The sequence below is a fragment of the Pelophylax lessonae genome (assembly GCF_965119305.1).
Source record: "Pelophylax lessonae genome assembly, chromosome: 2".
Classification (NCBI taxonomy): Eukaryota; Metazoa; Chordata; class Amphibia; order Anura; family Ranidae; genus Pelophylax; species Pelophylax lessonae.
Genome location: NC_138769.1, coordinates 606,347,435 through 606,491,613, shown reverse-complemented (window position 1 = coordinate 606,491,613; position 144,179 = coordinate 606,347,435). Strand labels below are relative to the sequence as shown.

At 44.0% G+C, this 144,179-nt stretch overlaps 2 protein-coding genes across 2 annotated transcripts in view; one reads left to right on the top strand and one right to left on the bottom strand.

The window, feature by feature from the left end:
- The window catches only part of TNS2 (tensin 2), a 323,653-nt gene extending 284,130 nt beyond the window's left edge, over positions 1-39,523 (top strand). Inside the window, exons 19-29 of the mRNA XM_082248162.1 lie at positions 3,794-5,009; positions 9,191-9,747; positions 9,836-9,922; positions 13,150-13,281; positions 13,362-13,451; positions 19,499-19,576; positions 20,006-20,083; positions 27,521-27,686; positions 27,763-27,831; positions 27,932-27,961; positions 39,104-39,523. Of these exons, the coding sequence (XP_082104288.1) occupies positions 3,794-5,009; positions 9,191-9,747; positions 9,836-9,922; positions 13,150-13,281; positions 13,362-13,451; positions 19,499-19,576; positions 20,006-20,083; positions 27,521-27,686; positions 27,763-27,831; positions 27,932-27,961; positions 39,104-39,245 (2,645 nt within the window). The 3' untranslated portion in view covers positions 39,246-39,523. The remainder of the gene's footprint in view (positions 1-3,793; positions 5,010-9,190; positions 9,748-9,835; positions 9,923-13,149; positions 13,282-13,361; positions 13,452-19,498; positions 19,577-20,005; positions 20,084-27,520; positions 27,687-27,762; positions 27,832-27,931; positions 27,962-39,103) is intronic.
- A 30,425-nt stretch (positions 39,524-69,948) lies between these two features.
- On the bottom strand, positions 69,949-131,788 carry SPRYD3 (SPRY domain containing 3). Its single transcript, XM_082247257.1, has 11 exons — positions 131,733-131,788; positions 125,975-126,110; positions 111,820-111,895; positions 108,618-108,742; positions 90,422-90,557; positions 90,150-90,335; positions 89,912-90,061; positions 74,154-74,211; positions 72,686-72,805; positions 72,425-72,591; positions 69,949-70,661 (listed from the first exon to the last, which is right to left on the bottom strand). Exons 2-11 carry the CDS (start codon positions 126,100-126,102, stop codon positions 70,527-70,529), a joined length of 1,281 nt encoding a protein of 426 aa, XP_082103383.1. The 5' UTR covers positions 126,103-126,110; positions 131,733-131,788; the 3' UTR covers positions 69,949-70,526.
- Positions 131,789-144,179: the final 12,391 nt, after the last annotated feature.

Genomic DNA, 144,179 nt, shown 5'->3' with positions numbered 1-144,179 from the left:
GCAAGTTTTACCCACTCTCTGCTGTTTTTATATGTATTTTTGGGTTAGGGTTAATGGTAACCCATTTATATTGGAATGTTATGACTCATTCTTGTGTTGCCAAGATCATTTACTAGTCTTGTGGGCAAACATTGAAATTAGTTCTGTATGTGAAACTCCCATCTTGATTAACTCCACTGGGGGAACACTTTGGTTTGTTTAGAGAGATCTCCACAGCAATGGGTGGGAGACACTAAATTTTAGCAGAACGCTGCTATACATTCCATAACCCCCATCACACGCTGAGAGCCAGATGATGTCAGCTCACATGGAAATGGAGATTATATTTTCCTCCAATGATTTGTAGAAACAGATCATTTCTTAGCTGGTTACATGATCCACACTGACTTAAAGCGTTTTTTACCTCAACACTTCATATATATTTCTGGCTGCTGTACCATATACTTGTATGAGCAAGTATCCTGGTCTCTTTGTATTGCTTCCTTTGTGTGAAATCTCAGGTGTTCCTGCTAGTGCCCTTGCTTTCCTATTAAAAACTGACCACACTAAGCAGGAGAGCACAGCTTGGTCAGTTCTTTAGCTATGCTGGGAACTCAGTGTCATTCACTGGGAAGCTCCTATGCAGCTTCGAACAGAGGGAATGTAATCACTTATAAAAAAGGGGAGAAAATGTATTTCTGATGTTTTTTATATCTATACAAAAACTTTTGCATTTCATTTCTATTTTAAACTGAATGGGTTCTTTTACAAGGTGATCGTTTACAATGCCTCATGTTTTACCAATGCTAACAACACATTTTACATTCTTATCTTCTAGTTGTTGTTTTTTGTCACCTTTCATAATCACACAGCTTTTTCCAGCTATACTCTTAGGGCCCTTTTTTCTCAGCGGGGGATGGATCCGCCGATCCCCCGCTGAGCAGGAGGATGACAGCTGTGTCTTCTCGCTGTGGGCGGAGACACAGCTGTCAGGTCCCCATGCATCTCTATGGGGGAATCGGATGGGAACGGACCGCCTGTCCGTTCTCATCCGATCCCATCCGCTGGACGGATGGAAAATAGGGTTTCCATCCGTCCAGATTTGACGGATCGGATCGGATGTCAGTGGACATGTCTCCGCTGACATCTGATGCCCCATAGAGATGCATGGGGTGACCGTTCAGATCTGCCAAAAAAACTGTGTGAAAGGGGCCTTATGCCCCTTTCACACTATCCGTCCGTCGGACAGATTCCGTTTTTCTCAGCGGGGGATCGAGCCGCCAATCCCCCGCTGAACAGGAGGATGACAGCTGTGTCTCCGCGCTGTGTGTGGAGACACAGCTGTCAGTTCCCCATGCATCTCTATGGGGGAAATTGGATGGGAACGGACCGTCGGTCCGTTCTCATCCGATCCCTTCCGATCGAAGGATGGAAAATAGGGTTTCCATCCATCCAGATTTGACAGATTGGATCGGATCAGATGTCAGCGAACATGTCTCCGCTGACATCCGATCCCCCATAGAGATGCATGGGGGGACCGTTCGGATCCGCCAAAAAAACGGACAGGCGGATCTGAACGGTCCGCCTGTGTGAAAGGGGCCTTAACGTCAACTGCAAAGGAAACATTAATAGTGGCTTAAGAGCTGTCAGCTGCAATGATAGACCAAGCAACACATGCTGTGGCTTTCCTAACTTTAAGGCGGCATTCACACTTGAGCATGGCATCTTTGAGTGTTTTTTTGCACGTTTTTATGCGTGATTTTGGCACATTTTTATGCATGACTTGTGCATTTGTATACAGCGTTTTGGAGTTTTGATGTTTTTTTATGGTGTCTTCCATGTGAGCAGAAAATCGTGCAGAACGCTATGGAAAACAAAAAGGCACCACAAATGCTCAAATCTGCCTGATTCCATTTACAAAAAGAGCTCCAGAACTTTTATGAGCTTCAGGCGTTTGGCTTCAAAGGACTTGGAGTGGAGATGCGAACCATCTCCATAGAAAATAATTGATTTTTTTCTCCTCCAGCGTTTTAGAGCTTTGAGCTTCAAGCTACAAAACTCTGAGGTGGGAATGGGGCCTGAGTGCTGTGCCACAGGTTAATGTCCAATATGATCTACGTATAAGTCAGTTGAACTAATAGTAAAAATGTAAATGTGGTAAAGCATTGCTGCAGCAATTTTAGTACCAGTGTTTGAAAATAGAAGCTCCAGATAAATCCATGAATTCAAGCATCGTTCCACAAGCAAGGCTGTTCAATCAGATATACACTATATTACCAAAGTCTTAGTCCGTAGGGTTCAATATTGAGTTTGCCCACCCTTTGCAGCTAAAACAGCTTCAACTCTTCTGGGAAGGCTGTCCACAAGGTTTAGGAGTGTGTCTATGGGAAATTTGACCATTCTTCCAGAAGCACATTTGTGAGGTCAGGCACTAATGTGGATGAGAAGGCCTGGCTCACAGTCTCCGCTCTAATTTATCCCAAAGATGTTTTGTCGGGTTGAGGTCAGGACTTGACAGGCCAGTCAAGTTCCTCCACCCCAAACTCGCCCAGCCATGTCTTTTTGGACCTTGCTTTGTGCACTGGTGCGCAGTCATGTTGGAACAGGAAGGGGCCATCCCCAAACTGTTCCCACAAAGTTGGGAGCACAAAATTGTCCAAAATGTATTGGTTTGCTGATGCCCTAAGAGTTCCCTTCACTGGAACTAAGGGGCCAAGCCCAACCCCTAAAAAACAATCCCACACCATAATCCCCCTTCCACCAAATGATTTGGACCAGTGCACAAAGCAAGGTCCATAAAGACATGGATGAGTAAGTTTGGAGTGGAGGAACTTGACTGGCCTGCACAGTCCTGACCTCAACCCAATAGAACACCTTTGGAATGAATTACAGTGCAGACTGTGAGCCAGGCCTTCTCGTCCAACATCATTGCCCGACCTCACACATGCACTTCTGGAAGAATGGTCAAAAATTCCCATTGACACACTCCTAAACCTTGTGGACAGCCTTCCCAGAAGAGTTGAAGCTGTTATAACTGCAAAGGGTGAGCCAACTTAATACTGAACCCTTCAGACTAAGACTGGGATGCCATTAAAGTTCATGTGCATTTAAACGCAGGCGTCCCAATAATTTGGTAATATAATGTAATTGCAGAAGCTGCAGAAAAATTTGGTCTGCTGGGCATATATTCCATCCACTGATCAGAAGTATCCAGGGGACAGGGCCACAGTGACAGGGCATTACACCCCCTTTAATAATAATTTTCAACTTTTTTCATTTTACTAAAGTGCAATATACCCAAAATGTATGAAGCATTCTGTTTCAGGGCTAATCCCTTAGGCCCCTTTCTCACTTGTGCCACTTGTCATGCAACTTTGGACATCAGAGTTGCACGACATGTCGTTCCTTAGCTTTTCCAATGATACCCATTCATATATGCGCAACTTAAAGTTGCAACAACTTCAAAGTAGTCCATGCACTACTTTTGTTCTAATTTAATGCAACTTTGGGCCATAGACTTCATTGTTAACCCTCAGAAGTTGCAGGAAAGTCATATCTGAATGTTATGCAATGCAACTTGTGTGCAACAGTTGTTCATTAGAACTGGTCAAAGCCAAAGTTGTATCCAAGTTTCACCCTTCCAAAGTTGTATCAAAGTTGCACCAAAGTTGCACTCCAAAGGCGGGGCAACTTTGGAGTCGTACAAGTGTAAAAGGGGCCTTAAAGTGTCTACCACTGCTGTGTATCATGTCTGTTGAATTAAAATTGGAAACACATGCACAACTTGTATTAACACTTCGTCTTCTTCTTGCAGATGTCACTGACCATGGGGTGCAAAGAGATACCGTCACACTCCAGACACAGAAGTCTACAGGACCATCACTTGCCGTCAGCTCCTCCCCCATAGCACCTGTACAGAATCCCCTGCATCCCAACACTTCATCACATGCTCAGAGCCCACTTCACCCCACCAGCAATCCACAGACTCACAGTCCAGTGAATGGGCACAACAACGATGCCTTTATGTATCCTCAGAGCCCCGTGCATGCAAGTACTCCTATAAACACATACTGTCAACCAGTGCAAAAACAGCATAACCATGTTCACACCCAAAGTACAGCTGTGCAGACCCAAACCAGCATTCTTGTGCGCTCAGGCTCCACGTCTTCAGCCACACAGAGGGTACCATTGCAAGCAGACCATTCAATACAACCGCAAGGTCAGCCATTGCAGCACAGTGCTTTGGCAAAACAGAGCTCTGTACAAGCACATAGTCCTACGCGTGCACATGTGCATTTCCACAGTCAGGTGAATACGCAGAGCCCTGTTATACCAGGTAATAGCAATGTGCAACATAAAAGTTCTTTGGTGCAGTGTCAGAGCTCTGACAAGATGCATAGCTCTCCCATCCAGGTGTATAATGGTGGGATGTCACAGGAACAGAGGGTGCAAGCACATACCGCTGCACACACACAGAGTGTTAACACCCATCCTCCTTCTCCTGGACAGTCACAGAGTGAAGTAAAAGCCTCTGCTGCTGTGCAGGTACAGGCTGTAAGCTCACATTCCCCTTCACATAGTAGTACCATCCAGACTGTACAGTGCCAGAATACACAACCCACTTCGCTTATAAATTCCTATAACCACACAGGTCAGATGTCCATCGTTGCACGCACACAGAGCGCACAGACAAGTAACCCCAAGCAGAATTCAGTCCATCTACACAGCCCTGTTAGAACAGAAGCACTGAGTATGCAGAGCAACAATGGTAATCACACCCAGCATCACACTGGACATGCAGAGAGCAGTGCACAGACACACAATACAGTGCACACACAGATATCTACTCTGACACTACACAGTCCAGTTCACAAACAGAGCCCCCAGATACACAGCACTGTGCATATTCAAAGTCCAGCTTTTCAGACATTTAAAAACCCCTGCAGCCTGGGATCATCTGTACCAAATAACGGACCGGAGCTCACACACAGTCCCTCTTCACAGCCTTCCAGCCCTGGCACTGCAGAAAGGTGAGTCTGTGCCTAATGACATTGTACTAAACTTTCAGGGATTTGAAACACACATGCACATTTCTGTTTTACTAAGTTGTGTCTTAAACAGATTCAGTCAATTATTGGCAATAAACAATACAAAGATGCTAACATGATTGATTTATCTAGGTACTGCTTTGTGATATATATATAAATATATATATATATATATAGTATATCACAAAAGAGAATACACCCCTCACATTTTTGTAAATATTTTATTATATCTTTTCATGTGACAACACTGAAAAAATTACACTTTGCTACAATGTAAAGTAGTGAGTGTACAGCTTGTATAACAGCGAAAATTTGCTGTCCTCTAAAAATAACTCAACACACAGCCATTAATGTGTAAACCACTGGCAACAAAAGTGAGTATACCCCTAAGTGAATATGTCCAAATTGGGCCCAAAATGTGAATATGTTATGTGGCCACCATTATTTTCCAGCACTGCCTAAGCCCTCTTGAACATGAAGTTCACCAGACCTTCACAGGTTGCCACTGGAGTCCTGTTCCACTCCTCCATGATGACATCACGGAGCTGGTGGATGTTAGAGACCTTGCCCTCCTCCACCTTCCATTTCAGGATGCCCCACAGATGCTCAATAGGGTTTAGGTCTGGAGACATGCGTGGCCAGTCCATCACCTTTACCCTCAGCTTCTTTAGCAAGGCAGTGATCCTCTTGGAGATGTGTTTGGGGTCGTTATGTTGGAATACTGCCCTGCAGCCCAGTCTTCATAGGGAGGGGATCATGCTCTGCTTCAGTATGTCACAGTACATATTGGCATTCATGGTTCCCTCAATGAACTGTAGCTCCCCAGTGCCGGCAGCACTCATGAAGCCCCAGATCATGACACTCCCACCACCATGCTTGACTGTAGGCAAGACACACTTGTCTTTGTACTCCTCACCTGGTTGCCGCCACACACGCTTGACACCATCTGAACCAAATAAGTTTATCTTGGTCTCATCAGACCACAGGCCATGGTTCCAGTAATCCATGTCCTTAGTCTGCTTGTCTTCAGCAAACTGTTTGCGGGCTTTCTTGTGCAGCATCTTGAGAGCCGGTTCACACTACCACGACCAGAAAGTTGCCCCGTGACTTGAAGAGACTTGTTTAGAGACTTGGAAGAGACTTGGAAGAGACTTGTGCACTACTTTGAAGAGACAGGCGACTTTGTCTGTGGGGAATGCCTGGCTAATCTCTTTCTTCTTCCTGGAAAGTCTGATAAAAAGTTGTGTCAATTAAGATAAGGAGACGACTCCCATTGAAGTATATGGGACACAGGTCACCTCAAAGTAGTACAGGACCCTTTTCTGAAGTCGGAGCAACTTCAGTAGTGCCAATTAAGACGGCACTGATTGATTAACATTGCTTTTGTTATGTCAAGCTACCTGGGGCTACACAAGTCGCCTCACAAGTCGTGCTAGTGTGAATGGGCTCTTAGAAGAGGCTTCCTTCTGGGACGACAGTCATGCAGACCAATTTGATGCAGTGTGTGGCATTGACAGGCTGACCCCTACCCCTTCAACTTCTGCAGCAATGCTGGCAGCACTCATACGTCTATTTCCCAAAGACAACCTCTGGATATGAAGCTGAGCATGTGCACTCAACTTCTTTGGTCGACCATGGTGAGGTCTGTTCTTGTATAATTTCTGTTTATTTTGTTCAAACTTTTACAAACATACAATAACTGGTGTCAAATCTCAAACAGAGGAACATTATCCAAACATATCATGCGCTCTATAAATCACCTATAGATATATAAGGAGGTGTATAAAGTTGTAAGATAACAACAAAGGGATAGATGCACAAAGGAAATAAGGAAGTAGGGAAAAGAAGAAGAGCGAAGAGATCCGGCCGCTTACCCCCCTAGGTGGAAGCTACTGTAAGAGCTTATCCAATCTGGGTGAAAAAGTAAAGAAGGGCTCCTCGGTCTCGGTCATTTGGCCCCAGTAGACTTGACTCCCACCCTAAGTAGGGGAGGAGGGGAGAGCCCACATAGCCAGATATATTCTCGCTAATGCATAGAATACATTAAGATAAAAAAAAAAACCTTTTGCCTTTACAACCACTTTAAGCGAAACCCCCAACATATCAACATAGTATATGTATATACACTGTATATACACTACTCAAAAAATTAAAGGAAAGCTTTTTAATCAGAGTATAACTTCAAGTAAATTAAACTTCTGGGATATTGATCTGGTCAGTTAAAGCGGAGTTCCAGCCACATTTTAAACTTCCCACCATGCATAACTTTTCCACATGCTAAAAACGATTTAGCTATTTTTTTTTCCTTTACCTTATTTTTAATTAAAAATAACTTCACTTACTCCTTATTGCGCCGCGGACGCCTACGTAATTTCCTGCTTTGCATTTGCTCCTGGGAGATGAGTGTCATCAATCCCAGGAGTCAATGGGCATCACCGGTGTCTCTCGTCACTTCTGGTGCAGGCGCATCATCCCACAGCTGGTTCCGCGTCATTGCCGCTGTACATTGTGGGGGGGGGGGTGGCCTGTATTCTGTAGGGGGAGGGCCAGTGACATTGTGCACAGTTGCTCGATGTCGCATTGATCGTCATTCTCTGACGATCGATCGAGAACAGCTTCTGGGCATGCGCAATGACGCGGCAATGACGCGGAACCAGCTGTGGGATGGCGCACCTGCATCGGAAGTGACAAGGTTCTAGCATTCTGGGACTCGCTTACAACACACTGTGCATGCGCAAAATCCAGGAAGAGGGACACTGCGGCTTCAGATGCCCACGCCGCAGATTGCCCCGCTGTACAAGAACTTCACAAAGTAAGTAATTCATGCTGCATGTACACAAAAAAAAAATTTGGCCGGAACTCCGCTTTAAGTAGCAGACGGGGTTGTTAATCAGTTTCAGCTGCTTTGGTGCTAATGAAATTAAAAACGGGAACTGGATGGGCAACAATGAGACAACCTCAAAAACAGGAATAGTTTTACAGGTGGAGGCAAATTACATTTTTTTCCCTATTCATCTTTTCTGACTGTTTTTCACTAGTTTTGCATTTGGCTAGGGTCAGTGTCACTACTGGAAGCATGAGGCTATACCTGGACCCTATAGAGGTTGCAGAGGCAGTACAACTCCTCCAGGATCGTACATTAATACGTGCCATTGCCAGAGGATTTGTTTTGTCTCCCAGCACAGTCTCAAGAGCATGGAAGAGATTCCAGGAGACAGGCAGTTACTCTAGAAGAGGTGGACAGGGCTGTAGAAGGTCCTTAACCCATATGCAGGACTGCTACCTGCTCCTTTGTGCAAGGAGGAACAGGATGAGCACTGCCAGAGCCCTACAATATGACCTCCAGCAGGCAACTGGTGTTAATGTCCCTGACCAAACAATCAGAAACAGGCTTCATGAGAGTCGCCTGAGGGCTCAATGTCCTCCATTGGGCTCTGTGCTCACTGTCCGGCACCATGGAATTTGATTGGCATTTGCCATTGAACACCAGAATTGGCAGGTCTGCCACTGGCGCACTGTGCTTTTCACAGATGAGAGCAGGTTCACCCTGAGTATATGTGACAGACGTGAAAGGGTCTTGAGAAGCTGTGGATAGATAATGTTATGCTGCCTGTAACATCGTTCAGCATGACCGGTTTGGTGGTGGGTCAGAAATGATCTGGGGAGGCATATGCATGGAGAGAAGCACAAATCTCTACATGCTAGACAATGGCACCCTGACTGCCATTTGGTAACAGGATAAAATCCATGGACCCATTGTCAGATCCTACGCTGGTGAAGTGGGTCCTGGGTACCTCCTGGTGCACGACAATGACCGGCCTCGTGTGGTGAGAGTATGCAGTCAGTTCCTGGAGGATGAAGAAATTGATACCATTGAAAAGTCCCCACACTCACCTGACTTAATTCCAAAAGAACACCTCTGGGACATTATGTTTCGGTCCATCTAACGCCACCAGGTTGCACCTCATTCTGTTCAGGAGCTCAATGATGCCCTGGTCTAGATCTGGGAGGAAATACCCCAGGACACCATTCATCGTCTCATTAGGAGCATGCCCCAGAAAAATGCTTACAATTTCCCCTTTTGTTGATTGCTAAAAATGTAAAATTTTTTAACATTTGCTCAAAAGATTTTTACCAGAACTAATGAGTTTTCAACTTTACAGGCCTGGAGTCCCACATTTGACCTCAACATCAGAAGGATATGTATCCATTCCACAGTCCCCATCGAATATAACAACGACCAGCCCTCCGATCCCTGTAACTCCAACCACAGTGACCGTAGAAAGCAACCAAGGACAGGTGTCAGTAAATCCAATTTCTATCGCTACAGAAACATCTACTTCTCCATCCAATCAGTACAGTGTGCCCACTGAAACCATTTACTCTTCCCCTCCCTCTGCTGTGCCAAATAACTCTGTTCTACCTTTGAAGAAAAGTATTACAATATCCCTTCCTGACACCCCACCCAACATCAGCCATAAAAGGGAAGTCCCTACCAGCCCACCACTTTCTCCAATGGGAAGCCAGACAGAGCTCCTGTCTCCATCTCCAACCCCATTGTTCCCTATCAGTACTGCTTATTATTCTGGGAGCCCCTGTCCTCCAAATGGCCAGCCACCGGTATTGCCAGAAAAGTGCCATACTCCAGCTACAGGGGACAAATCTGGGACTCTTGGAAGACCAAGACAACTACAAGAAGAGAAGTCACCCACAACCAAAGGTAAAATAACAAATGCCTACAGCTTTCAGCTAGTATATGAATGTCTAGATGGGACTAAAACATTTTCATTCCTCTTTCTGACATTCAGATGTACAGCAGGATGTTCCTTTGGTTTACAACTTTGTGCAGGATTCCTCTAAATTTTGGTACAAGCCAAATATATCCAGGGAGCAAGGTAATAAAACCTTTTTAATGGTATAGTTCTCCTTGTGGTCTGCATTGTGGTTCAGACAAATGTTTTACAATAGGATGTTGCAGATATGTATCTTGCATTTTGTTACTAATATACTTAATTACAAATAGTCAGTGAGGGCTCTTTCACACGGCCGCTCAGTTTTTTTCTTCCGCTCCGGTGCTTTTTTTATTTTTTTTGCACGGACACGGATGACACTTGTGTCATCCGCTCCGTATGTCCGCATATCATCCCATCCGTTTGCGGCATTGCGGCATCTAAGGGCATTGCGGATGTCAGCGGATGACACCGCTGACATTCGATTTTGCATCCGTTCCGTTTTTTAAACGGAACAAAAATAGGGTTCTGTTCCGTTCCAAAACACGGAACAGAACTGAAAGGACGAAAATCAGATGTCAGTGGATGGTCATCCGCTGACATCCGCAATCCCATAGACATTCATTATGTCCGTAAATCACCCGCAAACGGATGGGGTGATTTACGGACATACGGAACGTCCGTGTGAAAGAGCCCTTAATGTGTAATCTAAACCCAAAAACAATAATGTCATTTATTGCAACATACCAGTCCTTAGCTGCATTCCTTTCCTTTTTTTCTTCTTTAGTTGTATCTGGTGATCCTGCCAGTAACATACTTCCTATCCAAGGGTGACTCATTGCACTGTATCTATGGAAGGGCAATGTTGTTGTCATCCTGGAACAAAAATAAGAATTCGCCTCAATGGGACTTTAGAGGCAGTTGGTAGCAATGGTAGTGACGATACAGTGTAATAAGATCAATACATTTTATTCAAACATGATAAAATAGTGATCACAGTCACAATATTCAAAATTAAAAACAAATCGGGATAACCATACAAATATAAATCCATCCTGGGACGGGAAGTTTGTTTGTACTATGGAACCCCTCCCATCTTATGTAGTCTGCAGAGTTAGGTGGGAACAATGATAATCAATACTGATGGGTCGAACACCCCCCTGTTCAGTTCGCAGAAGAGCTCTCACACAGTGGAAATGTTCTAACCTGAACGGCGAACCCCATTGAAGTCTATGGGAGCCGAACAGGAAAAATCAAATCAAAAGTGCCCATTTTGAAGGCTTATATGCAAGTAATTGGCCATAAAAGGGGTATGGAGGCCTGGGTACTGCCCTGGGGGACATGTATCAATTAAAAAAAAAAAATTAAAACAATTCTTTTTTAGGAGGAGTAATTTTATTTAAAATGCAACAATAAAAAAAATACTTTTAATATAGTGCCTGGGGGCCCCCTTATTGTGCCTGTAAAGTGGCGCACCTGTAGGATGCATAAAGATGCTGCAGCAAAAATTACATTTAAAAAAAAAAAAAGACATTTCTAAAGAAAAAAAACGAGTCACCCGGGGGTCCGCCCCCTTGTGATGTCACGGAATAGTGCATTCTGGGCATGCCGCATCACAAGGCGCAGGGCCACCAGGTGACGTAGCCAGGTGTCCCCACCCCTTACCTATATAAGAAATGTCAAAGCGCAGAGCAGGCTTCTAGCAGGAGGCCTCCCAGGAGGTGAGAGCGTCTTTTTTTTTTTTTCGGGTCCAGCGGGCGGCATGATTGACGATGGATTTACATCAAGGGACACTATTTTTTATTTTTTTTATTAAAGGATTTATCAAAAACTGCCTCTTGTGTTTATTACTTTTTGACACTTTTTTGTACCCAATACCCATTCACGTGGGGGGCGGGATCTGGAAGCTTCCAGATTCCAATAAGCCCCCTGCCCGCAGACCCCAACAACCACAGCCCAGGATTGTCGGGAAGAGACCCTCGCCCCAACCAACCCCACCCCCCCCCCCCGCCTCCTGACCTGCCAGACTGCATGCCTGAATAAGGAGCTGGTATAAATTTTGAGGGGAACCCTACGCCATTTCTTTTTTACAGACACTCTTTTTTTTTTTTTTTATTCAGCTGTCAGCGGGGAAACCCATTAACAGCTAATGACTCATCGGTTGTTAGGGATGCCCAGGCCGGCTTCCCAGCCCTGCTACTTAACAACAAGCTTACACTGCGCACTGATTGGGCAAAGCTTTGCTCAATCAGGGCACAGAATGCACTGTACATTGCAGGGTGTTCATTGGGGCAAACACCCACCAAATTTTGCTGTTCAGGGAATGACTGAACAGGCAAATGTTCGAGCCCAACTCATGCTTGGGCCGAACCGTTCTGATAAGAGCAGAGCAATAGGCAAAGGAGATTTCTAGCAGGATCAAGGGGTATTTTTTCCACCTATCAAATAGATATAACAAAATACTTTCAATGGTACATTTAAAGCAGAACCAATCCTTCCTATCTTTTACAGCAAATTAAGCTGCCATCCTAGCTTCTGTTTGATCTACAGTTGCCATGGTGTTGCACGTATGATCAGTTCTGACACCAGCCTTTAGATATTTAGTTGAGAACACAGGCATCAGTTATCAATCACAGCATACATTGAATGTAACTATTAAAGGGTTGAATTTAGTTCCACTTTCCACATCTAAAGGGAGCAAATAAAAGAATTTCATTGTAACGTTGTATACAAGTTTTGTGTCTTATGAGTCGCTTCACTGTAATAACACTAATAGAGATAATATTTTGCAGCTACCCTTAAGGCCCCTTTGACACTTGTGCGACTTGTCATGTGACTTGGAACTGCAAAGTCGTATGACAAGTCGTACTCCATGATTTCCAATGAGCACTGTTCATATCTTCAAATTGCAGTGACTTCAAAGTAGTTCCTGCACTACTTTGATCTGACGTTAATGCATTTTGAGGTCCATAGCCCAGATTACACAGGCATTGCTTCAAGTCCAGTCAAATTCGTGGGTAGGTCGCACAAGTGTGAAAGGGGCCTTACTGAGAGCATCTGCTCAGCCACCAGTTAGATTTTAAACTACCCTTCAAAGTTATAGTTGAATTTGAAAAGTTTGGATCTAACTTCATGGCTGCTGTAATAAAAACAGCTTTCAACATCGGCAACCCAGTACAGGGCTCAGTATGTATTATTCTTTTAGATTAGCTTCCTCATTTAGCCTTGCACGTTCAAGCTATAACATTAATGTTTTAACAATGGTGAGCAGAATATAACACTCACGTGGCTGAATATAACAATCGTTTTGCCTAATGAAATGTTCATTAAAGCTTTTAATTGTACCTTTTACATTTACATCTTCTGTTTATCACTTTTCCTCTCTCTTTTAGCTATCGCACTTTTAAGAGGTGGAGAGCCAGGTTCCTTCCTGATTCGGGATAGTAACTCTTTCCGTGGAGCATATGGATTGGCACTGAAGGTGTCCAGCCCTCCTCCCAATGTGCCAACTCAGCCATGCAAAGGTGATTTCCCTCACAGGTATTTTATCCTTTTTGGTATCATTTGGGCTCACTTCATATAACTCTCTTCCTTCTCTTCTCAGATCCATTGGAACAGCTGGTTCGTCACTTTCTTATTGAGACAGGACCTAAAGGAGTGAAAATTAAAGGCTCCCCCATTGAGCCTCACTTTGGTAAGCCAAAAATAGCCCAAGGTAGCTGTTTGCATAAACATTTTCCAAAGAAAGAACAAGTGCCTTTGTTCACAACAGCAAATCAGATTCTCTATTTCATGGTACCATAAAAAACTGGAAAAATGACAGAGAAAACGTAATCTGTGTTCTGTAGCCATCATTGAGCAGCACAGTGGTTAGCACTACTGCCTTGCAGCACTGTGTTCCTCAGTAGCAATGGGCTCAGACGTGTTCGGATCAAGCCCACCAGGAAGCCATCACTGCACAGTGAGGTATTTCCCGACCTGCACACTGCCTATGATTGGTGGTATGCAGTGCCGGCTTCCTGGCAGGCTCGATCCAAACACGCCCAAGCCCATCACTATTCCTCAGTTCAAATCCCAAACAGGACACTATGTGCATGGAGTTTTTATGTGCTCTTTGAGCTTACCTCAGGTACTCTGGCTTCTTCATTGGCGCTAATGCGTGTGTATGTATGCATGTGAGATAAATAACCTTAGATTGTAAGATCCTTGAGGTCAGGGACTGATGTGAATGCAAAAAGTATGGAATACACTGTCTAAATTGTCAGTGCTATATAGATACCTGGTGGTGCTGACCCAGCATGGGTAGAAACAGCACAAGCAGAAGAAGGGGACCAGTATAGTTTACCTATTAAGGGTAGAGTAGGTACATTTTTTGTTTAAGGCTGGGTTTACACAGATGCGATTTAGATGCTGGTTTCTCCGCATCCAATTCACAGACAGCAGAATGTCAAAGGAGCCGGTTCACACAGTTGTGGGGCGGCTGAATTCCGCATTGGAAAAGGGTCCTATGCGTCTTTGGCTTAGTTTCAAGTGCAAATTCAGGCAAAAATTCAGACCTGATTTGCATCTGAATCGGTGAACAGGGACGTACCGGAACCCCTGCTGTGAGCCACGTCTGTATCAGTGTGAACCCAGCCTAAAGGAAATGTAAGACAGTTTTGGATATACAATACACTATGTGGCCAAAAGTTTGTGGACACCTAGCCATCAAACATATATATTTTAAAACCAGGGGCATTAATATGGAGTTGGCTGCCCCTTTGTGGCTGTAACAGTTTCCACCTATCTGGGAAGGCTTTCCAGAAGTTTTTGCAGTGTGTTGGTGGAAATTTGTGCACGTTCACCCAAAATATTGGAGGAAAAAAAAACCTGGCTCACAATTGGCATTCAAATTCATTACAAAGGTGTTCAGCCCTGTCTTTGTGCAGTGGGGCACAGTCATGCTGGAACAGAAAATGGCCTTTCTAAACTGTTGTATTAAAGAGGAAGTAAACCCTCCTCTACAACTTGTACCTATAGGCAAGCCTATGATAAGGCTTACCTATAGGTACTGTAAATATCTCCTAAACATGTACCGTTTAGGAGATATTTACCTTACATGTCGCCAGTGACGTCACTGGCGCATGCGCTCTGAAGGAACGGCCAATCGTGCCGTTCCTTCAGAGCCCCGTGCCGTGACTGTCGGCTCCCGCGCGCGTGCGCGGGAGTGACGTCACCGCGGCTCCGGCCAATCAGATGGCCGGATGCCGCGATCCCGGAAGACGGGCGACTAGACATGTCGCCCGTCATAGAGGTGAGTGAGCGGCACGGCGGGGGCTCGTTCTGAGGTAAGTATTGCATAATGAGCTAATATGCGATGCATACTAGCTCATTATGTCTTTCTTTTGCAGGGTGTAAAAAAAAAAAAAAAATTTATACGAGTTTACAACCTCTTTAAGGTTTGAAATTCACAGTTATCTAAAATGTCCTAGTAATGTATACTGTAGCATTAACAGTACCCGTCACTGGAAAAATCTCATCTCAGTCATTTGGTGGGTTGTCAACATTCGTTTGGTCGTATAGCTAGATGTGATGGACATGTCTACAAAAAACATTTGGACATATAGGGGTTCATTTTTTAAACTGGAGAAACTGTTGAATTGGGTGCAGCTCTGCATAGAAACCAATCATCTTCCAGGTTTTTTTTTGTCAACAATCAATTGAACAAGCTGAAGTCGGTGCCGGTTCACACTTGTGCGGATGCGGAGATCGCATGTAATTCGGAGCGCACTACTCCTAAATTACATGCGATCTCATGTGTGATGCAAATTTCAGCCATACACTTTGTATGGCTGAATTCGCACTGCATCCGCAGAAAAGACGCACATGAGGCATTTTTTGAGCCGCCTCAGAATCGGATCGCACAGTGGTTCACACTAGTGCGATCCGATTCTGTGCGAACTTGCAGATCGCACTGCGATATGCGATCGCAACTGGGGGTGTCGTTAACTTTTAATTGACACCCCCTGCGTATCGCATATGGCAGTGTGAACTGCCAGAGGTGCGGATGCGATGCGGGAACACGCTGCATATTCGCAGCGTTCCCGCATCGCACAAGTGTGAACCGGCACTCAGAAGCTGATTGGCTACCATGCACAGCTGCACCAGATTTTGCACTCCAGTTTTAGTAAATCAACCCCATTGTTTCTTTTCTTTTAATTAGGCAGCTAAGTGTAAAATACTGCCTACATATATTTATATTTTCACAGCCAGCCAGCAGGTGGAGCTTTAGGTTCAGATATAAACATCAGTTTAAAAGTATATTAGATTTAAAATTATAACATTTACCCAAATCTGTTATAATATGCATTTCATAGGAAGGCCCGTTTAATAAGCTGCCATGTTTTCTTTGTTCTTGGTGTAGGAATTGAGGTTTTTGTTCAGCAGTTAATCAGTCCTGCTTGCCTGTATAGATGGATGAGTTATGTTACTTGCGGTGCAGACAGACCCATCCATTTATCATTTTTTGAGTTGTAGAGGTTTTTGCCTGGCCTCTTATTTCTCAGCAGAGTCTACATGGGCTGTTCTGCTCCCTTCCCACCATTCCTGCTTTTGTGGCTGAATGGGATGTTTGTGGCTCAGACGTGGGTTGATATAAACCATAGTTGGGGCTCTTATATTCTGCAGTTTATAACATGCAGCATATTATTCTCAGGCCTTTTCCTGCTATGAGGCACGCTAAGATTTCTGTCTCAGGTGACATCCTCTAACAGCACCCATGCTCGTTCAGTCCAATCATTCATCATTTTGATCATATCTATGAAAAAAGAATGATGCGTTTTTCAAACACTTTCAATTGATTCCCTCAAGGTTTAATTGAAAAGAAATCATATTAAAAGGTTCCAAAGCAGTACAGAAAAAAAAAATATCAGCTTATTAAAACCACTTAAGCCCCGGAAGATTTTACCCCCTTTCCGACCAGGGTTTTTTTGCGATTTTTTACTGCGTGACTTTAACGGACAATTGCGCGGTCGTGCGACGCTGTACCTAAACAAATATCACGTCCTTTTTTTCCCACAAACAGAGCTTTCTTTAGGTGGTATTTGATCACCTGTGCGATTTTTTGATCATGCGCTATAAACAAAAAAAGAGCGTAAATTTTGCAAAAATAACAATATTTTTCACTTTTTTTTATATGAAATTCCCCCCAAAAAAATGTAAAAATCTAAATTTTTTAACATTTTCGGCCAATTTGTTTTATGCTACATATGTTTGGTAAAAAAAAAAATCGCAAAAAGCGTATTTTGATTGGCTTGCGCAAAAGTTATCGCATTTACTAACAAAGGGAAAGATTTTTGTCATTTTTGGTGGTTTTTTTTTTAACGTGTAATGGCGGCGATCTGCGATTTTTTTCTGCGGTACTGCGACATTGCGGCGGACAGATCGGACCCTTGACTGACATTTTTGACACTTTTGGGGGTACCAGTGACATTACTGCAGTAATCAGTGCTATATATATGCACTGTTACTGCAAAAATGACACTGGTAGGGAAGGGGTTAACTGTATTGGAGAGGGAGGGGTTAAGTGTGTCCTAGGGGTGTGATTCTAACTGTAGTGGGACATGTCTCCTAGTGTAAAAACAGAGATCAACGGTTCTACATAGTAGAACCGTCTGATCTGCATTTTTACACAGGGGAGAATGACAGGCGGCTTGTTTACATAAGCTGCCCGCCTTTCTCCCGCTCTACCGACGGGATCGTAGTGTGACCGGCGGACATCGGGTCCGTCGGTCACACGCCCGCACTCCTCTGTGAACGAGCCGAGGCGGGCGCGCGCCTCAGCGGGCGTGCGCCCGCCCGCTATTGGCTCAAAACCCGGTGACAGGCTAGCGACGTAGATCTACGTCACTCTGCCTGGCCGGGGCTGACTGCCGCAGTAAATATACTGTGTGCAGTCGGCAAGTGGTTAACATGTGATCATAATTTGGGTATGATTAAAAAAAAAAGGCAGATGTGGCTCACTTATTGAAAAAATAAATAATTTGACTTAATCTAGTAGAAATCAACACAAAATTGAGAGCGTGGGGTGACATGATTTTGTTTTCTCATGTCTGGACCCTGCAAGTTGCTACTCCTCCTGGGGAAAGCAGTGAAACATTGTGATGTTAATGAATATTCTCAACTGTGTACAGATCGTATGGAGGGTGGAAGAACACAGGCCAGAGATTGGGAGTGGAAATGCTATGTTGGTCAACAGCAAGTGCAGGAATGCCCATAATTCTGCTAAGCATGTACAGAAAGACTTCCAACCATTAAAAGGGTAACCATGATCAATCAAAATACCTACATGAAAAGCCTTTGATGGAAGCTGCAATTTTCTAACTCCTGGGTTGTACACAAAAGTTACAGGACAGTAGTACCACCCAGAGTGAAGTTGTCCAGCCTCACTGTCCTGTAACTAGTATACAATCTGCAAATCATAATGGGCAGGCCCAATGTAGCTTTTGTGACGGATTACCTTTAGGACAGTGGTCTCCAATCAGCAGCTCAGGGGCCAGTTACGACCCTTTGGTTGCCTTTACCTGGCCCTTGGGAAACTTTTCCTCCCACTGATATGAGACACCAACTGCCAACTGCCAACCAACTACCAACTGACCTTAACAATGGGGCACAATTTCTCCCACTGACACCAACAATGGGGCACTAATCCTCCCAATGATACAAACAATGGGCCACTATTCCTCCTTCTAACACCAAATGTAGTGATCTTTACTCCCACTGATGCCAGGAAAATTTACACTCCCGCTGGCCACATTCCGGCCCCTCCAAAGTCTGATAGACAAAAAACTGGCCCCTGCTGTAGGACAACAGTTCCAACATTTCTGCTTTTTGATTGATAGCAGAGCACAGATAAATTTATATTTGTTTCCAGTGATTTTTTTTTTAATTACATTTTTGACAGAAGTACAATGAGTAATGTGTAGGCAGAATTACCCATATACCATAGACAATAGCAGAGAATTGGCTTAGAATCATATTCTTCTTGTATTCTAAAACTGGACAGATAGTGTCACCTGTATAGAAGAGAACTTTAGTACAGAAAGTCCCATCTCCAGGTTGCAATGTCCATTTACATGGTCTCGTAATTCCAATTTGTCCAAAATTTACAAGTATATATTATCAACAGAGAATGTACTAATTAGAAACCAAAAGAAAACAGAGAAAAGAGTTTTGCATAGAGTGGAGGGAAGGGAAAGGTAGGATTAGATGGTTAAGGTAAAGAGGCAGATACATTTATTTTGTAGAATTTTTTTTACCTTCTGTGTGTTTAAAGGATTATTATAGTGACACAAATTACTACCATACAACCTTTTGGTGTCACTGTTTTTAAATGATGAAGAATCTCCAGCATGTTGGAATGTATGGCCATGGTGACAAAATATTAAAATTCAAGGATGATTGCTTAGTATTATTTATTACATACTGAACATACAACATGGCCAGTGTCCTGAAGAGATGACCATTTATATTTATATTGAGCATATTCTAGCCACACAGCTCTCTGTGGGCAATGTGTGAGGGCAATGGACCTGGTGAATGCTGTTCTTTTGTATGGTCTATGGACATTATCTAGATGAGTTAATGCTTTACAGGTGCTTAATATTACCATGTCTGTGGACATCACACTCATGTGAATAGTATAAACTGATAACTACTAATGTGTGTCAGCTGTTTGCTCAAACATGTCTCTATGTTTTATAGGAAGCCTGTCAGCGCTGGTATCACAGCATTCGATCACACCCCTGTCCCTGCCCTGCAGACTGCGCATTCCTGATAAAGGTAAGTGAATGGCCACTATTCAAGCACCCTTGCTTCGACAGGTCAGGTCTGTTTTGCTCCATATTAGGTGGGTGGTCATAAATAAAGTAATGGCTAAAACTGAGCATATGATGAAAGTAAGCATATTAAAAGATCACCTTCAGAGAAAATCTCATGTCTGAACAATAAGTAGATCCCAAGATACAGGGCCTAGTGGCTTTAATATATCAATCATACTTGGCTGTGCTTTTAACACCAAACATACCTGCTGGTTAGTGAAGTCACAAACCTAAAGTTTTCTTTCTTTGCCAAGGCTGACTTTAACAGGATAAAGTGGATCTTTGCTTATATCATTAGCTGCCTTTACCTACAGGTCTATTGATCATTTTAACATGTGACTTTCACTAATTTACATTTAATCGATTATCTTCTAATCTATCCCATGTACAGATCTGGCTGAACACACTTCTGATGTCGTAGTTCCCACTAACATGAGCACAGCAGCTGACTTACTGCGACAAGGTGCCGGTATGTGAAAACCATTTTTGATAAGTCCTCTTTGCATTGTGCTTAACTTAAAACAGACTGAGTGTTTTGTCTTACCGTAAAATCCTTTTCTCTGATGTTCATTGACGGACACGACTCCTTATCTTTGACCCATGGGTTATGCTGCCTCCTACAGGAGTAGGACACTAGGTGGAAAATAATTGACTATGCCTATAGGGCAGTCCTAGGGGGTATACTCCCACTTCCTGCTATAGGACTTCAGTTTTGTAACAAGCAGTGTCAGAAGAATACATAACCCAACTCAACAGAGGGGTGGGTGCTGTGTCTGTCAATGAACCTCAGAGAAAAGGATTTTATGGTATGACAAAAATCCAGTTTTCTCTTTCGTTCATTGATAAACACAGCTCCATATTTTCTTTAATACCTGGGACGTTGCAAAGTAGTGTCAACATGAGGGGTGGGAAAAAACACAGCAATAAACATACTTCCCAAAAAGGCTAATTGTAGCCAACCAGGTAACACAGGAGCTCAACCAAGCAACCAAGAACAATTGGAGCTCATCTGACAAAAAAAATGACACCCTCAAGAGGCTTAAGCCTCTCCAACAGCAGCCTGCAAAACCTTGCGGCCAAAAGCAGCATCCGCAGATGCGAAAACATCCACCTTGTGAAATTTTGTGAATGTGTGCACAAATGAACAAGTGGCCGCCTTGCAAACCTGGACCACTGACGCCTGATGACGGAAGGCCCAGGAGGTACAAAGCGCCCTCGTAAAATGTGCCTTAACCAGGAAAGGAGGAACCTGACCCTTAACCGCTTGCCAACCGCCGCAAGTACATTTACTGCGGCAGTCAGCCCCTCCTGGGCAAAGCAACGTAGTACTACGTTGCTCGCCCAGGAGCCTGGAGGGGGCGAGCGCGCACCCCCGCTCGTTCATGGCCATCCCCGCGCGAGTGACCAGCGGCTCCGATGTCCGCCAGCCACTCGCGATCTCCCGCTGGAGAGGGAGAAAGGCAGACGGCTAATGTAAACAAAGCCGCCTGTCATTCTCCCTGGTGTAACAGCAGAGAGTATACGATCCTGAAATGTAGGATCATATGTCTCTGTGGTTACATCAAAAGCCACGCCCCTTGACAGTTAGAAGCACGCCCCTAGGGACACACTTAACCCCTGGATCTCTAATAAAGTTAACCCCTTCCCTGCCAGTGTCATTTTTACAGTAACAGTGCATATGTATAGCACTGATTACTGTAGTAACGTCACTGTTACCCCCAAAAGTGTCAAAAATGTTAGTCAGGGGTCCGAGCTGTCCGCCGATTTTTACATTTTTTTGGGGAATTTCATTTAAAAAAAATGTGAAAAATATTTTTATTTTTTCCAAATTTGATGCTCTTTTTTTTGTTTATAGCGCAAAAAATAAAAATCGCACAGCGTCGCACGACCGTGCAATTGTCCGTTAACCACTTAAGCCCCGGAAGATTTTACCCCCTTCCTGACCAGGGGTTTTTTTGCTATTTTTTTACTGCGTGACTTTAACGGACAATTGCACGGTTGTGCGATGCTGTACCTAAACGAATTTCATGTCCTTTTTTTCCCACAGAGCTTTCTTTTGGTGGTATTTGATCACCTGAATGATTTTTTGATCATGCGCTATAAACAAAAAAAGAGCGTAAATTTTGCAAAAATAACAATATTTTTCACTTTTTTTATATGAAATTCCCCAAAAAAAATGTAAAAATCAAAATTTTTTAACATTTTCGACCAATTTGTTTTATGCTACATATGTTTGGTAAAAAAAATTCACAAAAAGCGTATTTTGATTGGTTTGCGCAAAAGTTATCGCGTTTACTAACAAAGGGAAAGATTTTTGTCATTTTTGGTGTTTTTTTTTTTTTAACGAGTAATGGCGGCGATCTGCGATTTTTTTTTTTTTTGCGGGACTGCGACATTGCGGCGGACAGATCGGACCCTTGACTGACATTTTTGACACTTTTGGGGGTACCAGTGACATTACTGCAGTAATCAGTGCTATACATATGCACTGTTACTGTAAAAATGACACTGGCAGGGAAGGGGTTAACTGTATTGGAGAGGGAGGGGTTAAGTGTGTCCTAGGGGCGTGTTTCTAACTGTGATGGGACATGTCTCCTATTGTAAAAACAGAGATCAACGGTTCTACATAGTAGAACCGTCTGATCTCCATTTTTACACAGGGGAGAATGACAGGCGGCTTGTTTACATAAGCCGCACGCCTTTCTCCCGCTCTACCGACGATCGTAGTGTGACAGGTGGACATCGGGTCCGCCGGTCACACTCGCGGACTCCTCTGTGAACGAGCCGGGGCGGGCGCGCGCCCGCTATTGGCTCAAAAGCCGGTGACAGGCTAGCGAAGTAGATCTACGTCACTCTGCCTGGCAGGAGCTGACTGCCGCAGTAAATATACTGTGCGCAGTCGGCAAGTGATTAAAGTAGCGCAGTGCCGAATCGCAAAATAGGCCCTGGTCTTTGAGCAGCCAAATCCTCTGGAGCTTAAGTGGTTAATGGAATAGGCCTGCACCACCGTCTGCCTGATCCACCTGGAAATGGTTGCAGCGGATGCAGTCTGCCCCTTACGAGAACCATCCATAAGGACAAACAAGGAATCCAATTTCCGAAAAAGCCTCAATCGCCGCCAGGTACACCCTGATTGCCCGAACCACATCCGAAGAATGTAAGGCAATCTCTTTAGGATGCTTAGGACACAAGGAAGGCAACACAATGTCTCCACTCAAGTGGAAACCAGAAACGACCTTAGGAAGGAACGACTGACAGGGACGTAACACCACTTTGTTGCTGTGATCCATCAGGTAGGGTGACCGACAGGACAACGCAGCCAACTCAGACACCCTGCATGCAGAAGTAATATCCCCCAAGAAGGCCACTAAGTGTTCTGTGTCTAATTGAGCAGAGGAAGTTGACGAATATTTTCAAAAGGTGGTTTTTGAAGAACTGACAGTACCAGATTAAGGTCCCACGGAGGCAACAGAGACCTTACCGGGGGAGCCAACGAAAGTGTGAACCAAAGAATTTGTGGCCAACGGACAGTGAAAGAAAATAGCCAAGGCAGAAATTGGTCCCTTGATGGTGCCCAGGGCCAAACGCTGATCTACACCTCTTTGGAGAAACTCCAAAAGGCGAGTCACCGAAAAGAAACAGGGGGAACTACCGCGAGACTTGCACCAAGTAATGTACGCCCTCCAGACTTGATGATAGGTCTTCCTAGAAGTAGATTTTCTAGCTTTCAACAGCGTAGGAATTATGATTCCGACAACCCTCTGTCATTCAGCACCTGACTTTCAACAGCCAAGCCGTTAAAGCCAACAACTGTAAAACAGGATGGAAGATCGGTCCTTGAGCCAAAAGATCTTCTCTGAGAGGGAGTCTCCAAGGGACAGCGGTGACCTGCTTGATTCTGCGCAGAAGCCTCGGAAGAAGTTTTAGTGGAGGAAAGGCATACGTTAGAAGATACTGGCCCCAAGGGGCCACCAGAGCATCTGTGACATCGGCCAGAGGATCCCAAGACCTTGCCACAAACCTCTGAACCTTCTGGTTGAGACAAGAGGCCAACAGGTTCACATCGGGAGTCCTCCACCAGAGACACAGTTGTTGAAACACCTCCAGGTGAAGAGACCGTTCTCCCTGATCCAGCGCCTACTGACTGAGGTAGTCCGCCTGCCAATTTTCCACCCATGGCCTGGAACAAAACATTCTGCCCACCTTAGAACGCCGGCCACTTCCCTGGCCGCTAGGGCACTTTTGATGCCCCCTTGAAAATTGACATATCCCACAGCCGAGGCATTGTCTGATTTATTCCTTACAGGGTGCCCATGCAGACAATCCATCCACAGGGACAGGCAGAGCCTGATTGCCCGTATCTCTGGGAGAAAGACCCGGGCTGAGGCTGAATCCAGAGTCAGACCCAGGTAGTCCAGTTTGTTGGAGGGAATCAGAGCAGATTTTTGAAAATGTAGTTTCCAGCCGAACTCTTGCAAAGTTCGCACAGTGATATTCAGATTGTCTTTTAGGGCAGTCGGAGATTCTGCTCGCCGAAGAAGGTCCTTGAGGTACCCCAGTACCGCAATCCCCCGCTGCTTTAGCGAAGCTAACACCGGGGCCAACACTTTGTGAACATCCGAGGAGCAGAGGCGACACTAAAGGGTAATGCCACGAATTGATAGTGCTCCTCGCCCACGGCAAAGCAAAGAAAATGCAGATGCCCGACATATATTGGGATATGAAGGTAAGCGTACTTGATATCGATAGATGCCAGAAAATCCCCTTGATGAAGGGATGCCACTACCATGCGAATGGACTCCATCCAAAATTTTTGAACCCGCACAAAGCGGTTCAAGGCCTTGAGATACAGGATTTGACGGACCTTGCCTTCCTTCCTGGGAACAGTAAATAGGTTTGAATAAAACCCCTGAAAACATTCAGACTCCGTAACTGGTACAATGACTCCTTGTGGGAGATGATCCTGTATCGCCCCGAGAAGGCCTTGCAGACAATCCGGGGACAGACGCAAGTTGGATGGGAAGAACCTTGCTAGAGGCAAGGACCAAAACTCGATCTTGTAACTGGACCGAATCAACTCGTGGAACCACTTTTCTTGAATAGAGGAGGTCCACGGTCTGAAAAGAAATGAAAGCATCCCCCCCCCCACCCAAGATACTGGTGAGCCGCCCCTTCAGGCAGAAGTGGACTTGTCTGCGGGACCAGCGGAACCCGCTTTTGGCTTTCCTAGACCAGGGTCTCTTGGAACCTCCCGCGAAGTTACGGGTGGATTTTGAATCCTTGTCCTGCAATCCTGTGGGATGAAAGGGCCGTTTGTGGGCTGAGAAGAAAGGACCACGCTTGCAAAGAGGCTCTTTTTCCTTGGTAACCTGTAAGAGTACTCTTACCTCCCGTAAGACCTTTAATGATCTCTTCCATGGCAGATCCGAACAGGCGGTCTCCTACAAAGGAAAGATCGGTCAGCACCTTTTTAGAAGCCTGGTCCACAGACCAGCATTTCAGCCACATCATGCGGCGAAGAGTCCCCACTGTCGCAGACACCCTGCAGGCTAAGGGGGCCACGTCCAGAGAGGCATCACAGATCTACTGTACTAACTGGTCCGCCAGTTCTGACAGCTCAGATGGATGCTGATCCCCTTCCATATTCTGGCGCAGAAGCTTTGCCCATTCTGTTAAGGTCTGGGAGACAAAGGTTATGGCAAACACCGGCCTCAAAATTGAACCGGCCACGGTAAATAGGTATGGGACCAGAGAGCTCTCTTGTCAACAGGGTCCTTAAAGGACGGAGAGTCCTCCACCGGTAGCAGTGTGGCTTTATTTAACCTGGAAACCTGGGAATCCACCACCGGCAGAACTGTCAGTTTCTTTACAAGGGACTCTTCAAAAGGATACCTCATAGCGAAACGCTTTGGTACCCCGACCATTTTGGGGAAGACCACTGACTAGCGACAATATCGTCAAAATAGGCGAGAAGGGGGAATACCTTAGTCGCCTTGGCTGGTCTGCGGGTACCAAATTGTACCGGCGCAGCTGATGCAGGATTAGCTGTGTCCTTCAATTTTAAAGTTCCCTGCACTGCTACAATCAGTGAATCCACTAGCGCCTTTTCATGCGTGGCCATAGTGGAAGAGGAATCGTCCTCAGAGCACTCAGGGTGCGGGGATGCAGACCCTCGTCTGCGGTGGCCAAATTGACCTCAGAATCTGAGGAGACAGAGGATGCAGGTGAAGGCGGGGGACGATTTTTGCTAGGCCTATTTTGAAGGGCCATATCAAATTTGGACACCAGGGACTGAGACTCAGAGGGTTCCGCAGCTTCTGAGAGTGGGTCAGGCGGTGACACCTGCTCCAGAGACTCCATGGTTAACCTAGGAACCGCCAGCAAAATGTAGAAAAAAATTGCTGTGAAAATTTCCCCACCGCCGCACCAGTGGCATCACAGGTCCCAATGCACCGAACACACTGCTAATGCAGAAAGAGGGAGCTTTGTACACCCACAGGGAACTCACCACCATCGACTCAGGAGGAACACGGAGCGCCAAGCTGCATGCCGTGCAGTGTTTAGAGAGGAAGAGGAAACGCAGGCACTGCCACTAGAGGCCCACCGCCGATTTACCACTCCACAGGCTACAAGAAAATGGCCGCCACATTAAAAACAATAGGAAACTACCAAAACCCCTGCGAGGACCATTTCCCCATACATTTCAGAACTGAGCAGCCGGCGGCATGCCTCCTCCCCCCCCGGCCCCATCACCGCTTGAAACCCCAAGGCGTGTATACAGCATGGCCACCCCAGAGGGGGAAGGGGGCTGGGGGAGGGCTAGGTGAGGGTGAATGGGAGGTATTTTGCAGAGGGACCCCAATAGTGAGGGGGGCACTATTTGGGAATGAAGGACACATGGGGGACCTACCCACCTGGGGAGGGGCCCATGTCCACCCCGAGAAATCACCAGAGGGGAGGGGGGACACTACTCACCACACCTTGGAACCGGTTGGGCACCACTCTAGGCACACCACCGCACCATCTTGGAATGGGGGTGCTGTGTGCCAGAGGTACGCTGCAACTTAGGTCGTGACCAGGGCTATGCATCTTTGTAAGACCTTTAACTCACCGGCCAGCCTCCATCCAGTGAGGCTATGTTGCAGCTGACCTAGTGCAGAGCTATGGTCAGGTCGCGCTCGCTGGCCGGACTGAGAAGACCATAAGAATCTAGGATATACAGTCCAGCAGTCAATTATAGTTCTCACTGGAACAGACTTGATTGCAGTTCAGAAAAGAAAAAAAAAATGCTAGGGCCAGAGATCCCAGCAAGGAACTAGGACCTTACTCCTAATAGCAGGAAATGGGAGTATACCCCCTAGGACTGCCCTATAGGTGTAGTCAATTATTTTCCACCTAGTGTCCTACTCCTTGGGGGCAGCATAACCTACTCCTTGGGGGCAGCATAACCTAAAAGAAGATAAGGAGCTGTTTCCGTCAATGAACAAAAGAGAAATCTCCGTTGCTATGTGCAGTATTATATTATAAAAAGATAAGCAATGCACTCTATATAATAGAGAGGAAAAATTTTGAAACCGGTAATTTTGGTAGCTGTTATCTTTGGATAAATTTTACATGCTCTTCTGCATAACCAGGAGATGTTGCACGCCCCACAACCTAGATTTGACCTAAACCAAATGGGGCTGCTGATCTTCCTGGATTGGAACATAAAGTACATCTCTCTCTCATACTTTTTCTCTCTCTCTCTCATACTTTATTTCCCTAAATAAAGAATTCTAAATAAAAGATAAGTAATATAAATGTTTCTGGATGAAGCAGGTCACAACCCTATTGTCATAAAATGACTGTAAAAAAAAGTGGCCAACGCAATTATCTCTGTGTAACGTGTGTATTTTTCTCTCTCCAGCCTGCAGTGTCCTCTATCTTGGCTCTGTGGATACTGAATCTTTGACAGGTCCCCAAGCCATTTCTAGGGCCTCCACTGCCATCCTGACCCCACCAAGATCTAGTGCAACGAATGTCCATTTCAAGGTATCTGACCAGGGTATCACATTGACTGACAGCCAGCGCAAGTGAGTATCAGCTAGTGGCTGCTTTCCTCTACAAAGTGCGCCTCCCAGCTCTTTACAATGTGTTTGTATCTTACAGGCTCTTCTTCAGAAGACATTATCCTGTATGCAGTGTAACATACTGTAGTGCAGACCCGCAGGATCGCAGGTAACACAGTCATGACGTTTCTGTTTCTGAACTCTCAGTCTACATGTCCCAAAGTAGAAAAATTTCCTTATTACAGGCTCTCTTGTTTTTTTTTTTGCAGGTGGACCAATCCAGACAGGACAACTTCCAAGTAAGTATGAACTGACTAGAAAATTTCATTGTGAAGCTGTGCTGGGTTCCAGTTGTACTAATCATTATTTCCATTTTGAGGTTACTGTTCTGTATAGTTTTTGTTGTTTAATAAAGTTAATGGATAAGTTCAACTTTCCCATATTCAGGGTGTAACATGTTACAAATGAACCAGCCCCCACACTTCCCCGATCCCCACTAGCTGTCATAAATTTAAAAAAAAGTGTCACCTATTGACAGGGCTCTGTGCATGAAAAACGACGAGGTTCGGCAGCCTTTGCGGCTTTTGGCTTGTAGTTTTTTATTGAACTACCACAGCGCTCCATTCATGCTTCCTGTCAGATACAGGATTTACGGGCAAGCAGATACACTGGCAAATCTGCTGGAATCTGCTGATCGCTAATGAAATGCTTTACAGGCACAAAATAAAAAAATGTGCATTTATTATGCTTTAAAATACTTTTGTTCAAAACCTGAGCTAAACAGGGCTCCATAATCCGTTGAATCCATATTATCCCTGGTGCCCAATCTGTGGCTCTTTAGCATTCACTCGTTTACTTAGGCCTGTACACACGATATGAAAATCGGAAGTAAAATTTCATCAAACAAACGATCTACCGATTTTCGGATTGTTAGTATAGTGCTTTCGACAGCCGAATATGAATTTTTGTACGACAAAACGAAGTGTGCAGGCTATAACATTTTTATCGTACGTGAACACAACGTCCAATTTTGTTTAATTAGTACAGTTTTCGTTTGAAAAAAATCATAAGAACAAAGACACGTATGCTTGAAAACGAAAAAATACATACAAAACGATTCAACATGACATCACTTCTGAAGTTGAATTCTGTCGTATGAGAATATCCGTATGAAAGTAACCTCTTCACTCTCGATGTGAGACTAGCATGCAACAAAAAAAAAATGGATGAAAATTAGTCTGATAATCTGGGGTTTTCTGGCTGGAAACCCCCCCCCCCCCCAGAACTAGTGAGTTTTGAGAGGAGTTTTTCAGCTGTAAAAATGCTCTAACTCTGATAAAAAGCTGAAAAACTCCAAAGAAAAATATGAAAAATACGGCTTTCTACAGCTAACGCTACTGGCTTTTCTTTTGTCCAGTGTGTATGAGGCCTTACTGTTTCTTGAAGCATATCTTCAGTTTCTGAGAACTCCTATGGCAGGTTCACAGTCTGACCATCTTCTGTAGCATGTCCAATAGTCTTACAGCTTTCTGTAGCATTACATTTACTGAATTTTTCGTGTGAGGTTGCACTTGAGACCCTTTATATAAAGTAAGTTGACCACCATTGCATTATATTTTATATAAAAAATACATAGAAACCTAAAGGAATGGTTACTAGTTATACAAAAGCTTTACAGATGTATGTGTAAAGGTATCCAAATATATATATATATATATATATATATAGATGTAAAGCTTGATAAGAACACATGAAAGCTGTTAATAACAATTATCAAAAGTGGTACAAAGCAACATTAAATGGGCAGAGATTTAAATAAGCTGTTCTAATTGTAAATAGGCATAACATCATACAAAAAGACTATGATCCAATTTATATTCAAGACTGAAAGGTGCTTTAGCTTAAAGTGGTTGTAAACCTCAGACCTAAAATATAAACAAAGCATTTCCCTCTATAGTGTGTACTCAATCCTAAGCACTAAAGCCCCGTACACACGCACAGATTGTTGGCCAACTGATCGGCCAACTTTTGTCCAGTGTTGTTTGTTGGTTGAAATGTGCTCTAGACTTGCACTGGACTTTTGTTGGCCAACAAAAACCAACTTCAGAAGTGATGTCATGTGATGGTTGACTTTCCTTGTGTTTTTTCTTCTCTGAGCATGCCCAGTCTTGCTCATCAGATTTTTGTCTGCCGAAATCTGTACTGACTGAGGAACAATCGGCCGTTCTTTGTTGGCCAACAAAAATTTTATAGCATGCACACCAGATTTTTTTCGACCGAAAATTCCCAGTTGGTTGTCGGAAGCATCATACTAACAAGCCTACAATCGGCAGATCGGATGTTGGCCGACAATTTACGGCCAACAATCTGTGCGTGTGTACAGGGCTAGTGTCACTTTTGTCTGCTGCTTCATTCCTCTGCTATCAGTATGAATCACTTCTGACAAGTTTTCCTAAAACCAAGAGAAAAATGGTGACAGGGGAGGGACTTCCAGCTGATTGACAGCCTCAGTTCTGTAGCTGTGTGAAGGGGGTGTGTCCCTTCCCTCTAAACAGCTGTCAGACCTCTCCTCACTGAGCTCTGCACAGAGTAATATCAGCTCTCCACCCCCTTTTTTTCTGAACTCACAAACTTTAAAATTCAGCACTTTGAAAAGATGAAGAGAAGCTGCAGGTAAACAGATACAACTTGTGTAGGAGGATTTTTTTTCATCTCTGTGTATCACCTGAGGCCGGTCACTTCACTGGGTATATGTAAGGGTTTACAACCACTGTAAGCTTGGTGGGGGTGGGGGTCACACTTAACTTGAACAGATAAAAGCATAATTTGACTATAGCTTCAGCTGCCTAAATGTCTGGATCTATATATATATGGTTTCATTGAAAGCGACCTCTGCTTATGTAATTGTCTTCATCATACGCTCTTCAGCCCAAAAGCGGCTATGAAATCCACCCACTGCCATCTGCTGTCAATCACAAGGCAGGAGGACCTGATGGGGAACTAGTCTCACAGCATCTAGGTTAACACTCCTTCTTCCTCAGTCTCAAGAAGTTTAGGGAATTTGGTGCAGGGTATTTTATAGGGACCATCCTGCCAGAAATGTAACGTAAATACTATATTAAATTCTTCCCTGGGGAATTTTACTACAACTAGAGAACTAGAGCATGCAAAATCTGGTGCAGCTGTACATAGAAACCAATCAGCTTCCACGTTTTATTGTGAAAGCTTAGTTGAAAAAGCTGAAGTTAGACGTTAATTGGTTACCATGCACAGCTGATTTTGAGGGCTCCACTTTTAGTAAATCTCCCCCTATGTGTCTATAATGACCTAGAGGGAAAGTAAAGGGCCGTATACATGGGCCGACTATCGGGTTGCATCAGCAGGCTCAACAGAAACTGGCCGTGTGTATGGCATGCTGGCTCCTGTCGAAGGGGCATGACCGAAAAAGGTCTGTCGATTTGGCATCCAATCAGCAGGGAGATCGCTGTACCAACATTGCCTAGTTAGTACAGTGGCTCCTCCTGAGCTCTTCAGTTTTTTTTTTTTTTTTCGTTCAGTGGGTTGAACGAAAAAAATTAATAGTGTGGGTAATGTTATAACCTATTCCATCCAATGTGTAGATGTTTCTTCTTTGATCTCAGATCTCAGATTCCAGTAGTAAAAGTTTTTTTGCAATAGTGACTCTCACAAAGCCATTCTGAAGGCATCGCTCTGGTTAGAATCCTCATTTATTTGTTTACTCTGGATTATATATCATCAAGCACAGGGCCCCCCGCCGCCTCTTCTCTTCTTCGGCTCATACTCGAGTCAACAAAAAAAAAAAAATGTCCCGGCCTGACATGCGCCGCCGCCGCTCGGGAAAGCCCATACATGTTCGGCTATTTCCGGGAACTATATGCTCATGGGATATCTCCTCTGGTTCAATCAGGGAGTATCAGATGGCTATCTGATTGGATAATTTCACTCAGACCCCCGGGACATGAAATCCACTTGTTAGCTCTAATTTCCCAGCATTTGACCCTCACAGCACTGTGTTGTCATAGATCAGCCTTGATGGTCATTTCACCATCAAACAAACATGGCGGCAGCAAGCCATGTGCTCACATCTGTAGGCCAATTTTATACTACAGAACATGCAGTGCTGCGGGCATGCTACATGCCCGTAGCATTGTATTCTCTTGTACCATGCCCGCAGCCCTGCATTCTCCTGTACCATGCCCGCAAGCCCTGCATTCTCCTGTACCATGCCCGCAGCCCCGCATTCTCCTCTACCATGCCCGCAGCATCACAATCTCTTGCACCATGTCCGCAACCCCGCATTTTCCTGCACCATGCCCGCAGTCCCGCATTCTCCTGCACCATGACCGCAGCCCCGCATTCTCCTGTACCATGACCGCAGCCCTGCATTCTCCTGTACCATGACCGCAGCACCGCATTCTCCTGTACCATGCCCGCAGCCCCGCATTCTCCTGTACCATGCCCACAGCCCCGCATTCTCCTGTACCATGCCCGCAGCCCAGGGGCGTACCAAGGGGTTGGCGAGACCGGCGCCCGCCAGGGGCGCAGGCCAGGGGGGGGCGCAAAAATCTTTTGGCAGTGTTAGTGATTTTTGCGCCCTCCGCTCAGCCTGGGCCCCCGGCACCCCCAGGCAGCATGCGGCTCCATCCCGGGCTGAAACAGTGAGAGCGGCTGAGCGGGCAGCCCAGGAGACAGACGGTGGGGAAGGAGAGCAGGGAGGGCGGGGCAAGCAGCGATAGGCGGCCGGTGGAAGAGGATCTCCGAAGATGCGGGCACAGCACCCCTGCCACCTGCCAGAGCCTGGAGCCCTTGAACTCCCTCAACCTCCTCTCCACTCCAGTCCCAGGCTGACTGGGGGACCAGAGAATAAGGGTGGGAAGCACAAGCAGCCAGAGATCGCTCCACCACACAGACCTGCTGAAAGGACCAGAGCACCTCCATGACCAAGAGAACAGCTCCTGCCTGCTATGGTCATCCTGCTGAAAGGTACTGTACATGGACCGTGTACATGGGGTCATCTTGGTTTCACTGCATCTCACAGCATCCCCAGCCCTCCTCCACTCTTACACACAATGCTGCAGCCCCAGCACTCCTCCGTTCTACCGATATTTCCCCTCTTACTCTCAACAAGCAGCTCCTGCAGATCCAACCTCGGATCTCCAGGGATCCACTTGCTGCAAAAAGGCTAGATACCCCTTTATGGGGAAGGAATTGCGGTGAGTGCAATACCATAAGGGGAGCAGAGCACTGCATTGAGCACCAAGCACCTTAATATATCTTCTAACAGCACCAAATATCACCACTATAATATCGGACTTTATCCATTGAGGGCATTTTTCCTTTGCACACAGCACTTTATATAACATATTGGTTATTTGTAGCACTAACACATCACCATCTTTATTTTGGATTATATTTATTGATGGCAATTTTTCCTTGTACACAGCACATTGTGTAACACATTGTAATTATTTATAATTATTTAATTTATTTATTTGCACGTAACACTTTTTTTGCAGGCACAATGGTTTGTATTTTACCTGTTTTTTTTGCACTATAGTTCATGGGTATATGTATTGCCTATTTTCTTATATTTTTTCATATGTGCAGTGCACTTAGACACTTTATAGTTGACACAAGTCTTTGATTTGATTTAATATTGGATTTATTATATATTTTCATATGCCTAAAAATTGATTGTTGGATATATATATACAGTGGGTACGGAAAGTATTCAGACCCCCTTAAATTTTTCACTCTTTGTTATATTGCAGCCATTTGCTAAAATCATTTAAGTTCATTCTTCTTCCTCGTGAATGTACACATAGCACCCCATACTGACAGAAAAACACTGAATTGTTGACATTGTTGCAGATTTATTAAAAAAGAAAAACTGAAATATCACATGGTCCTAAGTATTCAGACCCTTTGCTGTGACACTCATATATTTAACTCAGGTGCTTTCCATTTCTTCTGATCATCCTTGATATGGTTCTACACCTTCATTTGAGTCCAGCTGTGTTTGATTATACTGATTGGACTTGATTAGGAAAGCCACACACCTGTCTATATAAGACCTTCCAGATCACAATGCATGTCAGAGCAAATGAGAATCATGAGGTCAAAGGAACTGCCTGAAGAGCTCAGAGACAGAATTGTGGCAAGGCACAGATCTGGCCAAGGTTACAAAAAGATTTCTGCTGCACTTAAGGTTCCTAAGAGCACAGTGGCCTCCATAATCCTCAAATGGAAGACGTTTGGGACGACCAGAACCCTTCCTAGAGCTGGCCGTCCGGCCAAACTGAGCTATCGGGGGAGAAGAGCCTTGGTGAGAGAGGTAAAGAAGAACCCAAAGATCACTGTGGCTGAGCTCCAGAGATGCAGTCAGGAGATGGGAGAAAGTTGTAGAAAGTCAACCATCACTGCAGCCCTCCACTAGTCGGGGCTTTATGGCAGAGTGGCCCGACGGAAGCCTCTCCTCAGTGTAAGACACATGAAAGCCTGCATGGAGTTTGCTAAAAAAACACCTGAAGGACTCCAAGATGGTGAGAAATAAGATTCTCTGGGCTGATGAGACCAAAATAGAACTTTTTGGCCTTAATTCTAAGCGGTATGTGTGGAGAAAACCAGGCACTGCTCATCACCTGTCCAATACAGTCCCGACAGTGAAGCATGGTGGTGGCAGCATCATGCTGTGGGGGTGTTTTTCAGCTGCAGGGACAGGACGACTGGTTGCAATCGAGGGAAAGATGAATGCGGCCAAGTACAGGGATATCCTGGACAAAAACCTTCTCAAGAGTGCTCTGGACCTCAGACTGGGCCGAAGGTTTACCTTCCAACAAGACAATGACCCTAAGCACACAGCTAAAATAACGAAGGAGTGGCTTCACAACAACTCCGTGACTGTTCTTGAATGGCCCAGCCAGAGCCCTGACTTAAACCCAATTGAGCATCTCTGGAGAGATCTAAAAATGGCTGTCCACCAACGTTTACCATCCAACCTGACAGAACTGGAGAGGATCTGCAAGGAGGAATGGCAGAGGATCCCCAAATCCAGGTGTGAAAGACTTGTTGCATCTTTCCCAAAAAGACTCCTGGCTGTATTAGATCAAAAGGGGGCTTCTACTAAATACTGAGCAAAGGGTCTGAATACTTAGGACCATGTGATATTTCAGTTTTTCTTTTTTAATAAATCTGCAACAATGTCAACAATTCTGTGTTTTTCTGTCAGTATGGGGTGCTATGTGTACATTCATGAGGAAGAAGAATGAACTTAAATGATTTTAGCAAATGGCTGCAATATAACAAAGAGTGAAAAATTTAAGGGGGTCTGAATACTTTCCGTACCCACTGTATATATATATATATATATATATATATATATAAATATATATGTATATATATCATTTATTGTGCACAAACAAGGGTATACACGTATATTTCCATTCCAATACTACGTCATTGGGATTGGACACCATGAATACATCTTCTCCTTCATCCTTATTATCACATAGTAGAGTAGCGCCATAGCCCTCTTATACTTTTATCACATGGGGGCCTCTCTCTCTCTGTCACCCCCATCTCTCTCTCTGTCACCCCCATCTCTCTCTGTCACCCCCCATCTCTCTCTGTCACCCCCCATCTCTCTCTGTCACCCGCCTCTCTCTCTCTGCAACCCCCCTCTCCCCCAACCTCTCTCTCTCTCTCTGTCACCCCCCTCTCTCTCTGTCACCCCTCTCTTTGTTGTTGTTCACCCCTGACACAATGTTTGCCCACTAGAGAGCTCTACACTGGGCCAGCAAGGGACACCTTAGAAACCTTCAATTCTCTTTTATACATTTTTTTTAGTTACATTTTTTACTTTTTCATGGGGGGGGGGGGGGCGCCGATACAGCTCCTCGCCAAGGGCGCTGGAGACCCTAGGTACGCCTCTGCCGCAGCCCCACATTCTCCTGCACCATGCCCGCAGCCCCGCATTCTCCTGCACCATGCCCACAGCCCCGCATTCTCCTGCACCATGCCCACAGCCCTGCATTATCCCGTACCATACCCAAAGCCCTGCATTCTTCTGTACCATGCCCACAGCCCTGCATTCTCATGCACCATGCCCGCAGCACTGCATTCTCCTGTACCATGCCAGCAGCCCTGCATTCTTCTGTATTATGCCCACAGCACTGCATTCTCCTGTACCAAGCCCGCAGCCCCACATTCTCCTGTACCATGCCCGCAGCCCTGCATTCTCCTGTACCATGCCTACAGCCCTGCATTCTTCTGTATTATGCCCGCAGCACTGCATTCTCCTGTACCATGCCCGCAGCCCTGCATTCTCCTGTAACATGCCCGCAGCCCTGCATTCTCCTGTACCATGCCCGCAGCCCTGCATTCTCCTGTACCATGCCTACATCCCTGTATTCTTCTGTATTATGCCCACAGCACTGCATTCTCCTGTACCATGCCCGCAGCACTGCAGGGCACTGTGGCACTATAGACAGGAGAAAGCCTGGTGCGCTCATCTGCCCAGTGTCTACTGCTCTGTCCTGCTCCTGTTGTCACTCCTTACACACTCACACCCCTCTGACTGCTTTCATAATCCTATAAAATGTGGGGGGCCTTTTGGAGGGCGTGCATTTTTTTTCTGGGGGGGGGGGGCAGCATTTCATTCTTGGACCCAGGCAGCACAATGTCTTGGGCCAGCCGTGATCAAGCACCATCATTTCGAAATACAGGTGTATCTCAAAAAAATTATATCACCAGAAATTTAATTTATTACAGTAATTCAATTCAAAAAGTGAAACTCATATATTATATAGATTCATTACACACAGAGTGATATTTTTTTAAGCATTTCTTTATTTTAATTTTGATGATTATGGCTTACAGCTAGTGAAAACCCAAAATTTAATATCACAGAAAATTAGACTATTTTGAAAAAGTTCAATATTAAAGACTCATGATGTCACACTATAATCAGCTAATTAACCCAAAACAATTGTAAAGGTTTCCTGAGCCTTTAACCACTTAAGCCCCGGAAGATTTTACCCCCATTCCGACCAGGGGGTATTTTGCGATTCGGCATTGCGTGACTTTAACGGAGAATTGCGCGGTCGTGCGACGCTGTACCTAAACGAATTTGGCGTCCTTTTTTTCCCACAAACAGAGCTTTCTTTTGGCGGTATTTGATCACCTGTGCGATTTTTTGATCACGCGCTATAAACAAAAAAAGAGCGTCCATTTTGCAAAAATAGCAATATTTTTCCCTTTTTTTTATATGAAATTCCCCCAAAAAAAAATGTAAAAATCAAAATTTTTTAAAATTTTCGGCCAATTTGTTTTATGCTACCTATGTTTGGTAAAAAAAATCGCAAAAAGCGTATTTTGATTGGTTTGCGCAAAAGTTATTGCGTTTACTAACTAAGGGAAAGATTTTTGTCATTTTTGTTGTTTTTTTTTTTAACGCGTAATGGCGGCGATCTGCGATTTTTTTTGCGGTACTGCGACATTGCGGCGGACAGATCGGACCCTTGACTGACATTTCTGACACTTTTGGGGTTACCAGTGACATTTCTACAGTAATCAGTGCTATACATATGCACTGTTACTGTAAAAATACACTGGTAGTGAAGGGGTTAACTTTATTTGAGAGGGAGGGGCTGTGTGTGTCCCTAGGGGCGTGATTCTAACTTTGATTGGCTGGGGCTTCAGCTGTATGCAGAGTGATCAACGGATCTACATAGTAGATCCATGTGATCAGCTCTCATACAGCGAGGAGAATGACAGGCAGCTTGTTTACACAAGCTGCCTGACTTTCTCCCTCTCCCCCGCCGATCGCAGAGTGGCCGGCGGCGATCGGGTCCGCCGGTCACACGCGCGGGGGGGTCCGTGACCACTCGGGAGCGGGAGCGCGCCTCCGGGGGCGCGCGCTCGCTCCCTAGACCCTCACAAGCTAGTGACGTAGCCCTACGTCACTTTGCCTGTGAGGGGCTGACCGCCGACGTAGATAGTCGTGCGGCGGTCGGCAAGTGGTTAAATGGTCTCTGGGGGATGACTTGAAAGTTGACCATAAGACAGTCATTGACACACTTTACAAAGAGGGTATGTCACAAATGTTCATTGCTAAAGAAGCTGGCTGATACAGCAAAGAGTGCTGTATCCATGCTTATTTATGGAAAGTTGAGTGGAAGGAAAAAGTGTGGTAGAAAAAGGTGCACAATTAGCAGGGATAACCACAGCCTTGAGAAGATTGTGAAGCAAAAGCCATTCAAGAATTTGGGGGAGATTCACAAGGAGTGAACTACAGCTGGTGTCAGTGCTTCAAGAGCCACCACACACAGACCCATCCAGGATATGGGCTACAACTGTCCCATTCCTTGTGTCAAGCCACTCCTGAACCAGAGACAACGTCAGAAGCGTCTTACCTGGGCTAAGGAGAAAAAGAACTGGACTGTTGGCTCAGTGGTCCAAAATCCTCTTTTTGGATGAAAGTAAATTTTGCATTTCATTTGGAAATCAAGGTCCCAGAGTCTGGAGAAAGAGTGAAGAGGCACAGAATACAAATGCATGAGGTCCAGTGTGAAGTTTCCAGTCAGTGATGATTTGGGGAGCCATGTCATCTGCTGGTGTTGGTCCACTGTGTTTTCTCAAGTCCAAAGTCAGCACAGGCATCTACCAGGAAATTCTAGAGCAATTCATGCTTCTCTCTGCTGACCAGCTTTATGGAGATACTGATTTCATTTTCCAGCAGGACTTGGTACCTGCCCACACTGCCAATACCTGGTTTAATGATCATGGTATCACTGTGCTTGATTGGCCAGCAAACTCACCTAACCTAAACCCCATAGAGAACCTGTGGGGTATTGTCAAGAGGAAGATGAGAGACACCAGACCCAACAATGCAGATGAGCTGAAGGTCGCTATTAAAGCAACCGGGGCTTCCATAATACCTCAGCAGTGCCACAGGCTGATCGCCTTCATGCCACACCACATTGATGCAGTAATTCATGCAAACAAAGCCCCAAACAAGTATTGAGTGCATACTGTACTGTACATGGACATATTTTCAGTAAGCCAACATTTTTGTATTAAAAATCCTTTTTTATTATTTTTTTATTGGTCTTATGTAGTAATCTAATTTTCTGAGATGAATTTTGAGTTTTCACTATCTGTAAGCCATAATCATCAAAATTAAAAGAAAGAAATATATTACTGTGTGTAGTGAATCTATAAAATATATGAGCTTCACTTTTTTTAATTGAATTACTGAAATAAATTTCCTTTTTGATGATACTCTAGCTTTTTGCACCTGATACACCTGTATAATGGCTGTGAAATTTTCTGTTACGTTGTAAAATCTGGTGAAGATGTCTCCCCCAGTATCTGATTCAGTTGGCCAGCAAAACCGTTGAATGTTTGTTGTTTATTTTCAGGGTGTTTGGATTTGTGGCTCGGAAAGCGGGGACTGCTGCAGAGAACGTCTGTCACCTCTTTGCTGAACTGGACCCAGAACAGCCGGCATCAGCCATTGTGAACTTTATTACCAAAGTCATGCTGGGTACACAAAAGAGATGAGAGAAGCATGGATTATCCAGGAGGTCGGGGACAAGGTCTCACAATGTACCAAAGGCCAGTGGGTGGACTGTTATTGACAATCAGATAGTGCTGATCCTTCTCTACTGTCTAGATAAAGCTTCACTCTGCACTGCACAAAGGACAGAAGATGGGGATTGTTGCATCAATAGGAGATAGTCTACGTTTTGACTATTTGTCTAAAATACAATGTAATCTGATCTCTTTCAAACTTTTAAACGTGTTGGCTCATAGCATTTTCGTTTACCCCAGGTGACAAAAAAAATGCTGCATTTTCCTGTGCAGTTTAAATCCACTTTTAATATGTGTTCATCCTTAATGTGTTCATCCTTAAAGATTCAGCAGGAAATTGACAATGTATTTACGTAGGCATGCCGGATCTTGTCATATGATTCTGTGCTGTCATGCTCCAGTGTATGTGGAGAAGTCTGCAAGCTCACTCCCAGCTCCATTCAGAAGATGAGCTTACCATTGCTACAAGGGCCTAGCTAGAGGGACAGTTTGCTGTACATTCAATCAGGTGGGCTGTGTGCTCTGAGACGTCCTTCATTCATGATTTTCACATTTTAATGTCTATGTAACTCCCCATAACTCTATATATATATAGACTCAAGAATCTGGGCTACTAAGGGAAGAATGTCTTTGCACAACAGTGAAGACAAATGCTGGAAAAGAATTGTGCATAAAGAAAAACGGATTTCAGTCTATATGAAATTCTAGTATGGGCCCTGCTACATTCAAGCATCTTTGTTATACCTTATAAAGCTAGTACTAGATACAATAGCTAGAGAACCACGGATCGCTATCGTTCAGTCTTCCACTGTCCAAAATCAGGCCAGTAGCAAACAAACTGGGAAAGTGGCATCAACACTGGTGGGCAGAATCGTGCGCAGTCAGGGCAAAGGGCATTGATGATTTTTAAAAGCACAATTACCCTAAGCTACCATTCCTTTGTCCTTTTACTGGATTTATCAAATTGGTCATAGGTCTGTTATATCGGGGAAGTTGCCGAACAGAAAGCTACAGCTCTCAGTGATTGACATCAGAAGGTTAGGTGGACAGATCAGAAGAAAGTGCAACTCAGGGGATGACTTAGGGATGTTATATTTGGAGAAAACAGAACATTGGAATTCAGAGAAAGATCAAAGCATCATCAAGAAAAAACAAATTTGAAGCTATATTGTAATGCCAGGACATCTTTTGGGGAAAAGTATAGCAGAGAGCCATTCATAAGCTGAATATTACTGGAATGAAGACAAAATAATAAGAAACTGTTGTCTAAAGCCCCGTACACACGTACCGATGGTCGGCTTACAAATGTTCGTCTTTTCTCCCCGGGATGTCGGTGTCTGCTGAAAAGTGCAAAGACAGCACAAGGACAGCACAAGAATTTTGTCCGCCGACTGCAGAAGTGATGTCATGTAATGGTTAACTTTCCCTGTGTTTTCTATTTTCTGAGCATGCCCAGTCTTGCAAATCTGCGGTCTGTCGGCCGAATTGTGTACTGACAGGCGAACAATCGTCCGTTCTGGTGTCGGCATACAAATATTTTCATGTTTGCACGAAAGACTTTTGTCCGCGGATTGTGCGCAGACATCTGTCGGAGGCACCATACTAACACGCGTACAATCGGCAGATCCTTCGTCCACCGACGTTTGTATGCCGACGATCGGTACGTGTGTACGGGCCTTAAGATGAGATAGATCTGTATACTAGGTCCATATTTACCATAATGACACTCAAGGGGCAGTTCCTGGAGCAGCAGGTTTACCGGGACAGCATTAAGTCCCAACAGTTAGAAACAAAATAACATAAATGTTATCACATTTTGGGCCATTTGGCCATTGCTGGGCATTTGTGGTTAAGGTCAGCAAGAGAACTGTGAGAGAAAGTGATGTCAAGAGGAGTCCGACTTTGTAGTTAGAAAACAGGAAAATATCTTTGTTTCGGTTGGTGGTCAGTAGCACTGCGTTATAAAGCAGACCAAGCGCCTCCATTAGCACATTTTATTATTCGTTTTTAGTAAAGCGATCCCATGACACATGGGTTGGAATGTGTCAGAAGAGCCTAGGGCAGCATGATACAGTCCTGATAATAGCTGGAAGAATGGTCTAATTTTGTCATCATGAACAGTGACTTGCTTGTAAGGTCTGGTTCACACCAATGCAGGTTGTGGTTGATGCATTTTCCAGGTGCGTTTTGCATTTTTTCACACACGTTTTTAAAGCACTTTTGAAACCTTTTGAGTTTTTGGGAGGTATATGCTGTCTTGCAGGAGAAACCAGCAAAAACGCAGTACAAACACATCAAAAGCGCAAGCACTGTTTTATGATGCGTTTCCATTGAAATCTCTGGAACCAAAAACACAACCTGCTGCGGGAAAAAAAGCCCCTGACCCTTTTCTGTTTCAATATTTTTTTATAAAGGGAATTCCAGTATTAATTTTCGAACAATACGCAATATCCACAGTTTACCACTTCTGGACTGGAAGGATTTACCCCCCTAACCACTTTAGCCCCGGAGGATTTGGATGTTCAATGACCAGGCCCTATTTTGCGATTTGGCACTGTGTGACTTTAACAGACAATTGCGCGGTCGTGCGACGCTGTACCCAAATTAAATTGACATCCTTTTTTTTCCCCACAAACAGAGCTTTCTTTTGGTGGTATTTGATCACCTGTGCAATTTTTATTTTTTGCGCTATAAACAAAAAAAGAGCGAAAATAAAAATTGTTTTATATGAAATTCTCAAAAAAAAAAAAAAATGTAAAAACCAATTTTTTTTTAACATTTTAGGCCAATTTGTTTTCTGCTGCATATTTTTGGTAAAAAAAAAAAAAATCGCAATAAGCGTATTTTGATTGGTTTGCGCAAAAGTTTTTGCGTTTACTAACTATGGGAAAGATTTATGTCATTTTTATTTTTTTTAACTAGCGATCTGCGTTTTTTGTTTTTTTTGCGGGACTACGACATACATATCGGTGGACAGATCGGACCCCTGACTGACATTTTTGACACTTTTGGGGGTACCAGTGACATTACTACAGTAATCAGTGCTATAAATATGCACTGTTACTGTAAAAATGACACTGGCAGGGAAGGGGGTTAACTTTATTGGTGATCAAGGGGTTAAGTGTGTCCCTAGGGGCGTGATTCTAAAGGTCAGGGGGCATGGCTAGTGAAGTAACCACAGAGACATGCGATCCTATATAGTCTGTGCTTACTTCAAGGAGAATGACAGATGACTGTGTTTACTTACATCAGCTGTCTGTCTTTCTCCCTCTCCTGCGGGAGATTGCGAGTGGCCGGCGACCATCGAAGCCGCCGGTCACACGCGCTGGCTCCCCAGGTAATGAGCGGGGGCGAGCGATGTAGGTCTACGTCGCTTTGCCTGTAAGCGGCAGAGTAAATCTACGTTAGGCAGGGCGGAAGTGGTTAATGACCAGGCTATTTTTTGCGATATGGAACTGCGTTACTTTAACTGACAGTTGCGCAGTCGCACGACGCTGTACACACTAAAATTGATGTCCTTTTTTTCCCACAAATAGAGCTATTTGATCACCTGTGCGATTTTTTTTGTTTTTCGCTATAAAACAAAAATGAGCGACAATTCTGAAAAAAAATATTTTTTACTTTCTGCTATATAACAACATTCCCAATAAAAAAAAATTAAAAATCAAATTTTTTTCAGCATTTTAGACTTATTTGTATTCTGCTACATATTTTTGGTAAAAAAAATCCCAATAAGTGTATATTGATTGGTTTACGTAAAAGTTATCGCATCTACAATCCAGTGGAAAGATTTATGTCATTTTTCTTTATTTTTACTAGTAATGGCGGCGATCAGCAATTGTTAGCGGGATTGCAGCATACAGATTGGACACCTGACATTTTTTACACTTTTGGGGAACCAGTGACATTACTACAGTAATCAGTGCTAAAAATATGCACTGTTACTGTACTAATGATACTGGCAGGGAAGGGGTTAACACCAGGGGCAATCAGAGGGTTAAATGTGTCCCTAGGGGGGCTTCCTAACTGTGTGGGGGATGGGCTTTCCGCATGAACACAGAGACCTTTGTTCCTAAATAAGAAGAACACAGGATCCCTGTGTTCATAACTGACAGAACAGTGATCTGCCCTGTTTACAACGGCAGACCGCAGTTTTGTCTCCACGAGGAGTGATTGCAGGTGCCCGTGGCAATCACGGGCGCTGGACCCACTGATCGGCTTCCCCTGTGGCGAATGGGTATGCACGCGGTCCCATGAAGCGACGTACAGTTACATCGTTTCGCAGGACAGAGCCGACCTGCCGCAGTAAAACTGCGGCGGGGAGTCGTTAAGAGTTGAAATTGCATATAAAATAAAACAAAAAAGTTACGCAGTGTAACTGCACTAATACAGAACTAAATACATTACAACAATCCTTGCATTGGCAAGAGCCCCTGACCCTTTTCAAAAAACGTACCTGTGGAAAACGCACAGAAGTGAATGTCACCTATAGGAAACCATGTTAAATGGACTGTAGTGCATTTCTGCAAGACTGAAAATGCACTGAAAAATGCATAGTTGTGAACCAGGCCTAAGGGAGTGAAGAAATGTTTTATATTGACTGAAGGGAAATTGTAGTATGTTTTTAGCGAGCTGGTATTTTAAGTTATTAGTGTATTGTTCACTTTAATGCATTCGCATTTTTATACTATTTGTAAGATCTTTTTATTATTGCATTAGAGACAGCAGATTTAGAGATGTTTGCCCCTTTTTTTCCCTGTCAGTTTTTCTACAGTATTAGATGATATATCTCTATTACATATGGAAAGCTTTGATTGATGCAAGTAGGATTTGCACCGAGATAGAGACAGTAAGACACAACCACTAAGCAGGGCATAGGTAATAAGCAAACATTTCTACTCTTGTGTACAGGTATAGGGATTTATTTATTTTTTTTAAACATTAACACATTACTACAGTTATTTAAATTCAAGCTGATCGCTTGCATATCTAAATACATTAGAACTATACTTTCCCTCTAATGGCCTATGGGAGGATTCTGGAGGCCTGTAGGAGTTGCCCATCCAAGTTATTATAGTGCATAATGGAGCTGAATCATAAAAAGTCATCTGATGACAATTCTATCATATGTGGTAGAAGACAGAGGGAACATCGGATTATTAACTCTGGGTAGCACAGGCACTTGTCCTCCCTTATTTACTGACACTAATTATAATACATTTCTTTCTTGTCCCGAGCACCCTTGTTTAGAGTGCAAGAAAGGTACCACATTGCCTGAAAGTATAAAAGGTTCTCACGCTACTAACAAGGCCAGTAAATATTGGATCAGATTGTGCCGTTACTGTGACTTAAGGTATTCCCCTTAAATGTAGTTTGGCAGTCATCCCCCTTTTTTTTTTTTGCGAAGCTCTTGTTTGTACAGTGATGAATGGTAATCTAGCTTACCTTCCATGCAGAGTCGTGTTGTAGGGGTTTTAGGAGTTTTGCCAATGTTGTGCTTTGTTTTCTGTGCGATGTACGATCAATATTGTCAAACACTTACTGCCAATATCAAACTAATTATGGGCACATACAAAACATGTCCAGAGGTGCATCTAGGGCAGAATGAGGAGCCTCTATGGCAGGGGTCTTCAAACTATGGCCCTCCAGTTGTTCAGGAACTACAATTCCCACCATGCCTTGTCATGTCTGTGAAAGTCAGAGTTTTACAATGCCTCATTGGATGTGTAGTTCCGCAACAGCTGGAGGCCCGTAGTTTGAGGATCCCTGGTCTATGGGAGAAATGATAAAGGTCTTAGGGGAGCCAGTAACCCCCATGGAACAGGAAAACCTGGGCAAGTCCTAAGGAAGGGACAATTGACATCTGTGGTACCTTTTGCAATGCTTCCAGCCACTGTTCAACATAATTTGATCCAGGTCCTGTATCAATTTTTCTTTCTAAAGTAGAAGTTAGACCAGGTGAGTATAGTACTATATACTTTGTACATCGTATATTTACTTACATTCAGATTGAGATCAGTTCCATTTTGTTTTGTTAGGGCAGCAAGTTTTTGTTGATTAGTAAGGATGGTGGAGTTGGAGATACCTAAAGAACATAGATCTAGGAAGAGAGAACTCAGTCTGGATCTGCTGGAAGGAACTTCAGCGTGCTATTGAGATATACCTATGAAAGATGGGTAATACCAGCTTTTTCCAAAAGTGTGATCACTATGTCAACCAATTATTTCAAAATTTGAGTATACTCATTGGAGCCCTTATATTTATGGATTATTTTTATATGGAGCCAAATCTTTTGGTGCATGTATAGGTTTTAGAAAAGCTCTATACTTCTAAAGTGAAATGTCAGCTCGTGCATGAACAAGATGAGGTTAGTCTGGATATCTTGGCTTCCAAATTCTACAAAAAATTGATTGTTCCTTATTTTGGTCTGATGTTTAGACCTCTATGAAGATACTGTTCAACTTCCTGAGGAGTGTGGTAGAGGTGTGTCCCTATATTACTTTGTTTCCTAGAATATTAGAAGTTATGACCACTGTCCCCTATAGTAATTACCATGATTAAAAAAAAAAAAAAAAAAAAAAACACTATAGAAGAGACTAGAAGTGTTGAAGATCCTTTGTATATGAGTGTCAACAGGGGCCCCCAACAGCATTCATACATACCAGCCATTATTAGGCACAGCAGTTCATAGAGTATACCAAATTAAGAATTTGCATTGCTTGTAACTACAGATATTACAAAGCTTTGTGGATGCAGTGCAATAAAAGACATCAAATCAGGTTAAGTCATTCAGTCAGATGCAAATAGTCATTTTCCAGGATTGAACCTGCATAGGGTTCTTTATTTAATAGGGCCCACAGGAACATAGCATATATTTGACAATCAAGTCTATAGCACAAGTCTACTGTACATAATCCAATAAACCAGGCATGTCCAACCTGCGGCCCGGAACCGCAGGCAATGCGGCCCACTGCCCCCTGACAATTATTCTTTTTTTGCTGGAGAGGAAGGAAGTCGAGTCGGGGGCACAGCCACAGTGACTTCCAACTAACTGTAGGCAGAGGCTGCCTCGGAGGGGAGGGAAGGGGGAGCGCTGCGGGATTAAAAGCAGATCAGGGATCTCCTGCTTACCCAGGGGGGTCATACGAAGCCCCGCTTCCTGGACCGGCTCCTATGATAGACGGAAGGGGGGGGGGGCACGGGAAAGGACGCAGCAGCGTTTTATTACTTACAGTATATACCTTACTATAGTATATATTTTATATGCGGCCCAAGAAAATTTCTCTACACTTAATGTGGCCCAGAGAAGCCTAAAGGTTGGACACCCATGCAATAAACGATTCTGCAATAAGACTTGAATACCATATTGAGCTACTCTGTATGAAAAATTTGTAATATAAATATAGTAGCTTGTATGAACAAGTAAATGTAGCTCTGTGCCGGAAACTGACTTCTGTAAAAGAGACATCGGTTCCACACAGTGACCACCAGTGCTGCCTCATCAGCGCACTGTGAAAACGTTTTTTTTTTTTTTTCAAAATTGTATGAATCTACCCTGTAATGAGGGAGAGCACACACAGAGCCATTTCTCCCAGGCACATCGCTGGATTGAGATCAGTCTCAGGCATATGGGGAGCTTCACACAGGTTTTAGCTTTATTTTTTTGTCTTAAAGTGTATCTCCTATTTCGTTGAGAAAAAAAACATTCCTCTCTGGGTGATAAATGTACATTGCAAGGATGTTAACAAACTTTGTTGCAGATTCCTACCTTTTGTGATTCTGAAGAAATCCCCGTTTGTTCCTCTGTTTTCATGTGGGAAAGTGGATCTAATGAGAGTGGATTTATAAGCTGTGTACCTAATGAGGAAAATTGCAGGGCCTGCACCCCTTTAGACATGATTTTCTATTGGGAATATTTCACCAAAAATGACATTTTTGTTTCAAGGGATGCCTGATATCTGACTTGTATCTTAGTGCAGACTTCTGGGAAAATCTGTGAGCCAATCACACAAGCAGGAAATTATGTTTCTGGGGAGCGTTCTGTGCACATTCTGTGTACAGAAGACCTCCAGGTAGTCATATTGCATTTTCAGACAATTACAGCGGCTGCAGATTAAAAAGGAAAAGGAAAGTAATTTTTAATAACATTCAATTACAATATGACTTGCATCACAGTTGTATATGCTATATTATTTTTTTCTTTATTTGCCATTTTTTTCCCCACACCAAAGTGGAGTTACCCTTTAATGGGGAGAATGCATTAAGGTAAAAGAACCTTCCACCTTTAGAACCACTTTAAAGACTTACACCATCTTTTCCACCATGTTGCATCCACGTTTATGGTGTAACATGATGCAAATGCCCAGTACAACTAGTTGCAATAAACATTTATTGACCCAAAGTGGTCAATATGTTCTTGTAACATTGACGTGGATTTACTAAAACTGGAGAGTGCAAAATCTGGTGCAGCTCTAGGTGTGTATTTTTTTTTTTGTCAAAGCTTGATTGAAGAAGCTGAAGTTAGAAGCGAATGGGCTAGCATGCACAGCTGCACCAGATATTGCACTCTCCAGTTATCAACTCTCGCAGTAAATCAACCCCACTGTATCATCAGAAGAGGTCATAGGCCTGGCAAATGATTTTATGCTTTCCATAAACCCACCCTGCCCTCAAACTAAACATTAAAGATGCTTTTAGGCAGATATGCAAGAGATCTCACAGCTTTTGGTTATAAAACATATGTGTCAACGATGTGCTGGAGCTTTATACAGAGAAATATATTCATTATTTATAATATATACATAGCATATGTAATATATATGTAATAAACTTGCCAGAGGCATTGAGCTTTTGTGATATTATAGAGGAGAAATTTTAATTTTCTATGCAAGCTTGATAAATATTTTATCAAATGTCTATACCTTATGTTAAAAAAAAAAAAAAAAAAAAATCAATAAAAAGCAAACTGTAATAAATACTTTCACTCAGCCTTGTTGACTTGTGAATTATTTCCAGCTGACACGAGCTGAAATGTTTATGCACAGCTAATAAAAAAAATAAATAAAAAGGTTTGTGCAGTATCTGGGTCCTGATGGCATGCTCCATGCACCCCTATGGAGCGGCAGATGTCAGCGGTGACATGTCCGCTGACACCCGCTGCTATCCGATCCTGTCGGGGAAATCCAGATGGATGGAAACCCTATTTCTCCATCGTTCATTGACAGACGCAGCTTCATATCTTCTTAGCCATTGGGTTATGCTCCTCCCATCAGGAATAGGACACTAGGCAGGAAAAGCTTTCACCACGCTTATGGCTGTCCCTGCAGGCATACCCATACACACTCTGCTACAGCCCTCAGTTTGTTTCTGCCTAGTTTAGGAGTAGGATCTAGTTCCCTGCTGGGACTTCGGTCTTAGCTGTTATTTTTTGGGAACCTTTTTTTGTAATTTATTCTTTAACCACTTTACCACTGTCTTACGTCTGAGCCACTTTTTGCGATTCGGCGCTGTGCGACTTTAACTGACAATTGCGCGGTCATGCGACGCCATACCCAAACGAAATTTACGTCCTTTTTTTCCCACAAACATAGCTTTCTTTTGGTGGTATTTGATCACCTGTGCGATTTTTACTTTTTGCGCTATAAACAAAAAAAGAGCGTAAATTTAAAAAAAACAACAATATTTGTTAAAATATTTTTTTTAAATTTTTGGCCAATTTGTTTTCTGCTACTTATGTTTGGTAAAAAAATTCACAATAAACGTATTTTGATTGGTTTGCGCAAAAGTTATTGCGTTTACTAACAAAGGGAAAGATTTCTGTCATTTTTGGTGTTTTTTTTTTTAACGCGTAATGGCGGCGATCTGCGATTTTTTTTTGCGGGACTGCGACATTGCGGCAGACAGATCGGACCCTTGACTGACATTTTTGACACTTTTGGGGGTACCAGTGACATTACTGCAGTAATCAGTGCTATATATATATGCACTGTTACTGTAAAAATGACACTGGCAGGGAAGGGGTTAATTTTATTGGAGAGGGAGGGGTTAATGTATGCCTGGTGCTTACTGACGTGTGGGGGGGGGGGAGGTGACTGTGTGAGCCAGGGACAGATCGGAGTGTTCAGCTATGCTGAACACTCCGATCTGTCACTCCATGTCACTTGGGAGATCTGCCCGCTTGTGTTTACACAGGCGGGCGGATCTCCACACTAGATCCCCGACGATCGGGGCAGAGCAGTGGCGATCGCCGCTGCTCCTCCCCTGGCCCGACTCCCGCTGTGACTGAATACAGCGGGAGCGAGCCTCCGGAGGCGCGCGAGCGCCGCCTACAAGGGGGAGTGTCTGACGACGTAGGTCTACGTCGTCAGACGATAACGAGCCACTTTGCCGCAGTGGTACTACGGTACTCAAGAGTTAAGTAGAGTTAAGTTAAGTAGAGTTCTTGGAGAACAACAAGCAACAGCCGGGTGGGTTTCAGACTGGATATTCTAAATCCTTAAGGTCTCCCAGCCTGGCCAGCGATCACGTTATAGTCCAGCACTAGGCCTCGCCATGACAGAGCCCTGATGGATGGGGACGAGCCCGCCAGTGGACCGTCTCGCTGGGATGCGAACGACCTGGAAAGCCCTGAGTCACAGCGTACTCCTTGGCTAGCAGCACTCCCATCCCAGGTGGGAGGTGGTCTGTTTGGAGTGGCACCCACCTGATTCCTTGGTATGGTGAGTGTCTCCTCAATTCTCTGGCAGTCTTGGGGTGGACGTGGGCCCCTTCCATGGAGTAGTGGGACCCTCGGGCATCCCTTGGTTCCCCTGGCCTCTCGAGTATACCATGCCCCTTTCCCTTTAGCTGCCCCCCCATACAGGTTCCAACCTTTGGGGGGCAGATATATTGTGGCCGCTGCGGCAGTTCTTTGGGGGGAGGGCGTTTCTCTGGTGGGGACCATCCGATGCCTTTTGTTTGCTGAACACGGCAGTCCTGGAGACCGCATGGTACACCGTAGGGGCCGCTGTTTTGCTGTAGACTTGCCCTGCATTAATGTCAGAGCCCCTCATTGTAATTTAAGGGCAGCCATTTTCTAAATCTTCCCCACAGTAATGCATGGGGCAGCCATTTTCTTGTGGTCCATAGTGCTGGACAGCATAGGCAATCAGACACTCTAGGTGCTTTCACTTCCTGTGTCAGATCGTTCTTTCTGCTGTACAGATCGTTCCTGCAAACCTCCTGATCGGTTTGGTAACATTTTTTGGGGCCTCTTGTGGGTTTCCTCACGAACACTGCTAACAGACTGTGTTAGGCTGGGACTTACTGTACCGCCAGTGCAGCGGTGCCATCGAGTTTTTGCAACCTTTTTAAAGTGACACTGCATCTTTTTAAATTTAGTGTAAATGGAGTCCCAGGACAAAATTTCACCTACAAACCCGCTCAGTGTGACTGTGGAACCTTCTGGGCCGCACCCCCCCTTCAGCGTTTACAGCAGCTTTTGAAAGCCTAGTGTCAAAAGTGGATTTCGTGTTAAAAAGGAACACTAGCCATAAGTGCCCTTGGCCTTTGCCTCCCTCTTCAGATTTAGAGGCAGATGTGGACACCGCAGACGCACCCCACCCCGGTGGCTCTGTGTCATCGCATTCTGATGGCAAAGAAGACCTGTCCTCATCAGCCGCTGCGCGGGAAAATGCATTGGTGGAAGCACTTATAGTTTCGGAAGAAAGAGAAACTTAAAAAAAATTGCAGATGAGTCTACAGTATCAGGAACGCAGGTGTCTTTTGGCACCCGCAAATCCCAGAAATCGGACAAAGTGTTCCCCTGTCTGAAACGTTTTGAGTGTATTGTCAATGAACAGTGGGGGGGAGCATTAAGCAAGTTAGTGGTGCCCAAGCGTTTTAATCGCCGCTATCCCTTTGCGGATAAGGTTTCCACTTGGTGGACCGTGCTGCCAAAGGTGGATCATTCAGTTTCCAGACTGAATAAGTCTACTGTGGTCCCGGTGGAAGAATCCCTGGCCTTTACGGACTCCGTTAATAGACAGATTGAGTCTCTGTCCCGCCATTTACACATGATAGCGGGCTCAATATTGAAACCAATTTTTGTGACCACCCTAGTGTCTCAGACCCTCGCTGAATGGGTGAAGTTACTGAAAGGTGTCTTGGAAACGGAAAAGCTCTCCCTGGATGCGGTTCCACTGGTAGCCAGAGTGTCCATGGTGGGGATTGCTATTAGATGCATGGTGTGGCTGAAAAGCTGGTCTACGGACCAGGCTTCCAAAAAGGCTCTTTCTGACCTTCCCTTTACTGGGGACAGGTTGTTTGGATCCTCCCTGGATGAGTTTATCAAAGGCCTTACGGGTGGGAAGAGTACTCTTCTCCCTCAATCCTCTTAGGGCAAGGCACCACATGCTAGACAGGGGCCTTCTTTTACTGCTCATAGGTGGCTTTTTCGTACCTCCGGGTCACAAGAAAAAGGAAAGCCATTCAGGCCTTCTGGGAGTTCCAGGAAGACGTGGTCAAGTAAACCAAAGACAGACAAATCCTCGGCTGCATGAGGGGGTGCCCTCACCCTATTCTGGAGTGGGGGGGGGGGAGAATCTTCCTTGTTTCAGGACAAATAGGTTCACTAACTGATCCGATCAGGGCACAAAATCGAATTTTTATTATTGGTGACTTCATGACCTCCGACCTCCACTCACTTCTGGCAAAGCCCCTATATAAAACATTTGATTGGTATCATGTGGCCACGCCCCCTGATGATGTCAAGTGTGACAAAACATGTTGGGAGGAGCCTAACCACATGATGCTGGTATGCTGTTGGAGGTCGGCCATATTTTTGGATGAGAAAAAAAAAAAACACACGCTGTTTTCATTATTTGCCTTTTATCTTTGGATGTAATGTGAGTACTCTGTGGGCAGAGTTCCATTATATGTTTAATAAAGCCCTTTTAAGGATGTCTGCGCAATGATATTGTTATTTAATTTTTATTACGAGGAACTTCTCTATATGTTGGGTCCATTCCCCTGGACAAACACTTTTATATGATTGATATCTATGCTACCTGGTTGGATTCACCTGTTGGTCTGTGACAGATGCCTGCTTCTTTTGGTTTACCCTGATTGAACGCGGTTTTCTTTAGACCATCTGGTAAGAGGCTGAATGTTTATACCTTCCTGGTGGTGGATATACTGACAGCACGAGTTTGTTTTTATCTTCACTGGGGGATCGGTTTGGAACTTTGTATCTCCTCTGAGCACGGCTAACTTATTTTGACTAGCAAAGACCAAGTGTCGACTTTGGCTGTGTTTTTGCTTTTGGCACCTCCGAGGCGATCCCAGTTATCTCCGTGGGATCTGAATTTGGGGTTATCAGTTCTTCAAAAAACCTCCTTTTGAGAACATTAGGGAGATTCCCCTGCTTACATCATCTCAGAAGGTTGCCTTTTTGGTGGCTATCACTTCTGCCTGCAGGGTGCCTGAACTGGCAAGGTTGTCTTGCCATTCACCTTATCTGGTGGTCCACAGAGATAAAGTTGTATTTCAACCTAATCAGTCGTTTCTTCCGAAGGTGGTTTCTGATTTCCATTTGAATGAAGACATTGTGCTGCCTTCACTCTGTCCTAAGCCAAAGCATCCCAAGGAAATTGCTTTATATTCTTTGGATGTGGTTCGGGCAATTAGAGTTTACCTGGTGGCTACTGAATCTTTCAGGAAATCAGACTCTTTTTGTCCTTACCGAAGAACCTCGAAAAGGATTGGCTGTGTCTGCTGTGACCATATCTAGATGGATCAGGCAGAATGTGGTTCATGCTTATTAACTGAAGGGTCCAGTTCCTCCTTTCCCAGTGAAGCTTGGAAAGAAATTCCCCTTGGGGTGGGACTTTTAAGGCACAAATAATAATGTGGAATATTGAAACAAACATTTAAGATTATAAATTTATTGAAAAAATACAATTACAAAAAATGGTTAAAAATATAAGGCAAGCTGTATACAATTCCTGAGGTCATGTAGCAGATACAAATACCGCTGTAATGAAGGTAATCACTGATTGATTAGTATATGATTGATCACTTGCAGACCGCCACTTTAAGGTTGCCCCTGAAGAAGGAATTTCATTGTGTCTCTGAAACGCGTTGGGCACTTACCTTCATTACAGCGGTATTTGTATCTGCTACATGACCTCAGGAATTGTATACAGCTTGCCTTATGTTTTTAACCATTTTTTTGTAATTGTATTTTTTCAATAAATTTATAATCTTAAATGTTTGTTTCAATATTCCACATTATTATTTGTGCCTTAAAAGTCCCACCCCAAGGGGAATTTCTTTCCAAGCTTCTATATTACGGGATGTGGCACACTCTGGTGTGATTCCACATGAGCACAATATATGTACTTTCCCAGTCAAGGCGCATTCTACTAGAGCGCCGAGTGCCTCTTGGGCTTTTCGCCATCAGGCATCTGTGATGCAAGTTTGCAAGGCGGCAAATTGGTCGTCAGTGCACACGGTTACACAATTCTACAAGGTAGATGTGTTGACATCTTCAGATGCCTCTTTTGGCACCAAGGTTTTGCAGGCTGCTGTTTAAAAGATCTTTTTTTTTTCTCTTTGAGGGTGTATGTTTTTTCTAGGTTAGCTCCAGTTGTTCCTGGTTGAGCTCCTTGTTAACTGGTTGGCTACATTTAGCCAGTGGGGAATTACGTTCTTCTTTGCTTTGTTTTCCCCACCCCTCATGAAAATACTGCTTTGGGACATCCCAATGGCTAAGAAGATAGGAAGCTGCGTCTCTCAATGAACGATAGCGAAAACTGGATTTTTGTCAAATCATAAAATCCTTTTCTCTGAAGTTAATTGACAGACTCAGCACCCGCCCCTCAAATTATGAGTGGAATGGTGTTGTTGTCTTCTAAACACTGCTTGCAACTAAAATGAGGGCTGTAGCAGAGTATGTAGGGTTATGGCTGCAGGGACAGTCCCATAGGCGTGGTGAAAGCTTTTTCCTGCCTAGTGTCCTAATCCTGATGGGAGGAGCATGACCCAATGGCTAAGAAGATATGAAGCTCCATCTGTCAATGAACTTCAGAGAAAAGGATTTTATGGTAAGTCAAAAATCCAGTTTTGCCATCTGTCTATTAGATTGGATAGAAACGGACAAGCAGTTTGTTTTTATCTGATCTCCCATAGAGAAGACAGGGGCCCTGACAGGGCCATCTCTGCACAGTGAGCGGAGACGGACTTGTCATCTGCCTGCACAGCGGATCGATCCCCGCTGAGCAAAACTGAGTCCGCCAGGTGGAAAATCCTTGTGAAAGGACCCTTAGGTGTCCGAAATCAAGGTTCAGCATTCACAGACTGCACTTAATTTTATAGGTAATAAATTAACACTCAGGCCATATTAAGCAGAGCCTGTGCCTAGATTTGCAGGATTACAAGGGGCAGCACTGCATATAGAACTGTCATTCCTTGCTCTGAGGGGAAGGAGGGACAGTTCGCAATCGACTAGTAGTAGTGCACCAGTCATGATGCTTTTCTTTTTTTTTTTTTTTTTTTTTGTCTGGTCATTCTGGGGTTGATTTACTAAAACCGGAGTGAGCAAAATCTGGTGCAGCTGTGTATAGAAACCAATCAGCTTCCAGGTTAACTGAACGAGCTGAAGTTAGAAGCGGATTGGATCCTAGAGCTGCACGATTCTGGATAAAATGAGAAAAACATGCAATTTTTTTTGCTTAAAGATCACAATTCTCAGGGTAACATCTTTCACATTACTTTTTTTTTTAATTGTGTAGCTTTTCCCAAAAAATTGCATTTGAAAGACCGCTGCACAAATACAGTGTGACATAAAATATTGCAATGACCGCCATTTTAGTCTCTAGGGTCTCTGCTAAAAAAAACAAAAATAATAATAATCATTTTAATATACAATACATTTAATAATAAATTTTCCAGCAAAAAATTACTGATTTTAACTTGTAAGCAACAAGTTCTTGTACTTCCGTTGGGCGACAGGCATCCCGTGATTCTGTCTGCGCGATTTTACCACGATTTATCGAACAACAATCGCAGCAAGATCACACCGCGTTTGGGGTGTCTTTGGAAATGATGGGAATCGCACGGGCGTCTCACGATTTGCCATGATTCAGGATCATGAAGATTCTCCCCATGATCCAGGATGCCAAGATGTGAACAAGCTTTCGTTTTTAAGTGGTTAAAACTGCCCTCCTTTACAGACAAAGTTCATGCCTTTGATCAAAAAGAACGAAATGACACATTGTTTAAAGTTGTCTCCCAGCACTGAGCAATGTTAATAAACATTTGCCTAGGCTCTTTTTTTTTTTTTTGACAGCTGTGAGTAAGCAGAGAATGGCTCTGCACTGTATGAATCGTGGGAATGCTGGATTAAGATCGTGAGGAGGGTTGAATTTTTTATTGATTAATCGTGCAGCTCTATTGCCTACATTGCACAGCTGCACCAGATTTTTCACTCTCCAGTTTTTGTAAATCTATCCCTCTGTCTACACATAAAGACTCAGGCCCTAGAATTCAAAAAGACCAGTGCAGACAGACTTTGTGAAGGGTCTGGTGTTCATTCTATAAGTGGTGCAGAGTCTACCAAATTCATGTACCTGTCTAGAACTTGTACTTGAATTTGGCGCAGGCTGCAGCACTTTTAGATTGTACACACTACACTTTTGCAAAATCCATCTGTGCTAGGGTCTCTTTCTGCTCGTCAAAAGATTTGATCCTAATTGGGTCCCATTTCATAAGATACAAACTGCGGTATTTTATTTCAAATTTGGTGCAGGCATTGCCTCACAATGTAATAGTGGTGCATTTTAGAACTACCTGAATTTGGCGTAGGAGTCGGTCAGAACTAAATGTGTTGCAGATGTATTATTAATTTGGCTCAACACATTTAACACCAGAAAGGTGCAGCAGCTTTATTGAATTTCCCCAAGATGCTCATTTACCTGTATGGCATTTTGCTGCGGCACTCAGTTTTCGTGTTTCATACCGGTCGATCTTGCCAGTCATAGTAGTGTAGAATAATTTCCTACAGAAGAGACAACACTATATATGAGGGCTAATTCATACCAGCCGCTGCGTTGCAACACTGCTTCTGCTATGTGGTGTAGTCCAGCAGGATGGCTGCAGTGCTTATGCACTGATCTCACGTTTCCATTTATTATTATTTTTTTTTTTTTATGAATTTTATTAAAATGTCACACAGACATTGCATCAAGTTTATGGATGATGGATTGCCGTGTGCTGCTCTGAAAAAAAAAAAAAAACGTCCCTAACTTAGACCTTAGAGGTAACAGTGTTTCTACGAACCTCCCAGGACAGCAACACATGAGAGGTGAGAGGCTCCACCCTACAGGAAACACAATCAGTTCACACTGATAAAAGGCCCCACCCTTCCCGTTGTCCCCCAGTTGTAAAAAAGTAGTTCTCCAACCAATTCACAAGGGATGTATAATCACTTAGGTACTTACCACCTATATTTACATTCTTGCCTCACCCTTTTAACCGGGCGGGAAGTAGGCCTGCCTTCCTGGAAGGTTCGTAGAAACACTGTTACCGTTAAGTCTAACAGACGGTTTTCTCCTCTCACCTTTCAGGACAGCAACACATGAGAGGATAATAAAGTAACCACAGGCCTACCTTAGGGTGGGAACGCAGCCGGTAGTACCTTTCGGCCAAAAGCTAGGTCTTGCTGAGACAGTACTTCCACTCGGTATTGCTTCAGAAAAGTGTCATGGCTGGACCAGGTGGCTGCACTGCAAATCTTTTCCCAGGAAGCTCCCGCTTTTTCGGCCCAGGAGGTTGCCAGTACTCTGGTTGAGTGTGCTTTCAGTTTTGCTGGTGCAGGAACACCTGAAACCTCTTAAGACATGGTAATGGCTTGCCTGATCCACCTAGAGACTGAAGGTTTTTACACTTGCAGTCCTTTTCTTGGTCCAGAGTAAAGGATCAAAAGGTAATTAGATCTCCTAAACTCCCTGGTCCTCTGTAAATAAGTGAGGAGGCATCTTCTCACGTCTAAACAATGAAATTTCATTTATTTTTCATTTCTAGGATTATCATAAAAGGATGGTAAAATTATTTCCTGCTTCCTGTGAAAGGAAGATGCTACCTTGGGCAGATATAGAGGATCTGGCCTGAGGATAATCCTATCTGGGAAGATAAACATAAATTGTTCTCTAATTGAAAGACCTTGTTAAGTCCCCTACCCTCCTGGCTGTTGTGACAGCTAAGAGGAAGGCTAGTTTTAGGGACAAAAACTTAAAGGGAACCTCTTCTATAGGTTCAAAAGGGCTTCTAGATAACACCTCTAGAACCCTAGTCAGGTCCCAAGGAGGGAACTGTCTCTAGTGACAGAGGTAGCTCTATCCCTGACCATCAAAAATCTTTTTTTTTTTTTTTAAATCTATTATTGCAACACACAAACCAACAAAAACAAAACAACAAGGTGCAAGGGGTCACCCATAAACACACGATGACATCATATACAGTAAAAAGGTCACCCACAGAGGGGTAATCAGCAAGAAATACAAGTGGCAGCACATCGGGTGAATACACATTAAGGCACATAGCTGTACTCTGAAAAGCGAGCCATAAAGACTTACAGTGAGGCAGACAGAGAAAATATCAGGTAACATTGGCAGCCGGAACCCCCCCCCCCCCCCCCCCGTGGCCAGCAAGTCAGAGGTGGAGTCCGAAAGCCAACGCGCCCACACCCTGTCATGTTTCCTGGGGCACCCCCTATGCTGATAAGTGTCTCGATAAAGTGGGATCACCGAATCCACCAGCGTCCGCCACCGCTGAAGCGAGGGGGGAGACTGCCGTTTCCAGTGCACCATCAAAAATCTTTAACTAAGGGTTCTTTGCAAGTCTTGCGTCTAGAAAGACAGAAAGCTGCTATTTGTGCCCGAAGGGTGTTAACCGCCGCACCTTTTTCTATCCCATCTTGTAAGAAATCCAAGATTATGGGGACAGAGGTGGAAGAAATTTGCTTCTGCCTATCCCAGGTACAAAATGTTTTCTAAACTTAGGTATATTTTCCTCGTTCCTGGTTTCCTGCTCAGGAGTAGTGGGTCTATCACTCTGAGCAGCCCTTTAATCTAAGGATCTGGCGCTCACTAACCAGGCCGTCAACTGGAAGAATTCCAGCCTGGGGTGCCAAACTGGTGCCTGTAATAGGTCTGGAAGCTTCCAAGGATGTGCTACTGATAACGCTTTCAGGGTCGCAAACCACACCCTCTTTGACCATCAAGGCGCAATCAGGAGGAGGCGAAGGCCCGGGGAATGACTGAGCTTCTGTAAAACTTGAGGTATAAGAGTTAGAGGGGGAAAGGCATAGGCTAATTCGAACTGCCATATCTGGGCCAGAGCATCCAGGCCTAACATCCCTCTTTCCCGGGAAAGGGAAAATAATCTCCTTATCTTTGTTTTGTTGCTTGGCAAATAGGTCTATTTCTGGACAGCTGAATTTCTGGACTAGTGTCTGAAATACCTTGGGATTTAGCTCCCATTCTCCCTGTCTTATTGGACGGCGACAGGGGAAAGCGACTGGGAAGCAGATTTCCTCATTTATGTGAATGGCCGACAGAGAGATCACTCTTCCTTCGGCCCACCCTAGATTTCCTGGGCTAATACATACCAACAGGGGTCTGGACCTGGTACCCCCTTGGTGATTCAGGTAAGCTACTGTTGTAGCAATGTCGGAGACCTGAATTTTCATGCCTGAAATGGGACTCTCGAAAGCTCTTAGGGCTTCGCCCACTGCTCTGAGTTCTCTGAAGTTAAAAAAGGCCTCGGCTACTTCCTTGTCCCAGATGCCCTGGGCTTGGGCTCCCTCTAGATGAGCCCCCTGAACCCCAGGTGCTTGCGTCTGTGGTGACATTCAGAGGGCTCCACTGACCCCAAGGTCTGCCTTTTTCTAAATTGTTCGGTATTAACCACCACTCCAGGGAGGTTTTTACCTGAGGGGTGAGGTTTGCATTTTCGTCCAGGGACTCGACTCTCTTGTCCCAGGAGGAAAGGTGAAAGAATTGAAAGTCTCTTGAGTGTAGCTGCACCAAATCTACCGCTGGGATGCTGGCTGACATGAGCCCCAGAACTCTCAGGATCTTTCTCCTGAAGCACGAGAGGGCAACTATCAACCCTCTTACTGAAGAGACTACCTTCTCCACCTTTTCCCTTGGGAGGAAAAGACTTTGTACCCATAAGTCTATCCGGTACCCTAAATAGGTCTGAACCTGGTCGGGCTCAAGGGATGACTTTTCCTTGCTGATCAACCAGCCTAGCGTTTGTAGGACTGTGAACACCTTTTGCGTGTTTGATCTCACTTGGTCCGCTGACGGACCAAAAATCAGATCGTCCAGGTAAGGCATTAATGCTATACCCTGGAGATCGTCCAGGTAAGGCATTAAAGCTATACCCTGGAGATAAAGATAGGCCACCACCTCTGCCAGGATCTTGGTAAAAATCCTTGGACTGGCTGCTAGACCAAAGGGGAGTGCTCTAAACTGCCAATGTGCAGTCCCTTCCTCAGTGACCACCGCAAATCTCAGAAAGGCCTGGTGTTTCGGATGAATTGGAAAATGCAGGTAGGCATCCCTGAGATCCAGATTAATCAAACACATCTTTCAACAGTTTTTGCAGACTGTATAGATACCTTCCATTGAAAACCTCTTTTACTCTAGGAAATTTCTGAGGTTTATGATAAGGCGGTATTTTCCCAAGGGCTTGGGTACCACGAACATGTGGGAGTAAAAGCCTTGGTTTTCTGGCACGGGAACTATGAAATGAGACAATCCCCCCCCCCCCCCACTTTGACTCTGGCGTCACTTACTATCTTTGTCGCTTGAGCCTGGATAGGGGAAGAGCAAATTATATCTCTACCTACCTCTACCAAAACCCCACTTCTTATTGGGCTCTTTTTTTGGCTCTGTTGACTTTGCCCTGGGGGGGGGGGGGGCACAACATTTTTCTTCTATATCTCTTCCTTTTGGGCTTGCTAGGAAATGTTTTCCCTTTCTCAGAGGACCTAGAAAATACTTCATCCAGGCCTGAGCCAAACAGTAAGGACCCTTCAAAAGGAAGCCCACAGAACTTCACCTTTGAAGTAAAATCTCCTTCCCAAGCGTTAACCCAAATGGCTCTCCTAGCTGAATTAATGAGAGCTCCAGTCTTAGCTGAGGCCATTACTGACTCGACTGCTGCATCGGCCAAGTAGGCGACAGCTTTCCCTATAACTGAAAGGGAATCCAGCATGTCCTGGGACTTATTTCCCTGCGAAAGGTGTTTTGTAAAGCTTTTCTATCTGGAAATCTGCATTCCTAGCCATGCAGGTTGCAGCCAGTGCTGGGGCCATAGTGGATGAGTTGGCATCCCAGGCTCTGTTTAACAGAGATTCTGACTTACGGTTCACGGCATCTCTGATATTCCCTGTGTCCTCAAAAGAGGTCAGACCTTTTAGTCACTTGAGACAGGGAGGCGTCCAATTTTGGACTCTTTAGGAATTTTTGCACCTCTTCCTCCTTAAAGGGGAATCTCCTTTTCCATGTCTTTGGTCTAACCAGACCTCTTTCAGGAAACTGCCATTTTTGAAGAATTAAACCTTTCAAGGATTGGTGAACAGGCAATACCTTGGATTGGTTTTTAACCAGTCCTTTATACATCTTATCCTGTGCCCAGGTCTCTTTGGGGGTTCTGGGATTTCTTCTGTAGCATAAACAGCTTGAAGGAGTCCCTCCAGATTTTTCAGACCAAACAGATTTCTGTTTCACTTGGTCTCCTCTGCCTCACTATCTGGATCCACATCAACCTCCTCCTCAGAGCCAAGCTGAGACTTAGCCTGACTTTCTGCATTCCCTAGATCTTCCTCTTCCCTTGCTTGAGCAGGGGGAAGGACCCTGTGAACCAGGTAGAAAAGCAGATGGGCCTGCCTTGGAATGTAAACTCTGAGAAGAAGGGTCCTCTTTAGGGGTTAGCTCACCCGGCTCTGTTACCTGGGGGGAAGCTACAGAGGTGCGGAAGGACTGGATAGTGGCTAGTATTTCCTCCTGCATTGACTTAAGGAAATCTTTCATCAACCCTGAAGCCTCTTTACCAGCCAGTTTGTTAATACACCTGTAACAAAAGGGCTTGGGGTGATATCTGGGCAGTCTCTACCCGCAATTACCACATTTTTTTAGAGGAGATAGTTCTAGTGGATACAGGGGGTGCTTTTTTAGAGGCCTTCTTAGTTCCACCTGGGGATTCTGCAAGAGAAGAGGAGCTAAAAACACAAGATCACTATTCCTGCCCCATAATAACCTGGCTACAGGCCCCGCTGGGGAGAGCATGGGAATTACCAGGGACTAAGCCTGAAACTGGCATTAGTCCCAACCGGGAAAGAAATGGCACTTACCGGGCTCCGATCTGCTCTTGCCTGCAGCCACCTTCCCTCCTCCATGAGGTGGGTTGTGGCAGGTTTCATGTCTTTGGTAGCTTTGTTTTTTTTTTGGCTGGCGAGTCTGCTTTACCGCCGCCATTAGGGTCCGGCGTCTCCTCCGTACTTGCTTCCATCTTCCGGGCCGCACTGCGCATGCTTCGCCTTTTCTGCACAAACCGGAAGTTCCGGTTTGAAAGTCAGGCTTGGAGCGCGCTGGTTCCTCCAAGCCGCCACGTCAGCGTTTTTTTCGAATTCTGGCTAAATGGCAGGGAGGACCGGAGGAGATCCCAGCTGAAGAGCAGGCCACAGGCTCTGGAGGGACCATCACTGTGAGCGACTGTATCCTGGGCGACCTGTGAGAAGCCTAAAAGGCGTGCAGGGAGAGTGGGGCCCTCACCGGCTTTGCTGAATCTGCCTCACAGGGGGACTATCCAACACAGTCTTCAGGTCAGAGACAAAAAAATAAATGTTTCGCTGTGGGAGAAACACAATCAATACTGAGGGACAAGGGGAAGGGTGGGGCCTTTTAACAGCTGTGAACTGATTGTGTTTCCTGTAGGGTGGATCATTTCTCATGTGTTGCCGTCCTGGACGGTGAGAGGAGAAAAAGTACTGCATGCAGTACTTTTTTTCAGCACACACTACCGCAATGCAGTGGTGAGAGCCAAGCACAGACAAGGCATTTAGCCTACCTCTACTGCATCCCATCTGAACTGCCAGACTGAATAGAGAAGCAGCCTCTTCCTCCAATATCTCAGCAGGTTAATCATGGGGACAGCAACCTACCAAACCACCACCCCAGAGAATCACAGAAATTGACAGTCAAGTGGCATCACTCTCCGCCCACAGCTGTAATCCACAATTTCGCCGATTATTATTTTTATTTACTTTAACATATGTACACACACTTCACAAAGCAGAATGCAGCCATATAAATAGAGATCTGAGTTTTTATTATATGTATATAAACATGTTTATTGATTATGTACAGACATTGGGATATGTTCTAGTGCAATTCCGTGGAACCGTAACAAAACCAAATGGTTACATGAAAAAAATGGATGGCATTAACAGCAGGCAGACAGTTGGGAAACAAGACTCCCTCCTTTCTTCACTAGTGAAATTTAGCCCCTGAGATTACTGCAAGTTTACTTCCTATTAATATGTAGAGGTGACACCGCTAACTAAAAGGAATGGTGTTTTATGGCCACAACACCCTTTGTATAGACAAAAGGAAACCAGCTAATGCTGACAGATTTGCATCAGGCGAATTAAAGTTTTAAAGGCGGAAATTTGCTCCTCTTATGGCTGCCACCCAGAAAACCCTTACTGATGGCCCTTCTCCAAGTTTGTTCACATGTCCCTTTTCCTGCAACTAAAATTCTGAAATTTTACTGCATAAAAATACATTAGTAAAAACCGTAATTATTACTTAGTGGCTAGTTTAGATCAATGCAGCTTAGTACATTAAAAAAACAAAATGGAATTTGTGTTAATCAGGCTCATTGAAATTAATGGTAAACACACCAAAAGACATAGACCATGCAGATTCGTACATTTCCAAACCACTGTGCCAGACAACTTGCCCATCCAGAATGTTTCTCCCTCGCTCTGCATAATACATAAGGAAACCCGTGCAGAATATTCCACAAAAACAGACAAATGCCAGCAGTAACTTGGACCAAAGCACACAACTGTATGTACATAGATGTGAAAGGCTACTTTGGCTTGATTCCCACTGTTCAGTGTGTGCTGCAGCATGTGTGGTCACAAATGTGTAAATGGGCCGATAGGTAAAGCGTAGAACCTATGTTTTACTGCATGGTAATGGACAAGTGCGAACAGGCCAAAAAGGTTTCTAAATTCAGCAGTCTCTGAGCTGAGCAAGGAAACCATCCATAATTAGCCAATAATGTAGATTATGTACCACAACTGTGTTCAGCTCTGACTTGGGTACCACGTGCATCTGGCGATTTTGTCTTCTGGCTGCTGGATGAAGGTGCAACACTCCAGATTTGTGCAGATATAACATTTGGCTTAATGTTCCTGAATGTAATAAAGAAGATCTCCATTTAGGAGAGTTTGTATTTAAAAATTACAGTATTTAATAACTAAATCAGTTTAATAAAAACTAAGGCTAGTCCATGACGACCTCATACCACTACTATTGCAATATAAAACTAGACAAACTTTTTTTAGTTTTGGATAGAGTGTAGAGGGATTAGAACACCTGTCAGTTTTTATTATTATTAGTTTGTGTTCCAGTTAGGGAGATTCACTGTGTCCTTTTTACCATTATCATTAAATTTGAAGGTAAAATAGTCCCAAATTGTGGGTTGTCCCCAGAAAAGTAATAGAGGGGTAAACCCAAAGATGCCCTCAATTTACAGAGATTTCCTCTCACTTCCTGCTTTTGTTAAAGGACAGGAAGTGAATGTAAATCTCCCCAAAGGGACTAAGATGGCAAAACAAAAACTTTACCGGGTATAACCCTTCCTAATGGCCGTACAAAGGATCCGAAAATGTAATGTGTTATAGTGTATTTGTATTGTATTTTCAGACAACTGTATCAATTAAAAGAAAATCGTACGATTTGGTATCGTATGAAAAATTTTCCTGCTTGTGCGATCAGATAATAAATCGGATGAAATGCTGTGATCGGCTCTCGAAAAGCGGTGTACCAACGATCAGATTATCGTACGTCGCTCTGAAAGCAGTATTTTTCATCTGATTTTTGGATCGTGTGTACGGGCCATTACTCTTTTCAAAATGGAAAAAAAAAAAAGTTTTGCCAAATAGTTTTACTTTAAGGGCACGCAGAGTTCTCTGAATTTACCTCCTGTTCGTCTACCTCTTCCTTTTCAATATGACACGGCTAAACAAATCTAAATCATGAACTCCAAACAGCACTACTTTTCATGGGAGCTGACAGAGTGCAGGAGTTGAGTGACGAGCCTGTTAATACTACAGTTTGCAAGGGAGACTGCGGAAGCTACTGAAGGGCATGCTGTCTGACAATGAAGAATTGTTACAGTGATATACATAGCTATCGCAGTATCTCCATTTTTTTTTAAATATTCCGTTTTCTGATTACACATCAAACTCTCTTCTTAAAAAAGGTAGAATCGGCTATTGCAAAAATCCCAGCTAGGTGTCCATCTCCTTCACCACAACTCTAGAGTTGCACAATTCTGGATAAAATGAGAATAACGATTTTTTTTTTGCTTAGAATAAAGATCACAATTCTCGGGGTAACATCTTTTACATTATACAAAAAAAAAAAAAAAAATTGGGCTTACTTTACTGCGTTTTTTTAAAATTCATTAAAGTGTATATTTTCCCAAAAAAACTGCATTTGAAAGACTTCTGTGCAAATACAGTGTGACAAAAGATTGCAACGATCGCCATTTTATTCTCTAGGGTCTCGGCTAAAAAAAAAAAAATATATATTATATATTTATTCATTTATTGGGGATGGTTCTAAGTAATTTTCTACAAAATACTGATTTTAACTTGTATGCAACAAGTGTCAGAAAAAGGCTTAGTCTTTGAGAGGTTAAACTGTCCTCACAGATGGAAGTTCACTCCTTTGATCTAAGTGCCGGTTCACATATATCCATTGCGGTAACCCTGCAAATCCACTGTGGGTTCCAACATCGCATTCAAATCGCAGGCAGTTCCCACTGCCATATGCGAATTGCTGGGGGTGTCAATACACAGTTAACGACACCCCCTGATTAGTTTGCAGTGCGAACTGTCAGTTCGGACATGAATCGGAATCCAATGGGTGTGAACCACCATGCAATCGGATTCTGCTGCAGACCCAAAAAAGGGTCCTGTGTGTGTTGTGTTCTTATTCGATGCAAATTCAGCTTTACAATCTGTATGGCTGAATTTGCATCGAACAGACATTGCATGTGATTTTCAGAGCAGTGCGCTCCGAATCACATGCAGTGTCTCATCGCTATAGTGTGAACCCGGACTAAAAACGAAATGATACATTGTAAAGCATTGTGTTTATAGATATCTCGCAGCCTTAATGTTGATAAACATTTGCTGGGAGGCGCTTTTTTTGACAGCTGTGAGTAATGCTCTGTAATAGAGGACATTCCATTTCAAAGCGGTTGTAAACCCCGAAAAAAAAAACCCTGCAAGACAAAGGCATAATGAGCTATTATGCATCGCATACTAGCTCATTATGTATTACTTACCTTAGAACGAGGCCCCGACACGGACCCCCGGACATCGCTGCCATGATCCCTCGGCGTCTCTTCCGGGTTCGGCGGCTCCGGCGCTGTGATTGGCCGGAGCCGCGATGATATCACTCCGGCAAGTTCCCGGCAAGGAAAACTGAAGGTCCCCCCGGACCTTCAGAGCGCATGCGCCGCTCGCGTGAGGGGCTGCATGCACTGCAAATATCTCCTAAACCGTGCCGGTTTAGGAGATATTAATTGTACCTACAGGTAAGCCTTATTATAGGCTTACCTGTAGGTAAAAGTGTCAAAAAGCGGGATACTACCGCTTTAAGATCGTGAGGGGGGGGGGGTGAATCGAGATCTTGATTTTTTTTAACAATTAAATCGTGCAGCTCTAACACTAATACAATGTAACTTCATGGGAGTGGTCTTTAAAGGCTAAGTTCACCTTTAAAGGAAAACATTAAATGCACATATTTTGCAGAGGGAGGAAAAAAAAAAAAGTGCATTTATTATTTTTCCCCCACAAAAGACTGCGTAGCTCAGGCTCCTGCACACTTCCTCCAGCATTCTGCCCCTACCTCTGTCCGGGCTTTCAGCTGGAGGATGTGTCAATGGACTAGGAATGCACGGATTACCACACTTGTAGTCCACTGAGAATTACAACTCCATCTGCTGCGGACAGGACTAATTAGTTCATTCCTTTGATAGATCTGTGTAAATGAATGACGCAGCTGTATTGGTGAAGCCTCACACCGCCGCACCAATTTTAAAAGTGAAAATAATCCATGCACACTTGTCACAGAGGGGTGGGGGGGGGGGCAATGCTTAGGAACAGGTTAAACCCTAAATACAGGTGTAACATGTAATATTTTCCAAACAGTGAACTTAGCCTTTAATGTATATTGAAAATGGGAGATCACAACACTCAATACACAGCACAATAGTAACTTCACTATTACTAGATTAGGTGTAGGCTCATGCCATGGAGATAATGGCTAAAGACACACTGTAGTCTGCATTGTGCCTTTAATACAGGGCTTGACAAATTTTCCTGAAATCTAGGAGCCAGCTAAAAAAGTTAGGAGCCAGTTTTTTTTTTTTTTTAAACAACCAACCAAGCTTTATTTCCAAAAAATAACGTACTAAATTTACACAAAGACGACTAGAACCCCACTCTCCTCTATAGCGCAATCGGATGGAAACAGACTGTCTGTTTCCATCCGATGCCATCTGATTCTATCCATCCCGTGGATCGGAAATAGAACCACCATCCGTCTGTTTTTGGCAGACAGGATGAGATGGCGGCAGATTACAGCTCCATAGAGGAGACTGAACGGTCCGATCAGGTCTGCCTGAGAAACTGACAGGCGGACCTGATCAGACAGCCCGTGTGAAAGGGGCCTTCAGCTGTGGCATGGCGATGAGGAAAAAAAATAAATGATATTATTATATAATTATTTTTTATAATAATTGAAAAAAAAAAAAATTGAAAAATAAAAAAAATGTTATAATTGAAATTTTTTTTTAATAATTAAAAAAAATAAATTAATAATAATAATAACCACCACACTCCCTGTCCACTTACCTTTTAAGCAAAGGTAAGTGGACAGGGAGATTAAGCCTGCAAAAACTTCCCTCTCATCTCCTCTTGGGGAAGGAGATGGACAGGCAGGGGAAACAGCCATTAGTTTACTGCTTGTCAAACTCCCGGCCACCACAAGAGGGCACCAGTTCCCCGTTCTCTCACTGAAGAAGGCCGAAAAACCGCGGCCTCAATTTTCAGACGGCGCGGAAGTCCGAGCACTCGGTGAGTGGTTGGGGGGCGCAAAAGGACCGGACACCTCTTGGAGTGCACCCCAGGCACCAGGTCGCTATTTCTAGTCGCCAATGCGACCTGGCGCCCCGGGTTTATCGAGCCCTGCTTTAATATAATAAAAGCCACTGCAGTGTAGGCATTCCCATTGAGTTAGACAAAAGGCAAGAAGCACCTAATGCATTTAACGATATGGTAAACATATCCACATGGAATGTATCCCAGAAAGGAAAGGAGCATGTGCCACCACGGTGCATCACACCATGCAGAATCTGCCTAACCTTGTAATAGGGCGCAGGCCATCTGAGCTTCCCACTTACAGCTACTTGTAAGAGAAGGAAGCAAACATTCTTAAAGCTTAGAACTGTCACTCTGCACATCCAGATCATAAAAGTGCGAAAGGAATACCAGCAATTTTAAATACAGAATATGCAAATTTACTAATATGCAACTTGAACTGTGCATTTAATTCTTCTAAAATGTCAATCAGAAAAGTCAAAAATATTATGCAACTTATGTGAGAAGATACGCACAAGTTCGTTGATGTGGATTCAATTACTATAATATTAGTGGAGTTTATGTGAGTGAAGCACAGGGGTATGCAAGTTACAAGATGTGCTTTGTGACAGTCTCCGCCCATCACATACTGAAGAATGGAATATTTGCATGTCTCCTATCACACACTCTGTCAAAGTCATCATGATCCGTGAGCAGAGTTCACATCCAGGAACCAATTCACCAAGGCACAGGAATTATTTGATTAATAACGTAAGGGTGTTCCCTTATTACATTTATCCTTATTTTATACTTAAGTAGCTTTCTGCCCCGCCTCTGAAGAGGATCAGATCATCAGAATTAAGCAAAACAACGAACATGGCGCACAAGTTATGCTCTTGTGAAGACAACCGAGGAAGCAAAGAAAAATTCAAGATCCAAGAACGAAACTAAAAAAACTTCATGAGACCCTGAAGTCAGCCATGAAATCATTACACTGGCCAGTTGTACTGAGCAGAGATTGAACGACCATTCCATACAGGACTACAATACCAGACAAACCAAGGGTCCTGTGTGCAGCACAAGCCAACAATCAGCAGGACACAAGACCAGAGTACAAGAGAATTAGCAGCAGAAATAGAGGTAGTTATGCCATTTAAATATAAATAAAAGGAATTACATGTGTTTCTCATACTTTTCAAAACAAGCAAAAAGTTAGAAGAGACAACATAATATCTTGTCATGTAAACACAAGAAGAATAGAAGTGCTAACCAAGATTGCTTGAAGCTGGCCCGTGATGAAGATACCTGTGTGCCAAACAACAGCCATTAAATAAAACACAGTCAGTCAGCAATAACGATTGGCTTCCATTATTTTAGTGACGGAGAAAAGAGTCTGGCCACACACAAAAAAAAGGTCCCATAGAGTATTTATATGCAGCATCATCATAGCACACACACAACCAAAATACACGACAGCCTTGTGTATGTGGCCGGTTTCTTTCTCGGCAAGATAGCCATTTGGATATTTGTGTAATTGCGGTAATTTCTGATGTGGTTTACTAAGCACACCTTCAGAAGATTACTAATGTCCCTCTGAAGCTTTCACCTGTCAAGTGCCATGAGCTGTACAGGAAATAAACATATACCCAGCCCTGTGAACGTCTATGGAAGTGCTGTGTAATTAGCATGCACTGATTGGAGGTAGCCAGAAATCTTTGGCTGCTACAAAGAAAACCTTCCAGTTCCATTCTTATAGAAAAATAAACAAACCTTCCCTAATCGCCTGTCTATAGCTTCGCTTTTCACTCTCCAACTCCCTCACAGGCTTATTAGACTAGTCCACCCAAAACCAATATTTCAGCAGTTGGAAGATTAAAAACTAAATGCCTGGCTGTGCGGACCCAACGACTGCAATATCTTCATTTACTGACCTGGAACATCAGAAGTTTTACCATTCTGGTGCTGGGTCAGTGATTCAGCATGAAAGGGAGGCAACCAACAGGAAAGCAGTGACAGCTTCCCTTTAAATGACCATACAGTTCCTTATAGGTCTTCAGCGATGGGATTTGTATGCCTGGTGTTCCAGATCTGTGCCCCTGCATTACAAGTGCCTGCTCTCCCTGCAGAGTTTTAATTGAGTGTGAAGAATGCAAATCCAAATTAGGAACATGACTGCAATAGAAGAAATGACGGGTGAAGGTGGGTGAGAACAGAGCACAGGGTAAGTCGGCACATGAAGTCCCCAGTGATAGGGGAAGCTGGCAAATGACACAGCCCACTTGACTTCAGCAAAAACTGAACTATCAGTTTAAGGTGGACCAATCTTTCAACTGACTTTGTCAGGCTTACAGCTGAACTGCAGGCGGACCGTTAAATATGCAGTTGAAAATATTGTATGATTTTTTTTTTTCAGCTGGTAAAGAATTACTTAGAGACATTTTGCTTGCAGTTCCATATTAACTGCAAAATGCCATAAAGCAGAATGCCAGATATTCAAGGAACTAGAAATCGGGCAAATCTACATTCATCTTGTAGCTGGTAGTCTTCTTACTGTGGAACAGGAAGCCATTTTTTGTATTAGTGATAAAACATCTGGTTCCCCTACATTCACTCTTGTTTCCTGTCCCATCACGTCTCCTGCTATGCCAAAACTTAAAAGGCGTGAAGCCAACAATCACAGGCAAGGGCCACTGAAACACGTTTCCAGACATGAAGAAGCACTATCACAAGCCCACGTGCAAATCGTGCATGACCAGAAAGTTGGTAGAAGGGGAAGATGACTGAAGAATGCAGCGTGTTCTCTCATGGAGGTCACATGGTCACCCACTCAGCGGGTGAAGATCCACTTTCACCTTCTCCCCACTGCTCAGCATTCCTATGGTTGGATAGAAGCCGCCCTGGGGCAGAATGGACTCCTTTTTGCCGATAATCTTTCCATTCCTTGTGAAAAAAACCTGTGGTGGGGAGATAGGAAATCCCAATATATATTATCCAGAATTCTCCAAACTCAGATAAAACAAGTTCCATTTAAGGCTAGGTTCACACACATACGGTCATGTATAATCACATTGGTTCCCGCCCCCCCAGGCAAAAGGCAATGCCTTGCGCTACTCTTTTTTTTTTTTTTTAAATCAGGAAAATGTTTTATTGTTTAAAACCCTTAATGTAACAATACAATATAATACAGTCACAGTACATTGGCATTCCTCCCCCTTTTTTTTTTTTGGCTTGCATTTGTGGGTATAGAAGTCATACAAATATTGGTATCTATATACGGTCAAACCATTACATAAATCAGAAATTATACTATTGTAGTTCCTTGCGCTACTCTTTAGCAGATGCTTGGGGAAGCAAAAAATTCTTAGTAGCACCCCTACTTGTCAAAAAAACAAAAACAAAATGTTTTCAGGGACAGAAAACCGCATGGTACCACAGCACCATGCGGTTCCATGCAGCTACCCTGCAGGTGCATTTTGCAAAAAGGGATGGGGACACTTTCCCTGTGTTACCAGCAGGGACAGCAGCCCATTCAAATTAATTGGGCTACTGTGCCTGTGCAAACGCACCCATACAAAAACGCACAGGTGTGAACCTAGCCTTACTAAAAAGCAGGGTATGGATTTTTCACCACAAAGAATAGGCATTGTTACACCACGTCTCTATACACATACCTCAGCTTCACCAATAACTGCTCAATTCATGCTGGGACAGAGCCTGCAAAGCTCCCATCCCATTACTGGACCTCAACTAGCATGCAAAGGTGGAGTAACCACATTAGTTGCTTGATACTTGAAGAAAATAATTTTCATGATGAAAGCTGCTATCACTAAACCTTTTCCTAAAAATTCCAGTAGCCTGACTTCAATGATGATCCAGCAGCTTTAATGCTTTTTAAAAACACTGACTCCGTACAAGAAAGTCAGATTTGTTCCTGGTCAAAAACAAGAGCATAAACATGACAGCTATATAACTAGAAAAAGTTAAAAACAAGAATTCAGGAATGGCAGCCACCTGGTTTCGTTAAAGAGACTGTTCTCAGAAATTTATATGCAGCAACATGCTGCACTGTCACTGTTGTGTGCATACCTTGCATCTCACAAAGTACCTGTCTCTGTATGCTGTGCTACTGACCGGATGAGAACTGTGCCCACACCCAGCATCTGTAGAAACGTCACTTCTGTGACACTCTGCACCAAATTGTTAAATTACATAGGATTACAATCCCCCAATTCAGTAAACCAACCAGTCACTTGACCAGCAGCGTTCACGTGACTAGATTTATGTATTGAACAGAGATACAAGCACGCTCCCACAGGCAACCCCTTCCTTCACTGGAGATTGTGAGACTTCCAAGAATAGGGCACAGGGGAGCAGCTGCAGTGTCTGACTAAGAAAGCTCTTGACTCTTCCGATGTCATAAATCGACCAGGACACCAAAAAAGGTAAAGTGATCTGTGTCCATTTTTACTGGTTTTGTTAGGCAGCCCTATTTGTTGGGTGATGACAGGGTTATTTTAGAGTGCAACTGCACCTTTGCTTTGACAAGTAACTGAGTGGCACTGACAAGCTGTACAGCTGATACCTTGCTGGATTGGGACAGGAGAGTATAAAATTAGAGGGTTGGCTTGGGGCAGGACACTACAAAAGAACTGTAACTGGTTTCTTTTGGAGCACATGTAGAAAGTATTTCCCCTTCAAATCCTAAGCCATTACGTACCACCACTTTCCTGCCCTCATGATCCCTCTCAATGTCCTCCTCTTCCTCCTCCTCCTCTTCTTCCCCGTCCTCTTCCTGCTGTTGTTCTCTCCATAGATACATGACATTCCGAACTCCACGTGGCTGTAGCCTCAGTTCCTTCATGTCGCTACTGTCATCACTTTCACCTAGAGCAGGCAAGAATTGAGGAATGCGTTACATATTCCCCAATACAAAGCAGCGGACAAGAAAATTCACTAGGAAAATCAAGCTGATCCTTACCTTCACTGTCCAGGATATAATCTCTTGGAAACATAATTCCACATCCCATGATATCACCCTTGTAACAACGAGGACCAAAAGGATCACCAACGCCACTTCCATGAAATATTTTTCCATCATCTGTATGGAAAGCAACATATAAAAATGTTATTTTCTCTGCACATGTAAATAACACTCCTATAAATTACCTTATAGCGTTTTGAACAATTCAGCAAACAACCAGCCTTTGTAGGTGTCTGTAGTTCCCAATTAAATCGGAGTTCTGGCCTCCGGGGTAAATATGAGCTAAAATTACCCCCGGGACAGTCAGGGCTAGTACATTCCATAATGGATAGCCTCTGAACTGTCCCGGGTCGCACTTACATGTAAGAAGAAATACTTACCTTGAAAATTTCTTCTCCAGCGCTGCCATCTCAGGTGTGGACAGCTGAAGTCGCAGCTTCCCTCTTCGTGTCCTCTTCCGTGACGTCGGAGTCCCACAATGTACTGCACCGGCCCTGCTTGTCACTTCCGGTGCAGGCACGGCATCCCTGCACAGCTTCTGGGCATGCCCAGAAGCTGTTTAGCAGTGAATGCCACGCCTTCACCGGAAGTGACGAGCGGGGCCGGTGCAGGCGCATGGATTCCTGGGAGCAATGACATTCAGCTCCCAGGAATCATCGCAAACTGGAAATGACGGTGCGGGCTGCAGAGGGAGGAAGTGGAAGGAAGGGGAGTATATTTTCTTCTATAATAAAGTTAAGTGACCAAAAAAAAAAAAAATCAGCACTATCCATTTCTTTTTCAGGTTCCCCTTAGCAAGCGGATGGCCCAAAATCGATTTTATCGTTTTTGTGGCCGGAACTCCGCTTTAACTACCAGGGCACTGTTGAGCACTGTAGGTAGTTCATTGATGCTTCCTGTGAATGTGTAATTGCCTCCCCGTACAAGGAACAGGTAGAAAGCTTACACTCACAGTCTGCAACAACCCTGCATTGCACCCACAATCTGCTGATTGTGGGCGCAATGCTTTACTACAATAAAAAAAAAATAAATAAATAAATAAAATGCACACTTTGTTTTACCTGCAAAGGTGAACTTATACTTTAAGTCACAGGCCTACATTTAGTTACCCACAGGAACTGTACATAGGTTAGTCAACACAGACTTGGAACTATTTTTCTTGTTGGCAAGGCCATTCTTACATCTCTCAGAACTTAAATTATTTCCCAGCTCTCCCCAGCTGGCAAAGCCATTGCAAAGGTCAAATGGAATGATGGAATTTAATTTTCATAAGGCAGAATAAATGGAGTGGCACCTTCGCCATGCCTTCCTCCCCACAAAAGATTTAACCTACCTGTTACCAAAAATTAAACTAACAAGATTTATATAAACTAGGCAGCCAACTTTTGCAAAAAAAAAAAAAATCTATCTGCACTAACTGTGCATTGACACCAGGCTTGTATTTCACAACAGAAATATTTTTTACCTGCGTGATAAGCCACAGAACCACGACTCCAGCCCGGATGTCTGTTCTTTGGGTAATCCTGTAGGTGAAAAAAAAAAAGTACAGTAAAGACTTTGGATTGAGAGTAACTTGGTCTAAGTGTGTTTTGCAAGACCAGCAACATTTTTTTAAAATAAATTTGGACTTATAAATGAGCGATGTCTTGATATACAAGTAGCGTCACATCACAACTGAGTATACAAAGAGAAGAGAGGTGCCTCTAAGTGTAGCAATATGGCTATTTTTAATGAAGGTACAATATTTAGCAACTCACATGGTTGATGAATAAAAGAGGGTTGATCTAAGTATTCAGGCATCCTGGGGTAAAGCTGTCCACATAGATCATCCTCCACACCGCCATCAACGTCATCCCTTCCACGCTTCACTCCACAAGCGCTTTAAGCCTCGCTTTCAGAACGCTCTATGTAGGGTAATCTTCCCAGCCATAACTGCAGACTGACAGCGGTGAGTCCGTGGTGGAGAGGATGGTCTATGTGGACAACTTTACCCCGGATGCCTGCATACTTAGATGTGCCTGTTTTAATCAACCATGTGAGTTGCTAAATGTTGAACCTTGATTAAATGTAACCATATTGCTACACTTAGAGGCGCCTCTCTTCTCTTTTTTACTCTGTAGCTCTTGTTGGATTTTGCTTCTAATCCCCTTGTGGATGGACAGTTTATGGTTACACAACCTATCACATTGCTATAATCTGTTTATATGGACTATAAACTGAAGGATGAATAAATTGTGCTCGCAATCCAAGATTTTACTGTACATCCTTTTATAGGACTGTAATAAATGTAAAATTTGGTCCTGAAAGTCCTTAAGTGGAGACTTCAATTAAAGACACTACGGCCTACGGGTGAGAGACTTGCTACCTTCCATGAGGATGGAGAAATCCATATAAAAGAAAGCGATCAGTATAAATAAAATAGCTTTTTGGAGAGAAGCTTGAGCCTAGGGAGCAAGATGAAAAAAAACAAGTACTTGTTGGCACTGCCAGATGCCTGTATTTCAGCACGGTTTTAATTTGGGGTAAGCACACTAAGTGCCGGTTCACACTAGGTCGCTCCGACTTAGGGGGCGACCTGTGAAGTCGCGTGCAGCGCGACTTGCACGGACTTCATAAAATAATGTCTATGCAAGTCGCCTCCAGGTCGCCCCGAAGTAGTACAGGATCCTTTTTCTAAGTCGGAGCGACTTGTGTCGCTCCTATTAGAACCGGTCCTGTACTACACTATGGGAGCGACGGTGCACGACTTGTCAGGCTGACCAAGTCGCCTGACAAGTTGTACCAGTGTGAATGGACACTTCGAAGTTTAAATAAGGCTGAAAGGTAACTATTCAATAAGGCATTTGCTTTCATATTTCTGAGAGTGTGTATGTAGTGGGGAAGTATTGCAACATTTTTTGTTTGTAACATGTGCAACAAATTCAAGTCATTTTTATTTGCAACACTTTCACTTAAAGTGTTACTAAACCGACAAGAGTAAAATGAGTCTGTATATGCAGTAAAGCATGCACTTTATACTCACTGTGGAATCTAAGGGGTTAATCCTGTATGCACAGATCCTCCTCTTCTTGCATTGTCCCCATAACATGTTCAGGTAAGACAGTTACTGGAGGATGTGGCAAAGCGAGGCATGCAGTCAGACATGTCTGAGAGCTCTGCCGGAAATCATGCAGAATCCTGCGTCTAGCACCTCCATCCTGCCTCGTATCACTCTTGGACTAACACCACCGGCTGCCCCTGTGTTTCTGCAGCCTCTGGCTGGCTATATTTGTGTCCTCCCATGGCTAAAAGACAGGGCCCTGGTGTTCCGCTCAGCACTCCTGGCCAAGATGGCGGCCTCCCGCCCCACTCGGCAAAAGGAGGCTGCTCAGAGCCTCTTCTCCAAGGCTGGCAAGGATCCTCCACCACCCCAGCTGGCTGCTCCTTGAGGTAATGAGTATGACTCAGGGGATCTGGATGCTACCCCCCTGCTGCTTCCTGACACTCCAGCTCGTTCACATGCAAGTACACATTCTGCACAGCAATATGCTTCCAAAATGGCAGCTGGCCTGCAGGCCAACACAGATCCTGAACCTACTCTTAGACATCCTGGCTGCTGCCAACACATGTAAAACATCCATTGCGGACCTTGCAGGGGAAGTGAAGGGCATGAAGCTGGAAATCTCACTAGTGAGAGAAGACATGCAGAAATTACGGGAGCGAACTTCTGCATTGGAGGGTCGCCTCAGTACATTAGAGGATGATAGGCATTCTCTACAAAGAGATGTTAGATATACTCCATCAGTGGCTTCTACTAACGCATCTCAGTTGGAGGATATGGAAAACTGCCTTCACAGAAAATGTGCGTGCAGTCTGTATTCCTGAGAGGCGGAGGGCAAGAACCCTGTAGCATTTATAGAAGCATGGCTGACTAATACCTTTGGCCGTGACGCTTTTTCATCTATGTTTGAGGTGGAGAGAGCTCACAGGGTCCCGGTGCGCCCTCCACCACGTCCATTTTGTTCGCCTTCTCAACTATAGAGCTAGAGATGCCATCATGTCAAAGGCCAGAACAGCTGATTCTCCTTAAGTGGATAATGCAAAAATCTCATTGTTTCCCGATTTTTTCAGCGGAAGTCCAGTGGCAAAGGGACGAAATTCCTGGATATCAAAAAAAAAAGGCTACGTACACTTAATGTGCAATACTGTATACTGTACCCGTCAAAGCTAAAAATCATAGCTGATAGCTCTTCATATTTTTTTTTGATAACCCTACCCTCTGCTATGCACTGGCTTGACAGTAGCAAAATCTAGCGCATCGCCCACCATAACGATGAGGAGCTGCCCTTTTTCTTTCTTACTTCGGTGCTTTCTTTCTGAATTGGGCTATATGGCGGAGAAGGCTATGACTGTTCTGTTTTTAACTTGCATAGCCTGCTACTGTTCACCTAACCTGTTTGGTTGGCATTAAACTGTCGGAGTGTTCTACCCGTTCACAAGATTGCTTTCAGCTGCATGGAATATTTGCCCTCAGGGCTGCACTATGGCCCCCACAAATTGGTCCTGAGAGGACTCTACTTCCCTTATGTTAAGCGATATTTTTGGTCTCGTTGGGTCCTGTTGACTTGGCACTTATGTACAGTTGCATTACTTCGGATTTGTTTTTCCTGCTTTTTTATTTTTTGTTTTTTAAACACAGGTGGGACTGGAATGTTTTTATCCATTGCTGACTGTTCTACACCAGGGTACTAAATGTCGCTCCTATTATATTTTTCTATCTTGGAGGGATATGGTATTCTACATACCAAGTATTGTAAAGCTGACATTATGGCTGCTGTTTTAAAATATGGGTTATAGTTTTCAGGTTAGGGAGGCGCTTTCTGGCATCCCCCCCATTTTCTCCATATTAGCAATATGTTGGCTAACTCTGCTCAGGGCCTGCTTCTCCTTTCTTGGAATGTGAGAGGCTTAAGTGACAAAGTTAAATGAGGGGCAGTTTTCCAATATTTTTCTAGATTAAAAACACAATTCGTGTGTCTCCAAGAGAAATATTTGCAGCCAGACGGTCCACCTGGTACGCTCCTGCAAATGTCCTGTCCAGTTCCACTCTACAAATTCCTCTTTTTCCAGGGGAGTAGGTTTGTTGATTTCTAAGATATCCTTTACCTGTGGAGCAGCAGGTTAACAGGGATGATAGATTTGTCTTTTTGTTTTGTAAACGTATGGGCTTCTTGTGTATTATTGCAGCTATGTTCCTCCACCCTTCTCTACAGACCCTCTTAAGAAACTGGCACAATGTATGGCTTTGCACCCTGGTGTTCCTGTTTTAACCTTCGGAGACTTGAACAATGTTATTAATCTACAGTTGGATAGATTATCGATCCATCCGAGATCTCCACCTGCCGCCTCTGGTAGAACTCCTTTGCCTTTCTGCTTTCCGAGATGGTTCTGCAGGATGTCTGCCGAGAACGAAATGCCGATATGAGGTTTTACTCCTGTGATTCTGCCTCTCATGGTGGACTATCTCGAATGGATTTAGGATTAGGGAGTAATTCCCTGCTCCCCTATATAGTAAGACTCTGCATATGAAACCCGCCTTCTTTCGGATCATTCTCCCTTTTGGGTGTGTTTGGTTAATGCAGACTCACCCACTCGTCCTTCGTGGTGAATTAACCCATTTTGGTTAACACTGCACTCTACCCCTGATAATATCTCTAGTGCGTTACCAGAGTTTATCCAATTTAACACGCATTCTGCTAGTGAGGCTGTTATATGGGACTCCGTTAAGGCAGTCTTACAGGGTCTGCTTATTCTGGAAATTACTGGTATTAAAAACGCAAAACTATAGAATGGGAGAACACTGTACGTATTGAATTACAACGTAGGGAGGAGGCATTGGTGGCTAATCCTATCAGCCTCCCATAAATTTTCGCAACTATTTATCCTACACAGCACTTAGAGTACTCCTATTAAATTATTTCATTGGGGATGAAGAGACTCTCCCTTATGCCCAAAATGTACAGTCCACAGAGGGGACTTCATACACATGATATGGCATTGCCCGAAACTTGAACGTTATTGGGCAGAGGTTATGCAGACTTTTTATGATCTAGCCCAAACACCTATAACTCTCACTCCGCTGGTGTGTCTGTTGGGTGCGGTCAATGCTGAAATGTATCCAACAGGTATTTAGATCATGATAACCAGTTTGTAATCCCTTGCTAGGAAGTGGATTGCCCGATTTTGGCTGGCATCTACAGTGCCTACTAGAGCCCAGTGGGTTACCTATGTTAACTTTATCCTTCTTAGAAAACAATTGGCCTATCAGCATTGTAATGTGGTCAAGAAATTCAACCTGGTCTAGCAGAGCTGGCTAGATAACCACAGCCTTGCTCCTCCGCAGCTAGTGTTGGATAGATTGTTACAATTTATTGTAAATAAAGAGAGCAACTTACACAAAATAAAGGAATCAAGAGCGTCTGTGTAATGAGCCGCCAGCCGACTCTTCCGCCCATCCTCAACGTGTAGTGGTGACGTCAGCACTACACATTGAGGACGGGCGGAAGAGTCGGCCGGCCGGCGGCTCATTACACAGACGCTCTTGATTCCTTTATTTTGTGTAAGTTGCTCTCTTTATTTACAATAAATGGTTTGATGGTTTTACACTATGGAGCACTCCTTTGTTGTTTCCACATAACATATGATTGGACCTATGTGGGGAGTCCTTTGGAGCTATCTGGCATCGGATCAACCTCATTGGAATCGGATGACTGATTTTTGGCTCATTATTACATGCTTCTGGTAAGCGGCAGTGGTGTCGTGGTGGCTCTTTCAAGTTGGTTGATCCAGACTGTTATTCTGCCGGTCACCTTATGTTATCACCTGCATGAATTTTTATATATCTGGTAAGCAGATTGTGCTTATGGGAGATGGTCTATAATTCCTCTATACACAGTCCTCCCTCTTTTGCTTCAAAATTTCTCTTGGCACCAGCCTGGATTTGGTGGAGGTTTCTTTATCAGCACCTTCTAGAGGAACTGCACATGGATGTATATCTTTAATTTTGTATACAGTATATGCTATAAGGCCTGTCATTTTATTTTTCATGGATTTGGGCCGAGTGTGCTGAGTTTCCAGGTCCTAAGGAGCTTCCCAATTTGTCCCGCTGTGAAAGAAATACACCTTTTGAATTGGGCGTTTGATGATATACATTCTGGTAAGAAGTTTGTACAGCCAGTCAGGGCCGCTGATAGGGCAGTACAACCAGCCCTGTTGTGCCGGGCCCGGGCTCTAGCAGCACTACAGGGTGGCCCGGCAGCTGTAAAATTCATTTTCAGCAAAAAACAAAATAAAACCGGACTTTACCATATCCCCACACCCCCTTGCTTACTGGGGTGTAAAGTTACAATTTCCTGGGCCCCATGAAGTTAGGAGAGGAGCCCAGGAGATAGCGGAGGAGGGACTTTTTTTTCATTTTCGGGTGCAGGCAGATAAAGCTGAGCTGCATGTAGCTCTGCACAGTCCCAGACGGCCTCTGTACACTGCTATGCCGGCGGATTGATTCATATGTAGATTTGGACTGCTCCTCCCCTTCATGTGCAAGCTCAGAGGAGGAAGCCTGAGAGACTGATCTGAAGGGAGGCAGAGACTGAGACTGATGGTGGGTGGAGATACACAGGTAAGGACTGCAGCCCTCAGCACTCACACTGACACAGCTACTCTCTAATTATGGTACAGTCCTCAGACTCCCTGCTGTGTGCCTATGATCCCTATCACTATGATGATGAGAGCACAGCAGGTGTTGTATGGCTCTGTCACAGTGTGTCCCATGGTTGTTGGGTGCTGACTGGTAACTTTTGGCTGTATTGTGTTAGAGACTAACACTGTACAGCCATAACAAAGTCAGCACCCAACAACCATGGGACACACTGTGACAGAGCCATACAACACCTGCTGTGCTCTCATCATCATAGTGATGGTGATCATAGGCACACAGCAAGATGCTAGTTTACATTTCTGTTTGCAGGGGCAGTAAAAACAAGCAGTTGAGCTGTGTTTTTACCATTCCCCTTTAAGAACCTTTCACCCAAGCTTTCCAATTAGGTCCACCTGACAGTTTTTCATGCGGACCTGATTGAAAGGTCAATGTAGGTGCATGGGAGTCTGGATGTAAATGAACTTACACCCGCCTACCTCCTGTGTCCATTCAGGTCCAAAAACAAAAATGGAAAATGACTGCGTCCTTTTCTATTTTTTCAGACCTAAATGTGAGAGATCAGAGGTAGCTTGATGTAAATGGACACAAGTCCATCTACATCTGGCCTCTCAGTCATCACAAGTCCACCCTTGTCCACTGAGTGGAGTATGCTGACACTAACTGAACAGGCACAGGTGTCAAAACACTGACATCTGTCCCATTCAGCTACACTTTTATATGGTGAGGCACTGTGACAATTTGCAATATGAGATGTAGTGCAGCCCTGCCTCTTACAAAGTGCAATGTGAGTAAAATAAATAAAAGTGTACCTTCCTATGAGTGGTTTTATCATTATAAATGCAATATTTGTGTGTCTGTGTAATGAAATTTCATAAAATGCATAACATAATCATGAATACAAGTATTACATATACATAGTAAAAATGGGGATGATAAAAAATAATCAATAAGGTGCTCAGTGTCCATACAATTGTGGAGTAATGGTGCTCTAGATTTCAAAAATCATTTTTCCACATATATCCGTGTCACCAATGAAAATCCATATAGTACTGTAAGTGAAAAAAATTATATATATATATTTGCCAAAATTGTGTAAAATAAAACAAACAGATCAATAGGAATACAAATTGTCTTATTGGGGTGTAGATGGTGAATCCCTTCACCTATAGGTGTCTTGAGGAAAGTGATGGTGAAAGTGATGGTGATCTTCAGTCTAGTGCCCCCAAGCCAGTGTGACTGGCCTCTCACCTCTCACTTTCTTGTTAACAGCCTTTTTAGAGTGGGTTGGTTTCCCCAGGGGTTCCTGGATGCAAATAGCCCATACGGTGTCACTCGTTCCACTACTCCCTCTGTTGCATCTTTTAGGTTCTTAGAGGTAGGGGCATAGGAAATCCTCCCATGGTGTAGTATTTTAAAATGTATTTAATAGAGAAGTAACATACAGAATCACATTAAAAATGGTATAATCCGGTGCTGCTATGCGTTTCCTGGTGTGGACCTCACTTCCTGGTACGCTCGGTCTCTGCCCTGCGCCACTTCTTCCCCAGACACATAGCAGCACCGGATTATACCATTTTTAATGTGATTCTGTATGTTACTTCTCTATTAAATACATTTTAAAATACTACACCATGGGAGGATTTCCTATGCCCCTACCTCTAAGAGCCTAAAAGATGCAACAGAGGGAGTAGTGGAACGAGTGACACCGTATGGGCTATTTGCATCCAGGACCCCCTGGGGAAACCAACCCACTCTAAAAAGGCTGTTAACAAGAAAGTGAGAGGTGAGAGGCCAGTCACACTGGTTTGGGGGCACTAGACTGAAGATCACCATCACTTTCCTCAAGACACCTATAGGTGAAGGGATTCACCATCTACACCCCAATAAGACAATTTGTATTCCTATTGCTCCGTTTGTTTTATTTTACACAATTTTGGCAAATATATATATAATTTTTTTCACTTACAGTACTATATGGATTTTCATTGGTGACACGGATATATGTGGAAAAATGATTTTTGAAATCTAGAGCACCATTACTCCACAATTGTATGGACACTGAGCACCTTATTTTTTTTTTTAAATCAGAAAACATCTTTATTGAGAGAAATTCACAGAACCACAATGAAACAGCAATACACGGTACAAGCATAGTAACATGAAAACAACATCACCATAGAAAATAGAATGCAAAACAATTACACCACAGTCGCCCTTAAAGCAGACAGCCCCAAGCAGCGCAACTGGTACAATATCATTATCATGTCCCTCCATTCCACCCCAGGGCCTCATGCAATCATCCCCCATCAGCCCCAACCCATACTTGCATACTCAGGATAATAAACGGTCCAGGATGAGGTCAGTAGGGGCCATTCCCGGGCAGCTCAGCCATACACCCCATATTTTAGAGAATTTTTGTGGAGATCCCCTATGTTGGTATATAACCTTTTCCATTCTGAGTGTGCCCCCTATCTGCTCTAGCCACATCCGAAAAGTCGGAGGCTCAGGTGCCGTCCACAAGCGTAATATAAGCAAGCGAGCCTGGAACAGGGCGCGGGAGGCCGCCTCCCGCAGATACCGGTCCTCCACTTGTTGGTCTAAGATACCCAGAAGGCAGTGTTTAGGGTCCCCGGGTACATCTATTCCCAGGGTACTATTAATAGCTGAGCGCACCTCAGTCCAGTACCTGTGCAGCTTCGGACAGCGCCACAACAGGTGAATTAAGTCACCCACCTCCCTTTGGCAACGACCGCATATATCGTCGTCACGGACACCCATGGAGTACAGCTTCAGAGGAGTATGGTGGACTCTAAGTAGGATGTATAATTGAGACACCTGATGCGAGACATTCAAAGAACACGTGCGAACTGACTCTAGAGCCTCTTCCCACTGCCCACCCGGGATCTCCCCCACATCTGTGCTCCAGTGGTCACAGGCTTTACTAGGGTATTTGTCCAAGTACTTGCTCAGCAGGGCGTTATAGCAACTCGATATGAACCCCTTGGTGTCAGTAAACTGCTCCATAAGATAGAATACAGGAGCAGGTGACAGGTGGAACTGTCCTTTGGCAGCCTGAGCCCGCAGCGCATGTTGTAACTGTATGTAGTAGAATTTCATGTGGTCAGGTAGGGAGAATCGTTCCTGTAACTGCGCAAAAGGTAGCATGACCCCTCCATGGAGGATGTGCCGCAAATGAGTCACCCCCAAAGCCCGCCACCTATCCGCCTGATCTAATTTGCATAGTTCCGGATAAGCACGGTTACCCCAGATCGGACTAAATTTGGTATATCCCGTCACTTGTTGCATTTGTTTTGTCTTATCCCACACCTTCTGTAGGAGGCGATACGTCGGGTATCGCCGATTGGGTTTGGTGAACAGCTGAGCCTCCAGTCCCTCCGGCACCCCAATTGCCCCTGTAAATTCCCGCATAACTGTCAACGCAGCACCAGCCGGAGCCCCCGACAGCGCACCCACCAGGTGCTGCAGCTGGGACGCCAGATAGTACAGCCAGGGGTTGGGTAGGGCAAGACCCCCCCCATCTCTGGGCTTCTGCAGTTGCTCCAAACGGATCCTAGCCGCCTTTCCTTTCCACAACAGGGACCGGAAGAGGGTATTCACAATGCGGAAAGTTTTCAGGGTAATAACAATCGGGGAATTGTGCAGGAAGTACAACAACTGAGGCATCAAGATCATTTTGATAAGGTTTACCCGTCCAGCTAGCGAGAGCCAGAGCTTAGTCCAGATCTTAATTTTATCCCGGAACCGCGTTAGAAGAGGGCCAATGTTGAGCACACTATATTGATTCGGGTCCGCCGATACCACTACCCCCAGATACTTAAACTTATCCACCACTGGGACCGGACAGTGAGAGTCCAGTGGCCGAGTGGCGTTCGCATCAAGATACAGTAGCGCCGATTTGGACCAGTTTATGGTAAGGCCCGAAAACCTCCCAAACTCAGTGATCTCAGACATAACCGCCCGCAAGGAGCCACCCGTGTCCCCCAGTGTCAGAAGCATATCGTCCGCGTATAGAAGTATTTTGTCCTGGAGAGGGCCGTATTTAAAACCCACTATGGAATCCCTGTGTCTGATACGCGTCGCAAGGGGCTCAATTGCAAGTGCGAATAACAGAGGGGAAATCGGGCAGCCCTGCCGCGTTCCCCTACCTAGGCTGAAGCCCTCAGATGTCCTGCCTCCCTCTCGTATCGATGCCCGTGGTTGATGGTATAGAAATCTCACCCAAGACAGAAACACTGGGCCGAACCCAAACGCCTCCATCACCGCCCACAGATATCCCCATTCCACACTGTCAAACGCCTTGTTGGCGTCCAAGGATAACAGCGCTCTTTCACCTACGTTATCCGCAGGCGTTTGAATCGCAACGAACAGTCGTCTAAGATTAAGGGCCGTGGACCTATTGGGCATGAAGCCCGCCTGATCTTCATGAATAATATGAGTGATCACCGAATTCACCCGCCGCGCCAAAACCTTAGCCAGCAATTTGACGTCCGCCTGGAGCAGTGAAATGGGCCTGTATGATCCCGGGTCCGTGGGTGACTTCCCGGGTTTGAGCAGAAGCACAATGCTTGCCCTAGACATGGACTCCGGAAGTGTCCCAGCCTCTCTAGCCACCCGGAACACTTCCAGCAACTGCGGCAGCAGCAGCCCCGAGAAGGTTTGATAAACCTCCACTGGGAGGCCATCATCCCCGGGTGCCTTGGCTCCCGGAAAGAGAGCCAGTGCCTCCATCAACTCCTCCTCCGTAATGGGTGCCTCTAGTCCCTCCCGTTGTTCGGCCGTGAGTCTCGTGAATGGTATGGTACTCAAATACTCCTGCAACTCCTCCGAAGTGTACTCCACCCTTGTAGAATAAATGTCAGCGTAGAACCTAGCAAGTTCCGCCATGATCTCCTCCTGCCGATTCACCAGCTGCCCTGACGGCAGCCGAAGTGCCCCTATGGGGGGAACTGAGGGGCGCGCCCCCACCAAACGAGACAGCAAGCGGCCCGTCCGCTCCCCCTCTTCATAAAATGTGGTCTTGGAGAAAAAGCGTTTGTCTACTTTAGATCGGACTTCCCCCAACCATACCGATTGAGCCGAGAGCCAGGCCGCCCTCTTCTCCTCAGTAGGGTCAACAATATAATCCTCCTCCAACCTCTGCGCACTACCAGCCAATTGTTCCTCAAATTGCTTAGATCCCGTCTGAACCTTCCGGATATGTGTAATCAACACCCCTCGGAGGTAGCATTTGAAGGCATCCCATCTCGCCAGCACATCCCCGTGATGGCCGTGGATCTCGAAGAACTCCCCGATGGCGGCCGCAATGCCGTTGTCTTGTGGGAACAGCTTCAACCAAAACGCGTTGAACCTCCAGGGGGCCCTAGTTAAGGCCACCCGGGGGCGCACCGCCAGCTGAACCACCAGCGGAGAGTGATCAGAGATTCCCCTAAGGGCATATTCCGTTTCCTCCACCACAGGGAGGGCGGCCCTGTTACACACACAGAGATCAATCCTAGAAAGGGAGGAGTGCGTTTTAGAAAAACAAGAAAACTGAACCACTCCAGGATGCTTCAAACGCCAGGCCTCTGACCAATCCACCTCCTCCAGGAAGCGCGAAAGGGCAGTGCCCCTGCCAGCCACCGAAGAGGGGGATGGTGGATGCCTATCCCGGACAGGGTCCAAGACACCATTAAAATCCCCCACAACTATCAGCGGGGTGTCCGCTTTGTCTAGCATAAAGTTAAGCAATTCTCTAAGAACTAAAGAGGAAAACGGGGGCGGTATGTAAACCACCGCCAACACACATGTAAATTGAAACAGAACACAGTGCAAAAAAACGAATCTCCCCTCGGGGTCCACCTGCACCCCCAGCTCCCGGAAAGCCAGCGCCCCGTGGACCAGAACGCTGACTCCCCTGGAATACGTGGAGTGGGTGGAGTGGTACCCCCAACCCACCCAAGAATATCTCAAACAGCTCACAGTGTCCCCCTGCAGGTGTGTCTCTTGCAGGCCTATGATGGCCGGGTGGTGTTTCTTCAACCGTGCAGCAATCATGGCCCGTTTTACTGGGCACCCAAGGCCACGGACATTCCATGAAATTACAGGTACTCCAGCCATGTCAAAAAAGAAAAACATCGTGGGGCCTCGGCCCCCCCGCTCCGCCGCCATGCAACAGAGCAGGGAGCGACATCCAGCAACAAAGGCGAAGGGGGTAAGCTGTGAAGATACAGAGAATCCAAAAAATCCGGTGTGGGTGAAGTTCTCTCAAAAACAAGAATAGAAAACAGAAGGAAAAGAATCAGTCCAGCAAGGCACAACGGTGCCTCGTCACAAAACTGAGAACGGGCAGGCAGCCCAATATCGGTAAACCCGACATTGTCCGGACAATCCAGTGGTGTCCACCCGCCCAAAAACGCACAACCGTGCAAAAAGGTCATAACATGCCACACCCGCAGTGTGGATAGATACAGCAAAGCCCAGATATGCATACCTTGCGTAGAGCTTCATCATCCAAACGGTAAACTGTAAACGTCCCCGGCCGGGCCAAATTATAATCCAAATGTGAAAGCACTTGTAGAAGGGAGCAAACCCCGAAACCCAGCAGGAACCCGTCACGCCACCACTCCAACTCAGTCTCCCGGATCTTCAGGACGTCTGTGGCGGAGGGCGGGCTCGTGCACGTCCAGCCAAGTCACCGCGTCTGTGGCCGTATCAAAAAAGTGTGCTCGCCCCTCAGCCGTGACCCGGAGACGGGCGGGATACAGCATGGCGTACACCAGACCCAGGCGGCGAAGTCGCTGCTTCACGTCAATAAACTTTGCTCTTTGCTTCTGCACCTCGGCAGAAAAATCAGGGTAGAATGACACTCTGACCCCATTGAAACGTATGTCTGCCTTTTCTCTGGCCAGTCGCAGGATCTTCTCCCTGTCACGGTAGTGGAGTATTTTTGCAAGCATTGGCCTGGGGGCATTGCCAGGCAGGGCTCTAGTGGGGACCCGGTGTGCCCTCTCCACAGCGAACAGGGGGGAGAAGGAGGCCCGGTCAAAAGTATCGCACAGCCAGGTCTCAACAAAGTCAGTAGGATCCCGTCCCTCCACCTTCTCCGGGAGCCCCACTATGCGGACATTATTCCTGCGCAGGCGGTTCTCAATATCGTCCGTCTTATTCCTATTAGCCTGCGCCAGCCTGGTCGTTTCCCTGGATTCCGAGAGTAATGTGGGCATCTGATCCTCCAGGTCGCAGATGCGACTTTCAGCAGCAGTGGTGCGTTCCCGCATTTTTTGTAAATCCTGCCGCAAAAGGGCCACCTCCTCCGTGAGACCCCCCAGTCTGTCCTTGACAACATTCACGGAAGCCGTGCACTTCTGCACAGCCAGTAGGATATGTCCCAAGGTGGGCTGAGTCCCCTCCAGCACAACTCCCTCCAGCTCAGTCCCAAAATCAAGCTGCTCAGGTGGTTCCAGAGCCCCCGTGTCCAGCTGAGTGTCCCCAAATGCCTGTGCACCTGGCTGAGGTGTAGTCTCCACTGCGCTGGGGCCTGGGATGTCACACAGTTTCTTGGCATACAGGAGGATATCGCCAGCACTATCCTTTCCCCCCGGGCGCCCTGTTTTTGGTTTAGTCCCAGTGTCCTTCAGCTTGTCAAGGCCCCTTGAGGTGGGCTGCGGTGTCCCTACGCCGGCGCCATCTTGGCCACTGAGCACCTTATTGATTATTTTTTATCATCACCATTTTTACTATGTATATGTAATACTTGTATTCATGATTATGGTATGCATTTTATGAAATGTCATTACACAGACACACCAATATTGCGTTTAGAATGATAAAACCACTCATAGGAAGGTAGACTTTTATTATTTATTTTAGTCACATTGCACTTTGTAAGAGGCAGCGCTGCACTATATCTCATATTGCAAATCATCACAGGCTAAGGATAAGCTTATAAGTGACAGCCGCAGCTTTATTTCTTTATATATATATATATATATATATATATATATATATATATATATATATATATTTCTTACATTTTTTTATACTGGAATACTTGATAGCACGGGAGGCATCTTTGTAATTCATCGAGGCACTGTGTCAACTTCCTGGCAGGATAGCGGAGGCGGGTTCAGACTAGGGTCCAAACACACCTGAGCTCACCCTGCTAATTAGTTGCAAACATTTCTAAAATAAGACATTTCTGCTGCTTTATAATATGTATAAGTTTAGAATATTATAGTAATGGTTATTAAGTTTGTAATAAGTGTATTATACATGATGCACATTCCAAGTAGAGATGCCTTATTTTAGAACCACCCTGTCAATAACCTGAGTGAATTCTGTAGTTGCCTAATAAATATTCTAATAACTAACTGACAGGGCTAGGGGCGGGGTCGAGGGCGCGGTGGAGGGGGGGCCCCGTCAGGTAGGCTGTATGGGGCCCCATGATTTCTAACAGCGGCCCTGCAGCCAGTGGTCTTCTCCCAGATTTATATTCACTCAAGAATTATTTACACAGGGACTTTTTGGACTTGTTGCTCACATACATTGTACAAGTTTCTTCTACTATTGAATTACATTGACACATGATTTATGAGTCATTATACTCATATGTAGCACCTTTGTCACTGGTCATAAGGGTGATATTAATATTTTAGCGCGACTTACTTTTATTATTAGTTACTGGATTCAGTCTGCACATGCTCCGTTTGGTGCGTATTGCCAGAGAGTTAGCACTAGGGAGAGTGCTTGTGATCAGCACAGGGCCAATCAGCACTGTTCAGACAGAGGGTCAGTGGTCCAGTGCAGTATGAAAACTCCTCCTACAAGCTTTAACCAGAAACTGATAGAAGTCACAAGACTGCTATGTACTGCTGATGAGAAAAAGGTATTGAACAGTTTATATTTACAAAAAAAAAAAATCTAATTTCCATGTTTTCTGTAAGACCAGATATAGTGAATGCAGGGTCCTAGGTTAATAACATTTTAATGGTGCCATTGTTACAACAAATTCACTTAAAATGCTAAGCTCCGTATTTTTATTTACAGGTAAGCTTATAAAAGCTCACCTGTAGGATAAATAAATGAATGTGCACCACTTAGGAGATATTCTAATGAGCAGCAGCTGGCGTATACCCGCGCCATGGCCCTGACTACATCATCGCGGCTTAGCCATTCAAGAGCCTGCAACCCGGGAAGGAGGACTGGGTGAAGATGCACCAGTGACAGCTGGAGGGCTTTGTTTCAAGTGAAGTCTTTCATAATGTGCTAGTGTATGCAATGCATACTAGCACATTAAGCCTTTTTCTTGCAGGGAGAGTTTTTTTTCCCCAAAATCTTTCCTACCACTTTACAAAACACAAATTTAGCTGACTGCCTGAAGTTGCACTTAAATCCTATATACTCCTACAGAAGACTTTTAACCCTGCTCTATGACACATAAAACAAAGGAAACCTTTTAAAGTGGAGTCACTCAGAAAACAAGGACCAATGATAATGGCACTTGAAATCCTTAACAGAATGAGCCATACCTTTCTTGCAAGCCCCAAAGCTATGTAACACTTTTCTCCTGGGTCCACAATCTCCACTTCAAAGTAGTGACTTCGAGTGCTAAGCGAGCGCCGAGCCTGGGCCAGACCCACATCTATAATACTTTTACCCTTTCCAACATATTCCAGGAGCTGCAGACAAGAACAAATAGAGGTTAGAGGCCAAGATGCACTAATGCAATTACAGTAAAAGTAATTACAGGTAACACAAGGGTCTTACAGTGCCAGATACTCTAACATCATGCAGCCTGCCCCATTCATCCTCATAACTGTCCACCATCATGATGCTGTCATCGTCCTCGCTAAGCTCTGCGTTTAGATGAAGACGAACTTCCTCCCCTAGAGAGTGCATGCCCACTGCTGGGAAAAGACCATCAGGAGATAATGGCATCACAGTGCTGCCAACCTAGAAAACAGATTATGAACACTGCAACAAACAGTCATCACAAAATAATAATAATAAAAAAGTACACACCAATCTCTCTCACTTACCCTTTTCCCATTCTTCGTGAAGAAAATCTGAGCAGTTTGGACATGGAAAGAGCTTTGCTCTATACCACAACCAATTCGGTCCCCTGAACTGCACTTTGTTCCAAACTGTCGGCCTTTTGTTCGCCCGTTATACAACCTAAGAAGAAAACCAGGGTTAATAGTATCTGCAGCCATATAGAATTTCCTGTAAATCCTGCAAGCATTACCAGATAGTGTCACTGGTTACCTGTTCAAGCCTAGTTATGATCAAAGAGTTTCCATCATAGAAAAAAAAGCGACAACCAAGACCGCTCATTTCATACTTAAAATGCAACAACAAGTAAAACAAGTAAAATCCTCCCTCATGTAGGCATCAAAAAGCCATGCCACCTTGGATTTAAGGTCAACAGATTTTATATCTATCCACACACATTCACAAATTTGTTAAACCCTTAAAGCTCATTGAAACAATGCTGCATTACATTACCCCTGAAAGACTATGAAATTAAAAGAAAAAGTCTTAATGTATACCTGCATATCTTTGGTGTATATATATATATATATATATATATATATATATATATATATATATATATATATATATATATATATATATATATATATATCATATAGCAAAAGTAGAAATAAAAAAATAAATAAAAGCGTGAAACAAGATAAATTATTGCATACTCTTAAATAGCCTGGACACATTTGTTGGTACCCCTAAAAAAAAGTATAACTATTTGGATCATAGTGATTTTGTTTTGTAATTAGTATCACAAGTCTTCAATCTTGTAAGCATGTCTATTTAAATAGAGAAAAGCAGTCACTTTTCTGTTTGATATCACATACAGCGCAAGGCGTTTCATATGCTGGTCTGTAAATTTGCTTTCTTAAGACAAAGGCTGAAACACCATCTCCAAGCAGCTTGATTTTCCTGTGACTAAAGTTGCAAATGTTAAAAGTGGAATTCGGAGCTTAACCCAAAACTAATCTTAAAACTGTTCCCTCCCTCCTAAAACTATGCCTACTAACCTGTGTAAGAAAGATCTGTATACATACCTATATTTAGTCAGCTCCAGGTCTGGTCATGTGAACTTACCTGTTCGCCAGCAGCACTGCAGGGGAGAGAGCAGCGTGCTCCAACAATAGACAGTAATGCCTGAAGCAATGACATCACCTATAGACTTTAAAGGCGCATCTGTTGACAGTGTTCCCTTCTTTTCCCTGGCAAAAGGCAAGTATGTAAATCTAGGGTAGTTCGGGGTTAGGCACTGAATACCACTTTATGAAGAATAGGGTCCATGGGAGTGTAACCAACCTTCCTGGATGTGGCGGCAAGAAGAAAACTGACCTCAGACTAAACTGAAAGATAGTTCAAATGGTGGACAAAAAGACAAGGAAAATTTCCAAAGAAATACAAACTGAACCCCAAAGTCAAGATGCATCAGTGTCAGACTGCACCCTCCGTCACTTTTTGAGCAACAGTGGGCTCAAAGGAAGACCCAAGAGAACTTCAAATGTTGAAGGAAAAACAAAAATTTGCTCAAATGCATATTGACAAACCACAATGCTTCTGAGAGAACGTCCTATGGACAGATGAGGCAAAACTGGTGCTTTATAGCAAGACATCTCAGCTTTACAGTCACAGGTGAATAAAATCTTTCAAAAGATTAGAGCACCGCACCTACTGTGAAAAATGGTGGAGATTCTACTATGCTTTGGGCCTGCTTTGCTGCCCCTGCCCGTACTGTCCAGTATCAAAAATCTCTGCCTGAGGTACAGGTCGTGGATTCTCCAACAGGATGATGGGCCTAAACACACAGCTAAAAGCACCCAAGAATGGCTAAAAACAAAAAAATGTGAATATTATGAAGTGATCTTCTCTGAGCCCTAATGTGAATCGTATTGAAGATGTAAAGAATGTGCTGAAATATTAGGCCTGGAGAAGGCACCCTTGCAACCTGGGACAGCTGAAGAGGTTTGCACAATAAGAGCATGCCAAAATACTTGCTTGCAGTTACAGAGGTTGCACTGAGAGCTACACAAAATCACTAGTCACTAGCAGTGATTGCTAGACGTTGTGCAACAGAATATTAGGTTGAGGGTTCCATCATTTTTGTCTATACCATTTTTATTTGTATTGGCATTTTGCGGAGTCAAAAATCAAAAAAGGCAAAGACTGATTTTTATTAAATATGTAATAAATGGACATTTTTGCCAGTTTTTTTCACTCACACATTTTCTGTCTTACCGTAAAATCCTTTTCTCTGATGTTCATTGACAGACACAGCTCCAGAATCTTCTTGACCATTGGGTTAGGCTGCCCCTACAGGAGTAGGGCACTGGGCAGGAAAGAAAAACTTTACCACGCCTTTGGGCTAGTCTCAGGGGGGTATACTCCCACTTCCTGCTATAGGCATTCAGTTTTGTTGCAAGCAGTGTCAGAAGAAAAAATAACCCAACTCAGTAGAGGGGTGGGTGCTGTGTCCGTCAACCAACATCAGAGAAAAAAGATTTTACGGTAAGACAAAAATCCAATTTTCTCTTTCGTTCATTGACTAACACAGCTCCAGAATCTTCTTGACCATTGGGACCTCCCAAAGCAATGTGAAACATGAGGGGTAGGAAAAAAACACAGCAGAAAAAAATTCCCAAAGGCTAAACCTAGCTCAACCAGGAACAACTGGAGTTTACCTGAAAACAATACACACTCAAAGAGTACCAAGTATACTCAAACAGCAGCCTGCAAAACTTTAGGGCCAAAAGCAGCATCTGTAGATGCCAACACAACTACTTAGTAAAATTTTGTGAAAGTGTGCACAGACAACCAGGTGGCCACCTTGCAAACCTGCGTCACTGATGCCTGATGGCGGAAGGCCCAAGAGGCACTAAGTGCCCGCGTAGAATGTGCCTTAACAGGAAAAGGAGGAACCTGACCATTGATTGAATAGGCCTGTTCTACTGTCTGTCTGGTCCATCTGGAAACGGTTGCCGCAGACGCAGCAAAGCCCTTGGGAGGTCCATCCGTAAGGACAAAGAGAGTCTGATTTCCCAAACGACTCGGTTTCTGCCAGGTACACCCTGATCGCCTGAATCACATCCAGAGAATGCAAGGCAATCACCTTTGGATGCTTAGGACACAGGGAAGGCAACACAATGTCTTCATTCAGATGGAAACCACAGACGACCTTAGGAACGAATGACTGACAAGGGCAAAAGCACCACTTTCTTTGTAAATTCCCAAATAGGGTGGACAAGACAAAGCTGCCAGCTTGGACATCCTGCGTGCGGAAGTAATCGCCACCAAGATGGCTACCTTCAGGGACAATGTAAGCAGGTGAATTTCGCAAATATTTATCAGTTTCTGAAAACCCAACAGCACCAAACTGAGGTCCCACGGAGGCAACGAAGACCATACAGGCAGAGACAAGTGGCGAACCCCCTGAACAAAGGTGTGAACCAAGGAATGTGTTGCCAAAGGACGTTGAAAGAAAAAAAATCTGTTTAAAAAAAAAAAAAAAAAATACAAAAATGCTAGGACCAGAGATCCCAGCTAGAACCTAGGTCCTTACTCCTGACTAGGCAAAAAAAAAAAAAAAACTGAATGCCTAAAGCAGGAAGTGGAAGTATACCCCCTGGGACTGCCACCCCCTTCCCCATTGTAGTTGTACATAAAACCAGAATCGGAATCTGTAGTGCTCAATGACAAAATACGCTCAGATACAAAGAAAAAAGCTCTGTGACAGGTCACAGTTTAAATGGCAGTCACAAGTTTGGGAGATTGAAGAAAAGGGAAGTATATGCTGTTGGCTGGTATGCAGAGCATTTTTGTGCACACAGATGTGTTGACATGCATGGGAAAGTGTACTAGTTTAATGAACAGTCGAGAAGCTAGCAGCAATACAGGTTGAGGTTTCCCTTGTGTCATGGATTGTAGACTGACAGGAAGACCACAGTATGTGCATTTGCAAGACTGTGTCAGATAGGATGATCATCAATATTGGGGTTCCACAGGGGACAGTTCTCTCTCCCTTTCTTTTTACTGCCTATACCACTGATTTCAGCTATCAGACAGGGTCTTGCCATCTTCAGAAGTTTTCTATCAAGGATGGTGACGAGACTGAGGTGGAGAACTTTGTCACATGGTGTGAGGATAATCATCTGACTGTATCTAAATGTGAAAGACCGATAAATGAGCTGGTTGTGGATTTCAGAAAGAGGAAGCCACCAGAAACCCCAATCTCCATCCAAGGAGTGGATGTGCAGGTAGTAGAGAGTTACAAGTATCTAGGGGTGCACATAAATAATAAGCTGGAGTGGAGCAAGAACATGGAGGTGCTCCATGGGAAGGGCCAGAGCAGTCTACTTTTTGAGGAGCCTGAGGTCCTTTAATATCTACTAGACGATGCTGAAGAGGTTTTATAAATCAGTGGTGGCCAGCACTCTCCTGTATGCAGTGGCATGCTGGGGAAGCAGGCTTTGGGTGTCCGACAACAACAGGCTCAACAAACTGATTTTGTATTGGAATTGGAGTCTTTAACTACTTTAAGACCGGAGGATTTGGCTGCTCAATGACCAGGCCCCATTTTGCGATTCGGCACTGCTTTATTTTAACAGACAATTGCGCGGTCATGCGACGCTTTACCCAAACGAAACTGATGTCCTTTTTTTCACCACAAATAGAGCTTTATTTTGGTGGTATTTGATCACCAGTGCGATTTTTTTTTTTTGCACTATAAACAAAAAAAAGAGCGACAATTTTGAAAAATAACAATATTTTTACATTTTAGGCCAATTTGTTTTCTGCTACATATTTTTGGTAAAAAAAAAAAAAAACAACAGCAATAAATGTATTTTGATTGGTTTGTGCAAAAGTTAATGCATTAACTCCAGGAAAGATTTGTCATTTTTATTGTTTTTTTTTTTTTTTTACTAGCAATGGTGGCGATCTGCGATTTTTTGCACTGTTACTGTAAAAATGACACTGGCAGGGAAGGGGTTAAATGTGACCCTAGGGGCGTGATTCTAACTGTAGAGGGGCGTGGCTTGTGAGATCATCACAGAGACATGCAATCCTACATAGCAGGATCACATAGCCTCTGTGATCCTCTAAGGGAGAATGACAGACGGCTGTGTTTACATCAGCCGTCTGTCCTCCTATGTCAGCGGCAGGAGACTGCGAGTGGCCGGTGGCCATCGGAGCCGCCGGTCACACGCACTGGCTCCCTAGCTGACGAGCAGGGGCGGGAGCACGCCGCCGGTGGCACGCGCTCGCCCCCTAGAGTCTCCTGAGTGAGCCACGTAGTACTACGTCGTTTTGCCCAGGAGCGGGTGCCTGCCGCAGTAAAACTGCAGTGGGCGGTCGCTAAGTGGTTAACAAGTGTTGGAGAGGAGAATGTTGTTCAAGGTACGTTCAATCTTGGACAACTCCTCCCACCCACTCCACAATACGCTGGTCAGTCTGCAGAGTACCATCATTGACAGATTGTTGCAACCATGATGCACTACAGGAAATCATTTTTGCCTGTGGCCATCAAGTTACATAATTCTTCACTATGAGGGCTGGAGGTTAAGATTTAATTCTGGTTTATGATCAGGATTTTGATGTTTTTATAGTAAGTTGGTATTATGTCATTTACTATTTGGGGTAATGTTAGAGAAGTGGTGTATTATTTGCATTTAGTAGTTTGATTTTTCGTTATTTTAATCTGTTTGGTTTATATTCTATGTAATGTTTTAATTGTATGGATGGTTTGATTTTGTTTTATTTGGTCGCTAATGTCTGTTATTGGTAATTTTGTTATGTCTTTGTATCTTGTTCCAATTATTGTGATCTTGTGTTGTCTTTGTGAAGTGTGTCTGTTTTGCAGCAATTTCCCAGTTCACCTTTGGGATTAATAAAGTGTTCTGTAAATTAACCCTTAAAATTGTTTTCCTAATTGTGCATACAGTGTATGAGGATTCATTTATTGAACTACAGTGCTCTCGGTCAATCCAAAAATGTAAATAAATCTCAAACCTGAATATTTAAGAAAGTGAGGTTTTGGCTTTCCTGGGAGAATATCTATGTGTACACAATTATTGTGGGGGGCGCACACAAGTGGCATGCACAAAGACAATGCATGTGACTGGCTGTGATTAGAAACAGCCAGTCACGTGATAAAGAGCAACTTTCATTGGCTCTTTACCCTAATCGGGGGTGAGCTATGTCCCAAGGGGCACACCTAATCCTCGACTGCCACGCTCCGGAAACGGGCGTCATAGGACGCCTGCCTAGAGGGAGGGAATGTTCCTGCTGGAGTAATTTCACTATACAATAACCATTCAAGTTTTTACAGCTTGGTGTTATGTATGAAAATTAGGATTTGGTCAAAATACACACTTGCCTAATAATTGTGTACACTCCCCATTTTGTGTAAACATATACACACATAGCTGGGATAGAACATCCTAGCAATGTTTTCATACATGTGATCTGTTCATACATTTAATTTTAATGTACAGTTTAAAAATGATTGTTAGTTTGATGTAAAAATAAACGAACTAATTTCCACTCCATTGTTCTAAAGAAATCAAAGGCAGGAAGCCTGGCAATTTATTATGGCTATAGTGCTCCTTCCCCAAACTAGCTCACACATGCCAGCAATATAACAGGACCCTGCGACATCACCAGCATAGAATCCATATGGGCAGCACAGTAACGTTGTTAGCACTTCTCCCTTGCAACACTACGATCATCAGTTTGAATCTTTTTCTGTATGGAGTTTGCTTGTTCTTTGTGCATGTGTTGGTTTCCTCTGGATTGTCTGGTTTCCTCCCACACAGCAGCAGACATGCTGGTAGGCTAATGACTCTGAACTTTCTCAGCCTGTCTGCAGGGAACATAAGCAGGAGGAGGAGCTTCTAGTCCTCTGGTACTGGTCAAAATGTTCCAAAATAAAAAAAAAAAAAAAAATTTAAAAAGCCTTTGGGATACAGAATAAAAAAATATCAAAAAGGTTTTAAAATGGTCATACAAAAAAGATATTTGAAATCAAATATTTATTATTTTTGGCAATAACAGTGTGGGCAGATTTCTTAGAGCCGGTTCACACCATTACGACTTGCCAGGCGACTTGGTCAGCCTGGCAAGTCGCACACCGTCGGGTCCATTGAGTAGCACAGGACCGGTTCTAATAGGATCGACTTAGAAAAAGGGTCCTGTACTACTTCAGGGCGACCTGGAGGCGACTTGCATAGACATTCATTATATGAAGTCTGTGCAAGTCGCACCAAAGTCGCGGTGCACGCGACTTCACAGGTCGCCCCCGAGTCGGAGCGACCTAATGTGAACGGGGGCTTACAGTCACTGGCTGTGTTACACCCCTCTGACCTGTGTCTACGGCTCCTTTCACATGGGCAGTGCACCCGACAGTCAGTTTTAGTGAGCGGGGAATCGATCCGCCAATACCCGCTGAACAGGTGGATGACAGCTCCATCTCCGCTCTCTGTGCAGAGAAGGAGCTGTCAGATCCCCACTGTCCTCTATGGGAGATCAGATGAGAACGGACCGCCTGTCCATTTTCATCCGATCCTCCAGACAGATGTAAATTAGGGTTTCCATCCTTCCAGATTTCACGGACAGGATAGGATCGGATAGCAGCAGGTGTCAGCAGAGATGTCTGGATGTCAGGGCTGCATGGAGCATCCGGTCCGCCTGAAAAACTGACAGGTGGACCGGATCGGAAAGCCCGTGTAAAAGGAGCCTTAGGCTGCATTCACACCTGAACGTATCAGCTTTAAGCAGTTTTTATGCACAATTTTGGCACATTTTTATGCAGCGTGTTTGGGCTTTGCCATTTTCTTATTAACCAATAGAGAAACTATCATCTGTTGCATCATCTATTGCTAGGTTTCTCACCTTTTTTTTTAGAATTCATTTATTTTTTTGTTCGGTTAAGGGGTTACAGTTAAGTAGTTGCAAAGGCAGAAGGTTTATCTTAATTTATTCTATGCATTAAGATAAAAAGGCTTCTGTGTGTTGCAGCCCCCCAGCACCCCGTAACCTAATACAGCAATGTGGATGAGTGCCTTGGCCGTCCGGGACTCTCCCTCCTGATTGGCTAAGACATAGCAGCGGCACCCATGGCTTCCACTGCTGTCAAAGTCAGTTAGCCAATTAGGGGGCAGAGCTGAACCACTGCTTGCTGCTGCTGTGGGGGAGGGGGGCACTCGACAGGAGGGAGGGGCAAGGAGCGCAGGCGGGGGACCTGAGAAGAGGAGGATCTGGGCTGCTCTGTGCAAAACTATTTCACAGAGCAGATAAGTATAACATTGTTTGTTGTTTAACCACTTCCATACCAGGTCATTTCTGCCACTCCGCTCCTACATGTAAAAATCATAAAATAATTTTTTTTTTTTTTTGCTGGAAAATTATTTAGAACCCCCAAACATTATCTATACTTTTTTTAGCAGAGACCCTAGGGAGAAAAATGGCAGCCATTGCAACTCTCTAGGTCACATGGTATTTGTGCAGAAAATTTTTTAATGCGTTTTTTGGGAAAAAAACGTTAAATCGAAAAAAAAAAAAATCCTAAAGTAAGCCCAATTTTTTGTATAATGTGAAAGATGTTACACCGAGTAAATAGATACCCAGCGTGTCATGCTTTAAAATTGCGCACACTCATGGAATGACGCCAAACTTCGGTACTTAAAAATCTCCATAGGCAATGATTTTAAAATTTTTACAGGTTACCAGTTAAGAGTTACAGAGGTGGTCTTGGGCTAGATTTGTTGCCCTCATGCTAATGTTCACGGCGATACCTCACATGTATGGATTGAACGCTGTTTACATATGTGGCTGAGACGTACGCATGCGTTTGCTTCTGCGTGCGAGCACTGTGGCACTTTTTTTTTTTTTTATTGTTGATTTTATTTTTACACTTTCCCTGAAATGTTTTTTTTTTTTTTCACTTTTATTCATATTACAAGGAATGTAAACATCCTTTGTAATAGGGATAGTGCGTGAAGAGATCTGGGGTTAATAAGACCTCAGATCTTTCCTACAGGCTGGAAGGCCTGAAATAAACACAATGGCAGTATTGGCAACTGCCAGGCCAGGCGTGACGTCACAATGTCGCGCCCGTGCCTTTGAGAGTCAGAGACTGCCGGGGACCATCTGGTCCTCTGCAGTCTCCATGGTGTACTTCCGCCGGCGGCGGATTCACGGGCAAGCAGTTAAGCCCCGTACACACGTACCGATCGTCGGCCGAACGATCGGCCGTCTTTTGTCCAGGGCTGTCGTGTCTGTTGAAAACTGAAAAAGACTGCACATGAAAATTTTGTCGGCCAACAACAGCCGACTGCTGAAGTGATGTCATGTGATGGTTAACTTTCCTTGTCTTTTTTCTTTTCTGAGCATGCCCAGTCTTGCAAATCTGCTGTCTGTCGGCCGAAATCTGTACTGACTGGCGAACAATCGGCCGTTCTGGTGTTGGCCAACAAAAGTTTTAATGCCTGCGCGACAGATTCTGTTCGGCCGAAAATGCGCCGTCGGCTGTCGGAAGCATCATACTAACAAGCCTACAATCGGCCGATCTGTCGTCGGCCGAATATTTACGGCCGACAATCGGTACGTGTGTACGGGGCTTTAGAAGCACCGGAGGGTGAGGTCTCCTCCCGCCACCTGTAAGAACGAGCAAGCGGCTGAACAGCCGCTATGATTGTTCTTACGGTGCAGGGAATTGCCAGCTAAAAAAACAAACAAACAAACACACACACACACACACACGACTTTAGTATTACTTTAAAGTTAGGATTATTTTAATTTTTTAGTTTTTTGCTGAACTACTACTGCTTGAATACATGTAAAACAAAATACAAGAAATTAATACTAATAAATATATATATTTTTTTGGATTAGGAGTTATTATGAATACTAAACACCCGAACACAAAAGAAATAAAAATAATAAAATATTAATAGTTTTTTTTCGGGTGTTATATTTGGTATTATTAACAATTTAATATATCTAATAAAAAGGTTAGGGGTTATCATTTATCCATTACATATTCATTTAATTTAATATTCATGATGATTTTTAGTTGTGTCATTTTTCATTTGAGCAAAAAAAAACAGCACGAAAAAACAAGAATCATTAGTGACTCTGTCCTGACCCGCAGTTAGTCGTGAATGAGAGTGAGTTGCCAGCATTCTCTGGTTGCAGCATAGCCTTCACTTTCTGAACGACCTTTTGGTGAATCTTTGGCCCCTTGCACACTGCAGCTTAAAAATGCTCAGTACAGCTTTTTTTTTTATATGAGCTAAAATAGAGCCCATTCATTCTAATGTGCCTATGCACACAACACAACACAGGCGCAGTAAGAACAAAATAGAAAAATCTGCATTTTTGGACAGTAATACGCCTAATGCGCACATTTGCACGCAAATACGATCAAATGAACACACACGATAACATACAGTTGATCTGAAAAAAAAATGTGCATATTCAGAGGCGCATATTTATGCAAACATGCTCGAAAATACGCGCAAATGCGTGCTTTTCAATAAGACGAAAATTACGGCTGAAAAAGGAGATGCTCTAACAGGAGTATCGTGTGGAAGAGGCCTTACCCAACATTTCTGTTCGAGAATACTTCTCACTCTTCAGTGTGTACCTTGGCTCAACTATGGACATCAACCGCTTAAATCCTGAGTCAGTCACCATTGTAAATGGCTGGTTATCAGTGACCATCATCTCTGTGATTACTCTGTCCAGCAGTTGGGATCTTCTGTCAAGAATCTAGACAGTGGCACGTTTTTTTTTCTGAAACATACCTGTTATTGTTGCCTGGGATAGTGGAGGAGGCATTTCAAAATCACATTGATATTCATTTTGTTTTTTTCTGTGCTGCATGATACAATTCAATATAATGAACTCTTAGATGGGCCCAAAGATTTGACGTATTTTTGTTTTTTGCAGTTACTGATCCCATGCTTATATTGTTTGTGCATGTGTTGCACAGTGCTGCTTTTCTTGGAGATGGTTGAGAAGAGAAATAGTCCCAGATCACACTTTTACTTTTTCGGTCTTCATCCATCTCCATTGCAATTTGAAAGTGACAAGAAGGTTAAAATAAATGGCTGGCTGGCTGCTGGCACCCTGCCCTGCTGTGGGTGGCTTGCTGGCATCCTGTTGTGGGTCGGGGGCTGACGCCTGGCAGTGTGGGTGGCTGGTTGGCACCCTGTTGTGGGTCAGTGGCTGACGCCTGGCCGTGTGGGTGGCTGGCTGGCACCCTGTTGTGGGTCGGTGGCTGGCTTGGTGTCACCGCGTTGTGGCTGGCTGGCTTGGTGTCACGCTGTGGTGGTGGGTGGCTGGCTTGCTGCAACACTGTGGTGGGTGGCTGGCTTGGTGTCACCCTGTTGTGGGTGGCTGGCTTGCTGGAACACTGTGGTGGGTGGGTGGCTGGCTTGCTGGAACACTGTGGTGGGTGGCTGGCTTACTGAAACACTGGTGGGTGGCTGGCTTGGTGTCACCCTGTGGTGGGTGACTGGCTTGCTGGAACACTGTGGTGGGTGGCTGGCTTGGTGTCACCTTGTTGTGGGTGGGTGGCTTGCTGGAACACTGTGGTGGGTGGGTGGCTTGCTTGGTGTCACCCTGTTGTGGGTGGCTGGCTTGCTGGAACACTGGTGGGTGGATGGCTTGGTGTCGTCCTGTGGTGGGTGGCTGGCTTGGCGTTACCCTGTGGTGGGTGGCTGGCTTGGTGTCACTCACCCTGGCCTGTTGTGGGTGGGTGGCTTGCTGGAACCCTGTTGTGGGTCAATGGCTGGCACCCTGCTGTTGCTGGCTGGCACCGTGACCGGACTGCAGCTGGCTGCACACGAGGCTGTCCGAGACATGGGAGGCGGTCTTAGAAGACAGAACGTGTGCAGCGCGCCGGAGAATGACGTCACATGCGCGCCACGCACAATATTGGCAATATCGGTAACTGCCAGGCCGATTCAGATATATCAGGGAAGGTGCATATCGGCCCTCAATATAGCGGTGTTGCCGATAATCGGTCGATCCCTAATGGGAACCACTCCGGACAGACCACCGCTCCATCGCAATGTGGGTGCTGTCGGCCAGGGGAAATGCTGCAACTGAGGCCAAAGCCAGTTCGTATGCGCCCTCGCGAGACGTTTAACTCGCAGGCCAGCCTCCGTCCAGTGGGGCTATGTCGTGGCAGAGCTGCGGTCTGCACGTGATCACTGGCCAGACTGGGGGGACCTTCTGGATCTAGATTATACAGTCCGTCACCCAGTCTAGCACTTGACTGTAGATCTCACAGGAACAAAATAATAAAAGAAAAAATATTCCATTTAAAAAAGAAAAAATTGCCAGGACCAGAAATCCCAGCAAGAAACTAGGTCCTTACTCCTGACTAGGCAGAAAAAAACTGAATACCTATAGCAGTGAGTGGGAGTTTGCCCCCTGGGACTGCTCCATTAGGTGTAGTCAAGATTTTTTCCTGACTAGTGTCCTACTCCTGTAGGGGGCAGCATAACCCACATAGTCAAGAAGATGAGGAGCTGTGATAGTCAATGAACGAAAGAAAAGTTTTTTTGTGTTTTTTTTATTCAATTGTATCTGTTTAACTCCCAGAAAAGTGCATTTCATTTGTAAAAACAACTTTTCAATCTTTTTTTACCATTGCAAAAAGTTGCAGTTGGTACCAGAAATTGGATTTTGGGGAGTACTTAAAAAAAAAAAAAAGACCCCAATGAAACTTAATGGTTAATTTTTTTTATTTACACGTGACATTTTTCATTACATTTCTTTAAATTTGATTGAAGCAAAGAGTAATATGTCTTATTTTATTGCCATCTTGTTTGAAAACAAAATGTTCAGGGGTTGTAAATCTTTAAAATAAAAAAAGAATCATGATCCTTATTCTAAGGAAAAATAAAATGCGATTCTCCTTTTATCCAGAATCGTGCAGCTCTACCCAATTAATATCCATTTTGATTTTATTATTAATGTATTACTATAATACATATTCAAACTTTTTTACAGCAACTATTTTGGGTGCCATCATGGATTGCCCATTCACGTTGAATCTGCTTCCTGTTTGTCCCCTTGAGTTTTCGCTGAGTCACATTTCCACAGCTCCCGGGTGAGACTCCCCTGCCAAACACCATTTGGCAATATAAATCCGCTAAGAATAAATATAAGTATCAGAGCACCTCTGGCGGCTTTTGAGGTTGGAATTACTCTATATTAGGTGTTTTACATGCCTGATGTTTTATGTTCCAGATACTATACATGCAAGTTACGACACGTGTCAAGTTTATTGATGCAAATTTTGTTTTGTACTGCCAGTTAGATTGTATATGGTCAACATATTTATGTATGGAATGCAAGAATATGAAATCATTACAAGTCAGCTTGTTACCATTTTATCCTCTTTTTGTATGCAATATTTATTCATTAAACAACGTTGGAAACTAGTTATAAATTGGTCTTATGTGTTGTGCCTCATTTAAAATCCCAGGACAAATATATTGGTTGTATGGAAACCCAAAATGGTAATATTCACTGTGTATGAGTAACAAGTACAGTGAACTCGTGACATTTAATTCTTAAACAGCAAATGAGGTGACAAAAACCCTCAATACCCTCTAACTACAAATGGTATGGAGCAATTCATCCTCAGAATTCAGAGCAGCGGCACTGCAGGCCTTTTCTCATGCAGATCAGCATACTCTGACCCCTTGCCAGTAGTGACCATCAGCCTTTTAATCTGTAAACACAGAGCAGGAGCTCAAAGAAAGGAAGGGCAGGATGAGCTTAGCCACTGAATTACTTTAATGCTTCTGTTGTGAAGTTTAGGATGAATTGGTTCAACGTGCCTTCAGCTACAGGTGGTCAGAGAGGGATGGTTTTAAAGGCTCATTTGTAGTCCGTTTACCAGGTTTGCACACATGCACACATCACAGGAGGGATTTCAGTCCGCTCTTCTTTACAGATCAATGGCAACTCAAAGTTTCATCTCCCTCCATAAATTTTCTATAGGATTGAGGTCTGGAGACTGAGTAGGCCACTCAATGACCTTAACACAAATATTGTAAAATCTTGGGATAGGAACCTTCTTCCCTCAGCCAGAAAACTGAAGATGGGTCATGGATGAGTCTTTCAGCATGACAATGACCCAAAACATACAGCCAAGGCAACAAAGGAGTGGCTCAAGAAGAAGCACATTAAGGTCATGGGGTGGCCTAGCCAGTGTTCAGACCTTAATCCTATAGAACAGGAGTTCCCAAACTGTGGGTCGCGCTAAGATGGATTTTACTTTCTCCTTTTATATACTGCACTCTTATCCTGTACTCCCTTCCTCTACCCGGCAACTGATGATTATCCCTGTATTCATTTTATGATTGGACAGAGCCGACATCATCCAATCAGCACACAGCTCCGCCCTCCTGTACAGATTCCCGACTCGCCCTGTGACTCTCCCTGAGCTGTGTGCAGGGGACGGTTCTGTGTTTTGAGGTCTCTGAGGAAGATGACCCCCCTCATCCTGATTATTATCGGGGTGTCAGGAGTGTATTGTGGCGAGTCCGTTATATTTATAATTATGAGGTCATACATTTGCTGATATTAGGAGCGAGACCATGTCATATATGGAGAGTGGTGATGTCACACCTGTACAGCCATCCCCTGTATATGGGGAGTAGTGATGTCACACCTGTACAGATATCCCCTGTATATGTGGAGTAGTGATTTTCCCCCTTAATGACCAGGCCTTTTTTTGCGATTTGGCACTGTGTTACTTTAACTGACAATTGCGCCGTAGTGCGATGATGTACCTAAATAAAATTGATGTCCTTATTTTCCCACAAATAGAGCTTTTTTTGGTGGTATTTGAACATAATAAATTGAAAAAGTAGTAAATTTATATTTTTAATTTAACATCCCCCTCCCTTTAAAATATGCATTATTACTATTTGCATTTACATAGTGCCAACAAATTTTGTAGTGCTTTACAATATTCAATCACAAGCAAGTGGGTCCCGAAAAATAACTGTATTCATTACTGGGTCTCGGCCCAAAAACGTTTGGCAACACCGGCTATAGAAAATTTATGGAGGGAGCTGAAACTTCGAGTTGCCAAGAGACAGCCAAGAAGAGCGGACTAAAATCCATCCTGAGATGTGTGCAAACCTGGTCAGTAACTACAAGAAACATCTTACCTCTGTGCTTGCAAACAAGGGTTTCTGCACCAAGTACTAAGTCATGTTTTGTTTGGGGATCAAATACTTCAACAACATGGCAAATGAGGTTTAATGTGGAGAAGTGTAAGGTTTTGCACTTGGGGACTATAAACATAAAAGCACAATACACTTTAGGAGGGGAACCCTTGGGGGAATCAAAAATGGAGAAAGATCTGGGAGTCTTGGTAGAGGATAGACTAAGCAATAGCATGCAATCTCAAGCAGCAGCTGCCAAAGCCGGCAGAATATTAGCATGCATAAAGAAAGGGATGTATTCCAGAGATAAAACTATAATCCTACCACTTTATAAAACTCTGGTCCGACCACATCTGGAGTATTCTGTCCAGTTCTGGTCGCCAGTCCTCAGGAGGGATGTGTTGGAGCTGGAGAGAGTCCAGAGAAGGGCAACAAAACGAATTAGAGGATTGGAGGACCTTAATTATGAAGAGCGTTTGCAATCGCTTGATTTATTCTCCCTGGAGAAGAGACGCCTGAGAGGGGACATGATAGCAATTTATAAATATCTCAATGGTGATCTCAGCATAGAAAAAAAGCTGGTCAAAAGGATTGCATGAGGACTCGAGGGCATACAACGCGATTAGGAGAAGCGTTTTAACCTCAGGCAACGTGGGGGGTTCTTTACTGTGAGGGCTACAAGATTGTGGAATTCTCTACCACAAGAGGTGGTTTCTGCGGGAAGTATGGTTGCTTTCAAAAGACTTAGACATTCAGCGGTCTGAGAGAAGATTACGGCCACACACCTACACATATTGAACTGTATGGACTATTGTCTTTATTCAACCTCACCTACTATGTAACTTTTTTTACTCACTTCCACTCAATTTATAACCTAACATCTGTATCATGTGTTTTTTTCTGGAATTGTGGTCAATATTTTGACTACCATTTAAAATATACCTTAAAAAAAAAAAAGTAGACCTTAATTTCTTTGTAAGTGGGCAAACTTACAAAATCTGCAGGAGATCAATAATTATTTCCACCACTGTATATGCATGTGTAGCAACTGGTGATGTCAGCAGTGTATGGTTTACTACCACTTTAAAGTGGCCACTGCTAAACTGAAAATGAAAATGGTCTAGATCAGTGCTCATTGCATGGTTTCACTCAGTCCTCAATGTACCGGTAATTGTTTAGAGTCTGTATAATACATTAGGATTATCACATGCACAGGTTATACGACGTGATATTTGTTAAGATGACATTTTTTTTTTTTTTTACAATGTGAAAATGCAAATGGAGCTCTCCCTGTAAAGATCATGAAGATTCACCCCTCCCACTGCCTGCACTACTGTACATTTAACAGATGGATGTCAAACATATGCAGGTCCGAAGACCATTTCAAGCATGAGCCTGAAATTAAACCCTAAAGTCACCAAGAAATGCCCTGATCAGAGGATGACTCGAGGGTACCCAAAAGATTAGGTTCTATACAGGGTAGATATTGCAATGGTATGTCTGTGCAAGCTTGTTCGAATTCAAGCCACTCTTTGTGGCCGAAGTCCCTACATTAGGCAATCGCTGGAGAGAGATGGGACTCTTGGAAATATCCGAGAGGGTCTGGGAATGCCACCCCCCAGTGTACCCTCAGCATGGCAAGATAGGCATGGGACAGATGGAGGGGGTACGATTTTGCCTATAAGAATAAAAGAATGCGCTACAGTCCGATTATAAAAAGGATTGAGGGATGGAGATGGGCAAGGTTTGGAATAAGTGTAAAAGTCTGGGCATGATATTTATCTCCTATACCTGGATGGGAAAAAAAACACCATCCTGAAGATGTTGTGCTACTTATGCAAGTCTTCCCTAAGTACACCAAGTTGGAAAGTTGACTGTGAAGTTCATGTCCACAGTAGGAGTTATTTTCACTGCCCAATAGTTAAGGTGTGAAGTTTCCCGTGGAAATGGAGAAGGACCAACAAAGAGTGTGGATTCGCCCGAGGGGGCATGGTAAGCATCTTGGACTTGTGCAAATTTATCTTGGAATTGGATAATAAAGTGCTGTGTGAAATTCACGCAAAAAGGTTGGGAAGGGTGACTTCGAAAGCAGATACTTTCTGCTTCCCTTAAAAACCTTTAAATATTCAAGTTTTGACGGAAATAGTGCAGGAAAGCCTTTAGAGTCCAGATGAAAAAAAGGGGCAACATAGGGTGTGTGCCATTTGCCAATGAAAATTAAACTGAAGTTGCCTCATTCACCCTTAGCAGAGTAATTGGCATTTATCCATTTACTAAAGTTTATCCCTACTCCGAAATGTGACAGCGTTTGCTTCAGGAAGTTACAATCCACCATATCAAAAGCTGCCTCCATAGAAGAAAGCAAACAAAGTAATTCTCTGAAGTTGTGCCAAGTGGATTATGTCAAGCATCCTTGTGGTATTATCTTTCGCCTCTTTGGTGGGTTTAGAACCCACTTGATCATGGTGGATAACTTCCTGAAGGAGAGGCAAGAGTCCAAGCAATAGGATTTTAGTAAAGTGCTTTACATTTAAGGTGGTAGTTTATACATTGGGCCAAGTCTTTTTTAAGCTTCAAGACCACAGAGATGTACGTCTGTAGTGTGTCAGATGCTTTATCGTCTACAATCCCAAACCTTGGGGCTAAAATAGGAGCAAATGTCTAATAAGCATCCGGGCCCTGAGGCCCTTTGGGGATTGACTACCATCAGGAATTCCCTGGTTGTGAGCAGAGCATTATGATAGTCGACTGCATCAGTGGGGATGGTAGGGAGGCCTGAGGATGAGATAGTCACGGATTTGTAATTTCTCCCATTTTTTTGGGTAACACACAGGTTTAGTTCCAGTTCTGAAGATGCAGTTTGATCTCTACTGCATTTTCACACTTAGCAATTTTGTACTAGCTTAACACCCCCCCCCCCCCCCCCCACACACACACACACACACATTTTGAGTAAATAGTTTTGGATTTTCTTAGATTTTACCAGCCATCTCATGACAGGACTTACTTGCCATCATCCGCGTGGTAGGCCACGGAATCCGGCAGCCATCCTGGCTGGTGATCCAGACTGTAATACTGTGGCACTAGCCCAACAGCGATTGTCCCCCGAACGCCACGGTCCACAATAGACACCTAGAATAGGAGGTCATTAAATGAGATATGAGGGAAATAAAAAGGTGAATTTTCAAGTCAAATCGCAGTCATTTAAAACACATACACCTGCAAGATTCATCTGTTAACCTGCAATTAACTAAGGATTTATTAACATTTAACATACTCTCCCAATATGACTTCAATATGCACTTTGCAGCTGGGCAATTATTAACTCACAAAAGTTTTTTTTGCTTTCAATTTAGAACTATTTAGAACATTCAAATAATGACCAAACAGGCACGGATATTCTGCTTCAATAATATATACTCCCTATATTTCAAAATACACTAAACAATGTTGTTCTAGTTATTTTATATAAGAAGCTAAACTTCATATAGAGGCTACTGCTTTTCTGCCTTTCTGAATGCAACTTGAAACTCCGTTAATCCAATTTACAATAGACTTTTGAGCCTCGGTGCGAACTCACAGCGAATTCGCTGCGGAATAGCAACCTGTTCATATGAACCAATGTTAATGACACACCAAAATCGATTTGCAAAACACAATGCGATTTGCAGAATTGGATTGCATGGGTGTGAACACCTATGCAATCTGTTTTTGGTGCAGACAAAAAAAAAAAAAAAAAAAAAAGTCCTGCACGAGTTTGGTGGGAAAGCGGTGTTATTTCAGCCATACAAATCCATGGCTCAAATAGCACCCCATAAGCACCGTATGTAATTTACAGGAACTTGCTGCGATTCCTGTGCGAATTACATGCAGTGTCCCCCACCGCATCAGTGTGAACCTGGGCTAAAGGACTATCTGGTAATCCTCACAAATTATTCCATTCTGCTGAAAACTGTACTACAAATAAGTAAAAGAAAACCAAAAATGGTAATCTTCACTGTGTATAAGTGACAAGTACACCTTAAAGTGAACCCATGGCTGGGCTATGGACATTTAAAATGGTTAAGCCACTATCTGATCTTTATACCAACCCCGGTGAGATAACAACCTGTGTCCTAGTGTCTCCTGTGCTTTATAGAAAAAAAAAAAAAGCCTATTTCTACCTGTTTTTACAGCACCTCCGGTGCTCACATGACTCCCGTCTCTCCTCTCACAGTCTGACATCTCCAGCGGGCGGGGCCTGAGAACTCCTGCTGACGTCAGCCGGGGAGGAGAGGAGAGATACGGGAATCACGTTAACGCTGGGAGGTGCTGTTATAAAACAGGTACAAATCTGCTTTTTGTTTTTTTATAAAGCACAGGCACTAGGACACAGGTTGTTATCTAACAGAGGGGATGGTTAAAAAAAAAAAAAAAAAAAAAAGATTGAATAGTTTTGTAGCAGTGGGGAGGGGAGCAGAGCGGCACTAGTGAGAGCTGACAGGCAGGGAGGGGAGGAGGACGACGACAGAGGAGAGCTGCAGATAGCAGCGAATGACAGAGGCACATAAACAGACCACGGTGTCAGGGCTCAGCAGCCATGAATAAGCATGGTCTGCTTACAGAGGGGGCGAACCAATCAGTCAGGTATTTCAGGTGATAGAGGGGGCCAAATTACACAGCACAATCACTGTGCTGTATAACATTCTTTAAGGGAACAGGATCCATTTTTTTTTTCAGGTTAACACTAATTAAATTACATATTTCTTAGCTGCAAATAAGCTTATAAAACAAGTCCTCAATGCCCTCTAACTACAAATGGTATGGAGCAATTCATCCTCAGAATTTACAGCAGTGGCACTGCAGTCCTTTTCTCATGCAGATCAGCACGCTCTGAGCCCTTGCTAGCAGCGACCATCAGCCTTTTAATCTGTAAACACACAGCAGGAGCTCAAAGAAGGTGAGAACAGGATAAGCTGAGCCGCTGAATTACTTTGTTTCTGTTGTGAAGTTTAGGATGAATTGGTATAGAGTGCCTTTAGCTACAGAGGTCAGAGAGGGTTTTTGGTAATATAAAGGCTGACTTGCCACTTATGTATATGTAAATACTTGGAACGTCCATAGCTTGTCCACAGATTTTCAAGGCTCTGTAAAGCCCCATATCCATATATAATACTATTGCTTTACTGTTGTAGGTTATGTTTATAAATGCTAAAGTGCAGAAGTTTACACATTTATAACAAAGCCATATGCAATTGCATAATTAGATCTAAACTTAGTGGTTAACCATTAGCCAGAATAAAAATTACATCATCCCCCTAAAGTCTCTTCAGAAAACAACCCTATTGAAGTGTTGATCTCCTATTACCCCATTGCAGTTCCTGCTAACCCCAATTGTCACCACTGTACCTTGAAGTGACGTAGTGGTTGTTGAGAGGAACCATTGAGTACAGCAGGGGACCAGAGATCAAAGCTCCCAAGAGGGTTGGTTTCTGGTCAGACTTTAGGGGATGACCATTCTTCAGCAGAGTGCTATTTGGTGGTGTGGGCAGCAGGGGAGGCAAGGATCCACCACCATCTCAGGCAAAGCTTTAAGTTAAAAACTTTCATTTAGTCACAGCTCACATACATCAGTAATTTAGGTTCTGGCAGCACAATATAAAATACTGTACGAAGCTGCACTCCCCCCATTCAGAAGCCTGGATTAGTGACTATGCACCATCAGATTTGTAAAAACAGCCAAAGGCTACAATTACCATACAGCAGAAAAAAACAAATTGTAGATATACTTTACATATTCTTGCACACACTAATTTCGAAACTGAAAAAAAATGCAATTCCAAAATGCATGGATTCTGTACAATTAAAAAAAAAAAATTAGAACTAAAGCTGGCCAAAGATGGAAAATCGAAATTAGGCAGGTCCCTGCTGAACTGGCCGAATTTCAATCCATCTATGGCAGTTACCATTCCCAAGAAGTCGATCAGATGGTTGACTACTCACAAGCCAGCTTGTTGGAAATTTTCTTTCAATCAGTGCTGATCAGTGTATTCTGAGGAGAGAGCTCTGTCAGAATACAACACAGCGGGGAGGATTCCTCCATCCACCTCGCTTGCGTAGATGGAGGAATCTGTTCAGTTTTTCTGATCAGCTCGCTGGTTGATATAAAAAAAAAAATAAAAAACACACTGATCCATATAGGGCTTGTTTCTTGTCTGTTGATAGCTCACCTCAAAGTAATTATTGTCTTTACTTAGTGGTCGTGGAGCAACGTAGCAGCCAACCTCCCCCGAGTTACCGTGGTAACTGTTGAGAAAATGCAATGACAAAGTTTACTAAAAATTTACTGGTGAGAACAGAAAAAAAAAAAATGTAATAATCATTCCAGCAGTTAATCTTCATTACCACAAATATACCCAATGCTTCGTACACATGTTTATACTTTACATTCAGATCCAAGATCCTATGTTATTAAATATATAAAAATCTCTTTTAATATAGAATACGATGTGCAGGGTGTGATAAACCGGCTTACAATCTGGCTATATGGTGGAGCAATAAAACCCCCTTCGCAGTGAAAGTGGTCTACAATTTTCGTGCCCAGGATGCAAAGTTCCCAACAGACCACAATTTATTTCTGCAAAAAGCAATCAGGACCCTTGTAAAACAAAGATAGCAGAAGCATTGCAGGATGAACGTTCTAGGTAGTCAGGAGGTAGATATAGAGATGGAGCATATATTTTAAATTTCCAGCAACTCTGCAGACTGCCTAGATGCATGAAGTCAGCAGATACATTTCAGTGAGTGTTGTCAATTTTAGTATTTCAAAGTGGAGGAAGCAAAAATAAAAGCTTTACCATGCATTGTTAAAACCCAGAGAGCGATACAAGCTAAATTACCAGCTCTTTTTTCAGCATGCTGACTAAATGGGGAAAGAAGGTTAAAAAAATCCCACACAAGAATTAAAGGGATTGTTAAGGCAGAATGTTTTTTTTTTTTTTTTTTTATCTTAATGCATTCGGATAAAATAACCTGTGTGCAGCAGCCCCCCTAATACTTACCCAAGCCCATCTCTATCCAGCGATGTTGCAGGAGTGTCTCAGCTGCCCAGGACTCCTCCTCATTGGTTGAGAAAGCAGCACGGTGTGATTGAGTTTGACAGCCAATCAAGAGAGAGAGGGGGCAGGGCCGGGTCGCGGCTCCATGTCTGAGTGGACACAGGGAGCTGTGACTCTGCTCGAGTGCCCCCATATAAGTGGCTTGCTGTGGGGGCACTCAGCAGGAGGGAGGGACCAGGAGCACAGAAGAGGGACCTCAGAAGAGGAGGATCCGGGCCACTCTCTGCAAAATAGCTGCACAGAGCAGTCAAGAACATTTTTTTTTTTTTTTTTTAATAGCAAAAGGACTTTAAGGGCATTTTTACTGTTTTTTCAGAGTTTCGTTTTAAAGGATTCAAAGTTCACCTTTGGGAACATGTAACATGTTCCCTCTCCCTCAGCAGCTCCCCGATTCGAAAAGGCAATGGCCTTTTCACAATGGAATCATTTTTATCAGCTTACAAAAGGCGAGCTTGACTTGGTCAAAGCCAAACTGGAGGTGGGTAGCAATTAGTATTGAATATGTATGTTACCAAGTAGGCACCTTTATCTTCCAATGCCAGCTTAAACCAATTTTTGCCCCACCTTCTGCCTCTGGTGCTTGTTGTAAAATATTCTCTAATCTCCCTTGCCCAGTGTACCTCTGAATTTTCACTTTAACTTAACTTTCACTTTAATATCAGGAAGTGAAAAAAAAAAAAATATATATAATATATATATAATACTTATCTGCTCCTGCAATAGTTTTGCACAGGGCAGCCCAGATCTTCTCGGGTCCCATGCAGGCACTCTTAACTCCTCCCCTCCTGCCGGGTGCCCCCACAGCAAGCAGTTTGCTCTGGGGGGCACACAAGCAGGCGCGCTTCCGACCCGTGGCTGTGTCCCCATTCACACACAGGGCTGCAGCTTGGCCTCACCCCCTCCGTCTCCTGATTGCCTTGCTGGCTGTGATTGAGAGCAGTGAGAGCCAAAGGCTCCCGCTGCTACCAAAAACAAAATCAGGAGTTGGAGTCCCCGGAGAGGCAAGCCTCCCGTGGACATCACTGAATTGATAGGGGGCTCAGGTAAGCATTCTTCAGAACAAAAAGGTAGGAATCTGCAACAAAGTTTGTTAAAATCCCTGCAATGTACAGCGATCACCCAGAGGGGAATGTTTTTTTCTCAAATGAAGTGTAGTTATGCTTTAAAAAAAAAAAAAAAGGTACTGCAGCAGGCACACTTTCTGTCTTCAAGATGCCCAGTCACCTATAAAGACACAATGAGGCTGATTTTATAAAATGAAGTGCAAAATCTGGTACAGCTATGCATGATAGTCACCTTCTAACTTCCTGCTGCCGGGTTTTCAGCCTCTTGACTGCCCGGCAGGGAATGACATCATCATCCTGCTCAAGCGATGGGAGTTATTCAGGCACAGCCAGAGCACACTGGGAATTCTTGTTGAGTTGCACATGTAAAGCTTAGTGTACATTTGGTAGAATACTGCAAGCAGGTAAGTGTGTGCTACTGGAGAAAAGGCATAGCAGGTCTCTTCTGCAGTAAAGAGCAGCCTGATTAGTTATTTTACATTTTAGGCTTAGTTCTGCTTTAACACTGTCTTTGGCTTGGTTGTCCATCCCAGCTGGTGTCTCCTATGTGCTGCACACAACTTCCACAGAGCTAAATAAGGTTAGTGAATAGCCCACCCTCTTTACACCCTGAATTGTGAAAAGAGCTGCCAACAGTATACTGCATGTTTTTTCTTGCTCTGTTTGAATGCAGTAATTCTCAGTAATGTGTGCTGTATTATTCAGGAGCAGTAAGTAATATGGAAGGGGAGCTCTGAATAGCGTCTTATGCTGTGCAGTGTGATCTGGACTGTAAATGCATGCAACAATCAGCAACTAATTCACTGCCTTCTACTGTTCATTTAGGTAAAGCTGTGTGGAAAGTTAGACAGACATGACACCTACTAAACCTAAATGCTGTGTAGGCGTTCCTGCAATGATATGTTGGATCCACCCAACAAATCTCACAGGACAGTTTAATTAAAAATAAAAAGCCCAAGAATGGTCAGGTGACCCTTTTTCTTCTAATTTTTAAAGATAATTAATATTAAAGAACTACAGGTTTTGACACTAGTTTTTTTGCACCAAGCTAGTCCAAACCAACCGTTTGCTTCACTAACAGATGTACCTACTAGTAGTGCTTTATAAACTGTACATAGTATAAGCCAAGTACAGTATACAGGGCTGTGTTATACTGTACGTAGCTGATACTGTGTACCAAATTACTTAAATACAGGGCTTCTCCTGATTGGCTGAGGTAGAGAGGCAGGTGGTGATGTCACAATCTCCACCTCAGCCAATCAAAGGAAACCTTGTATTCACTGATTAAATCCAAAGCTCCCTGTAAATGGCTGAGTAGTGTCCAAAAGATTTTGTAGCAGGAGCAGAATAGAAGCAGGAGCAGGACAGAAGTCCCTATACCACTGCTGGAACACAGCGCTGTGTTCTATGCTACATATAGTTCATACAGTGCTCCCAGCTGGCACATCTATTAGGGAGGAAAATAATTAAATTGGACAAAATAACCAATTTAAAAAAGGCACAAGAAACCTGAGTAATGCTTTAAAGCAGGGGTGTCAAACTCAATTTAATCGCGGGCCGCATCAGCATTATGATTGCCCTCAAAAGGGCCGGTTGTATCTGTAAGACTAGATGTCAAGAGCCTCCCCTACCCTTACATAAGACGTCAAGAGCCTCTCCAACATCAGAAGTTGAGTCCCCCACCCTTCCTTACATCACAGTGCACCTTTTACCTTGTGGTGCTGCTGGGAAGAAGCTGGAGGCATTGCTGGAAAGCAGAAAGTATAAGGTCTGGAGCTCTCCTGCAGCTACAGGAGAGATGCGAGGGCCACATAAAATGGCCTGGAGGGCCGGATTCGGCCCGCGGGCCTTGTGTTTGACACCTGTGCTTTAAAGAATTGGGCAATTGTCGTTTTATTTTCTTGTCCAGTTATTACATCTTGCTGCATTTTTACTATGTTCCACCAGTCCCCTGGCCTCACTTTTGTATGCAACTTTGCACTATTCAAAAATAAGAAAAAGATTGGAAGTAATTAAGGGAAGAAAGCTGCACAATATGCAGAGAGGAAATATAAAAAATATAAATTGCTGCAGATAAAGAGTGCAGCTAAAGCCAGTTTAGGAAATTAAAAAAAGAGAAGGACACAAAAAATAAATACTACTTTCTCAAGCATGCTACTCATGAAAAAATAACTAAAAATATTTTACAAACACGCAAAGTCCTACATAAAATCAAGACGACAAAATATGAGTGCATGACTAATGCTGACTGTTATGTAATATGTACTGAGGCATTCGGAAAGTCTCCAAGCTGCTATACTGCATGATAATCGGTGACTCATTGTACAACCAGCTAGATCGCAAACCAATGTAAATTCCTATGTTGTACTTCTTTCTATTCTAAAATGACCAAGCAACAAGGAAGTATTCTCCTTGTAAACAAATACAATTGGTAGAGTATGCTGCAGAACTGAAGTCTAAAGCCGGGTATACATGGTATAAATCTTGGCTAGTTCAGCAGGGCTGGCCGAAATTCAAACCATCTAGGGAAGGCTGATTTTGCCCAAGTGGGAGGGGTTCCCCCATCAACACTGCCTGTTTATGTGGGTTTCGAAAAAAAAAAAAATAAAGATAAACTTGCATCATCTATGACCTGCCTGAAAAGATAAAGGGGATTTTCGGCATGTACCATATCAATGCGGTCTTGAATAGTTCACTGGGAAATGCAGTTGACCTTTGGAGTATATTGTTCTGTTCATGTGAGGTTTGACAGTTAATATGCAATAATTTATCACTTCATTAAGGCCTACAAGTGCTAATTACTGGTAGGACAATCAACCAAGTTCTGACATCACAACACATGTCAATTAAAGTTGCTCCTCCATGAAGTGCATTAATTGGTTCTTTCCCATTTGCCAACCCATAAATGACTGTTCATGGGACCTTTTGAAAATTACCAGCTGTTCCAAAGGGCATGAACCCAGCATATGTCCTACCCTTAGGAGAACTGACACAAAGCAAAAAATAACGCGTTGCTCAATCCCCTTTTGGCTGTATGTAGGAAGGCTCCATCATCCACATGAAAGGCAAGTACAGGCAATAGCTCCGAAACAGCTGCCACAGATCCTAAATTAGGCAAGGAAAGAAGGAGAATCCATGTTTAAGATTAAAAAGAATCAACCAGCGAATGAACGAAATGGGAGGGTCCAATGTGTCCTGGAAAGCCAGAGAGAGAAATACTCCTTTAGCTACGCTGGACGACGTAGTCTTTAGGAGAGAACTTATTGAAGAGAAAGATGTTCTACCTCTTTAGGACACACAACTAACTATCTATCTATCACAGTATTTGCTCACCCCTTTATCAAGCACAACCCTTTATCAAGCACATATTTTCAGGAAAAAATAAATACACTAAATTAAATTTTAGAACACACAATGAACAATTTGTTGGTAAAATATAAAAAGACGGAGATAAAAAAAAATTGTGAAAAACTATAGTACCCAAAAATTGCCAATAGGCGACGCTTTAAAATCTTTACAAGTTATCAGTTTGAAGTTAACCATGAATTATGACCCCAGAATTATTCTCACCTCAACAATCGCTGTGATACCTTTTGTGTGTGGCACAATACCCAATTAGGTTGTTTTTTTACCCCCCCCCCCCCCCATTTATCTTTATTGCTGTCACAAGAGGACTCACAAGCCCCTTATGTGATAGCATGGGCAGGTGATCGGTCCTCTTTATGGAGACATCAGGGCCTCTCCTGCCCTCCACTCCAGCTAATCAGTCACAGATCGTGCTCTCTTTGCGGCTTCCCTGGCTACATTTCTTAACCCCGGAAAGGACGCAATACAGAGCTCCTCCTGATCTACATTTTACAGTGGTCTGGAGGAACAGGAGAACCCGGGAAGCATCTATGTTAACCCCTTAAATATCAGCATATTTATAAAGTAGCTTGGTAGACAGCTCATTAATCTGGCAAGTGTGGCCTTTGAAGCCCATTTTTTGGACACAAGGCAACAAGATGGCTCGATCTTCTTGTAGATCTAGTTTGCCAAGGAGGAATCTTCAAACATCTAAAGAATGAAATTCTTTGTAGCTGTCGGCTTGATGCTTGGGAAGAGGCCGGGACCTGTAGTTCATTCATACACAGAGCTTTGTGAATGAATATAGCATAGTTCATATTCCCATCGCACACATTCCTGGATACAGGCCCATCTATAATGGGTGCTGCCATTGATCAGTGGTAGTTGTATCCTGTCTAAGGTGGGCATGATAAAGCATAGAACCCTAATCGGGTGGCCACCAGGGATGCAATCTGCGGATGCCGGTAGATACAGTAGAGTTCATATTCCAATTGCACACATTCCTGGATACAGCACCCATTCTAGATGTGCCTGTATCCAGGAATGTGTGCGATGGGAATATGAACTCTACTGTATCTACTGGCATCCACAGATCGCACCCTTGGTGGCCACCCTATTAGGGTAATTCGCTTTATCATGCCCACCTTAGACGGGACACAATTACCACTGATCAATGGCGAACATGTATACTTCTTTGTGAATAAGTGACGTGACCATGTGGGTGGAGCCCCGCACGACCACATTGATTTCAAAAAGTGACAGCTAGTGCAGGAAACGTCTCCCCATACCGCTGTCACCAGGAGAGAGAGCAGTTGGAAATGACTGCAGCAGTGGGAACATGTTACATGTGCCACCCTAAAAACAGGTAGAACATGTAGCATGTTCCCAAAGGTGAACTTATCCTTTAATGAAGAATCTAGTAGTGGTTTAAAGAGACTAGGAAGCCCAATAAACACCTTGGACAAATCGCATGGGGTTTTTGCTGAACTGGTGTTAAGCTTTCCATAACTTAACATAGCTTTTTCTAGTTTACAATTTTTCTACTTTAAAGTAAAGTAGTGCTGACTGTCTTGGAAGCATTGCTGGTCCTTGAAGAAGGAGATATCCTCTATATGCCTGCAAACCACATTCCGGGCAAGTTTTCTGGAGTAGCTGTGGAATTATTCAAGGAGGCAATGCATACCTTAGGCAAAAATTCCATTAGAACAGGGCCATCAATGTCACAAGATCTTTTTCTGCCCCCTACAGGAGTAGGACACTAGGCAGGTAAAAGCTTGGACAATCCCAGGGGGTATACACCCACTCTCAGCTATAGGCCCTCAGGTTTTGTTACACGCTGTGTCAGAAGACAGACAACTCCACAGAGGGGTGGGCGCTGTGTCCATCAATGAACATCAGAGAAATGGATTTTACGGCAAGTTAAAAATCCCATTTTCTTTTTCATTCATTGACGAAAACAGCTCCCGATTGTTCTTAACCATTAGGACATTTCAAAGCAGTTTAAAAAATGATTTGTAAAAAAAGTGTGCGCCGACAACCAGGTGGCCGCCTTGCAAACCTGCCTCACTGACGCTTGATGACGGAAGCCAAGGAGACACTAAGCACCCTAGTAGAGTGGTCCTCGACAAGAAAAAGGAGGAATATGACCCCTAATGCAATAGGCCTGATCCACCGTCTGTCTGATCCATCTGGAAATGGTCGCAGAAGAAGCGTACAACCCTTTGAGAGGTCTGTCAGTTGGCACAAATAGAGAGCCTGACTTCCTAAAAGACTCCATAGCTGCCAGGCACACCCCTATTTGCTCGGACCACATTCAAGGCATGCAAGGCAATTTCCTTCAGATGTTGGCCTGGGACACTGGGAAGGCAACACAAATGTCAAATGACAGTCAGACCACCTTAGGAAGGAATGACGGACAGGGGGTAGCACCACCTTATCCTTGTAAATCACCAGAAGGTGGACAGGATAATGCCGCCAGTTCCGACACCCTGCGCGAAGAGGTGATAGCCACCAAAAAAGGCCACCTTGTGGGGGCAGCGCAAGTAGGGAAATCTCCCAATATTTTTCAAAGGGAGGCTTCTGTAGAGCAGAAAGCACCACATTAAGATCCCAGGGCGGCAATAGAGCCCGCACTAAAGTAACCAAAATGTTGGACACCCTGTAGAAAAGGTACGCACCAGGGAGTGTGAGGCCAAAGGTCATTGGAAAAAGACCGCCAAAACAGATACCTGGCCCTTGATGGTACTCCAGGCCGATTTCTGTGCCCCCCCCCCCCCCCGTTGAAAGAAGATCAAGATCCGAGCCACCGAGAAGGAGCGAGGATGAACCACAAGAGACTCACACCATGCAATGTACGTCTTCCACGTACGATGGTAGATCTTTCTAGAAGTAGCTTTCAATAGCGTAGGAATCACCGACTCAGACAAACCTCCATCCTTCAGCACCTGGCATTCACCAGCCAAGCCATCAAAGCCAGCAACTAAAGCAGGATGAAAGATTGATCCTAGGGAAAGCAGATCCTCCCTGAGAGGAAGTCTTCAAGGACCCTCAGTGACCAGCTGTACCCAACCGGCGAGGTCAGTCTTGACAGAATCCCTTCTGCTTTTACCTGCACAGAAATCGTGGCAGAAATTTGAGAGGGCTGGAACTAACCAGTCAGCCCACCTTAGAAAGACGTTTAACTCGCAGGCCAGCCCCCATCCAGTGGGGCTACTGTCGCACCTGACCTAGCACGGAGCTGCGGTCTGCACATGCTCACCGGACAGACTGGGGGGACCCTCTGAATCTAGATTATCTAGTCCGTCGCCCAGTCTGGCAATTGATTGTAGATTCCCCCAGGAACAAAATAACCAAGATAAGAAAAAAAAATAATAAATCCCCAGGACCAGAGATCCCAGCAACGAAATAGGTCCTTCCTTCTGACTAGGCAGGGAAAAAAAAAAAAAACTGAGTGCCTATAGCTGAGAGTGGGTATATACCCCTTGGGACTGCCCATAGTAGGTAGTCAAGCTTTTTCCTGCCTAGTGTCTTACTCCTGTAGGGGGCAGTATAGTCAAATGGTTAAGAAGAATCAGGAGCTGTGTCAGTCAATGAATGAAAGAGAAAGTAGTATTTTCCCTTTTCTGTTAACTTGCTTGTTACTAGATCCACTGTCTATGTTGCACTTGTAATTTCCAGTCACTTAACAACTGAGAAAATCTGCTACCAGGTTTCAACGATTCGCTTACGTAGACTGCATAAATGGAGTCCAAAATGTTCTCTCCCCCCCCCGGAAAAGAATTTCCTGGGCCACCAGCAACAGTGTGCAAGATCTAGTACCGCCTTGGTGATTAAAGTATGCCAAAAATAAAGTTGTAGCATTGTCAAAAAAAAAAAAAAAAAAAAAAAAAACAACAGTATTTTACCGTTTCTCACAGTCAGGTCTGATACCTCATCACTACGATTAGCTCTCTCAGGTTAGAAAAGGTCCTATGATCTAGGCTGGGTCCTCTAATACTTACCTGACCCCTATCTGTCCAGCGATGTTGCAGGAGAGACTCAGCTGCCCAAGACTCTCCTCTTCATTAGCCAAGGCAGAAGCGGAGCACCACTGGCTCCCACTGCTGTCAAAGTCAGTGAGCCAAGGCGTTATGCCTGGCAAATCCACTGATGTTACTATCCGCAGGGTTTATTAACACATCTCCAGCTTCAGCCTGAAGAGACTGCCTCAAGAGTCTTGGTAGCCTTTGATATCAAAAAGGCTTTTGACAGTCCTATGGGGTTACTTGATGCAGGTGTTCCGAGCTCTTTGGTTTTGGCCCGGTCTTTCTGATCCAGAAGGGGACAAGGCAGGGGTGCCCTCTTTGCCCTGCCTTGTTCGCACTGGCCATGGAACCGTTGGTGGAGGCATTGAGGGCATCTGATAAGGTAGCTGGGATTTGTGTGGGCTCCATTGTAGACAAGGTGGCGCTCTATGCAGAGAATTTAATTCTTTCTACGGGACCCTGTCCCTTCACTTTCAGAAGCACTACGGATGCTGGACCGCTTTGCGGTCCTTTTCGGGTTTGCATACTACTAATTAGGTTAAATACCTTGTGTTACTGATTGATCAAGGGCCTAAAAGGTTTGCGGACCTAAATCTGCTTTACAATGGGCAACAACTATTAAATATTTTAGACAGCTTAATTTTCCCCCAGCTCTTCAGTGGTGTAAACAGAGATTGAAGGCCTGGTCATATCTCCCTTTATCCCTTATCGGGAGAATTCATTTAATTAAAATGAAAATCCTTCCAGGTGTATTACAGCCTTAAGCATGCCCCAGAGTGGCTACCGAAATCTTTTTAAACAATTAGATTCACTTATAGGCTCCTTCTTATGGCAATGCCAACCAGCTAGATTTAGCAGGAAAGTTTTATGCAGATCTTGGACACAAGGGGGCTTGGCTTGCACAGACTTTCATACCTACTATTTGGCAGCCATGCATACCCACGCTCATAACTGGCTCATCTCTGATGACACAAATGCCTCAGTAGTATTAGAAGCTGCACATTCAGGACCCTATGAGACCCTTTGCAATCTCCTCTACAGGGGTCTGAGAGTCTCTCACCCGCCCCTTACAGCCCCTTTGAGGGCAGTTATTAAGTCCTGGCATGCTATCATTACTAAACCCAATATAGTGAGGGGGTAAAAGGTCTCCATCAATTCCGCTTTGGTTCAATCCCATGCAACCAGAATTTCATTCCTTACCAGACCCCAGTCTTTGGGCTGCTAAAGGAATCAAATACCTTTCAGGATTCAGATATTTGTGATGGAGTGCACTTTTTACGTTTGATAGATTGAAAGATAAATTTACACTGCCTAATGCGTTCTTCTTCGGATTACTGCAACTCCGACACGCCTATGCAGTGAAAATTGGGTCCTCCTTGTTTAGATTGGAGCAGGACAATTTGGAGGTTTCCCTCCGGGATGACACTCTCAAAAAACACCTTCTGTGATCTACTACTTCCCTCTGTTCATGTGGGACTAGATTGCCCTGCTAACTGCGTGGCATTCGGAGGAGCAGAACTTGGACAAATGATGACTGAGAAGATCTCTGGGAGAGCCCATTTCAAGCACAAATATCGATTTAAGACCAGCTGATCCAATTTAAAGTAGTGCACAGAATTTATTTTACACCACAACGACTACATCATTAATACCCTAATTCCTCTTCTTGCTGTTGGAGATGCTCTAGTGACCCTGCTGGATTTGCCCATATCCATTTCAGTGCCCTCAGATTAGTAGTTACTGGTGGGAAGTGACCCAGTTTAGATCTACCGTTACTATACATGTCCCTGTAAAAGTTGGCGTTTGCCTCCTGAGGTTAGTTGACTCTCTGGCTGTTAATAGGGCAATGCGCACTCTCTTGGGTCTCTTATGCCAGGAAGTCAATAGTGCTCAAATGGAAATCAGACACAGCCCCTAATCTGCCCTTCTGGAAGCCTTTAATCAATAAGGTTGCAACCCTCTACAAAGCTACTTATTTGTCCCGGGGGTTGCCCTTGGCAATTTGAGAAGGTCTGGCACTTGGACAGATTCGGAGTGTACAACAGATGATCAGGAGTCCACAGACTGAATTCATTCCCCCCTGATAAGTTTCAGTTTACTATATGAACAAATGTATTCCTCTGCAGGGATTCAATTTGTTCAGTTAGGATTCTAAACACGAGTTAATATTCTTCGGATACATTATCCTGATAGTTGAGAGGGAACAGGAATCTCCCAATAATTCATCAACCCTTGAAGTGATTTTATAAGAATGACAGAGAAAGGTGTATGGAAAGTTGTGTTTCTTTCCCCCTTTTTTTGGGTTCTATAATAGGAGTTGGTATTCGTAGTTTTATGTATTAGCCGGGGAATGCCTAAAAGCTATGTTTTGTACCCAACATCTCAATTTTTCAATAAAAAGATTAAATAAAAAAAGTCAGTGAGCCAATGAGAGAGCGAGGGGGTGTGACCTAGCTGTGGCTCCGAGCCTGAATGGACACACGGAGCTGTGGCTCAGCTACCTCCATAGCAAGCCGCTTGCTGTGGGGGTACTCGTCAGCGTGATGGCCAGGAGAGCTGAAGAGGGACCAGAGAAGGAGGAGGATCAGGGCTGCTCTGTGCAAAACCCCTTCACAGTGCAGGTAAGTATAACATATTTGTTTTTTTAGGAAAAAAACAAGAGACTTTACAATTACCAAGTAGAAGTCTGAATGACTGAACAGTAAACATTTCGTAACAGATCCCCAATACTTGGACCAAGTATTTCTGTCTTAGGTCTCCAGAATCTCACGTGATGCAGTGACCTGGCCCCTCAATTTCCCCCCCAAACATTAGCCTAAGCTCGATAAAGGGTAAAACAAAAAAGACACTTTATTCAACAACTCACTTCCAATATATACAGTCTCATGTGTTTGATTTCATTATCATATGCAAATGAAAATGTATACAGAACATAGTCAACATACCTTGGTCATCTGGAAAGAGACAATAGGTGAATGAGACTGCAACATTATCATAACTATTAAACAACAAGCCCAAAACAAAGCCGAATACGCATTTCTAGAAGTGTGAACACACCCCATATCTAACAGATGAAAGCAGAAGACATAGGCTCTCAGACTGCCCGTCTCACATTTTCAACGCAAATTATTATAAGTGTCCATTCACATCCCCCCAGTAAACCATAGCTGAGTCTTATGTCATTAGCATCTGTTTAGTCCCTCATTGTGTGAAGTCCTTGGTTGTATGCAGCTTAGGCCTAGAGTCTGTGTCGCTTGGGGTGACAGGGACTTGAATTCCAAGTAACAGTACTCCAAGGGTCCCCTAGCATAAACCCCCACACAGAGCCATGCTCCCCTACAAGCCAGGGCCCGTAGTCCGTGGGCTGCCCTCCACACTCCTCCAGTAGCCCATGGCGAACGTCCCAGCAAATGGGAGTTTGTCACACATTTAATTTCTCAAAGCCTGAATAAGATCCTGCATTAAATCAGAAACGAACACGGTCAGCTTTTGAATACACTTATTACAGGGGAGGAAAAACAAAACACAACCCTGAATGGAAAACTTGAACATTACAATTGTCAAAGCATTTCTCAAACCGACTGGAACCTTAGCAGGGGGGATTAGTGGAGTGTGGGAAGCAGGTTTTTCAGACAGAGGCATCTCTAAAAGTAAAGAACAGGCAGCAGGGCAACAAATCCCAAATGTATATTCTACTCCCAGGGAGGGAAAATGCCAGAGAACACACTGCAAACCTTACCACAGTCATAACGACACTGACCAAGTTAAAATTACTGCACGGAATCCTTGGACACACTAGTTAGTGCCACCTTGATGTCCTCAGTGTCCCTCACCATTCTGGATGGTAAGAATACCCCACGCTGTCCAGTCTCAGTGTCCTCATCCCACTAAAACTTGAGGCCTAGTGAACATACCACCTCCTAAAGTTGCTCTGCCCACTTGTCTGCAAACACAGACTCCACAGTGCCCCTGCCATTATAAAGCACACCATTGGCCACTCTAAAAAACCCAGACTTCCAGAGTCAACCCCAATACAAATAGAGGGGCCAAAGTCCTCAAAAGGAAACAGGGGAACCCTCTGATCAAGGAGGAAAAGAGAATGGTGTCCTATATTCCTAACCCACTTGTTGTCCTAGGGCAGGGATCCTCAAACTATGGCCCTCCAGCTGTTGCAGAACTACACACCCCATGAGGCATTGTAAAACACTGACATTCACAGACATGACTAGGCATGATGGGAATTGTAGTTCCTGCACAACTGGAGGGCCATAGTTTGAAGACTCCTGTCCTAGGGTGTCAACACTGCTTTCCCATAGATACAGAATGGTGAGGGAGTGTTGTCGACCTGGCACAGGAAGCTTCTTACTGGCAAGATAACCAGGTAAAAATAGAGAGAAAAGAGAAAAAGGACCCATTCACATTTAGAGAAAAGGACCCATTCACATCTTGGTATTTTGTTATTATTTTGAGTTTCAGTCTACATTTTTAGACAGAGTCTGAGTTTCTACTTCCCTAGTGATTAATTTCCCCAAGGTGTAGAAGAACACGACTGGCTTTACTGTCACCCAGATCAATTCTGCATTAAACTCTAGCTTTTTCACTTCCTTTAAAAAAGGTATAACGTGGAAGACACAACCTTGGCACATCAAAGGGTTAAAGCCATACTAAGGTAAATAATATATTTCTGGTAACCAAAATCTGATCATCATTTTACAGAAAAAAAAAAAAAAAAAAGTCATATGTCACATTCAATACCATCGTTTTACTAATATCTCCTAGACACAGCACAGAAAAGTGAAACATGACACTGAAATGCCGGAGACATTTCCTCACCTGAGGGTATCCCCGTCTACCATAATATGCTTAGCCCTCTCTTGGTAACGTACTGCCCGCACCTCGCGGATCTCCCGAATTCTCCGCCTCCAGTTCAAGAATCTGTAGTGAAGGTTCAGGTCATCCATGTCTTAGCCTAAGAAAAAAAAAAAAAAAAGGAGTAAAGTTACCAGGTTATCAATGGCATTGTTATCAGTAACTACATGTAACACAGTCATCTGTACCGGGATAGATCTATATAACCTCACAGCATAACAACCACAGCTATTATAGCATATATTCTGTAAAACCCCAATGTCACTAATCAAATTCTAAAACTTTTAGGCCTGTCCTTTAGACATAGATCGGAAGGTGACTGCCTGCCATTTGCAGCAACAGGGCCTGACAGAGTTAAAGTGGTTGTTAAATCAACACATTAAAAACATCCCATCCCCTCTGTAGTATATTGTTATGTGCCCTCGTGTCTGTGTTATATAAAAAAAAAAGCTGCCGATCTGTACCTATAGGAGAGCGTCTCCTGGCGCTTATGTGACTCTCTCCAACTAAAAGTTATAGCGGACGGGCTGAGCACTCCCACTGACGTCAGTTGGGGAGGAGAGAAAGCTGAGGAGTCACATGAGCACTGGGAGACGCTCTTATATAGGTACAGATTGGCAGCTTTTTTATACAACACAGCGGCACATAACGTTATATTACAGGAGGGGACCCATCCATGTTATTATAGTAGCAGGAGGGAAGGGGGTGGGCACTGAGAGCAGGGGGGAGGACAGAGGAGAGCTGTGGATGACGGAGGCACAAACTGACCACGGTGTCAGGGCTCAGCAGCCATGATAAACCATGGTCAGTTTACAGGGGGGAGGGCATAGCCAGGCAGGATCAGCCAGGTTTTTTTAAGAGATAGAAGGGGCCACAAATTACACAGCACAAGCACTGTGCTGTTATTCATGCTCTAAGACAGTAATGGCAAACATTGGCACCCCCGATGTTTTGGAAATACATTTCCCATGATACTCAACTACACTGCAGAGGATATGAGCAGCATGGGAAATTCAGTTCCAAAACATCTGGGGTGCCAAGGTTCACCATCACTGCTCTAGGGGGAACAGGATTTTTTTTTTTTTAAAGGGTAACAAACACTTTAAAAAGTATTTAAATGAAAGTTTAATATACTGCAGCTTACCAATCCTTAAAAGTGTCATGAACAACTGAAGACCAAGCCTTTTCTGGCACTTTTTGTTTACAAGTTTAAAATCAGTATTTTTTGCTAGAAAATTCCTTATAAGCCCCCCACATTATTTTTTTGTAGACGAGACCCTAGGGAATAAAATGGCGTTTGCTGCAATTATTTTTAGGTCACACAGTATTTGCGCAACGGTTTTTCAAACACAACTTTGGAAAAAATAGATTTGAATGATTTAAAAAAAAATTACAATATATAGCCCAATTTTTTTGTACAATACGAAAGATGATGTCACGCCGAGTAAATAGATACCCAACATGTCATACTTTAAATTGCACACGCTCATGGAATTGCGACAAACTAAGGTACCTAAAATCTCCATAGGCGATGCCTAACGCCTTTACAGGTCAGCTGTTTCGTGTTACAGAGGTCGTATAGTGCTAGAATTATTGCTCCACTTGCGTAACACTACCTCACGTGTTTTTTTTTTTTTTTTTTTATTTACACTGTCCCTACAAGTTTCTTTTTTTTTTTTTTTTTTTTTTTAATCACTTTTATTCCGATTACAAGGAACGTCCCTTGTAGTAGAAATAAGGATGACTGGTCATTTTTATAGAGAGATCTGGGGTTTAAAAATCTCTCCTTTACCTGTAAAAGCAAAAGATTTTTTTATTTTACATACTGTGACCAGAGAAGCACAATGTTACCATAGTAACACTCATACTCTGGGGAGGCGGTCAGGATTTTTGTTATTACTGGTATAAACAGCCATTTTTACTGAATAAGATTGATTCCGTGTTTACTATTGGTACAGATTGGCTGTGATTGGCCCTGTCTGTACCATGTGATCACTGTGACCTATCATGGAGAACAACACAAAAAGTACACAATGAATGCAAGTCATCCATTGTGTACAACGGTCATGTGATCTGTTGCGATTGGTCACAGCGATCATGTGGTAGGGGGGCGGTACACTGATCTGTCATCCACTGTGTCAGGGATGTGGTCATATGATGTCCACCCAGAACAAGAGCTCCCCAGGGGTGTGGAAATTTATTTTAAAAACTAATTGTGCAAGGGACTAAATCAGGGTCTCAATCTACTTGTCCTGATAAAAAAAAATAAAAAAAACAGTATTTAAATAAGGTTTTAACCTTGCACTGTGCATCACCTTCTCACCTCCCTGCCAGTCTCCAGCACTGCACCCAGGGACTAGCAGGGAGAGGAAAGACCTTGCAGTGTGACAAGCACCGATTGGGTGCTCGCCAGGAAAGGGGAGTGTTGGGCTCTCTTAACACAGCAAAAGCACATCTGCTGAGTGAGATAATGAGGTGTCGGCCCCAATGAGAGAAGAAAAAAAAAAAAAAAACACTTTATTGCTTCAGGGTATCCCTCGCACATGGAAGCACTTTGGTGCTCAGTACAAGCGCATGCTAAGCAGCCAAATCAAGCTTTGGTGTCTGCTCTGTGAGGCTCTATTCCCACCTTGGTGTTTTGGGATTGCGGCAGAATCGCTGTGATTCTGCTCTCAAACACAAAGCATACTACAATCGCAAAACGCAGGTTCAGGTGCCATTTTCAATGGCACCTAAAACGTGGAGTGGCTTTGCCGCGGAAAATTGCATTGCGTGAAGCTTGTCGCCCAAAAAGAATCTTCCGCTCCTTTTTGGATGACAAGCTTCACGTGATGCCGCACACTGCATTTTAGGTGCCATTGAAAATAATAGGACCTAAACCTGCGTTTTGTATTTGAAGTGCATTTTGAGATCGCAGGCAGAATTACAGCGATTCTGCCGCAATCCCATAACGCACAGATGTGAATGGAGTAGTCCCAGTTCACAATGATGCAAATCAGATGTGATCCATATGGCCATAGATTTGCATGGCATCTAAAAATACATTGTTTTCTATGAAGGAAGTTCACATCTATGTTTTCTATGAAGGAAGTTCACATCTATGTTTTCTATGAAGGAAGTTCACATCTATGAGGCGAGATTTTGATCCAGTTGAAAGAAGAAAAAAAAAAAATGGGTCCTGTGTGAGTTTGAAGCAATGTATTCAAAAACTTGACAGCATGGAGTATAGTGGCATTCTGAGAGAACTGTTCATAGAGGATGCAATTCATAGCCAGTTTTGCATAGAAGTGGCTGGACGGCAGTTTTGTAGAGAAGAGGATGGATGGCATTTCTAGCACATAAAGACCGACTGAAAATTGCAGCATAATTAAATTTGCATTGAACAAAAGGGTATTCCCAATCGCATCCCTGAATTGTATCAGAATCGCACCTGAACAACTACCTTTGACAATTGCACTGAAAACCACACCACAAAGTAAACCCTGCCCGGTACTGCATTGGCAATATACGATTTGGGCATCCCTGCTAACACCTGGCAGTCATTTGACTATAGGTCGGGCAGGAACTTGTTAAAGAAAAAGTATAGCCAAAGATGTTTTGGCTGTGCTTCTATGGATCACAGGAGTGCTGCTTGTTCTGTACTCCTGTAACTTGTTTTTAGCCGACAGCGGGCTGAGGTCACAGAGTCGGTGCAGGCTCTGAAAAGATCTCACCCGTATGGTCGGAATCTGTTCAGCCTCTCAGTAAACCGCTGAGAGCCTGAGCAGGAAGGGGGTGAAAGTGCCCTGTAATGAAGTGGTTAACAATGTTGATAAACATTTGCTGGAGGCTTTTTTTTTTTTTTTTTGACAGCTGTGAGTGAGCAGAGAACAGCTGTGTAAGAAACGAAGACATGCCATTTTAAGATCGCGAGGGAAGGCGATTTTTTAACGATTAATCGTGCAGCCCTACGGTAGGGACTGTGAATATCTCCTAAACTTGCACAGTTTAGAAGATATTTAGAGTGCATGCAGCCAATGGTGTCATCTGGGCAAGCACTCTAATGGCACTTTTCCACTACAAGTACCGGCTCGGCTCTACTCGGCCCTGCTTGCTTTTCCACTGCTGGTACCGCATGGTACGGTTCGGTACGGTATGGTTTGCTTTTCCACTAAAGTAGTACTAAAGTTAAGTGGGTGGGATAACAACGATTCTCTGACCAATCTGTGGCAAGTAGTGACTGCATGCAAAGGATTGTAGGACATGGTACCGGGTATGGTACCTCTTGGAACCACAATTGAGGTGGTACTGTTTTTGAGAGCCGTACCGTTCGGTTCCATGCAGTGGAAAAGCGCCGCCGTGCCGTACCGAACCGTTCCTACACCGTACCATGCGGTACCAGCAGTGAAAAAGCACAAAAGCGAGCCGAACCGTTCGGTTCCATGCAGTGGAAAAGCGCCACCGTACCGTACCGAACCGTTCCAACACCATACCATGCGGTACCAGCAGTGGAAAAGCACAAAAGCAAGCCGAACCGTTTGGTTCCAAGCAGTGGAAAAGCGCCATAAAGGAACAGTCGCCTGTGCCGTTTCTGGCGGCTCCAGCACGCATGCGCTGTAGTGACGTTATCGCGGCTCCGGCCACTCACAGCACCAGAGCCTGCGAACCTAGAAGAAACACCGGGAAGAGGTCACCCGATACATACTAGCTCATTATGCCTTTGTCTTACAGGTTATTTTATTACTATTTTTTTAAATCTGGGGTTTATAACCTATTTAAGGCCCCTTTCACACGGCTCCGTTCTGCTCAGTGAGGGGGGGGGGTCAATCCGCCGATCCCCCGCTGAGCGGGCGGATGACAGCTCCTTCTCCGCTTTGTGTGGGGAGACGGAGCTGTCAGATCCCCACTCTTCTCTATGGGGGAATCAGATGAAAACAGACCGCCTGTCCATTCTCATCAGATCCGCTCCGCCAGACGGATGGAAAATAGGGTTTCCATCCATCCGGATTTGACGGACAGGATCGGATCAGATGTCTCCGCTGACATCTGCTGCCCCATAGAGATGCATGGGGCATCCGTTCAAATCCGCCTGAAAAAAACTGACAGGCGGATCTGAACGGTCCGCTAGTGTGAAAGGGGCCTAACGGTACACCAATAGCTTACTTTGCACAATATTTTGGTTGTGACCTGATTTGGGTAGTGCAGAGGTACACTCATACATTATAACCTGATACAAGATTACCACCCACAATCTGCTAATGAGGAGCGGAGGAAAGGACAGCAGAGCCCTGGAGTAAAGCATTCTTCTGTATATAATGGTCCCATAGTAAAATGATGGCATGCTCTTCTTCATCAGCTGGGGGGAGGAGGGGTGCCAGTATGAAGAAGGATATTGATGCCCCCCCCCCCCCCTGCTCCTGTTATGTGAGGGAGGAGCTGGGAGTCAGCTTGTGCTGTCAGTATGAGGAGAGGACAGCTCTGCCTGCGGCTATCATCCTCACAGCACTGACCATAATAAAGGATATCTCTGCAGTACACCCTCCCAGCAGTGACAGGTCCTCTTCACATGTGCTGACTCCCCCCTCAGACATGGTCCTCTACTATATGATGGATGGAAACTCTCCTCTCCCCTAACAGTCAGCTCCCACTCCTCACTCACCACCTGCTATGGCGCCCGGACTCTCCCCGTCTCCTATTCCGCCGCATCCCCCGCTCATTCTCCCCACATCACAGACCCGCTTACCTTCCGCCATGGATACCATCAGTGACTTCTCCAGGCTGGGAGCCTCCGGGCCAATCACCGCTCCGTTCTCGAGACATCGGCCAGTCAGCACTCTCCATTGTGAAAGACACTCTGATGCAGCCAATCAAGGGAGAGATATTAGCTCGGCAGGCGGGAAATAACTTTTTACTGCAACTCTTTCTAGAGCGCCAATAGGCCGGACTACTTGACGTCTTCGGTGCGGCAGCCATCTTGTCGGTGATTCTAATACCGCTGCAGGTAAGTTGCGGGCTGCAGGAAAATGGCCGGAGGCCTGAAGATTCCCTGTGCCATGGAGACATTTTAGGGACGGTTTTCCCTTCAGTCGGGGTCGGTCAGAGGGTGGACAATGTGACGCGGGTGGTGATGTACACTAGAACAGCGTGTCAGGTGGGTGGAGAGAGGACTGTGTAGGAGTAGGGACGTCCAGGGAGTGAGTCAGGTGTGTGAGTCACATCTGTGATCGGTCTGACTGGATTTATGGCTGCTCACCTATCGATAGACAGAAGATGAGCTCACTCAGGTGTACAAATTACAAGAATAATATGTGTCCACAAAGGTGTAACCACCTCAAGACCAGGCATCTGTCTGGTATTTGTTACTAACAAGAAGAATCAGTCTTTCTTGGTAGAAAATGACTTAGAACCCCAAACACACACACACATATATATATATATATATATATATATATATATATATATATATATATATATACACACATATAGCAGGGCAATGAAATTAGAGAAAAAAATGGTGGTCGTTGCAACATTTTATGTCACACTGTATTTGCGCCGTTTTGAAAACGCAATTATTTTTGGAAAAAATACACAATTTTTTGGGGGATAACGTGAAAGATGATCTTATGCTGAGTATATAAATACCTAACGTCATGCTTTATAATTGTGCACACTTGTGGAATGGCGACAAACTATGCTACTTAAAAATCTCCATAGGCAACGCTTTAAAGAGGAAGTAAACTCTTATTTTTTACTTGTACTTAGGCCCCTTTCACACTTGGAGTCCGTCGGTGGACTCCGTTTTTCTCAGCGGGGGAGCGGAACAGGCGGATGGCAGCTCTGTCTCCGCGCTGTGTGCAGAGAGAGTGCTGTCAGGTCCCCGCTGTTCTCTATGGGGGAATCGGAGGAGATTGGACCACCTGTCCTTTCTCATTCGATCCGCTGGACGGATGGAAAATAGGGTTTTCATCCGTCCAGATTTGACGGACAGGATCGGATGTCAGCAGACATGTCTCCGCTAACATCCAATGCCCCGTAGAGATGCATGGGGCATCCGTTCAGATCTGCCTGAAAAACTGACAGGCGGATCTGAACGGTCTGCAAATGTTAAAGGGGCCTAAAGATATGCCTATAATAAGGCTCACCTGTAGGTAGTGTGAATATCTCCTAAACTTGCACAATTTAGAAGATATTCAGAGTGCATGCAGCCGATGACGTCATCTGCGCATGCGCTCTGGAGGTCCGACTTATAGTGCCAGACCTCCAGAGCCTGTGCTGTTAATGGCAGCTCCCATGTGGGAATGATGTCATCACGGCTCTGGCCAATCACAGCCCGCAAACCCGGAAAAAACACCAGGGAAGATGTCAGTGTTGTGCGAGTGCCGCTGGAGGGCTTCGCTCTAAGGTAAGTATTTTATAATGAGCTAGTATGCGATGCATACTAGCTCATTATGCCTTTGTCTTACAGGTTTTTTTCCACCAGGATTTACCACCTCTTTAAACATTTTTACAGGTTATCTGTTTAGGGTTGGGACAAAAACAGAATTCACAACTCAATTCACCAACCAGTCTGCTGACCAACCAAATTAACCTGCCTAACAGTATGCGTTAAAAACAGGGGTTTAGTTCGCACACATTTGCAAACGCATGTGTAAGCTGCAGGGCCACTCCTGTAAATATATGGGAGTCTCCGCCGCACGACTATATACTGCGGCGGTCAGCCCCTCACAGGCAGAGTGACGTATCGGTACGTCACTAGCCTGGGAGGGTCTGGGGAGCGAGTGCGCGCCACCGGCGGCGCGCTCCCGCGCGGTCAAGGACCCCCCCGCGCGTGTGACCGGCGGACCCGATGTCCGCCGGCCACTCTGCGATCGGCGGGGGAGAGGGAGAAAGGCAGCTTGTGTAAACAAGCTGCCTGTCATTCTCCTCGGTGTAAAGACACTGATCACACGGATCTACTATGTAGATCCGTTGATCAGTGTCCTTACAGCTCAAGCCACAGCCAATCACAGTAGAAAGCACGCCCCTAGGGACACACACAGCCCCTCCCTCCCATATATAGGGACCCTTCACTACCAGTGTATTTTTACAGTAACAGTGCATATGTATAGCACTGATTACTGTAGAAATGTCACTGGTAACCCCAAAAGTGTCAAAAATGTCAGTCAAGGGTCCGATCTGTCCGCCGCAATGTCGCAGTACCGCAAAAAAAAATCGCAGATCGCCGCCATTACGCGTTAAAAAAAAAAAACAACAAAAAATGACAAAAATCTTTCCCTTTGTTAGTAAACGCGATAACTTTTGCGCAAACCAATCAAAATACGCTTTTTGCGATTTGTTTTACCAAACATAGGTAGCATAAAACAAATTGGCCGAAAATGTTAAAAAATTTTGATTTTTACATTTTTTTGGGGGGGAATTTCATATAAAAAAATGTGAAAAATATTGCTATTTTTGCAAAATTGACGCTCTTTTTTTGTTTAGCGCATGATCAAAAAATCGCACAGGTGATCAAATACCACCAAAAGAAAGCTCTGTTTGTGGGAAAAAAAGGACGCCAAATTCGTTTAGGTACAGCGTCGCACGACCGCGCAATTGTCCGTTAAAGTCACGCAGTGCCGAATCGCAAAATACCCCCTGGTCGTTTAGCAGCCAAATCCTCCGGGGCTTAAGTGGTTAAAGGCACTTGGGGGCACAGTGGACACCCAGCTCATAGCACAATGGCAGCAAAGGCATCCATTGTGTCCACTCACCAGTATACATCAACAACAAACAAAATGGCTCCTGCCATCACCTTTTAACTGGCCCTCATAGCAAGGAACTATCAGTTTAGGGTTACAGAGGAGGTCTACAACAAGAATTATTGCTCTAATGATCGTGGCGATACCTCACTTGTGGTTTGAACACTGTTTGCAGTTCACTTTTGTGTGCAAGCACGGAGGGATGGGGCGCTTTTACTTTTTTTTTTTTCTTATTTTACTTTTTTTCTCACTGTCCTTTTTTAATTTTTTTTTTAATCACTTTTATTGCTGTCACAAGAAATGTAAACATCCTCTCTGACAGTAATAGGCAGTGACAGGTACACTTTATGGAGGGATCTGGGGTCTAAAAGGACCCCAAACCCTCCTCTGCTCTTGAAAGTATTCAAAACACCAAGATCAGCATTTTTAAATACTTTAAAATTTTTAAAACTGGTGCCTTTAAGACTCCAGTAAACCCGGAAAGTAACGTTGTGACGTTGCTTCTGGATTACTACATCGGAGACCTGTTCAAAGTCGGTTCCGGCTTTGTTTAGGTCTCCAGCCAGCCAGTGAACGTGCCGGCTGGTCACCATGGTCTCCTGGTGGGACGGGAGATCCCAGGCAGAGTTGGCGGGAGGGGGAGGGACATCCCCTCCTGCTGCTTGTAATAACAGCTGAACGACTGCTTGGCCACATCGGTTTTTATTACAAGAAAGCCGATCGTTGGCTTTCTGGTAATAACAAAAAAAAAAAAAGGGTACCGGGGTGCTAGTTGCAGGCATCACTCCAATACAACCACTTGAAGCAGAATGATGTACAGGTACGTGATTTTGCATAAAGTGTTTAAAGCGGAACCTTACCCTTAACAACTTGCTTCTTGCTGGAGGCTGCCATTTTGCTGAAACCCAGAGCCTCCAAACAGCAGAAAATCATAAAGTGCTACTAAACCCATTGATTAAACAATTTCCAAAAACAGTTTCATTCCTGGAATGCTGGGATTGCTAACTGTCACATTTGCTTTTGTCTTCAACCAAACTGTCAAACCATCAAACAGCTAGTGTCCTAACCGATCACATGTGCAGCACCATGGCAGTTGCAATTTAAATAGAAGTAGAGTTCTTGGCTGTAAGCCTGGGTTCTGTAAGCGGGAACCACCACGATTCTAGTTAGCATTCCCACATCTCATCTCTCCAACAGGCAGTTCACACTGCCCTCTGCAAACTGCTGCGGGTGTCAATACAAAGTTAATGACAAACCCCCAGACCGGTTCGCAGGTCGTAATTTCAATCCGAGTATTCAGACTATTCCCATAGTTCGGTTAAAGAGAGGTTTATTGGAGACTGCAGGAGCTGGAGGCATGGCACTGGGTGCTTTAAACACTATCGACCGGAAGGTACTCAGGAACACATTGGGGAGTCTGGAGCTACATGTTGGTGAATGGGTTAGACAATTCACTTACTCTGTCCAGCACCCAGGTACAATGAGAGGTGTTCCAGGACCCAGGAGAGGTGATTGCCTTGTTCTCAGTGGGGCAATTTCCACTTTGTAAAGACAGGCAGGTGGGGGTAGTATCCAAGTTTACTATGAGTCATATGGATTGGTGGATGACTCCGTTCCATGGCTGTCAAAACCAGATTTGCCCTGATCTCATCCCTGATTGCAGGGACTGAACATCGTGCGTATACCTTGGTCAATTTGGGTACTATCCTATCCGACTCTACAGTGTTACACCCCAGAGTCCATTATGTTCTGATGGTTTATGAGTCTGGACAACCTCAGATGATTGATGTTGATGGGTGCTAGAGAAAGGAAAGTGTTGTGTTATGTCAAAGGAAACCGGACAGAATCATGAGTCAGCAATTCTGGAAAAGGAAGGGGTCATGTGACATGGATGCCAAGGTATTGTCCCAACCTGTCCTAAACAAAGTTAAAATTATTTGAGACCAGGGCACTGGTGCTGCTATCAAATGTCTAGTGATGCACTGTGTTCAGCATAAGGTTAAATTGTACTCAGCGGGGTACACTACCTCGGGGATCTATTGCACATCTTATCTTGTCCTTGGCATGCATATAGCAGGCACACCGGACGTACCCCTATTACCCCAGAGAAAATACTTCATATCAAACATGACACTCCTTTACACCTACAGAAACTTCCTTTGGGATTTGGGGCAGAGTTAAAAGTTTGGTAGTTAGACTTTGGGCAACAGGATTTGAATAGCGCCCGCAGTTTCTGCCACTCGTTAATAGAAGGGCCCTACTTAAGGGGTTAATTATCCAAGGGGAGGAGGTTGTACAAAAAGATAATAGCTGCAGGGGGAAATGATCTGATGGAGTTGGCTGAGGTAAAGTTCTTGGTGAAAGCAGAGTAGGCTTCCCTGAATAAATGAGTTTTCAGGGATCACCTAGTGGTGGACGGGGGTAGGAGCTGGCTGGACATACTGGAGTATGGACTTCTATAGATTCTGGAGTAGTCCTGATAGTGAGCCTGGGAGGAGGTAACATGGGAGCTGGAGATCAGGATGCCTTAGGAGGAGCGGAGTGGATGATTTGGGTGATATCTTGAGATCAAAATAGATTAATCAGAATATCTCAGGTTAAGTTTTTTAATGGGCATATATACAGTCCTAGGGCCACAGCTTTAGTGAACTCCACCCTGTTGCTGTCCTGATTTGGGTAACTATTAGGAGACCGATGTGGGGTATTGTGGGAATTTAGAGGACCCTAAAATAATATAAAGCTACAGGGAAAAAAAAAAAATAAATGTTTTTGAATTTTTGTTTTTGGGAGAAGCCTCTAAATTAGAGTAATTAAGTGCAGTCAGGTTTACCTAAATTCTAAAAGTTTTTTGATCAACTTTTTGTTACTCTCTCCTTACTATCTGTGTACCTGACCTGCAAATTCACACTGCTGATCACTAGTGAGGGAAAGGAGTTGCCCTTTTTGTATAGTAGTTGCTGCAATGCTTTTTGTTTTTTCATTTTTTTTCTCCTTTTTCAGTGCAGTCAACAATAGATTTCTGGGCAACTATGTATTAGTGAATTTCTTTTTTTCTTTTAATACAGATTCAATGCTCTGTAACTATCCAAAGTTGAATGTGGTAAATAAAAATCTTAGTTGGAGCAGCATAAAATCTGTAGTTTTTATATATTTTTAATTTTTTATTTATTTATTTTTTTTTATTTGTATTATCCTTTTTGCTCATTTTCTTTTATTACTTACCTATCTTTCTTCCCTTCATCCTTTTTACTCATTTTTCATTACTTGCCTATCTTTCTTCCCTTTCCTAGTTTAATATTATGCTCTCTAAATTGTTCTTTTGATTTCTATCTCCTATTCTCTTAGATAATAAGACACCAGTCATATAATTTTTTTGTTGTGAATTATGACATTCTTCCTGACTTAGCTTCAAGAGTCAGGTGGGAACCCACAGAACCATATTTAACAACCAATGAAAAAAAGAGTATCCCTGTAAATCCAGGTCTTATGTTATTATATTTTACATCCCTCAACCCGCCTACTTCTTTAGTCTGAACTTTACCTGTTAACATTAATAATCCTTAATGGCCACACAACTGCAACAATCTTGACCCCCCCCCCCCCCCCATAACTGTATTCTGACATTCTCCCTTTTCTTTTTGTATTCATGCACAACTGTCCGGAGGCCTTCCCTACCACCACCTGAAGAAGCAACAACTACCACCATGCCATAGCTTGAGACAAAAGGTGCAAGACTGAACTTTCCTTAACCATGTTGAAAAGTGCCATCTCGCGGTCCGATCCAATCTTTGCAAACATCACACAACATTCCCCTGTTATGGGGTTAAAAGATGCCAGGATCCCGCCATCGATGTTGGAGTTCCACTCTTCCAAGGCAGAGGACTGAGTAAACATCGTTGCACATGCACTCATGGTCCAGATGTGAGTTCTCATAGACACCAGGATTTCTATGACTTTTCAGTCTCAAGTCTATGTTGATGTGTTCATAAGAACAGATAAAGAGTTTAGTCGTGTTCAAGAAAAGAAGTGGAGGCCGCAGTGGTGGTGGTGGGGGGGGGGGGGGTGGACCTTCTGGGCTGTTGTGGGTGGGTACAAAATTTTAAGTTCAAAGTTATGAACTTCAGGGGGAAATGTAATAAAATTATTGAATTCTAATGTTTTTTTTTTACCTGAAATGGACATTATTCTGATTATTAATATGACTAACAGTGAAATACTGTGTGGACATTCTGATACACAAAATGGATGCCATACACAGCTGTGCCAATTCCTCTTCTACTGAGAACATATGTTTGCTAAGGGGGAGGGGGGGGGGGGTTGGTTTCACTAGGAGTGTTTAAAATGTATTGACCAAGTAATTTCCCCATTCCTTCCAAAATCATCAAACCAAGCCAGGGACTGGGTGAACCAAAAAAGACCATCTGGTTTATTGACTGTATTGGGAAGGGAGGGGTTGAGGAGCAGGAAATCCTTGACCATAAATGGTATACTAAGGGTGGGGGTCGTCTTGACTGAGGGGTAGTTATGTGTCAATATAAGCCCAAGCTGGGGTCTCATTCTCTCCCTATTGCATTGAAGGCTGACTAAGACACAAGATGGTAACGTAGAAATTCTGTGTGTGTGTGGAGTAATTTTTGTCTTGTAAAGTATCCTTTGTCTTGTGTATTGTTCTGTGCGACTTTGTCCATTTGCAACACTATTTGTAAAGATCACTGTTTCTTAAGATTCTATCATCTATGTTATAATTGATTCATCTAAAGTTTATTTTCTGTAAAATAAATAAGATCGTCCGGTGAGCGGGGTTGGGTCCATTTCTTATTCTTTCGCTTGCCTTTCTTTCCATTTCTCTCTTTCTTCTTCATTCTCTCTATCCGTTATATTAGTCTCTCAGCTGACTATCTTTCTCAGGTTCTCTCAGTGGTCATCCGCTGCAGCTTAATCTTCTGATTTGGTTTCAGCCCAGCTAACTAGTAGTAGCCTGTATGCTTACCAATTTGCGGTAGATGATATTGTTTGTTACTAGAGTTCTGACGCACTGCGGAGGGATGTCTCTATATATCCTCTTGTGTGGGAACCCTTGGGCCCTCACGTCTCATAGTTTCTCTCCTTGGAAGTCACAAGCTTTCGGATGTATCTCTTATGTTTGCCTACTTCTGGCTGTACTAACCGACCACTGAGATTGTTATACTGTTACGTACCGTTTTCAATTATTGCATTTTGTATTTTACACATTTGTATTCTGAAAACTTTCAATAAAAACCATTGAAAAGAAAATAAATAAGATCTTTATTTTTAGCAGTTATCATTCATTATTTGTTCTAATAGTAATAGACTCAACAACATTGGCTAGATTTTTTTATAGGCAAAAAAAGGTTATAATCACTTATTAAATTTATTAGACTGATTATTAAGTAGATAAGTGAGGTGGGTAGAAAAATTTCCATAACAGCTCCTAATGAGACAACAGATGATGTCCTGGGGTATATCCTCCCAGATCTGGACCAGGACATCACTGAGCTCTTGAACAGACTGAGGTGCATCCTGACAGCGCCAGATAGACTGAAACAATGTCCCAGAGGTGTTCAATTGAATTTAGGTCAGGCGAGTGTGGGTGCAATTCAATGGTATCAATTCCTTCATCCTCCAGGAACTGGCTGCATACCCTCACCACATGAAGCTGGACATTGTTATACAGAAGGAGGAACCCAGGCCCCACTGCACCAGCTTAGGGTCTGACAATGGGTCCAAGAATTTCATCCCGATACCTAATAGTAGTCAGGGTGCCATTGTTTAGCCTGTAGCATCATTTTTTCACTTTGATTTTGGGGTGTCTTTGAATTCAGCCCTCTGTAGGTTGAGAATTTTCCTTTCTATCAAACATTGTGGCATCCTTTCATTCCTAACACATTACCCAGTCCATATCAGTATAGATATCCAGCATGATATTCTTCCCGATTGAGATTTGGTGTGTTTTCAAAGTGTTCCAAAATTTTTTTGAGCAGTGTGTATGTATAAAAATATAGACTGAGATGCAACCTGGCAGCAGCTGATGGACCAAAACATAATGTCCCAGAGATGGTCTATTGGATTTAGGTCAGGCGAGCATGAGGGCCATTCAATGGTATCAATGCCTTCATCCTCCAGGAACTGGCTGCATACTCTTGCCACATGAAGCCGGACATTGTCATGCACCAGGAGGAACCCAGGACCCCCTGCACCAGCGTAGGGTCTGACAATGGGTCCAAAGATTTCATCCCGATACTTAATGGTAGTCAGAGTGCCATTGTCTAGTCTGAAGAGGTTTGTGCGTTCCTCTATGGATATGCCTCCCCAGACCATCACTGACCCACCACCAAACCGGTCATGCTAAACAATATTACAGGCAGCATAACATTCTCCCTGGCTTCTCCAGACCCTTTCACGTCTGTCACATGTGCTCAGGGTGAACTTGCTCTCATCTGTAAAAAGCACAGGGCACCAGTGGCAGACCAGCCAACACGGTGCCAGGCAGTGATCATAGGGCCCACTAGAGGATGTGGGGCCCTTAGGCCACACTCATGAAGTCTGTTTCTGATTGTTTGGTCAGAGACATTCACACCAGTGGCCTGCTGGAGGTCATTTTGTAGGGCTCTGGCAGTGCTTATCCTGTCCCTGCTTGCACAAAGGATCAGATACTGATCCTGCTGATTGGTTAGGGACTTTCTATGGCACTGTTCAGCTTTCCTAGAGTAACTGCCTATCTCCTGGAATTTCCTCCATTTTCTTGAGTTTGTGCTGAGAGACACAGCAAACCTTCTGGCTAAGGCACGTTTTGAAGTGACATCTTGGAAGAGTTGGGCTGCCTGTGCAACCACTTTTGGGTCCAGGTATCACCTCATGCTTCCAGTAGTGAAACTGACCCCATCCAAATGCAAACTAGTGAAAAACACTAGATAAGTAAGGAAAAAATGTTGGTTGCCTTCACCTGTAAAACCATTCCTGTTTTGGAGGTTGTTACGTTGTTGCCCATCTAGTGCACCTTTTGTTATTTTCATTAACACTATACTCTCCCTGACCTTGTACTCTGCACTAGATGACTTCACATATAGTTTTACTTGCCTTGGTGTTAGCCCCAGCCAAACAATATATAATCCAAAAAAGGAGAGCACTCTCAGGTCTTCATAGTAAAAAAGGGTTGCTTTCATTTAAAGCAAACTATTGTATGAACAAATTATCAACATTTCAGTCCTAACATGGACTTTTATTAAGATACAAAACACAAAGCATCAAGTCCTTATATAGGACACCAATAAATAAAATTAGATGAATTTAAAGGGTAACTCCAATTTCGTGGGGAAAAAAATAGCAAATAAAGAAAAAATAATATAGAGTATATAATTGCGACACAAATCATAATATACCGTATATACTCGAGTATAAGCTGACTTTTTCAGCACATTTTTTATGCTGAAAAAGCCCCTCTCGGCTTATACTCGAGTCACTTATCTGTTCTCCCTTGGGCTGACCGAACGTCAGCAGGGGCCGGCCTGACATGTACACTGGGCATGTGCCACCGCCACTCAGGAAAGCCCGTACGCACTTGGCCATTCTTTTACCATTTGTGGTAAAATTAGGTACCTCGGCTTATATTCGGGTCGGCTTATACTCGAGTATATACTCTGAATGTTATTGAAAAATTACCTTTCCTTCTCAATCTGCAGCTGTTGTCATTTTCTGAAAATGCAATGCAATATGGCTACGAATGTGAATGTGTACTGACCACACCCCAGAAACGTAAATTCCTCCTTGTGTGATTGGCTCACCAATTTTCCCAGAAGTCTGCCTAAAGATACAAGTCAGATTTCAGACATCCCCTGAAACAAAAAGTTCATTTTTGGTGAGATACTCCCAATAGGAACACGTCTAAAGGGATGCAGGCCCAGCAGCTTTCCTCATTAGTGCTCTGCAACTGCCACAGCTGGTTGATATTTATGACACCACTCCCATTAGACCCACTCAGCACAGGAGAACAGAGGAACAAGCAATGATTTCTTAAGAGTAACAAAAGGTAGGAATCTGCAACAAAGTTTGTTAAAATTCTTTTAATGTACACAAATCACCCAGAGGGGAATGTTTTTTTCTCAACAAAAGTGGAGTTACGCTTTAAGGGAAAAGTGGGAGAGGACCCAGAACAAGGGTGATGTGAAAATGAGGGTGCAAACACTGTACAGCTAAGTTGCTAGGATACAACCCTTTACTGAATTTGAAAGGCTGATCGTTTGGGGAACGTTCAGTGTCTCCATGCAGAGTGTGGAGGTGCTGAATGTAGGTTTTGCAAACATTGCAAGACCTACCCCATGAAGCACACAAACTTTTTTTTTTTTTTTTAAGAAGTGTAGCAGAACCGCGACCCCACAATGCACTTGTGTGCTTCCGCCAGTATACTGCTTCCTTCAGTCTTGAACATAGACATCAGATATTCTAGCCGCCCCCATACAAAACTAGCCGAGAATAGCTTGTATAAGATCTGAAACCTTTATTGAACAAACTCGCTTTTCGAATATATACCACACCAGGTCAGCAGGGGCCGGCCCCACATGTACACTGCTCATGCGCCACCGCCGCTCGGGAAAGCCCGTACACACTCGTCCATTCCTCGGGCAGACGGCGCATGTGCAATGACGTGTGGCGCCATTTTTAAATGTAAGGCCCCTCAGGGATGGGAAATGTAAGACCCCTGCGCAGCCTCTGCATATCCTGCACCATGCCCTCAGCCCTGCATCTCCTGCACCATGCCCACAGCCCTGCATCTCCTGCACCATGCCCGCAGCACCTGCATCTCCTGCACCATGCCCGCAGCCCCTGCATCTCTTGCACCATGCCCGCAGCTTCTTCCTCCCCTGTACCATGCCCGCAGCCTCTGATATCTATTTTTATTTTTGAAATGAAATTTACCAGTAACTACTGCATTTCCCACCCTAGGCTTATACTCAAGTCAATACGTTTTCCCAGTTTTTTGTGGTAAAATTAGGTGCCTGAGCTTATATTCGGGTCGGCTTATACTCGAGCATATACAGTATTTCTTGGGAGATATTGTATAAATATTACTGTCCATTAAGTAACTGTCCATCATTTTCTTGGTCACCCTGTGCCCCTAAAAGACACATGGGGACTTACACATAAGAGGGGCCTAGGGAGCCGAGAGAGGAATTTCTCTATGATAAGCTGGGTTCCACGGGCCCCCAACCAAAGTGACTCTCGTCACACAACCCTTTACTGAATAGGAAAGGCTGATCGTGCAGGAAGCGTCCAGTGTCTCCATGCAGAGAGTGGAGGTGCTGAACGTAGGTTTTGAAAACATTGCAGGACCTACCCCACAAAGCACACAAACTTTTTATTTTTTAATGCCCCGTACACACGTGCAGATTATCTGAAGACTTTTGTCTGCAGACTTACCTTTTCTATGTAGTGCA

Excerpts from the sequence above, each read along its gene's own strand:
- SPRYD3 (XM_082247257.1), bottom strand. The coding sequence starts at position 126,102 with ATGGATGACCTGAACCTTCACTACAGATTCTTGAACTGGAGGCGGAGA. Across the intron at positions 90,336-90,421 it reads TCACGAAGAATGGGAAAAGG|GTTGGCAGCACTGTGATGCC; the intron begins GTAAGTGAGAGA and ends TCTGTTTTCTAG. Across the intron at positions 90,062-90,149 it reads ATGTTAGAGTATCTGGCACT|CTCCTGGAATATGTTGGAAA; the intron begins GTAAGACCCTTG and ends TCTTGTCTGCAG.